The sequence below is a fragment of the Thalassophryne amazonica genome, chromosome 4 (assembly GCF_902500255.1).
Source record: "Thalassophryne amazonica chromosome 4, fThaAma1.1, whole genome shotgun sequence".
NCBI classification, from domain to species: Eukaryota; Metazoa; Chordata; class Actinopteri; order Batrachoidiformes; family Batrachoididae; genus Thalassophryne; species Thalassophryne amazonica.
Genome location: NC_047106.1, coordinates 25,222,764 through 25,342,348, shown reverse-complemented (window position 1 = coordinate 25,342,348; position 119,585 = coordinate 25,222,764). Strand labels below are relative to the sequence as shown.

At 42.4% G+C, this 119,585-nt stretch overlaps 3 protein-coding genes and 2 long non-coding RNA genes across 5 annotated transcripts; 3 read left to right on the top strand and 2 right to left on the bottom strand.

Moving 5' to 3' along the window:
• The first annotated feature begins 359 nt into the window (after positions 1-359).
• On the top strand, positions 360-13,004 carry LOC117509125. Its single transcript, XM_034168903.1, has 4 exons — positions 360-901; positions 4,125-4,335; positions 12,630-12,756; positions 12,790-13,004. The coding sequence occupies exons 1-4, from the start codon at positions 502-504 to the stop codon at positions 12,790-12,792; spliced, it is 741 nt and encodes a 246-aa protein (XP_034024794.1). The 5' UTR covers positions 360-501; the 3' UTR covers positions 12,793-13,004.
• A 3,500-nt stretch (positions 13,005-16,504) lies between these two features.
• LOC117509539 (centrosomal protein of 57 kDa-like) lies at positions 16,505-33,280 on the bottom strand. The gene is made up of 10 exons (XM_034169274.1): positions 33,230-33,280; positions 22,385-22,511; positions 21,343-21,537; positions 20,941-21,263; positions 19,351-19,428; positions 19,113-19,208; positions 17,773-17,850; positions 17,219-17,424; positions 16,746-16,890; positions 16,505-16,669 (listed from the first exon to the last, which is right to left on the bottom strand). The coding sequence occupies exons 1-10, from the start codon at positions 33,278-33,280 to the stop codon at positions 16,505-16,507; spliced, it is 1,464 nt and encodes a 487-aa protein (XP_034025165.1).
• Positions 33,281-33,806: 526 nt separating this feature from the next.
• Positions 33,807-92,937, top strand: mre11a (MRE11 homolog A, double strand break repair nuclease). The gene is made up of 20 exons (XM_034169273.1): positions 33,807-33,896; positions 35,143-35,220; positions 35,404-35,536; positions 35,686-35,846; positions 35,934-36,021; positions 36,129-36,270; positions 36,371-36,485; positions 37,064-37,249; positions 37,348-37,519; positions 37,605-37,685; positions 37,767-37,896; positions 37,991-38,091; positions 45,283-45,453; positions 53,313-53,372; positions 53,505-53,679; positions 80,624-80,710; positions 80,889-80,944; positions 81,040-81,104; positions 81,232-81,322; positions 92,598-92,937. The coding sequence occupies exons 2-20, from the start codon at positions 35,201-35,203 to the stop codon at positions 92,643-92,645; spliced, it is 2,082 nt and encodes a 693-aa protein (XP_034025164.1). The 5' UTR covers positions 33,807-33,896; positions 35,143-35,200; the 3' UTR covers positions 92,646-92,937.
• On the bottom strand, positions 83,532-101,813 carry LOC117509541. The gene is made up of 3 exons (XR_004560426.1): positions 101,803-101,813; positions 86,624-86,632; positions 83,532-83,661 (listed from the first exon to the last, which is right to left on the bottom strand). It is a non-coding gene; the product is annotated as an uncharacterized LOC117509541 (long non-coding RNA).
• LOC117509540 lies at positions 83,589-91,942 on the top strand. The gene is made up of 4 exons (XR_004560425.1): positions 83,589-83,712; positions 85,938-85,940; positions 86,002-86,011; positions 91,932-91,942. It is a non-coding gene; the product is annotated as an uncharacterized LOC117509540 (long non-coding RNA).
• Positions 101,814-119,585: the final 17,772 nt, after the last annotated feature.

Here is a 119,585-nt window from a genome sequence, read left to right as displayed (position 1 = left end):
TAAAAACTGTCCTAAATAAATTTTAAATGAGACATCTGGTGAGAGACTCACATGATTATTCCATATACCTGTTTGAAAAAACACAAAACACTTCAGAATAAAAAGTGTTAAATGGTACATAAAAAGCACCCATCGTGCATAAATAGAAATATAAGAACTGTCCTAATTCTAAATGAAAGCGTGTGTTAAGAGAATCACATAACTGGGTAAATTAGTTTGGCACTAAGGTGGAATAATTAATGATTTATCATTCATCACAAACCTGCAGTAAAGTCTGATCTCAAACAAATAATGTGGATTATTTTAGGTTGCCGATCAGAGGAAACAGAAACAGAACAAACACAGAAAACTAGAAACATGTTGTCTTTGGATAAATGTCAGGTTCACCTGTGAAAACTGGAGGTAGTGAATTCAGTGTTGGTGCAGTTTGACCTCCTTCCGTCGTGCACGTTTCCGACTCCCGCGTGGTTTTCCTGAAACTGAACTCCGGCTGATGAATAAATGATCGGCCGCTCCGTCGGCTCTGTAAACGGTTATCTGCGCTCAGCGTCATCCGGGCTGAGATTGAGAGCCAGCGGCAGCAGCATGCTGACGCCTCCGCCGCACCGCGACCTCCTCCTGCGTGAGTCCCCGCCGGTGTTCGGGAGGCCCTGGTTCTGGCAGCGCGGCGCCGGCAGCATGGAGAGCACGCGCAGCCTGGCGCACGTCATCATGGAGATGCGTGACGAAATCAAGAAGCTGGAGGCGGAGAACCGGGGGCTGCGAGGAGACCCGGGTCAACGGCCGCTGGGAGGCGCGTCGGGGGGCTCCAGCCCTGGGTCCTCAGCCTCGGAGAGTCCGGAAAACCCGTACGGCAGCCTGCGCCGAAACGCGTCTGCGCCAGTCCTGGAGGGGTATAAAGGTAAGAGCAAGAAATGGGAAATCAACTTTTTAACTGAAACCCGCCATATTAAAAAAAATATATATATTATCGACCTTTTACAGTTTGGTAGTCATTAGAGGTGGGCGATACCGGGAATTTTGGTATTGATCCATACCAAGTAAATACAGGCCCAGTATCACCGATATTGATACCTATATTTTTTCATATTTAAGTTTCATAGATCCAAAGGATCCAAAAGACCTAGGACAGAATTTTGCCAAACATTGTACGCGACATCAAAATACTTTATTTATCACAATCAACATTTTTGTTAAAAAAAAAAAAAATCACTCAACCCAACTTAAAACAAAATCTCCTGAGGTAGAGGGCTGACTCCAGGAGAGCGCTGAGTGGGCGGGCCAGGCTGAGCCTACCTGCATGGCTGTTGGCTGGCGCCGCTGAGCCACGTGATGGCGCAACAACAAAAGACCAGAGAGGAGAGGGTGCGCTGCTCCGTGTTGTGTGATACAGCGCAGCCCTGCTCTTACAGACAGAGTAGACTTTGATGAATCTGCGTGCGCAGCAATCAGTGCGTGCGGGAGAGAAAAAAAGCTTGAGTATCGATCTTTATACACGAGGATCATTCAATATCAATACCAGCCTTGGTATCGATATTATCGATATTAGGATCAATCCGCCCACCTCTAGTAGTCATATTAAATACCACCAATGCTGCTGACTGTGTGTAAAAATTGTCCAGCTGTAAGTAATGTTTAGGATATTGGCCCTGCTACTTAACCTGTGGGACACGCCCATTCAATCAGACCTAGCAGTAAAAAAAAAAAAAAATGAAGCCATCCCTTAAGTGCCAAATCTTGCAGTTCCTTGAATGACCACTTGAGGCTGGCTCCAAAAAGCAAGTCATGTCAAATGGTCCAACTTTACAGCCAGGGGCAGCCTGTGGCATAGGTGGTTGGATGGGGGTGGGGGTGCGCTTGCATAATGACTTTTTTAAATGGTGAAGGTGCGATCTCTTGTGGTGACATCTAGTGCCACACCTTTTCCTTTCTGCCAATATGTCACAAACATTATTAACCCAACCAGCTTTTTAATTACAATAGTAAACATACCTAACAGCCAAGCCAAGCCATTTACAAGTTGAAAACATGGTGCAGTGGGGCTGTGGGGGGCAACTTAAAACCTTGCCAAAGGTGCCATCATTCCCTTTTTACAGGAGAAATCAAATATAACATGGTATTAAAAACAATGGTTTTGGCGTCTGGAGCTAACTTCCTTGTGTGTGACAGCTGTACGGGGGAATGATTTAAAAAAAATATATAGCAAGTTTAGTTTTAATTCATAAATTTATGAATTTATTAGGTTTTTGGTTAACAGGGGTGGAGTCTGCTGGTAGCAGTAACTGCTACCTGCTAGCTAGTTGTGGACTGAACTGTGTTTATCCTTTCTAAGCATTTTTTTTTGTTTTGCAAAGATCTTCAATAATATGGCTTGCTGTGCCGTTAATTGTACTAACAGACTATCTAAGATGTTGGTCTTATGGTATTTGTATTGAGCCAAATTTTAGTGATACTTTATGTGTGTGAGCACCTGTTAGCTCTGTTAGCGCTAATTAGCAGGTAATTTAGTGACATGAGTTCCAGTTTTGGTGCCACAGCTACTGAGGCATCCAAGCCACTTGTGAAAACCACCACCCAGTGAACAAAAATATGTGTAAATCAAACACCTGAACAAAAGTTAGCCTCTTATCCTTAGCTTGTTTGTTAAGTGGGACATGGTGGGACATGCCATCCATCCATTTTCTTCCGCTTCATCCGAGGTCGGGTCGCGGGGGCAGCAGCTCAAGCAAAGCCACCCAGACCTCCCGATATACACACACACCTCCCCAGCTCCTCTGGGGGAACCCTGAGGCATTCCCAAGCCAGCTGCGAGACGTAGTCCCTCCCGCGTGTCCTGGGTCTTCCCCGGGGCCTCCTCCCGTTGGGACGTGCCCGGAACACCTCTCCCGCGAGGCGTCCAGGGGGCATCCGAAAAAGATGCGTGAGCCACCTCAGCTGGCTCCTTTTGATGTGGAGGAGCAGCGGCTCGACTCCGAGCTCCTCCCGAGTGACCGAGCTCCTCACCCTATCTTTAGGGGAGCGCCCAGCCACCCTGCGGAGGAAACTCATCTCGGCCGCTTGTACTCGCGATCTTGTTCTTTCTGTCATGAGCCAAATCTCATGACCATAGGTGAGGGTCAGAACGTAGATTGATCAGTAAATCGAGAGCTTTGCCCCCCTGCTCAGCCCTCTCTTCACCACAACGGTCCGATACAGCGACCGCATCACTGCAGATGCTGCACCGATCCGTCTGTCGATCTCAAGCTCCATCCGTCCCTCTCTCGTGAACAAGACCCTGAGATACTTAAACTCCTCCACTGGGGCATGTTCAGGCTTTATTTGTCCCACCTGCCTGAGTCATGCCAGTCTCCCCGATTTGTTCCCGACTCTCCTTTACCCATTTATGGGTTGGCCGGGAGTTAAGTGGAGTCAAGATGGCGATATTTGGAAATGCCCCATTTGAGCTTCAAACCATCTCTTTTGAAAATTGTTTGCCCAGTATCCATCCAGTCTACAGATTTATTGCATTTTATAGGAATTTGGGATTTCAAATCTAAGACTAGGAAAGAGCAAAGAAAGCACCAGTCGCAATTTCTGCTCTGTAACACAGAAAAGTTTTTTCAACCATCTAGTTATTTAAATAACGTGGGCATTGGAGTGAATATGACAACTGCATTGTTTGGAAACCAGTAATGACACTTGCATTGTGCGCTGCTTTGCTTTAAGTGTTTTGGCCAAACAGCACTTGCATTTCTAAAAAATGTATGTACTGTATTTGGGTATTTCCTCAGGTCATTGAGTTGAGGCACATCCAAATGTTTCAAATATTAACAGTTTGTCAGACCCCTGGTGCCCCTGGGGAAGATGCCCTGCCACAAGTTTTTATTCATATAAATAATTTTTGTGGGGATGATCTATCGGTAACTGGAGACCTCGGTAACAGTGGTGCCAATACGAACTCAGAACTGCACAGTTTGTTCCCCCCCCCCCAAAACAGGACATTTTTCACAATTTTTCCTAAGTTTTGCGTAGTGGTTGCGAGATCGCTGGTCCCAGGGTCACGTGTTTCCAAGGTCTCTAGAAACTGTTCTATCAGTGCACCATGAAAGCAAAAACATTGCAATCATGTTCATGTCGTTTGACAGATAACACTGTGATGACTGTCCGAAGGTATTCGGTTGGCACCAACATGTCTGACATGGCCAGGAGAGAATTGAGGAATGACACAGTACGGCGGAGTGGCTCAGAGTGGGCAAGACTACATGAAGAGGCTGGGAACAACATCTTTCCTAATTCAGCCAAAGGAGAAAAAGTTAACAACAGGCGCTTCCTGCAGGAATATGTACATAAAAACAGGTATAAACAATGAGACACCAACATGAGTGACACACACAAAAAAACCCAGTTTGTGTGTTTTCCCATCATGAGCTAGATCTCAGTAATGTGTGATAACGTGTGAACGTGTGATGGCCTATAATTAGCTATTTTAGCTAATTATAGGCCAATCTCCAACCTTCCTTTTCTCTCAAAAATTCTTGAAAGGGTAGTTGTAAAACAGCTAACTGATCATCTGCAGAGGAATGGTCTATTTGAAGAGTTTCAGTCAGGTTTTAGAATTCATCATAGTACAGAAACAGCATTAGTGAAGGTTACAAATGATCTTCTTATGGCCTCAGACAGTGGACTCATCTCTGTGCTTGTCCTGTTAGACAAGCACAGCTTTTGATGCTGCTTTTTGCTTTTTGCTGCTTTTGATACTGTTGACCATAAAATTTTATTACAGAGATTAGAGCATGCCATAGGTATTAAAGGCACTGCGCTGCGGTGGTTTGAATCATATTTATCTAATAGATCACAATTTGTTAATGTAAATGGGGAGTCTTCTTCACAGACTAAGGTTAATTATGGAGTTCCACAAGGTTCTGTGCTAGGACCAATTTTATTCACTTTATACATGCTTCCCTTAGGCAGTATTATTAGATAGCATTGCTTAAATTTTCATTGTTATGCAGATGATACCCAGCTTTATCTATCCATGAAGCCAGAGGACACACACCAATTAGTTAAACTGCAGGAATGTCTTACAGACATAAAGACATGGATGACCTCTAATTTCCTGCTTTTAAATTCAGATAAAACTGAAGTTATTGTATTTGGCCCCACAAATCTTAGAAACATGGTGTCTAACCAGATCCTTACTCTGGATGGCATTATCCTGACCTCTAGTAATACTGTGAGAAGTCATTTTTGATCAGGATATGTCCTTCAATGCGCATATTAAGCAAATATGTAGGACTGCTTTTTTGCATTTGCGCAATATCTCTAAAATTGGAAAAGTCTTGTCTCAGAGTGATGCTGAAAAATTAATTCATGCATTTATTTCCTCTAGGCTGGACTATTGTAATTCATTATTATCAGGTTGTCCTAAAAGTTCCCTGAAAAGCCTTCAGTTAATTCAAAATGCTGCAGCTAGAGTACTGATGGGGAGTAGAAGGAGAGAGCATATCTCACCCATATTGGCCTCTCTTCATTGGCTTCCTGTTAATTCTAGAATAGAATTTAAAATTCTTCTTCTTACTTATAAGGTTTTGAATAATCAGGTCCCATTTTATCTTAGGGACCTCATAGTACCATATCACCCCAATAGAGCGCTTCGCTCTCAGACTGCAGGCTTACTTGTAGTTCCTAGGGTTTTAAGAGTAGAATGGGAGGCAGAGCCTTCAGTTTTCAAGCTCCTCTCCTGTGGAACCAGCTCCCAGTTCGGATCAGGGAGACAGACACCCTCTCTACTTTTAAGATTAGGCTTAAAACTTTCCTTTTTGCTAAAGCTTATAGTTACGGTCTAGTTCACTTGGGGCAAGGCCTTATTCCCTACCCGGAGTAGGCAATCCATCAGTTTCCTGCTGAGAACCATGGCCTCAGATTTAGAGCCAACCCTTCTCCCCCGACTAAGCCTCGATATCCTGTCCATGAATATCACAAACAGGATTGGTGACAAGGCGCAGCCCTGGCTTTGAACTTTGCTCATTCTGGTTCAATACCACCAACCTCCACAGGGATGCTAGAGAAGCTCTGCTGGAGGTGTGAGTTGAAGATCTATCATACAGTGGGCTTCTCCAGACGTTCCCAGTTCACCCCCACTATCCGTTTGGGCTTACCAGGTCTGTCCAAAGTCCTCCCCCACCCTCTGATCCAACTCACCACCAGATGATGATCAGTTGACAGCTCTGCCCCTCTCTTCACCCGAGTGTCCAGAACATACGGCCTCAAATCGATCATCGATCTTCAGCCTAGGATGCTCTGGTACCATGTACACTTATGAGCATCCTTATGTTTGAACATGGTGTTCGTTATGGACAGTCCGTGACTAGCACAGAAGTCCAATAACAAACGACCATTCGGGTTTAGATCAGGGAGGCCTTTCCTCCCAGTCACACCTCTCCAGGTGTCTCTGTCATTGCCCATGTGTGCGTTGAAGTCCAACAGCAGAACAATGGAGTCCCCCACCGGAGCCCCATACAGGACTCCATTCAGGGACTCCAAGAAGGCCAAATACTCCAAAATGCTGTTCGGTGCATACGCACAAACAGTCAGTCCCCCCCCCCCCCCCCCCCCCCCGCCACCCAAGGACGCAGGGAGGCGACCCTCTCGTCTACTGGAGTAAACCCCAACGTAGCGGCGCTCAGACGGGGACTCGTGAGGCTGTGAAACATTATGAAAAGCCAGCTCAGATCACAGCTGAGGACAGTCAGAGATTCTGTCCACTGAAAGGGAAAAAAAATCTCCCTTAAAGTCCTACGTGTGAGCGTCGCTGATGATACATTTAGAAATTTACGGTTGATTTTACAGTTGAAAGGCTTTGTGTTTCCAAAAAATTTGAAGTTTGCGCAGCATGAAAACAGCAAAAGGGAGAGACGGCGAGACAGAGAAAGAGAGAGAGCGAATGAGAGAGAAAGAGAGAGCAAACGAGAGACAGAAAGAGAGGGAGAGAGAGAACTTAATTTTTACTCTTAACGCTTGCTTTGACAATTGTAAAGCCTCATTGAAATTGAGCTTTACAGCTTCGACACCTAAATAAAACCGATCTCACACCGCTCTCTGCTGAAAGTGAAGCGCAGTGAAGCAATGCCTCGTAAGAGTCCGGCTCGGCCCATAGAGTTATGTTATAGAAATATAATATAAAAGAGTTATATCTATAAGTTAACTCCATGGCTCGGCCATATAGTTATATTAGAGTTATATCTGTAATATAACTCTATGGCTCGGTCCATAGAGTTACGGGCTCGGCTCTGTAAACAAAGCGAAATGAAGCAGTGCTTCATAAGAGTCGGGCTTGGCCCATAGACTTATATTCTATAAATATAATACAAGCGAAGTGCCGCATAGCGGCGTGAAGCTCGCTCTTATGGTAGATGAAGGCACAAACTGGAAATGGCACAAAACAATCCGGAAATGGCACAAAAAAATCTGCCCAGTGGGGGGAAAAAGCCACAAACCGGACAACACTGTCATAAAAAGCCACAAACCATGGTGAGATGCTGAAGCGCTCGTCCAACAGGTCTGCATTCTGCTCATGATGAAAATAATATACAAATAATGAATGTTTATAAGTTCAATGGCATGAATATTTCATGAGGTGAAAGCTGGAACATACCATTCAATGAGGCGAAGCAGAGTTGAATGGCTTGTTCCAGCTTTCACTGAATTAAATATTTGCTCCATTGAGAGAATGTAAAAAGCATTCATTATTTGTTTTATATAATGGCTAAAATAGATCCTTGTCATTTTATTAATTTATAAACAACAGAAAAGGGACTTACATTTTGGTGTTCCACTGCTGCTAAAGTCCAACACAAACTTTAAATAGGAGTCCAAATTGTGATATGTAGTCTGGTGATGCTGACTCTGTATGTTCAAAAAAAAAAAAAAAAAAAAAGACAGTAGTTCCTCAGTCCAGCGAAAAATCACATCTTTTCAGCTTTTCATCCAAACAGCTCTTCATGTCTCCAGACGGCTTACAGCGGAGTGGATTTTGTGTGTGTGTGTGTGTTAGAAGAACTAGCAAGGTCAGTTAGCTCTATCAAATCAGTGTCTGTGAGCGTGTGCGCACTGCGCTTGTGCACGTGTGTACTTCCAAACAAAAGACTGTGTACTTCCTCAGTGCAGCGAAAAAAATCACGTTAGAAATTAGTCCAGCTTTTCATTCTAACTTCCTCCTAACAGCTCTTCATGCCTCCAGGCAGCTTACAGCACAGTGGATTTGTTTTGTGTGTGTGTGTGTGTGTGTGTGTGTGTGTGTGTGTGTGCGCACGCGTGCACGTAGAGTGCACTGGTACCAAACATATGGAACCACATTTGCCCCTCTAAATGGAACCAAATTGCACTCGAAATGCAATGCAACACAAATGGGATGAACAGTCCATGTCACGTGACAAACAAAGCACAAATCAAATGAGAAGGATCCACTCAGCCGTTATATAAATCCTGTTAATGATTCTCCAAGACAAGGCGGTTGAGGGCTATGACCTTGTTTCACAAAAGTTGTGTACATTCAGTGTCTTTGTGCTGACTCGAGTTCCTTATGCCCTGGTCACATGGCAACAACAATTCCTGAACAAAGGGGTAAAAACCACAAAGTTGCAATTCATCGAGAAAACATCGACGAATGAGCCAATGAATTCCCATCACAGAATAGCCTGCGAATCAAGAGCACAAAAGGAAAGAAAGAGGAATGAGACAAAACCAAAGCTAATGTTGACCTCGACTCTTTAGACGAAATGTTCACGATCACGTGAACGACAGCTAAAAGCAGCAATCACTCTCCAGCCCGGTAGGTGGCGGTAACTGCTGCTGTCTGCCACTGAATAGGAAAGAAGAAGAAGAAGAAGACCACCAACAGCATCTACACTCAACAAAAATATAAACGCAACACTTTTGGTTTTGCTCCCATTTTGTATGAGATGAACTCAAACATCTAAAACCTTTTCCACATACAATATCACCATTTCCCTCAAATATTGTTCACAAACCAGTCTAAATCTGTGATAGTGAGCACTTCTCCTTTGCTGAGATAATCCATCCCACCTCACAGGTGTGCCATATCAAGATGCTGATTAGACACCATGATTAGTGCACAGGTGTGCCTTAGACTGCCCACAATAAAAGGCCACTCTGAAAGGTGCAGTTTTGTTTTATTGGGGGGGATACCAGTCAGTATCTGGTGTGACCACCATTTGCCTCATGCAGTGCAACACATCTCCTTCACATAGAGTTGATCAGGTTGTCAATTGTGGCCTGTGGAATGTTGGTCAACTCCTCTTCAATGGCTGTGCGAAGTTGCTGGATATTGGCAGGAACTGGTACATGCTGTCGTATACGCCGGTCCAGAGCATCCCAAACATGCTCAATGGGTGACATGTCCGGTGAGTATGCCGGCCATGCAAGAACTGGGACATTTTCAGCTTCCAAGAATTGTGTACAGATCTTTGCAACATGGGGCCGTGCATTATCCTGCTGCAACATGAGGTGATGTTCTTGAATGTTGGCACAACAATGGGCCTCAGGATCTCGTCACGGTATCTCTGTGCATTCAAAATGCCATCAATAAAATGCACCTGTGTTCTTCGTCCATAACAGACGCCTGCCCATACCATAACCCCACCGTCACCATGGGCCACTCGATCCACAACATTGACATCAGAAAACCGCTCACCCACACGACACCACACACGCTGTCTGCCATCTGCCCTGGACAGTGTGAACCGGGATTCATCCGTGAAGAGAACACCTCTCCAATGTGCCAAACTCCAGCGAATGTGAGCATTTGCCCACTCAAGTCGGTTACGACGACGAACACGATGAGCATGCAGATGAGCTTCCCTGAGACGGTTTCTGACAGTTTGTGCAGAAATTCTTTGGTTATGCAAACCGATTGTTTCAGCAGCTGTCCGAGTGGCTGGTCTCAGACGATCTTGGAGGTGAACATGCTGGATGTGGAGGTCCTGGGCTGGTGTGGTTACACGTGGTCTGCGGTTGTGAGGCTGGTTGGATGTACTGCCAAATTCTCTGAAACGCTTTTGGAGACGGCTTATGGTAGAGACATGAACATTCAATACACGAGCAACAGCTCTGGTTGACATTCCTGCTGTCAGCATGCCAATTGCACGCTCCCTCAAATCTTGCGACATCTGTGGCATTGTGCTGTGTGATAAAACTGCACCTTTCAGAGTGGCCTTTTATTGTGGGCAGTCTAAGGCACACCTGTGCACTAATCATGGTGTCTAATCAGCATCTTGGTATGGCACACCTGTGAGGTGGGATGGATTATCTCAGACTGGTTTGTGAACAATATTTGAGGGAAATGGTGATTATTGTGTATGTGGAAAAAGTTTTAGATCTTTGAGTTCATCTCATACAAAATGGGAGCAAAACCAAAAGTGTTGTGTTTATATTTTTGTTGAGTGTATAAAAGCCACTGGCAGCTAGCTCCTCCCTCGTTTGCGGTTGAATAAAGTGCAACCAAAGTCGAACGAAAGGCTAACATTACAAAAACTAAGCAAATAAGAAAATGTCAAGAACGATAGCAAAATGAAATACGGATGAACTGAGGTTTTCAGTGACATTCATTCAAATTTTTGGACAGTTTAAAAATCCTGACGAAGCGCCCGCTGCAGAAACGAAGCTGAGTGAAGGTTAAACGATGCCAACAAAAGTCAACAAAAGTCCAGATTTCTTTTTCGGTAGGGCTTCGTTGCCCTTTAAGTGCCGTGTGACATAAATTGAGACGTGGCCGAACCCGACCCAACCTGAGTATCATTTCAAAATATTTGTCTGGCCCAGATCGGGGTATCTGTGCTCTAATTTGCAAGGACATGCAGTCATTTTGGCAACTTCTCTGTCCTCCTCTGTCAAAACATGCTGCAGATTCTGGACTGATGCTGTCTGTAAGAGAAATCAGTTCTTCTTTACTGTAGTGCCACAGACGGTCCACAACGAATGCAAAAACACTTTAAGCCATCAACTTCAATTTAAACTGTTCTAAATCATCATAATCTATATGCTTTCTGCTATTTTGAGCTGTCGTGTTGTTATCAAGGTCCCACAATGCAATGGGTAAGTCAAGATGTACAAATTGCTCTATGCCAGCCTTGTTTCTTCTGGGTTCACTAGTCCTAACCTCTTTATGTTATGTGATTTGTATATTACAACCCCAAACTGATTTTAAAGTTCAATTTACAAAAATAAATCATATGATTATGTTGACATACACCATTAATCATCTTTAATTGTACTGTTGTCTGTAAGTCTGTTGAATTGAAAATCCACATATAATGGTAATTCACTATAATTAAATTTTTTTTTACCTCCACCAAGGAGGTTATGTTTTCGGTCGCGTCCGTTTGTTTGTTGGTTGGTTTGTTAGCAGGATTACTCAAAAAATCCTCAACAGATTTCAATGAAATTTTTTACCAGGGGTGTATCTTGGCCTAACATAGAAGTCATTAAATTTTGGTAATGATCCAGAACACGATCCAGATCCAGTAATTTTTTTAAGGATTCTTTATCATTGCAGAATAGGGCCATTTTCAACATTTTTGCATCTAACTTCATGAAGACGGGTCACAAAGGCTGAACAAAAATTAAGTTACGACACAACAATAATTTAGCATTTGTTTCTCCTCATTGAATAAACTTATTAGTAAAAAAAAAAAAAAAAAAAAAAACTTGTGTAGTTCATGCAGTTTTTTATAAATACATTTGCTGAAGATCTAAGGGTTTAAATTTTAAATAACTTTTTAATGATATAAGATAGAAACTTACCTTTTTTCTTTTTTTTTTTTTTGCTGAAAAGTTAACTCTGCGGACTTTCGAGCCAGCGTCCACCATCTTTGTACCCCTCATAGAAGCTGTGTGATGATGTGAGCAATGTGAGTGTCCAATCGGAATTGGTTCACTGTCACATGGTGATTGTGGGATGCAGGGAGAGCTGTTAACAGCAATAATAACACATTTATGCCAGGCGAGTGAACTGTCCAAAAAATGCTCTCAGACCCCAGAGGGTTAACCATTGAATCTGAAACATGATGGTAGATGCTTGAAACAACTTGGAATAAGTCTCTTTGCCAAAGAGTATTCCATGTGACGTCAGTGACCCTATGGCCTTGGCGGAGGTTTGCGCTCTCAGAGTGCTTCTAGTTTTGTCACACTTTGTAACATTACTTAACGTACTTTAGTGCAACATATAGCCTTCCATAAATGTAAAAACAACCTCAACATGTTCTCCTTAATACTGGGACTAGAACTAGTGAACCCTAGGACCAGTGCGAAGTTCTCATTTCTTTGAACACTGATTCTTCCAGGGAGTTACTCCTCACCACCGTTGCCAATGTGCTTGCTCAGGGCGTGTGTAGGTTAGACCATATCCTTGTGAAGTACCTTGGGGCAATTAGCTTGGGATTTGGTGCTATACAAATAAATTGAGTTGAATTTAATTGTTTTAATTCTGGTTGTAATGGTGGTACTTGGAAAGCCAAATATTTTCTATGGTGGTATTTGGTGGTAAAAAGATTGAGAACCACTGCTCTAGAGCTTACGGTATGTATGTTCTGTCCATGTTTGATGTCGTATCACTGATGTGATTTGCCTCCTAGGGCCAAAGTAAAGACCGTCACATTCCTTCTACCTGTGGACGACATTTACACCAACAGACCAGTTCTGAGTAAGCACCTGGACGATCCGAAAATCGGTGAGCTGGATTCCATAACTGAGACTGAATCCTGAGAGAAGAACAGTTAAAGACACTGGATGTGGTGAGAGAACAAAAGACGGGCATGAACTGATCTTGTGAGGCCTGAGAGTAGCATTTTCATTTGGGTCAGTGTGGATTGGGCTCTTCCTGAGCGAGACAGGAGGCCGATTTTATCACACCCAACAAAACAAACACCAGACTTTGGTTACAGGTGTCATTTTCGACTCCGACCCGGTCAACAATGAGGCACAGGGCCCTCTGCAGCGAGGATCAGGTTTCTGCAGGTGACACCCCTTACCAAAAAGTAGTATATGCAAGTATGTTTCAAGTATACTTCTAGTTTACTTTTTATATACTTATCAGTACTATTTTTTGGTAAGGGAGCCCATTTAGGGATGGATGTGGTCACTGCCGCCGGCCATGTGAGCAACGGGCATCATTACTTATTCATCTCCGTAACAATGTAAGGCGGAATACTATGCAGTCGCGTGTGCTTAAAGCTACAGTGTGTGGGATTTGGTGTCATCTAGTGGTGCAGTGGTGGAGCAGATTGCAGTAAGCCTTTGCAGGTCACAGCTTTTGTTTCCTTTCTTTGGGGACAGGGATTTGTGCTCCATTGCCTTCTCTGGTGGTAATAAGCAGGTATGAATCTCTCTTTCAAAAAGGAGAGTTCTCTGACTTGTTAGGCTGCACAGTGTTTGGCGGAGCAACTGCTGACTCCTTTTTTTTCTTTAGTTTTCCGGCTGTGCTGCAAAAGGCAGAGTAAGTATAACTGCATCAACATGGTGGTACAACATGTATGTATGTATATATTCAGCCTAATCATGTCAACTATGATCATTTGACACCTAAAAGGCTGATTTTTATTATATAAGCGGGTCAGAGCGAAGGCACACAGCCCAAAATTAATATTCTGCACAGTGCAAGAGGCGCACGCAGTCATTTGTGTTTTTCTGTTTGTGTTGTGCATCATATTTGTTCAAATGCTTACATGGACTTTTGATGTATTTCTGTTGCCGGGTGAACATTCTTGGACCTGTCTATCGCCAGATGCATGAGAGATTTAACTTACAATTGATTTAGAGACTTTAAAATTAACATGTGTTATAATGTATTGCTTTGTGTTTTATTTTTGTAATTTTCAGTGTCTATCGAGGAGTTGTAAATAAAATTTGAAAAGACATTTGAATGATGCCTGAGCATTATTTCATTGGAACGGTGCAGCTGCAACATCTTAAAGGTGCTGTAATTATGTTATATGTTACAGGTGTGTGTATACAGTGAGGCAATTAAGTATATGATCCAACTCAACTCAGCCTTTATTTCTAAAGCATATTTAAAATGACAGCAGTCGACCAAAGTGCTGTACATAATTAAAAAATGGGCACCAAGTTACCCCTGATCGTAAATAAATAACTTAAAAATAACAATAAAATTGCAACAAGCAATAAAACAAAAGACAAAGTAAAATACTCCCTCTGATGATTTGAGGAAGAAACCTCAAGCAGACCAGACTCAAAGGGGGGACACTCTGCTTGGGCCATGCTACCGACACACCAGACAAATATACAGGAAATTTTGGGAGTCCATGTTGGTGTCCAGGATGGGAGTCTTGCAGAAGAAGACACCCACTACCACCTCTGGATGGAGCTGCACCTCAGAGAGGAAAAACACAGAAGCAGGCGGCAAAAAGACAACAAATACAGTATAATTTGTTAGCATTAAGCAACAGGAAAAACTGAAGAAATACTATGGTGAAATAGAGATGTAATCACTCATTTAGAAAACGCCAGAGAAAAATAGATTTTTAAAGAGGATTTGAGAGGATCCAGGGACAGGGATGATCTAATATTAAAGGGGAGACTATTCTAGAGCCCGGGGGGCAGCCGCTGCAACAGATGTCCACTGTCAATTTTGCAAGTTTTCCTACCTACAAAGAACAGAAAGGTCTGTTATGTTTATTTTAGGTACACTTCAACTGTGAGACACAGAATATATATATATATATATATATATATAAATCAAAATCACATTGTATGATTTTTAAACTAAATAAATAAATAAATGAATGTGCATTTTATTGCATGAAATAAGTATTTGATCACCTACCAACCAGCAACCTGTCCACACAATCAGTCACACTCAAACCTGTCCACCATAGCCAAGACCAAAGAGCTGTCTAAGGACACCAGGGACAAGGTTGCAGACCTGCACAAAGCTGGGATGATTTACAGGACAACAGGCAAGCAGCTTGGTGAGACGGCAACAACTGTTAATTTGCTCCTTTTTTTTTTTTTTTATAGGTCTCTCATAGGATTTAGTTCCTGGTTCCTGTTTGACTTTCCACTGCTTTCTCTGCAGTTCTATTCATTTTCACTGGATGTCTGTTTGGATCCTTAGTGTTTAGTTGTGTTGCGTTTATAATCATCATCATGAAAACGGCACATAATGAGGACCAACTGGTGAACTCTGACGCACGAGACCAACCCAAAATCCAGCTTTGTTTTACCATTGCAATATGCAAATCGACCTGCCTGCCACCTGTTGAACAGTGCCACCTGTTGGATGATTACTGGTAGTGGATGCTACAAATGAGGAGCAGGTGTGGTTGTCATAGAGACCAAAACCTCTATGGGTCCTCCAAGACTTCTGCAGCTTGTTCTTTTGTTCCAGTGCTTGATTATTCTTGGCTTGTACTTGAAAAAACTTTGCACATTTTATCAGTATTACCTCAGCAAAACTGACAGGGGGCGAAGCTTGTACACGAGAAATCACTTGATGTTGCAGTGAAATGCAAGTAGTAATAATAATCAGAAAAAATATTTTGAGAACGTTATTCAAATATGATTACCAGTTGTTAAAAATGTCATTTTTTAAATACATGCATGCAGCTTAATAAAGATGACCTGTTATTTAAACTTAATACATTTTCTGAAGCTCATCAAAACACAACCACATTGCTCATATACCGTTGTCACAGCAACTTCTTCAGCTCCTGTGCAGCTGAACATCATCCTGTTGAAGATAAGCCTCATGAAGCTTTGGATTCTTCTTCACGAGTTTGTCTTTCCCCAGTGGAGCACTCAGTCATTGTGTCCTTTTAACATGAACTTCACCCTGAGAAATGCTGCCATCTGCTGGTAGAAGCTTTAAACAACTTCAAACTGGCAATCCAGGAAGAAATTTGTTTTTATTTTTTTTTAAATACAGTTTGTGAAACTTATAAAGTCATGAAATGGTTCCCAACCTGTAGGTCAGAACCCCATCAACCTGGTCATGTGATGAATCTGAAGATCCACCATGTGAATACTGACGCAAACAACAAAAACTGTGCTGCACTGATTTTCTTTCATTTTTAAATTTGAACAGTTTTACTTGATAAAATGTTTAAAAAACTCTCACGTGCTTTTTGCCAGCTTTGAAGAAGTGCTTTTAGTTTAATAGTCCATAAGTGCAAATTCTGGGACGGAAGATCACAGCGCCGCCTTGTCACAACAGCGAAAAAAAAAAAAAAAAAAAATTTGGTATGAAGATGACAAACTAGGTGTTTTATTAACCCCCTACCACCGGCCTCATTTTGGCTTGTCAGTATCTCACAAATAAAAAGTGAAATTTCCCATAGATGGGATATACGGGCTTAGAAGGGATTAAAGTGCACAAAAGTTCATCAGTACTTCAAAATCGGCTGCGTATGTTGACCATCAGTATTTGGACTGAAGATTAAATTAGCACCGTGCAGGAAATCTGCATCTTTTACTGCTGAAGGTGCGCAGAGGCTCAGGTCTTTAGTGAAGCCTGCACTGCCTTGAAGTCTCTTAACAGCTCCAAATTCCTCCTGCTGAGTTCTCCTGGTCTGGGTTTGAGCTGTGCAGCAGGGTGACCTCTAGGGGCCGCTGTCGTAGCCCTTCTGTCACTCTTGGCTTCTTTATGGACTAGTTTTGTCTTGAAGAAAGAGCAAAAAATGTAAAGGGGAGCGAACTTGTGCAAGACCTTGTAGGTGTTTAACGTGAACACTAACCTGTCTTTGATGTCGGTAGATTTTACCGATCTGCTCTCCTTTCTTCTCCATTTCCAGAAGCAGCCTTTCCTGCTCCCTGTGAAGAGCTTTTCTCTCCTCCTTAGACATGCTCTCTTCCAGCTGCTTCATTAACTCGTCGTGCTTCCTGCAACAAACAAGCGTGCAAACAAAAGGTCACAGACGTTATAACAAGTTGAATTTACTGCTGTGCAAAGATGCTTTAAGCTTGACATCGACTTGTCGCGTGTTTTTCAGCACGTGTGTGAACATGACTTTTTACAAAGGAAAAAGGAGACCACAAGGACATCAGTGTTTGTCAATAAAGTTAATATCGTTTTTCCCTGTGAAACATTAGTTGTCCTCTACTCAACTTTCATGATACATTTGTTGACTTTGAATGTGTGAAGTTGTGCAACCATTAGTGGGCAGCAGAACAACATGTGACATTTGTCTCACGTTTGAATGAGACTCACCTGCTCATGAGCTGCTGTTCTTCTCGCAGGGCTTGCAGTAATTCTGAGAGCTCGTCCATTCCGGAGGAGGATTCATTGGCATGTCCCTGATCAGTCATCTCAGAGGTGTTCTGCACTGGTTTGTTGACGAGAAGCAGGTGGTATTTCTTGAGGGGAGATAAAACTGATGGGATGTTGGCTGTGACTGGGTGGCTGCAGCCTGCAGACTGAAGTCGGGTCAGAGAGAGAATGAGTCAGACTGAGTAGAAATAAAAATGACATTACTCTGAACACTAGGGGAGGTGATGGTCTCGTGGTTAAGCGTTGGGCTTGAGACCAGAGGATCCTCGATTCAAATTCTAGCCTGACCAGAAAATCACTAAGGGCCCTTGGGCAAGGTCCTTAATCCCCTAGTTGCTCCTGGTGTGCAGTGGGCACCTTCCATGGCAGCACCCTCACATTGGGGTGAATGTGAGACACTGATGTGTAAAGCCCTTTGAGTGTCTGATGCAGATGGAAAGCACTATATAAATGCAGTTGATTTAACACTACAAACGAATACATGTCCACATTACCATTCCAATAATGAAATCCACATCTCTGCGGTTCAGTCGGTAGTGTGGCTTTACAGATGTCTGCTGAGGTACGAATTTCTGGAAAAGAATATCAACGCCAAGAAGAAAAGGTAATCAGAAAATGTTACTCTCACAGCGGTGTGGTTACTGAGAGAAATGAGGTACTGTGATTCACACTCCAGAGCAGACTGTGGCAGTAATAAACCATTAAGCCGGACTCCAACCACCATAAAACAAAATCTAAAAGAGAAGGACATGCTGGGTCTCAGAGAACGATTGAAATTAATAAATCATGCTCTCAAACAGACAGACCATGCTCTTGAATAAAGGGACAAAATATAAACTTCATACTGCCAAACACTACACTTGTTTTGACTGTGTGGGACAGATGGAACAACAATGAGCAGGACAGGTAGATGAAGGAAATGCCAAGTACTTGGTTTCAAAAACTTACATAAGTTTTAAAACATTTAATTACATCTAGTGAGGTAAATGTGCACATGTTCAGTCCTGAACAGATGTTTTCATCTGTTCAGTGGTAACAAGAAGCAGTGTACTCTGGAATATTTTGCAATTTATACAATAGCATGAATTAGCCCTTTAGCTTCTGTTTGCTACATGATGGTTGCGATATAGGTAAACAATGCATGCATTAAATTAATTCCGCTTTTCGTTGCATGAACCAGTACCACATTTAAAAAAAATAAATAAATGTGACGTGTATTTTTTCCCCTCTTCATGATGCATGTTTGGACAGATGTTACTAATACTCAAGTATGACTTAAAATCTGGAAAATATGGCAACATCTACAAATGATTTGGAAATGTCCATGAATCCATCCCGTGATTTATCTAAAGAAAATTGGCTATAAAAGTGATATGTTTCAATGATAATTCTCATATTTTGTTTATACAATTACTTATGCTCTCTGAAAATGAGGGCAGTATATATGTACAAATGGCCATAATAACTAAAAGATTGATGTATTTTGGTGGTAATGATGTACAGAGGCATAACTACATAACTGTCTAAATATTTGTGGACATCTATCTATCTTTTGGAATTTGTCTTTATTTCATCAGGATGTATAAATTTAAGACACAACAGTCTACATATGATAACAGCATTGACAGTTTGTTTTGTGCACAAATCAAACTGAAGACAGAGGAATTGCCTGCAAAGTTTAGAAACAGGATTTTTTGTTTTCTTTTTTTGGTGGTTGAGATCTGAAGAAAATAAATTAATTTAATCTATTCTGGCATAAGACAGAGTGGAAAAGTCTGTAAACTTTCTGAAAGTCCAGTTAAACCAGCTTTAAGAGAAAATGTGAGGTTTCTACCATTGTATTGGACTTCTTTTCTTTGGGTTGTGTCGCGGATAAAGGCGGTGATCTGGACTGCAGAAGGATCCGATTGGCCTCCAAACCCGTGCATAACTGAGAAAAATAAGACACATTTACTGTGCATTTGCTTGTACTCACAATTCAAGATAAAAAAAAAAAAACAATTAAAAATCAAAGCAACACACTGTTCTTCTTGTATGGAACAAAGTGAAATTAAAACACTAAAAGTGCTCACCTGGTTCATCTGATCCTGCATCAGCTTTCTGTGGTGCTCCTCCTCATGTAATTTCATCTCCAGCTCACGAATCTTCACCTAAAACACAATTGTTAAAGTAGACGTGAATGTGTATATCACCATTTAACAACTGGATTCAATATCAGAAACTGCATTATGTCAAAGTTGACAGAGTGGAGTGTTTCCTCACACTAAAACAAATACTGTGACAAGAACAGAGAACAGAAGCTGTGTGGTCATTTTGAGTTTTTTCTAACAGCTTTGGTAAGCAAAACAGACAGGCGAGGGAAGCTTCCATGACACCAGTGACAACTCTGGGCCTGTGTCTGGACAAACTAGGTACTTTTGTCTGTTGATTCATGGTACAGGGGTATTAACAAAAAAGTAAATTTAGGCTTGAGCACCTGCTGTTTCTTCTGACACACTGCAACTAAAATTTCATGTCTTTAAAAAAATAAAATAAAATAAAATACAAGTTCTTATTTATGTCACTCTACTATGAAGCTAAATTGTTGAAGCAACAGACAAAAGCTGATGCCCAGTTTCTCAAAAAAAAAAAAAAAGAAAAAAGAAAAAAAAAAAAAACAGCCACAGAAACGTTTAACTCCTTCAGAGTTGTCACAAGAGTCTTAGAAGCTTCCTTCACCTGTCTGCTTTGTGGACTATCACTTTAATTTTTGATGTGAGATGGCTCACAACGAAACCATCTTACATGCTGTTTCTGTTTATTATTGATGAATCTCAGTTTGATATATTGAATTAATGAATTTCAGTTTGTACAGGGGTTAAAAGTTAAAGTTGCTTCAATTTTGATTAAAAAGTGGTGCAAATTATTGGTTGAGGTAATTGGGTTTTTAAAGGAATTGTTTACACCATGTGTCATGCTTAGTTATCATGTTACAGGGTACATGTCACATGTCATAGAATCCAATGGACATTGACTTTGTTTGACCTTTACTTTTTGGAGATCATTAAACACAGTCAAAACTATTCCATTTATTAATCCTATTAGCGCAGCTAATAATTTGCACTTTTTTTTAACCAAAATTGGAGCAACTTTAACTTTTGACCTCTGTACAAACTGAAATTGACCTTTGTCACCATTCTTGCTGTTTTTACCCCATAACTCCAGAACATTTAGTCACAGATAGTCCAAACTATACCTTTTTGGAACCTTTATGTTCAGACAAATAATGTGGTGTAGTTTTCAACATGATTGGAGCATTTTTTTTCAATTTTGACCTCTTTCTCCTCTGTGTCATTGACCCCTATCTGGCTACCGCTGCCACCCTGGGATGGCTATCATACATTTTAGGGTAGTACATGGTACATTGAGCCTGTAAGTGTCTGCTAGTCCCCTTAAGTGATACTAATTAGGTCAAAATTGATGACTGGCTCATGGACTAATTCCTTTGTTACAAATAAATATTTCCACTAAGTTTACTGAATATTGTTGAGGACTTTGTTTAAATTTTTCAAGAAACATTTTTGCTCAGAATTAAAATATTAATAAATGTTATTGTGTAGAATCCAGATGAAGTTCTTGCACATCATATCCACCACTTTAGATGACAACATGAATTAGTTTACCTGTGTGTCAGTCTGCCTGTGTGTGATCCTGACATAATCCTGCTGCAGCCTTTCCAGCTTCTCCATCTGGACTTGCTCAGCCAGCGGGTCAACCTTCATATCAGCTGACCTGGCTGACTTCATGGAAACCCGAGAGTTCAGAGAATTTCTGCAGCTTGGCTCCACGTTGAAGCGGTGAACCTGTTCTTTCAGCGGGTCGGTCTGGTGTGTTTGGGGGCGACACATCCTCCTCAGCAGGTCCAATTGTCGCTCCAGCTTCACACAGCGAGACTCTGCAGCATCCAGCTTTGTGATCAACGCTGTGGACGAAGAACTAGGGGACACTTTGTCAAACGAGGTGAAAGAAAATGTCAGAATGAAGTAAATCTTAAGTTATGGCCGTAAACCTGCTTATTCACTCACAGTGGCTGCAGCTGCACTGGTCGGGTGTCTTGCTTGCTTCTGCACTTGTGCAGGATCTCCGTGAGACTTCATCACTCTGAAGACGTGGACTTGATTTAGCTTCACACGCATTAGTCAGAATGGACTGACCATGTCTTTTTTCTAGCTCCAATCTCCTGATCTTCTCCTTCAGGTACCTCAAGTTTGAAAGAATTTCTACAAGAGCACAGCGCTGTCGTGTTGAAATCAAGAGAATAATGCATGACCATAAACTGAACTGACTTTTTTATTTCTCTGTTTTAATAGCAGGAGTAATCTTTTCCGTAAACCCTCTGTATTTACTCTGGTGTAGTTTTCTCATTATTATTGACTTTGGTACAAATACACCTAACTGTAGCAAAGTGTTCCGAAGGGATTTTCATCATCTGGGACAATTCTTCTCTTTTCGTCTGCACTTATTAGTCACTGTGTTTTAAGTCTTAAGTCATATGCCTTCTTTTTGTCTAAAACAATCAGTACGCACTCTGCAGTATTTGCTTACAGTAGTATGCAAGCTGATATAAAATGGTAATTAATATGAATTTTCTAGACATTTTGTTTAAATCGGGGATGACTTCGATTTTTAAATCAGGATGGAAATTGGGGTAAAAACAATCAGCAATGGGAGAATGACTTAACATCAACTGTTTGTCAAAGAGAGGACAAATCACTAATATAAATACATTTGGATGTTGAACAGGGGGGTGGGTTACCCTACAAATTTTGAGACTTTCTTTCACTGATTCTTCTTCAGTTACTGTGCTAATCTTGTGTGTTCAATTCAAGCATGCAAACTAATAGAATGGACTAACTTGGTGCTGGAATTGTCAGTTGTGGAATAATATGGGTTTGTATGCAATAACAGGAGTGTAGAACAGTGCAGATGTACAAGAGTGGAGCTGAGACATTCAAGTAGTGTGGCATCATGTTGCATGTGCTGTATCCATGGAGCCCTGAAACACTACTGTACCCAAATGCAACAGTATGTGGACAGCGAAGATGCACACAGGTGCAAATGAAGTACCTTCATGCTTGCTCTCTGGAAAAGTCTTTCTGGGTGATGATATTCGCCGCTGAGTAGGAAAGCCCTTATAAGACACTGGCAGGCTCAACGATACAGCTGGATTGTCTGGTTGTTGCGTGCAGGAGCGCTACAAGAGAACAGTGGTTATAGGTTAAATAGAATTCACATTTCCATCGAAGAAGCGTGTACTCAAAGAATTTAATATAATAATAAGAGTTCACCAAAATCTTATGATAACATGAGTGCTGCCTTGTCATGAGCAGTAATCCAGCAGAGAAACTGTAATCTGATAAATATAGTGCTGTATCTATCGTTTATTACTGGTGATGAAAGAGAAACAGTTTGCAATTTAAATACCAGACATACTGGTTTACTGGCTACTACTGTTCCTCTCATTCCCGACCTCTGTCTTCCTGTTACTCCTCCTCCCCTTGAGTGAGGAGTTGTACAGTCTGATGGTGAGGCACTGACTTCATCACAATCAGATTTACAAACACATGAACACCACAGAGTAGCTCATTCACCGTTTGACTGGTAGCATTCTTTACACATACAAACTGTAGCACACAAAAAAGCACATTTAATAAAAAAAAAAAAAAAAAATGTTATTATGGTCTCATCTTTACTTATAAATGAAGTTCACATGTGCCGCTCCTTCTGAACAAAAGCATTGATGACTTGGTTGTAAGTGTTCCTTATCTTCCTTCAGTTTTAAAAGTCTCTCTGTCTCACTGGAGATCAGTGCCAGGCAAGAAAGTCCTCCTTTCTGGCTTTGAATATGAGTGGTTCAGTCATAAGTTGAAAAAAGAAGGCAGCAGAAAAGACGTTTTCTTGCTGGACGTCCACACATCCAGACTTTATGTGTGTCCCACTCGTTTGTAAAGAGCAGGTCTTCTGTACCACAGTCTGAAACAAACCTTTTAGCTCCTTGGTCTTATTTAATTATTACCTCCTGCTTTGATTGATAGAAAAAAAATCATCTAAAACTGGTGAAGTTAAAAGGATTGAAAGTCCAGTTTAGAAAATGGTTTCAGTTTGGATATGCAATCTGAAAGTAAAATAAATGGACTGTGGCATAGCTTGCTGTCACTTATTCTGCAGCTGAGGAGTTGCTGCAAGAAAAATCCCTGGGATCACTAGTGCCCCCTACCATGAAGCAGGAGAACTGCGTGCCTCACCTAGTGCCTTTTTGCAACCGTTTTATGATTGCTCAGCACACAAAACATGTCATGACTGATTCGCTTTGGAAGCTAGACAAAGGAACACCTCCGTTTCGGCGTGTCAGAGGACAAGTTTGGACATGTCTATCTCGGCTTTCAATGCTTACCAGTCCAGTAAGTATCAGTGAAATTGTGGAGAGCTGGACATGTCCAAACTTGTCCTCTGACACGCCGAAACGGAGGTGTTCCTTTGTCTCGCTTCCAAAGCGAATCGGTCGTGATGTGCGAAGCCTCTGCGCGGCTTTCCATGACAAAATCTCTTGTTAAAAGTGAAATCTGACGGAAAATGGCTGATGTCCAGCTCTTGTGATAACCAGAGAAAGAGCACACGACGGTCTCGTATCCACAGAGCCATCCGTTTAGAAATGGTCCGGTGGCTTGTGCCGCGTCGTCGCAGCTCGGAGCGTGGCACGCTGAGTGTCCTTAAAGGGGTCTTTAAAGCTGTACTAACAGACCTTATTCTCTGTGAAGCCCGTAAAATTTTCACCGAAAGCCAGATAAATTTTTCGAATGGTTTCCAGGTGCCAGTCTCTAACAGCTTCTGAAAAAATTCTGATGGAAAAAACCCCAAATCATTCCGCCATTTCCAGACAATGAAAATCCAACGATGGGGTGGGACCACTCCTTCCACAAGGCGTGCTCACAGGCGAATGACATCACCGACAGGCGTGGAAAAACTCACGCATGCGCACGAGGGTTCAAGCTTGTCTGACGTGAAAACATATGAATCAAATCCATATAGTAAAAAAAAAAAAAAGGTACGATACTTTATGGACAGACCTCGTACAGTGAGACAGTCTCACTGCACAGCATTCCAGCGGTTAGCCCAGTGATTGCACAATCCAAGGTGAGGCACAGCTGGCTGCTGCCTCACCGCACGTCTCTTCTCAGTATTTGAACGGCAAATGTGAAAATTCAGCGATTTTGAATAAAAAATAATCTAAAACTGGTGAAGTTAAAAGGAAAATAACTTTATAGTACAAATTACTGGATAAATATAGCAATTGAATTTCTTTTTACATTTTTTTCTTTCCATGATGAAAGGCTGTGCCTCACCTGCCTCCCCTGACCGCACGTCAGTGGTCTGATGGCCTGCAGGACAAAGGAGTTTTCCAGTCTGTTGGTGCTGCACTTGGGAAACAGCAGTCTGTGGTTGAAGAGGCTCCTCTCGTTGCTGTTGATGGTGTGCAGAGGGCGACTGGCATCGTTCATAATGTCCAGCAGTTAATCCAGTGTTCTCTGCCACCGTCACCAGGAATAGCTGGTATGTAATAGAGGTCCAAAAGCATACTGGGTTTACCATACACATAATTGGAAGTTCTGGACAAATGTGGGGGATGTGATGAATTACCGGGAACTCGGTAAGCTCATAGCACAGGTGAAATGCAGGAAGAATTGTCATGGGTTAGATGTCCTGAACCCTCCTGCATGTGCAGTGGTAAGTGCTGGAACAACATGAGGTAGAGGCCTGAGAAGTACTGAACCCACTGTGGATAAGCAAACTGAAGCACCAGAAGAACAGGTAGTATGTGGAAGAAGTCCCATGTGTACTGGGCTGCTGCACATGTGAAATTGAAAGCGTCAGAAGAATAGGCAGCAAGTGGTAGAAATCCCTACCAATACTGGGCTGCTGCATATGAGCAATCAGAAATGCTGGAAGAACAGGCAATACCTGGTCGACATTATGACCCACTGGACAGTTTAAGCTCAGGAAGAAAAGCCAATGTATGGAAGCAGTCTGGTGCTGTACTGGACCCAGAGTAAATGTGTATTCATATGTGCCAAAACAACAAGTGGTATATGGTAGAGGTCCTGACTGACACTGAGCCAGCTGCATATGAGCAATCTTGAGTACCAGAAGATTAGGTGGTTTGTTCTAAAGGTAGGAACTGGTGATGGGCACACTGCGTATGAGCAATTAGGAGTGCGGGAGCATGGTATTGGGCTGCTGCACATAATACTAGGGGAGCTACGACCACTACCTTTGCCCCCCCAGGACTAAACCAAACCAACTTTTTTAGGTTCCTTTGATGACCCCAAAATGCAATCAGGATGTTCCCAAAAATAAAAACTGGCCATTGTTGAAGCACAGTTTAAATTGGAAGTTGTTGGAGTCTAACAACTTTCTACTTTTGAACTCTGATAAGACTGAAATGATGGTTCTTGGTCCAGCAATCGGCATCAATTTGATCAGCTAGTGCTTAGCCTAGGTTCATGTGTTATACATCATACTGACAAAGTGAGGAACCTTGGGGTACTTTTTGATCCTATGTTGTCCTTTGACCTCCATATTAGGGACATTACAAGGACTGCTTTCTTCCATCTAAGAAATATAGCAAAGATTCGTCCCATTTTGTCTATGGCTGATGCTGAGACTCTGATTCATGCTTTTGTTTCTTCTAGATTGGACTACTGTAATGTTTTGTTTTCTGGTTTACCACAGTCCAGCATCAGGGGTCTTCAACTGGTTCAAAATGCTGCTGCCAGACTTCTGACACGAAGCAGAAGGTTTGACCACATTACGCCAGTTCTGGCATCCCTTCACTGGCTTCCGGTCTCTTTGAGATCAGATTTTAAAGTATTACTATTGGCCTATAAAATTGTTCATGGACTGGCAGCCCCTATCTGTCCGGCCTGGTTGAGTCCTATGTGCCGGCTAGGGCTCTGCGTTCACAGGGTGCAGGACTATTGTGTGTCCCGAGGGTGAAGAAAAAGTCAGCGGGTTACAGAGCTTTCTATCACCGCGTCCCAGCTCTGTGGAATGATCTGCCTGCACAGATATGACAGTCGGACTCTGTGGAGACTTTTAAAGCCAGGCTGAAGACACATTTTTTCTCCATGTTTTATCATTAGTATTTTATATGATTGTGTGTCTTTTTTTATTCCTTTTATTTATTTTACTTTTTTTTTTTTTTTACCTTTTTATGGTTAAATTTTTTATTGTGTTTAATCTTATTTCATTTTATTCTGCTTTTAAATTATGTTTGTGAAGCGCCTTGAGGCGATTAGTCGTGATATGGCACTATATAAATTAATAAATTATATATTATTGTGGCGAGCAGTGTGTACGAATGAGACGCTTGGAGCTTTTGCTGCACTCTGCCACCAGGAGGTGCTGCTTTATTTTTTCTAGCTCACGTCATGGAAATAGCAGAAAACATCAAACTTAATACACTTATTGCTCATGGTGAGAACGGAACATTTAACTAAACTTGACTAACCTAACTGGGCAATTGAACACACTAAATAAATAACTCCAACCACACTTTAACTATGAAAGACAAAAACAGTGCTTTAAAAACCCTCAAACCCCATACTCCCATGATGCTCTGCGGCTTTACAGTGCTCAGATACAGCGACCGGCCTGGTGATCGCTACATTGCCCCCACCTGAGGGGTCAGTCGTCCTCGGCGACCCCATCACGCAATACAAAGTCCTGCAAGTGTCCAGGCCGCCTCCGACGGCAAGCGGGCCGGCCAGGGCCATGCATAATTGCGACTGGTGAGGGGTCACATTGGTCAGGGCATGGAGTGCTGCCATCATCCTCCTTATTCACGGTGGCTGGCACAAGGGGACGGTATGGGGAGAGCCTGTCCTGGTGCAGCACCACTAGGCGTCCCTTGCCAGGCATCTGTACCCGGTACACCACTTCAGACAAGCGGTCCACCACCTCACCCGGCCCCTGCCAGTTGCTGCGGAGCTTGGGGGAAATCCCCTTTTTGCGGACGGGACAGTACACCCACACCTTGTCTCCTGATGCGAAGGCCCGTCCTCTGCAACGGGTGTCATAGGCTCTCTTCTGCCGGATTCCGGAGTTTGCTTGGGCCTGGCGGGTGTAGTCATGCACCGCGTGCAGACTCTCCCTCAGTTTGCGAAAGTAGTCCATCTCCTTCCCCCCTGCGACCTCAGGTTCCGGTGGGGCACCAAACACCAAATCCACTGGTGTCCGGAGCTCTCTCCCAAACATGAGAGCAGCAGACGTACATTGGCTCGATTCCTGGACAGCGGACTGGCAGGACCATAAGACCAGGGGCAAGTGGCAATCCCAGTCCTTCTGATGTTGGCTGGTGAGAATGGCGAGCTGGGTGGCTAAGGTGCGGTTGAACCGCTCCACCAACCCGTCACTTTGCAGGTGCAGTGGAGTTGTCCTTGTTTTGCTCACTCCTAACCTTCGGCAGACCTCGCCGAAAACCTGGGACTCAAAGTTCCGGCCCTGGTCGCTGTGGAGCTCGTCAGGAACCCCAAAACGGGTGAACATCTCCTCCACCAGTTTTGCTGCCGTGGTAGTGGCACTCTGATTTGGGACCGCGTATGCCTCCGGCCACTTTGCGAAGTAGTCCATGGCCACTAGAATATAGCAGTTGCCAGAGTCAGTGACCGGAAATGGGCCAAGAATGTCAACTCCTACCCTCTCCATCGGGGCCCCCACCAAGTACTGTTGTAATGGGGCATGAGAGCGCTGGGTCGGTCCCTTCTGGGCAGTGCAGGCATCACAGCAGTGTACGTGCAACTCCACGTCCCGTCGACAGCCAGGCCAATAAAACCTGCCCCGAAGGCGGTGGAGCATTTTGGCATTCCCACAGTGTCCTGTCCCCACTGAGCCATGGACAACTTGAAGAACTTGGGGACGTAGGGCCCAGGGGACCAGCAGCTGTAGGAGGTCATTCCCTCTCCCAGGTGCCTGCCACCTGTGATACATCACTCCACTATGGACTTCAAGGGTGCCCCACTGGGAGTGATAAGCTTTCGCTTCAGGGGCCAGGGCTGACACCTCTGCCCACTCAGGGCGCTGCCCTGCCTCCAACCAGCCCTTCACCAGTGCTAGGGTCACATCGGCCTCCTGCTGCCAGGTGAGTGAGGCATGGTCAGTGCGGAGGAGAAAATGGCTCCCATGAAGATATGGCCAAAACTGCCGCAGTGCCAGGACTACCGCCAGTAACTCACGGCGGGTGATACAGTAGTTCTTTTCGGCCCGGCTTAGTGCTCGACTGAAGTAGGCCACCACATGTTCTCCACCTTCCCCCTGCTGAGAGAGGACAGCTCCAATGCCCACGTTGCTGGCATCCGTGTCCACAATGAACGGCTGATGAGCATTGGGATATGCCAAGACTGGAGCTTCAGTGAGGGATGTTTTGAGTTGGGTATAGGCTGCTGCACAGTTGTCATCCCAGTGGAAGGGCTGGCCCTTGTCAGTGAGGCGGTGTAGTGGGCTGGGGATGGTGGCAAAGTCTCGAACAAACCGCCGGTAGTACGAAGCCAGTCCCAGGAAGCTCCACAACTCGCTGACATTTGTAGATGTCGGCCAATCTTGGACCGCAGCCACCTTTGCTGGGTTTGTAGCAACACCTTGAGCGCTGACAACATGGCCCAGGAACTTCGTCTCCCTGGATAGTAGGCGACACTTTGCTGGGTTCAGCCGCAACCCGGCCTGGCAGATGGCAGCAAAGACCTCACCCAGGTTCAACAGAGCTATGTCAAAGTCAGTGGCATGCACCAGGAGGTCGTCGAGGTACACCACACAATGACTCCGAGGCACGTTGGCCAGCACCCTCTCCATCAGTCGCTCAAATGTAGCCGGTGCATTGCAGAGCCCAAACAGCATGACGCGGAACTGCCACAGCCCTTGTCCGAGGGAGAAGGCAGTCTTGGCCCTCGCCTCTGGGGCCAGTTCCACCAGCCAGTAGCCGCTGCGGAGATCCAGGGAGCTGAACCAGTTGGACCCAGCGATGCAGTCAAGGGCATCATCAATCCGAGGGAGTGGATAGGAGTCCTTCTTGGTGACTGCATTGAGGCGACGGTAGTCCACACAAAACCACCAGGTGCCATTCTTATTCCTGACCAATACAACTGGGGCTGCCCATGGGCTGTCTGAAGGCTCAATCACCCCAGCAGCAAGCATCTTGCGGATCTTTTCCTCCGCCACCTGTCATTTGGAAAGGGCCAGACGATGGGGGCGCAGACAAATGGGTTGGGCATTACCAATGTCAATGGTGTGTTGAACCAGTCCTGTCTGCTTGCAGTCCTCATCTCTGGCAGCGAAAATATCCCCGTAGTCATCGAGGAGACATTTCAGCTGGTGGCGCAGCCCGGGGTCAAGACCATCGATGCTGCGTTGCCATAGCTGGTGTATAGCCTCGGTTGTCTCAGCAGATGCAGTGACTGTTGGCTGTGTCATGCTGTCGGTGCCGAGTGTTAGGTCATGTGATCTCGGCACCTGCTTGGCTGTGGCTGACTGACATTGTCTGTTTGGCTGGTTTTCCACCCTCTGCTCGGACTGAAGCTCCACAGTCTCGCCGCCCAGGGTGACAGTCCTCTCCAGCACATCAACTCGGGCTCCCCAGCGGTTCAGCAGGTCCAGGCCAATGATACACGGGTCCTGGATAGTGGCGAGCCAGAACTCGTGCACCACCTCCTGATCTCCAGCTTTGACTGTCAGCAGCCTCCTTCCCCCATGCTAACTTTTTCTCCAGTTACCGTCATCAGCTGGGTGTTGGTAGGGGCCCAAGATGTGGAAGGCAGGTCGGAAGTGTCAGGGAGGGTGCCTGGTCTCACCAAGAAGATGGTGGACCCTGTGTCTATCAGGGCCTGGCAGGTTTGGCCCTCCAGTTGGCAGTTCAGGTACAGTCCCTTTTCGTGGCCACAACGGCCCACCAGCGTACAACTGCCTTGGAGAGGGGATGGAGGCTGGAGTGGCAGTCCCCTCACTGGGCCACTCCATGGTAGTTTCCCACCACCTTGGCTTTTGGGGCAGGGGCCGGGCAGTTCGTGCAATGTGACCAGGCTCGTCACACCGGTAGCAGCGATCCGATGAGTGGGCCTGCCGCGGGGAGCATGGAGGTCTCCTCCGGGACTGTAGTGGTGGTGGCATGACTTGGTGGGCCCCTCCAGTCTCCTCTTCCTCATTGCAGTCTGCCATTCTGATCAGGGGTCGTGGAGCAGGTGCCCTTGCAGTCTGTGTAGGTCGGGTGGTGAGCACCACCTCAGCCCGTTCAGCTTCATCAGCGCCTCGGTGAGAGACTGAGGCATACCCAGGCGTACATGCTGCTGCAACTTCTCAGGTGCAAGCCCCCGTAGGAATGCATGGAGAGCTAGCTCCTCTTGGGCAGCTGCATCGAAGTGGGGGTAACCTTGTTGGGCATAGAGCTGCACGTCAGCGGCGAAGGTGCCCAGGTTTTCCCCTTCCTGCCTGTGTCGACTGGCCAGCTGCTCTTGGCTGTGATCTGTGGAGCGTCGCTGCCCAAACCGCCTCTGCAGAGCTATTTTCAGGTTACGGAGATCTCGCTGCTCTGCCGGGGAAAGGTCAAGGAGTACCTGGACTGCCTTCCCCTCCAATGCTAGGGCCAGATGAGTGGCAGTCTCCTCATCGCTCCAGCCATTGTGCAGTGCAGCTAGCTGGACTTGAGAAAAGTATGGCGCCAGCGGCGTTGTTCCATTGTATTTGGGCAGCTTGACTGATGATTTTGGCACCAACAGGCTCGCCATCATCATTGGTGGGAGAGGCTCGTCTGCCGCTACAATAGCACCCTCTGGTGAGCTATGATCCATGGCCATCATTGCGTTGTCAGCAGTAGCCCTCCTTGTCGACAGAGGGCGACGCAGCAGGCTGGAGCCATCAGCAGGCAGCATGATACTTGCTGCACTGCTCGCATTGACGGCAGCACCCCTCCCCGTCGACAGGGGGTGACGAGAGCATGGAGTGCTGGAGCCCTCAGCAGGCAACATGACGTTTGCTGCACTGCTTCCGTTGGCGGCAGTACCCCTCCCTGTCAACAGGGGGCGATGAGCGTGTGGCATGCTGGAACTCTCAGCAGGCAGCATGATGTTTGCTGCACTGCTTGCGTCAGCAGCAGTACCCCTCCCCATCAACAGGGGGTGACAACAGCACGGTGTGCTGGAGCCATCAGGAACATCAGTAGGCAGTGTAGCTCTCTCAGCCTCCAGGGTCTGCAGAAATGCCACGCTCCGGTTGATGGCTTGTTCAAGCTCTTCAATTTCTCTCTCCATTCTTCCAAAGGTTGTATCCTCACTTCTGACACCAATGTGGCGAGCAGTGTAGAAGACTGAGACGCTTGGAGCTTTTGCTGCACTCTGCTTTGCTGCTTTATTTTTTCTAGCTCACATCATGGAAATAGCGGAAAACATCAAACTTAATACACTTTTTGCTCATGGTGAGAATGGAACGTTTAACTAAACTTGACTAACCTAACTGGGCAATTGAACACACTAAATAAATAAATCCAACCACACTTAAACTAACTATGAAAGACAAAAACAGTGCTTTAAAAACCCTCAAACCCCATACTCCCATGATGCTCTGCGGCTTTACAGTGCTCAGATTCAACGAGCGGCCTGGTGATCGCTACATTATTATTAATATCAAGTCAGTTATCCAAGATGGCTGCCAAAATGTTTTTTTTTTTCACTAAAACATCAATGATTTCTGTCATTATTAAGTCTATTGTTTGTTCCTACTATGTATTTTAATGATAAGGGTCTATTGGTGGCCATTTTGGACGCCATTTTGAATCTTAAACCCATGAATAAATTTAGTTTAGGCACAAATGAGTTTGCTGTGACCTGCAATGGTTGAATCTCTGTGATATTTAAGTTGTTTATATGTTGTGTAAAGGTGTTTTAGTGGGAAAAAAAACCCTATTTTGGTGGCCATCTTGGATATCTGGCTTGAGGCCAGTTTTCATTTTTGGGAACATCCTGACTGTGTTTTGGGGTCATCTAAGGAACCTAAAACAGTTGGTTTGGTTTAGTCCTGGGGGGTGGGGGGGGGGTGTGCAGAAGTAGTGGTCGTAGCTCCCCTAGTATAAGCAGTTGGTCGTTCCAGAACAGTCAAGACATAGCCTGGTCCTGACTCGCATTGTTCCCTGCGTGTGCAATTTGGAAGTGACGGCAGAAGAATAGCCAATATGTGAACAGACCCTTCAGAAATTTCTGATGCTAGGATTTCAACAATTAATTAATTAAAAAAAAAAAAATTCAACCTATACATATATGTAATTATTTTTTGACATTGTGGCATTGACTGGGTAGAGATTCTGACCCATGCTGGAAGAATGGCCAACATGCAATAATATAATAATTAAAATTTTACATTTTAATTTGGGTGAGCTGCTCAAGCAAAACCAAATATATTAATTAATTTACAGTGTACTGAATTTAGACACCCATAGACACCCATGAAACAAAATTTCACTCATATACAACAACAAAGCTCATAAACAAAGTAGTCAACGAAGAAGAAAAAAAGGCAGTAAGAAAAAAAAAATAATAAAGAATGTACATGGTGCCTAAAGGCGTAGGCGTACATACTTTGACATTTTATCAACAAAACATTAATTAACGTTCAGGCTAATGATTTTTGATTTGAACTGGTTTAGTTAGTAAAATGTATACATGTCATTGTGCATAAATAACACACGACACGTTCCACACAAATCATAATAATGATCACACAAAAACAGCATAAAAAACTTGTTGTGAATACGAAATGAAAGGTAACAAAGCGTGAAAAATACCACAAACACTCAACGTTTACATGTGTGTAACATCAGCCGCTCTGAGCCGTAGAAACTTTTTTTATTTAAGTTACAATCAAATGTTAATAAAATACCTGAAGACGATAACGAAGCTCCTCTTGACGTGGTAGAGTGTCTCCGTACATGGTGCCTAAAGGCGTAGGCGTACATACTTTGACATTTTATCAACAAAACATTAATTAACGTTCAGGCTAATGATTTTTGATTTGAACTGGTTTAGTTAGTAAAATGTATACATGTCATTGTGCATAAATAACACACGACACGTTCCACACAAATCATAATAATGATCACACAAAAACAGCATAAAAAACTTGTTGTGAATACGAAATGAAAGGTAACAAAGCGTGAAAAATACCACAAACACTCAACGTTTACATGTGTGTAACATCAGCCGCTCTGAGCCGTAGAAACTTTTTTTATTTAAGTTACAATCAAATGTTAATAAAATACCTGAAGACGATAACGAAGCTCCTCTTGACGTGGTAGAGTGTCTCCATGTTAAAGCTGTAGAGGAGCTGTTTACACCAGTGTTTGCTTTTGTCGGTGTGAACCAACGATAAAAGCAAACGCACACCCGGAAATGTAGTTCTTCATCTGCATAGACGCTATCACTTATAGTGATATTTACGGTAGTAAAACTACAATCACCGTAAGCCATCTGTGAGGGGTGGGAAGAGGGTTTGCAGGACTTGCCGGGAGTTTTTGCAGCCTCGTTTGCTGCAGTTTGTGAGTTTTGTGGTGAGTGGTTTCACAAATTTGTACCTAAATATGTCGCTTATAGACTTAATTTAGTTAGTTTGAAATTTTAACTTTCTAGCTAAGCTCGTGTTAGGTACAGTAGGCACGAAGGTCACTAGCGTGCAGGCGTATCTGAATGCTAACTTAATCTAGTTAGCTGCTAACCTACATTAGTAACGCGTTATAACTTCATAACATTCTGATATAGAATTAAAAACCTGCTGGTGACCATTGAAACAGTTGTTAATAAGTTGGAAGTTGTTGGAGTTTTGTTTACATTAGTAATGTTTGAAAACATTTATAAAAAAAACACTAAATGTGACTATAAATAATAATAATAATTGTATTAATAATTATTAAGTATGTATTTTCAAGTATTAATAATTGTTAAACACAAAAGCTTATTTTTAATTATTAACTAAAAAGAATAAAGATGCTAATTTCTTATCTCTGTAAAATCTTTATTATGTAATATGCTGTCAGAAGAGAATTAAAATTAAAGTATACCATGTGATTCATTGTTGAAGCACAGTTTAAACTTTTTTAACTTCTAGAGGTTAATTTATTTTGATAAAGATAGTGATTTTTGAGTGAATGTGATAACATGTATTTGCTCATAGCTCAGAGGCTCTCACTGAGCCCATCACAAAATTTGATGATCTGACACTGAATTACCCAAATATGTAATATGTGATATTATATGTATGCATATGTGTGTACAACTGTTCAGCATGTGCCAGTGTTCATCAGGTGTAGTACTGCACGTCTTTCTTTTCATGTGTATGCTGGAACAGTGTTCTGAACAGATGGTGTTTCAAAGGTTCAGAACTATTTAGAAGCAGTGCTTGAAGTTATCCATCACTAATCTGCAGCACAGACAAAGTTCTGGTATCATCCCCAGCCACACATTGTAGGTGTTCATCAATTCTGGTTTTACTTGGCCATTCTCTTGTAATCAAAAAGCAACTTTGTGTTGCTGAAATGGCAGATCAATGTGTCTGTCAAGTCCTGGATGGTTAGTGGATGGATTATGGAATAATTTTAAAATTCATATGGTTTGTCTTTCACCTGCTCACTACTTCAACAACTGTTTAAAAAAATACAAAATAAGTTTTGAAACTTTCAGTGCTTCAGTCAGCATAGGTTCTGCACATGTATTAGCATGTATCTTGCTTGTTTATAACGCTGCTAAAAATAAAATGGCCTGTTACTTGATTAAATGTGTGAAATTTGATCACGTCCATAGGGAAAGTGGGCTGCTGACCATCCGTCAGATGTGATCCAGTCTCTCATTTTCTCACATCATGTCTACAGAGAACACCTTGTGAGTTTTTATTTTCCAGTTTACGTGTCTTGAATGAAATATAACGTGTGTGTGTTTATGACAGGTTTTCATTCAACAAGTAATGTTAATGTACTGAGTGATATAATGTGTGGCTTTATCAAGACATAAAATAAAATAATGTTTGAACTTTATTTCTGGCTTGCTTGCATGTTATGTTTCCAGAGATGATGAAGATACTTTTAAGATCTTGATTGCTACAGACATTCACCTTGGTTACCTTGAAAAGGATGGCATTCGTGGCAGCGACACATACAACACACTAAATGAGCTCTTGAAGTGTGCCAAGACACATCAGGTACATTGGGACTGCTGTTTGTGTGCCACTATGAGAGTCTGATGAATGAGTGAAAGTCAAATCCTGCATCACATCTCTGTTTAACTGATTTGACTTCTCAAACTTTCTTTACTGATGCTGCACAATGTCTGGTTTTTGTTTGTTTATAGGTAGATTTCATCCTACTCGGTGGTGATTTGTTTCATGAGAACAAACCCTCTCGGCGCTGCCTCCACGCGTGTATCACCATGCTACGACAGTACTGTATGGGAGACTCACCCATACATTTCAACATACTCAGTGACCAGACTGTTAACTTCAACACCACTCGGTTAGTTTGTGTTTTCTGGGAGGGCATTCCTGTCCATGCTACATTTACACGATGAGCATGACTTTTTTTTACCTAATTTATTTTAAGGTTCCCTTGGGTTAACTATCAGGATGAAAACCTCAACATCTCCATCCCTGTATTCAGTATTCATGGTAACCATGATGACCCAACAGGAGTGAGTAGGCTCAAGTATTTTAGACCTAAATGTACCTAAATCCCAATAGATAAATAATTGTTTTGTGTATGGGTGTTGTTAAGTTCTTTTTTCCCCCTCACCCCTAGGCTGAGGGCTTGTGTGCTTTGGATCTGCTCAGTGCTTCTGGTCTTGTCAATCATTTTGGTCATTCCCAGTCAGTGGAAAAGATTGAGATCAGTCCCATCCTCTTGCAGAAGGGCAAGACCAAACTAGCCCTCTATGGGCTTGGTAAGTTTAAGTGATTTGGTGAACTGGTAAAGTCATTTTTGTCTGTGTTGTGCTCACTTATTAAAAATTCTGCTTGAGTCTTATATGTGTATGCATGCAGGTTCCATCCCAGATGAGCGTCTGTACAGGATGTTTGTCAACAACCAAGTAACCATGCTTCGCCCCAAAGAAGACCAAGACAGTTGGTTTAACCTTTTCACCATCCATCAGAACAGGTACAAAGTTGACATAACATTTAAAATGATTTAAAAAACAAACAAACAAATAAACAACAAAAAAAACAGAGCAGAATCCAGCAGCCCAGAGTTTGTTACTGAGTATGCCAGGGCAGCAGGTTGGCATAGCTATGTGATCCGGTCAGAGTTCGGCTTACTGCTTGGCGTAGATTAGTACAGTACTTGCACACTAAGTGCACCAGGGGTCCTGAGCCAAGACTTTATCCTGAGTTTCGTCTCATGGGCCTATGGACTTCTGTTCTTCCTGCTCAAGAGGACTTGGTAAAGTATGCTGCTGTGTGAGAGCTGCATGCAGAAATCAGTCGACGTGTGGTGAGTTCTGACTCAAGACATTATGGCGTGAAACTGCACAAAACCCAGCCAGGTGTGATAGCTAATTTTGACACCATAATGCATAAATTAAAATAAAATGTATGTTTTTTATCCTCGATGTGAAACCTTGAACCGGATCTGTACCTCTATATCTATTGACTTCATTAACTGTTGCTCCTATACACAGACATGTTTCAGATTAGCTTTTTAGTTGTTCGTGCTAATAATTATATATATTTTTCTAGGAGTAAGCATGGTCCAACAAACTACATTCCCGAGCAGTTTCTGGATGACTTCCTTAACCTGGTGGTTTGGGGTCACGAGCACGAGTGTTTGATAAACCCCACAAAAAATGAACAGCAGCTTTTCTACATCACACAGCCTGGCAGCTCTGTAGCCACCTCGCTGTCACCTGGAGAGGCTTCCAAAAAGTACAAACGCACAGAACCACAAAACATGAATGCAAACATGACATTCTGTGTGTGATTTAAGATGAAGTAGCCAAACTGTCCTGCTGGTATGAATGTAGGCACATAGGACTGCTGACGGTAAAGGGTCTTAAGATGGACCTGCAGAAGATCCCCCTGAAGACGGTACGTCAGTTCTTCATCCAAGATGTGGTGTTGGCTGACTACCAACACCTCTTTACACCTGATACACCTCAGGTCACAAAGAAGGTGGAAGACTTGTGTTGTGTGAAGGTAATGCACAAAAATAGTTTCACGCAGACGGTGGTAATCTGCTAGCTGTTGGTCATCATTCTAACCCTTCCGTCTCATCGTGTAGGTCACAGAGATGCTTGACGAAGCTGAAAGAGAAAGACTTGGGAGTCCGCTCACACCAGAAAAACCTCTTATCCGTATCAGGGTAACTTGAGATACTGATACATGAGCTTACAGCTGTATCCTCAAACCGTGTTGAAATAATACAAATTTATTCCCCTTCCAGGTGGACTACACTGGAGGATTTGAGCCGTTCAACACAGCTCGTTTCAGTCAGAAGTTTGTGGACCGTGTAGCCAACCCCAAAGACATTGTTCACTTTCTCAGGCATCGTGAGCAAAAGGAGGATATCAAAGGTCTTTCACAGACAAAATTACACCATATTCTCCGTTACTTGTAATTAAATGTAATTGTTCACTTGATGCTTGTTTATTCATTTTGTTTTTACAGATGAGTTCAATGTTAATTACAGCCAGATGTTAAGACCATCGGCAGTTGAGGGTCTGAGAGTGGAGGACCTGGTGAAACAGTGCTTTGAGAAAGCTGAACAGGTATTTTTGAACACAGTTGCTTATTCAAAAATCCATTCTCATCCAACATCCCCCCATCAAACAAACAAAACAGATCAAATCTAGGCTGGAGTTTCCCATGTGCCTTTTTGAAACTGGTAGATGAAGTCACCAAGGTGGTTAGAAAGCTCCTTGGTGGCAAGGCTCCTGGGGTGGATGAAATCCATCCTGAGTACCTTAAGTCTCTGGATGTTGTCGGACTGTCTTGGCTGACACGCCTCTGCAACATCGCGTAGCGGTTTGGGGACAGTACCTCTGGATTGGCAGACAGGAGTGGTGGTCCCTCTGTTTAAGAAGGGGGACCAGACGGTGAGTTCCAGCTACAGGGGGATCACACTCCTCAGCCTCCCCGGTAAGGTCTATTCCAGAGTACTGGAGAGGAGAATTCGACCGATAGTCGAACCTCGGATTCAGGAGGAGCAGTGTGGTTTTCGTCCTGGTCGCGGCACACTGCACCAGCTCTACATGCTCCATCGGGTGCTCGAGGGTTCATGCAGGGATGAGATTTTTCCGCAGATCTGCGGATTTCCGCGGATTTGACAGTCCCGGGGGTCGATTTTGTGAAACGTCCAAATCCGTTGAGAAAATTTTAGGGGGGTGGGTAAGAATGCAAAAAAAAATTAATGCCAGGAGGACCTTTGTTTAATAAAATTGTCATCTATTCAGAACACTGAGTGGTCTTTGTTTGTTATTGCCGACACAGCAAGTTCGATCAGTCCGTCAGTCAGCTGAACGCGGAAGTAACGCTGTGCTGATCAGTGACCAGTATGAAGTAGGTTCACAATGAGCATGTAGTGTAAGGGAGGTAACTGTGTAGTCTTTCAACTTCCAATATTCGGTAGTTTTCCCTCCAACAAATCATAAAAACCGAGAGGGTATCGAAGTGCAGTCAAAGCTATTACTTACGCACGTTTTCATTGGTTATTACAAAGCTTATGACCAATCAGCGCAAAGGTTATATATGCGTTTCTCCCGCCCTTTCCTTTCTCCTACCCTTACATGTATGTTTGTGCACTGGGGTGGTTTGCAGCCGAGTATGAAGCGTCTGGGATGAAAATCAGCACCTCCAAAGCCGAGGCTATGGTTCTCGACCGGAAAAAGGTGCTTTGCCCTCTTCAGGTCGGTGGAGTGTCCTTGCCTCAAGTGGAGGAGTTTAAGTATCTCGGGGTATTGTTCATGAGTGAGGGACGGATGGAGCGTGAGATCGATAGACAGATCGGTGCAGCAGCTGCAGTGATGCGGTCGCTGTATCGGACCGTCGTGGTGAAGAGAGAGCTGAGTAGGGGGGCAAAGCTCTCGATCAGACAGTGGCTCTTGCTTGTCTCTACTGGTGGTTGGCTCTCACTGCGGTATTGTATCACTTCCTGTTCCGGAGCACAGCGGTGTTTTGCTGTATCTGTTAACTGTTTAATCTGCGCAGTTAGATTGATCTAGTTAACTAGATAACGATTTGTTTCACAGTGTAATCTTCACGTGCCGTAACTAAAGCACTCCCTCTGCTGAATCACCTCTAAATTATTTACACATTATTCACTTTGTGTGTTTTTAGGAATCCGCTAGCTTAGCGCAGCTACTAGCTCTTAGCCGATTTAGCATGGCGGCTTTTCCTGTCTCTCCCGCACTTTTCTGCTCTGGGTGTGAAATGTTTAGTTATTCCTCGGCCTCCTTTAGCAGTAATGGTACTTAGTGTAGCTTATTCGTAGCTTTGGAGGCCAGGCTGGGCGAATTGGAGACTCGGCTCCGCACCGTGGAAAATTCTACAGCTAGCCAGGCCCCTGTAGTCAGTGCGGACCAAGGTAGCTTAGCCGCCGTTAGTTTCCCTCTGGCAGATCCTGAGCAGCCGGGAAAGCAGGCCGACTGGGTGACTGTGAGGAGGAAGCGTAGCCCAAAACAGAAGCCCCGTGTACACCGCCAACCCATTCACATTTCTAACCGTTTTTCCCCACTCGACGACACACCTGCCGAGGATCAAACTCTGGTTATTGGTGACTCTGTTTTGAGAAATGTGAAGTTAGCGACACCAGCAACCATAGTCAGTTGTCTTCCGGGGGCCAGAGCAATTGGGGCCAGGAAATTTGAAACTGCTGGCTAAGGCTAAGCGTAAATTTGGTAAGATTGTAATTCACGTCGGCAGTAATGACACCCGGTTACGCCATTTGGAGGTCACTAAAATTAACATTGAATCGGTGTGTAACTTTGCAAAAACAATGTCGGACTCTGTAGTTTTCTCTGGGCCCCTCCCCAATCAAACCGGGAGTGACATGTTTAGCCGCATGTTCTCCTTGAATTGCTGGCTGTCTGAGTGGTGTCCAAAAAATGAGGTGGGCTTCATAGATAATTGGCAAAGCTTCTGGGGAAAACCTGGTCTTGTTAGGAGAGACGGCATCCATCCCACTTTGGATGGAGTAGCTCTCATTTCTACAACCCCTGGCAAAAATTATGGAATCACCGGCCTCGGAAGATGTTCATTCAGTTGTTTAATTTTGTAGAAAAAAAGCAGATCACAGACATGACACAAAACTAAAGTCATTTCAAATGGCAACTTTCTGGCTTTAAGAAACACTATAAGAAATCAAGAAAAAAATATTATGGCAGTCAGTAACGGTTACTTTTTTAGACCAAGCAGAGGAAAAAAATATGGAATCATTCAATTCTGAGGAAAAAATTATGGAATCACCCTGTAAATTTTCATCCCCAAAACTAACACCTGCATCAAATCAGATCTGCTCGTTGACATTGACCCTGTGCCATGACATTGACCCTATGTGTCTTTTTGCAAGGAATGTTTTCGCAGTTTTTGCTCTATGGCAAGATGCATTATCATCTTGAAAAATGATTTCATCATCCCCAAACATCCTTTCAATTGTCCAAAATATCAATGTAAACTTGTGCATTTATTGATGATGTAATGACAGCCATCTCCCCAGTGCCTTTACCTGACATGCAGCCCCATATCATCAATGACTGTGGAAATTTACATGTTCTCTTCAGGCAGTCATCTTTATAAATCTCATTGGAACGGCACCAAACAAAAGTTCCAGCATCATCACCTTGCCCAATGCAGATTCGAGATTCATCACTGAATATGACTTTCATCCAGTCATCCACAGTCCACGATTGCTTTTCCTTAGCCCATTGTAACCTTGTTTTTTTTCTGTTTAGGTGTTAATGATGGCTTTCGTTTAGCTTTTCTGTATGTAAATCCCATTTCCTTTAGGCGGTTTCTTACAGTTCGGTCACAGACGTTGACTCCAGTTTCCTCCCATTCTTTCCTCATTTGTTTTGTTGTGCATTTTTCGATTTTTGAGACATATTGCTTTAAGTTTTCTGTCTTGACGCTTTGATGTCTTCCTTGGTCTACCAGTATGTTTGCCTTTAACAACCTTCTCATGTTGTTTGTATTTGGTCCAGAGTTTAGACACAGCTGACTGTGAACAACCAACATCTTTTGCAACATTGCATGATGATTTACCCTCTTTTAAGAGTTTGATAATCCTCTCCTTTGTTTCAATTGACATCTCCCGTGTTGGAGCCATGATTCATGTCAGTCCACTTGGTGCAACAGCTTTCCAAGGTGTGATCACTCCTTTTTAGATGCAGACTAACGAGCAGATTTGATTTGATGCAGGTGTTAGTTTTGGGGATGAAAATTTACAGGGTGATTCCATAATTTTTTCCTCAGAATTGAGTGATTCCATATTTTTTTCCTCTGCTTGGTCTAAAAAAGTAACCGTTACTGACTGCCACAATCTTTTTTTCTTGATTTCTTATAGTGTTTCTTAAATCCAGAAAGTTGCCATTTGAAATGACTTTAGTTTTGTGTCATGTCTGTGATCTGCTTTTTTTTCTACAAAATTAAACAACTGAATGAACATCCTCTGAGGCCGGTGATTCCATAATTTTTGCCAGGGGTTGTAGAAATCTGGCCAATTTTCTTAAATCCTCCAAACCATGACTATCCAGGGTTGGGACCAGGAAGCAGAGTTGTAGTCTTACACACTTTTGATTAGAGCATGCCATAGGTATTAAAGGCACTGCGCTGCGGTGGTTTGAATCATATTTATCTAATAGATTACAATTTGTTCATGTAAATGGGGAATCTTCTTCACAGACTAAGGTTAATTATGGAGTTCCACAAGGTTCTGTGCTAGGACCAATTTTATTCACTTTATACATGTTTCCCTTAGGCAGTATTATTAGACAGCATTGCTTAAATTTTCATTGTTACGCAGATGATACCCAGCTTTATCTATCCATGAAGCCAGAGGACACACACCAATTAGCTAAACTGCAGGATTGTCTTACAGACATAAAGACATGAATGACCTCTAATTTCCTGCTTTTAAACTCAGATAAAACTGAAGTTATTGTACATGGCCCCACAAATCTTAGAAACATGGTGTCTAACCAGATCCTTACTCTGGATGGCATTACCCTGACCTCTAGTAATACTGTGAATCTTGGAGTCATTTTTGATCAGGATATGTCATTCAATGCGCATATTAAACAAATATGTAGGACTGCTTTTTTGCATTTGCGCAATATCTCTAAAATTAGAAAGGTCTTGTCTCAGAGTGATGCTGAAAAACTAATACGTGCATTTATTTCCTCTAGGCTGGACTATTGTAATGCATTATTATCAGGTTGTCCTAAAAGTTCCCAGGGTGGCTGGGCACTCCCTTAGAGATAGGGCGAGGAGCTCGGTCACTTGGGAGGAGCTCGGAGTTGAGCCGCTGCTCCTCCAAGTCGAAAGGAGCCAGTTGAGGTGGCTCGGGCATCTTTTCCGGATGCCCCCTGGACGCCTCGCTGGAGAGGTGTTCCGGGCACGTCCCATCGGGAGGAGGCCCCGGGGAAGACCCAGGACACACTGGAGGGACTACGTCTCTTGGCTGGCTTGGGAACGTCTTGGGGTTCCTCCGGACGAGCTGGGGGAGGTGTGTGTGGATTGGGAGTTCTGGTCGGCTTTGCTTGAGCTGCTGCCCCCGCGACCCGACTCTGGGTAAAGCGGAAGAAAATGGATGGATGAATAGGTGAAGTTTCCGCTCTTCTTTTCAAGAAAATCCTTCTCTGTTCCACTCCACCATGAAGCTGTTTAAGTAGGGAGGGGTGTTTTTTCAAAAAATTTGTAAATCTATAAATGTTTGCATAGAATATGGAAATATACACAGAATAGCAGGATAAATTTTGGGTGATTTGGTTCCAAAAACCCATATGGACGGAGCCAGTGAAGATAATGGGTTTAAAAATCGCCAAAAATATCGCCGAAAATGTCATATCTTGAGAACCGCTGCACCTAGAGACTTGAAACTTGGCTCCAAATGTTGCTTGACCCCAAGTTTATATTCAACTTCTATAATAACAATAAGCCTATCTGGTGTTTTTAAGAGTAATTGACAAAAAAAAACTAATTTCAGTACATATGTTATGATCAATTGTAACAAACAAAATCTATGTAGTTTTTATTTCTGGAATATCAGTTGAGTATAATCATCACATGTAAAGAATGACATGGCCACAATGAACTGATTATAAGCTACAGAGTGGTTTTCTACGTCAACAGCACATATACGACACACGCGTTATTTGAAATTTTTAAACGCTCCGTCCATATGGGTTTTGGACCCAAATGACCCAAAATTTATCTTGCTATGGTTTATTCCGTGTATATTTCCATATTCCATGCAAACATTTATAGATTTTCAAATTTTTTGAAATAACACCCCTCCCTAGTTTAAGTGGTAATGCAACACAATAAACATGAATAAGCGAATTGCCCATCTTGGCCCACGTGGTGCATTGTGGTATTGGATAAAATACTGGCTACCAACCGAACCTGTGTAAACATGGTAAAGATGGAAGAATGCAACATAAATATGAACGATCGGTGCAGTTTAGATGATTTTAAAGATGGAAAATTGAATTTAAAGTTTTTTGGAAGGGCTGAGGTCTCCGTGTTCATGGGAAATGCCAAGATAAACTTATTGCATTAGTATACATCAAGGATTTGACAGAATTGTTGCACCCGGTCCACTGAAGCTGGCTGGTGGACTGGCAACAATACTGGTGTAAAACTGTGGCCTCCATACATGTATGCAGATATTGCTGAATATTTTATGGAAAATGAGAGAGCTCTCTTAAAGCAGCCACACAAGGAGTACAAGGAAGGTACCTCTTATCTTACCTGGGTACACAGTGTGTTTTCCTAACCTGTTATGCCTTAAATAAATAGAAAATAGCTGTTATTCCACAGAAACTTTGCTTCTGTAATCAGGACAATGATATTTTGAAATTTGTCTGTTTTCAAGAATATTCTCAATTCACCTTCACTACTACTGAGCAGTCTTGTAGAATATTCTTTAACTGCTAGAACTGACCAGAATTTTCTAGAAGTTTCCAGAATTATCTAGAAATTTCAAGAAACTTAGAACTTTCTAGAACGTTAAAAAAAAAATAAAATCAAAGTTTGTGCTGAATGTAGTCATTTTTCCTTAGACTTTAGACATAAGCAGTTGAAATATAACACTTAGAAGCCAGGAACAAAAATTGTTACATAGTGTAATTGATAAACTTACTATTTTAATCCTTCTCTTGCACCCTTCAGAGTTTTCTTCTCCGTAGGAAAGTTATGTAAAACAGTGGCTCACGTGTGGTTTTCAGATGTTTGTGCTCACAATTATGAACATCACACCATCTTTTACTACACTTTCAAGTATATAATATCTACTTGCACTGTCAACAATAGCGCAGTGTGCACCTGCCATGTTTAAACTTCACCTGAACATAAGGCTTCAGGTTTAAATACAATAGAAGCTACATGTGTCACATAACACACATAATCATGCTACCTGATTTTGGCAGCCAAATGAGAGTGAGGCTCAGAGTTCTCATATATGCACTAGTAATGCGAAAAGTGATCATTTTGTATGCGGTAGGGAGAATTACATGTACAGAGCTTGACCAAGTGGTTAATTCAAGTATGCGTTTCATAAAAAATGTACAACTGGTGATACTTAATATTTAAACAGACAGTATAGCAAAGTGGAAAATATCATTTTGTGACCATGCTTACAGAGTTCAAGTTTAGAGAGGTGTAAAGAGACAAAATTACATTTAAATTGTCACTGTCCAGATACTTATGGCCCTGACTGTACGTATGTGTGCATGTCTTTGCAGACTGTGCAGCTGTCCCTGCTCACTGAGCAAGGCATGGGGAAGGCTGTACAGGAGTTCATAGACAAAGATGAGAAAGATGCCATTGAAGAGCTAATTACATACCAGCTGGAGAAGACACAGCGCCACCTGCAGGCCAGGGGAGTCATCACAGAGCAGGATATCGATGCAGAGGTAGGATACAGAGTGCCATGAAGATAGTGGTATGTCTCAAAAAGAGGGACAACCACAAGATATCTCTCCAGGATAAAGCTTTAAAGATTCATATTCTTTGTGTGTGTGTGTGTGTGTGTGTGTGTGTGTGTGTGTGTGTGTGTGTGTGTGTGTGTGTGTGTGTGTGTGTGTGTGTGTGTGTGTGAGAGATTCGTGCTAGTTTCACACGTTGCTGTTGAAAGGCGAGATTATATGGCCTTATTTATTCAGTACTTCCTCAAACATTGGAGTGACGTTGCAAGCACACGAGCGTAGGTGGTAATAAAATGTGTTTGGAGGCAAAATTCCCAAACTCTTGTAGCAATAGCCACAGTGCTTTTTTTTTATCTTTTCAGAGAAAGAAGTGTACAGTTGTATCTTTTTTTTCTTTTCAAGTCCATAAGGGGAATATAGACATGCGCCCTGTAAGTGCGTGCATGCTTCCATATGCAAGGATTAAAGTTCTCCGTTGCTACGAAGGATTTCCGTCGATTGGGTTGCCAAAGGCCATATGTGACAAGGCTCGACAGTAATGCTTGCCTGCCCGACACTGGGGAGTGAACAGTGTGGTCGGATTTGTGCTCATGACCCTCACTTGCTCGAAATGGCAAGTTAATTTTTAGCTGCATTTAGAATGAAATCTGGTGGAAAAATCAGCATACTTCAGTGACGTTCCTGTGGGAGCAGAAGCATTTTTCTGATCGACTGTTTTAGGATCGATGAACCCGATTTTCTGATCATGCACATTCCTCCTCACTCATCTCTGTGTGGTGTCAGAGTGAACAGACACACACAACTCTGTGTGTGTGTGTGTGTGTGTGTGTGTGTGTGTGTGTGTGTGTGTGTGTGTATGAAGCAAGTGCAGCTTCATTTGGTCTCAAAATTTAGAGCAATGTTGAACAAAGAAAAAAGTCTGAAAAGCAGAGCAGTGATTAAGATATTAAATCCTCCAGTGTCTGTTACTGCTGTTACATTCAGAAATTAACAATTTATTTTACAGATTAAAGGTTGTTTCCTTGTTGATTCCTTGTGTTGGAGGCGTGGCGTAAACTGACTGCTGCTGCACAGAGAGGAGGGGAGGGGCGGGGACATAAGAGCAGAGTTCCTTGATTAGAGAGAGTGGCGTCAACTCAGAACATGTCGCCATTTTTGTTCCTACTGCGCTGAACTACTGAATGAACCTTTAATGTTTTCAATATTTTTTTTAAGCAGAGTTCCTTGATTAGAGAGAGTGGCGTCAACTCAGAACATGTCGCCATTTTGGTTCCTACTGCGCTGAACTACTGAATGAACCTTTAATGTTTTCAATATTTTTTTTAATCATTTAACCACATACAGCAGCACATCCAGGTGCAGGTGCTATCAAAATAAATATTAAAATAGATAAGATATCAAATTTACAATTTATGATGATTGATTTAATTACACTCAACAAAAATATAAACGCAACACTTTTGGTTTTGCTCCCATTTTGTATGAGATGAACTCAAAGATCTAAAACTTTTTCCACATACACAATATCACCATTTCCCTCAAATATTGTTCACAAACCAGTCTAAATCTGTGATAGTGAGCACTTCTCCTTTGCTGAGATAATCCATCCCACCTCACAGGTGTGCCATACCAAGATGCTGATTAGACACCATGATTAGTGCACAGGTGTGCCTTAGACTGTCCACAATAAAAGGCCACTCTGAAAGGTGCAGTTTTGTTTTATTGGGGGGGGATACCAGTCAGTATCTGGTGTGACCACCATTTGCCTCATGCAGTGCAACACATCTCCTTCGCATAGGGTTGATCAGGTTGTCAATTGTGGCCTGTGGAATGTTGGTCCACTCCTCTTCAATGGCTGTGCGAAGTTGCTGGATATTGGCAGGAACTGGTACACGCTGTCGTATACGCCGGTCCAGAGCATCCCAAACATGCTCAATGGGTGACATGTCCGGTGAGTATGCCGGCCATGGAAGAACTGGGACATTTTCAGCTTCCAAGAATTGTGTACAAATCCTTGCAACATGGGGCCGTGCATTATCCTGCTGCAACATGAGATGATGTTCTTGGATGTATGGCACAACAATGGGCCTCAGGATCTCATCACGGTATCTCTGTGCATTCAAAATGCCATCAATAAAATGCACCTGTGTTCTTCGTCCATAACAGACGCCTGCCCATACCATAACCCCACCGCCAGCATGGGCCACTCGATCCACAACATTGACATCAGAAAACCGCTCACCCCACACGACGCGACACACGCTGTCTGCCATCTGCCCTGAACAGTGTGAACCGGGATTCATCTGTGAAGAGAACACCTCTCCAACGTGCCAAACGCCAGTGAATGTGAGCATTTGCCCACTCAAGTCGGTTACGACGACGAACTGGAGTCAGGTCGAGACCCCGATGAGGACGACGAGCATGCAGATGAGCTTCCCTGAGACGGTTTCTGACAGTTTGTGCAGAAATTCTTTGGTTATGCAAACCGATTGTTTCAGCAGCTGTCCGAGTGGCTGGTCTCAGACGATCTTGCAGGTGAACATGCTGGATGTGGAGGTCCTGGGCTGGTGTGGTTACACGTTGGCTGCGTTTGTGAGGCTGGTTGGATGTACTGCCAAATTCTCTGAAACGCCTTTGGAGACGGCTTATGGTAGAGAAATGAACATTCAATACACGAGCAACAGCTCTGGTTGACATTCCTGCTGTCAGCATGCCAATTGCACGCTCCCTCAAATCTTGCGACATCTGTGGCATTGTGCTGTGTGATAAAACTGCACCTTTCAGAGTGGCCTTTTATTGTGGGTAGTCTAAGGCACACCTGTGCACTAATCATGGTGTCTAATCAGCATATTGATATGGCACACCTGTGAGGTGGGCTGGATTATCTCAGCAAAGGAGAAGTGCTCACTATCACAGATTTAGACTGGTTTGTGAACAATATTTGAGGGAAATGGTGATATTGTGTATGTGGAAAAAGTTTTAGTTATTTGAGTTCATCTTATACAAAATAGGAGCAAAACCAAAAGTGTTGCGTTTATATTTTTGTTGAGTGTAATTTAAAGCCTGATTTATGCATCTGCAGCTTTGTAATTCCGTGTCATGCAGTGATGTGCGTGACAGTTTAAAGTTCTCCGTCTCTGGATTATGCTTTATTCTGGACTACTTTGACCCTCCCAACAAGCTTTTCTTTATACAATCATCACCTCCAAATCAAAGGTAAGCTGTACATTTTCCACTTTTAACGACTTCGTGCTGTAAATGTGCAGACTTTTCTGATCCATTTGTAATCAGCGCTTGCACTGTAAAAACTTATAATATGATGGGAGATGCGGGGTGAGTAAAAGCAGAAAAGTATAAAATCACAGCCTTTTGTGTCCGATTTAATAGGTGCACGTCAGGCTTCAGGTCCCAGTCTGAACATGGTTTGAAAAACTAAACAGTCTGACTTTTAATCACAGAAATGAATGATCCCACTTTCTTAAAATCGGCAAGACTCAGAGCTGAACTTTAATTTGTACATCTGCATGTCCAGACTGCTCAAGGTTTTTAATGGAAATACATTGCGATCGGACAGGACATTTTATCTGATGTGAGCAAAATGTTGTACAAAATCTGTTATATGTATAAAACAGACAAAATTAGTTTTCAATGACCAGGTCAGATTTTCCTCTGAATTTTTTTTTCTGCCAAATGTATTTGATCCATTATCAAAATGTAATCTGCGTGCGCACTGTAAATACTATTATAATATGATGGCAGACGAAGCAGTGAAAGCAGCAAAGTGTGAAATCACAGCCTTTTGTGTCTGATTTAACAGGCTCACATCAGCCTGCGGGTCAGAGTTTTAGTACGTTATAAAAAAAAAACAGTCAGATTTTTAATCATGGAAATGACTCCGGTCCCACATGCGAGGGGTAATGGAAAGACATTGCGATCGGACGTGACATTTTATCCGATGTGAGCAAAAAATCCATTGTACAAAATCCATTATATACAATGTTTATTACATGGAAAACAATACAAAAACTTTGGGACTTTCTTGTCCGGTGACTGTGAATATCTGGTTTATACGATGACGGTTTAGTTGCCTTTTACTGCACATGGGACTGAACAATAAATTTACCTCTCAAAGCTCTGATGATGATGTTGGCTTTGATCCCACACAGCTGACTTTATTTTCCAAATTTTTCTTCTGTTTGGATCTGAAGGGAATCTGTATATCTTGAAGCCCTTGTTGTGTCTATTTGTGCATCCAAATGCACAGCAACCCGGCATTTTCAGCGACTAAATAAAAAAAATTAGCTGGATTTACATGCAGATAGAATAACAGCGAATGCTATTTTGAACCCAAAATGGCACCATGATTCACGTGACCGATTTTTTTTTTTTCTCAACTCGTCATGTCACCACTCTCTCTAATCAAAGCACGGGGGTTCACGTTATGTCCATCCAGCGCAAATATGTTTTTAACCTTTTAAGCATTATTCATGGCCTATGTGTAATGTCAAAGAATCATATTTAACTTAAATTACCATAAGTTGTGACTCTTAGTACAGTGTTTTCAGGCGGTTTGAGTGTTTGGACTCAGATATGTTTTGACGTGTTTCGTAGGTAGGATGAAATGTTAGGATGCTGGTACTTTGAACAAAAGTGAGATTTTGGCCTTGTCCACACAGTAAAGGCACAATAACATTATGTTGACTAATGGCATAATCAAAAACATGGCTGGTTTTGTAAATTGTGTTGGTAGCATGGCCCAAGCAGAGGGTCGCCCCTTTGAGTCTGGTCTGCTTGAGGTTTCTTCCTCAGAGGGAGTTTTTCCTTACCACTGTTGCCTATGTGCTTGATCTGGGGGTTGTTAAGATTAGACCTCGTGTGAAGCGCCTTGAGGCAACTTTGTTGTGATTTGGCTCTATATAAATGAAAATAGATTGAAATTGAAACTGGAAGAAAAGGACGAACTTAGAGATTGCTTCTCAAACTATGTGAGGAAGCTGAATGCATCTGGTGTCATGACCACTTGAAGTACACGTCATGTAGAAAACAGCCTCGGTGACTACACCAAAACAGTGAAACACAAAGTTCCCCAAAATTCTGTGCAATCAACAAAACAACTTCCAGCAATGTTTCTCACCACAAAGAAGGTTATCAACAGTCAGTTCTTTGTAAAAATTAACTGATTTTCAAAACGATATTTCCCAAATTTCTTAATGAAGTGATGATTTCCCTGTTAATTTTGGGTTTTTGCTGAAAGACTGATCATGTGTTTTTCACGCATTGACAGTGCTTAAAAAGCTGGTCGCCAGCTGCTTAGTGTGACCTGATTTCACTTTGAGCAACCTGGAAATGGCTCTGAACTACTTAAAATATTGAAACACCTCGTATTGGTTCAGTAACAGCTTAGTTCAATCAAGCTGTTTCATTCTCGCTGATACATAATAAAGCAGCACTGACATGCAATTTTAAAATTATTTTAAAATTGATTATTTTACCTCATATCATATAGAACGTCACTGTTTTGGGAAAAAAAACTGATGTAAAAAAATTTCAGTCAGAAGATTTTTTTTTTTTTTTTTGCTTTAATCCCTGAATGTGTCAGTTATACTTTCTTGTGCCTAGGATGATGTGTTGCAAAATTCAATGGATTTTCACCAAATATGATTCAGACAAGACTTTCTGTGTAGGCTCTCAGTTGTCCAGGTGGTTTCCATAGTAGAGAAGCTTGAATCTTCGACTGGACTGGGTTGCTTGACGCGAGGACGTTTCGCTTCAAATCGCAGAAGCTTCCTCAGTTAAAATTCTTGCTCTGGTGGTCTGACTTCTGTCTTGACTCTTGTAGAGAAGAATAATTAAGAAGTCACAAAAGCTGGAGTTTTAAACCTAACCAGACCCCTCCTACCGAGAGGCAGACTGCTAAGGCTAGTGACTAAACAATAGCTCTAATTAACACCTATTGTGCTGTAGTTAGCACCCTCCTAATGACAGGGCAGCTGTCCCTCTCCTGATGGCTCCCTTGACGACTCTGCTGATGACGTGAATGGAGTCATTCACGTCATCAGCTGAGGCTGTCTCAGCGGTGAGGCAGAGACTGCTGGAGGATGTGTCTCTACTTGAAAGGACCAAACTCACACCAGACCACATCTGCCAACTCTTGGAGATCTGTCAAAGCAGTTTCAGTCTTTTGTGCATGGTAATGAGTCATTCACGTCATCAGCAGAGTCGTCAAGAGAGCCACAGCTGCCCTGTCATTAGGAGGGTGCTAACTAGAGCACAATAGGCTCTAATTAGAGCTATTGTTTAGTCACTAGCCTTAGCAGTCTGCCTCTCGGTAGGAGGGGTCTGGTTAGGTTTAAAACTCCAGCTTTTGTGACTTCGGATCATTCTTCTCGACAAGAGTCAAGACAGAAGTCAGACCACCAGAGCAAGAATTTTAACTAAGGAAGTTTCTGTGATTTGAAGCGAAACATCCTTGCGTCAAGCAACCCAGTCCAGTCGAAGATTCAAGCTTCTCTACTATTCAGACAAGACCTTACAAGGACCACCTACTTTGCTGAGCACTGAACACTTTGCTGATGACTTGGAAAAAATTCTTCTGAGTTTCACCAAATTTGAGCTGGATGTCCACGGTGTGTGTCAGTCAGAGCAGGCTGACTTTGAGTATTATTTTGTTTCACGAAGACCATCTTCTTAAGACTGTCCACTTTACTGAACAGAGTATTGATTACTGTAATTTATTAACCCTCAGCAGCCATAGTGGTTTTTATTTATTGTTGTTTTTGGTTTTGTATCAACTGGCTCATTTTCATATTCCTGCCGTGATCAATCGGCCACAAGCACACCCACTAATATTTGGTCAACATATTAGTTATTTTTAGGGATGTCCCGATCAGGTTTTTTTTTTTGGCCCCGATCCGATTCAGAGTCATCTGATTTTGAGTATCTGCTGATACCGAGTCCCGATCCGATACTTTAAAAAACTTAATGAACAAATGCTAAATATATAATAATTTCATTTTAATCACCTTATTTTATTATTTATCACTTAAACAGGGCACTTCTCCTTGAGGTAGCTTGAACAATCAAGTAATAATCTACCAGACTTAAAAAATGTACAAATTTCCATGTTATTTTATTTGTCTAAAAATAAATGTCAAAGGTTCCTTATGTTAAACAAGAAATGATCTAATCTGAAATAACAGGTGGTTTTAATTTATAGATGAAAGGTTTTTAAAGAACCATTTATTGATTTAGGTATTTTAATTACAAGTGTATTACAACTTTTTTAAACAGTAATCAGAAATTGTGAGGTAACAAACAACAACAAAAAACATTTCCAAGGATTTTTCTTCAGACACGTGGTTTCTGCACTGATCTGTGGTTCAAATCCCCGCCTGACTGGAAAAGAAGAGATGGAAAGTCCACGTTGCTTTTTCGAGCTGTGCCCGACTGGGCTCCGTGGCAAGCCCAGCCACTAGGTGCTCACTGATGGGCCCTACATCCAGGCCTGGCTCCGGATGAGTGCCTGGGTTTCCTCCTCGCAAGGTCACATTTCCTCTAGCTCATTTTATCATGGTGTATCTTAATAAGGTAATAAGGTTTTCTGATACTCTTAATAAGTATCAGAAAACAAAATACGTGCTCCAGGGAATATCTTGTAATTTGCAAAATGCGTTTTCTTGTGTTCATTGTTCAGTAGCGTATGTGTTTCCTGACAAAAGGATAATTCTTTGGACCATGTTAAAGAACAAATCTCTTCATTTTGAAATGTGCCGTCAGCATTTTAAGGGGAGAAAAAAACGTTGCAGTCCATCAGAGTGATTATTTTTCTTTTTTTTTTGTGCTATCAGGTCCGACTGTTCAGAGATTCAAAGAAGAACACCACTGAGGAAGAGAATGACATCAGAGAAGTAAGTACGATCCAGTACGGTCTGTCTGTGTGGTGACACAAAACTTGTTGACTGTTTTATGTTTCTTCTGTGAATGATTCTCACTTTATCTTTATTTCTCTTCCATTCATGTTTTGTCTTTCTGTTTCTTAGGCTATGAACAGAGCTAAAGCTCACCGTTTGGAGCGTGGCGAGCAGGACATAACTGATGAATTAGCTGATGTTGATAGTATGATGGACTCTGATGAGGGCTCAGCCCCGCTCCCTCCCTCTGAACGAGGCAGAGGGGGGGGCAGCAGAGGGCGAGGTGGCCGTGGGAGGGGACGAGGTGAGTTACAGTATGTGCTCTAAGCTCCTTAATTGCACCATTTTTATTAATTTTTTTTATCAGCCGGTCCTTGTCATCATCTGCAAAAAAACAATAAATACTCAAATCTTGTCAGCTTTATTGTTCATTACATTAGCACAAGATCTCAGAACAGAGACACCATCAACCTAACAAGTCACTGAATTAAACGTGCAGACAGACATGCAGTTTATGACACAGTTTAAGGGCACAAGACAGAAATATACACAATTAACAATTCTATACAGCAGTGCACTGATTATTTTCAAAAACAAAGGGTAAAGCCGCTGCATCACTATATCCAAACATACAATCAGGATGTTTATTGAATGTGGATAACTTAAATGTTATTTATTATTCTTTGTATTGATGGACATGAAATGACAAAGTCAACATTGTGGCACATCCATATGGATTAAACGCACCTGAACAATGAAAGTGACAGAAGACGTGTCTGAAGGAAGGGTTACCTGCAAGAACGTCAGTTGCTTCATGTGGAAATGTAGTTATAAAATTCCATAATGGCAGTGGTATATCATAAAATTACAGATATGTTTATTGCAGGTAAAGCATTTATTTTGGAGGGATTCCATGGGAAATACAGTGGGCAAAAAAGTATTTAGTCAGTCCCTGATTGTGCAAGTTCTCCTACTTAGAAAGATGAGAGAGGTCTGTAATTTTTGACATAGGTACACTATGAGAGACAAAATGAGAAAAATATCCAGAAAATCATTGTAGGATTTTTAAAGAATTTATTTGTAAATTATGGTGGAAAATACGTATTTGGTCAATAACAAAAGTTCAACTCAGTACTTTGTAACATAATCTTTGTTGGCAATGACAGAGGTCAAACGTTTCCTGTAAGTCTTCACCAGGTTTGCACACACTGTAGCTGGTATTTTGGCCCATTCCTCCATGCAGATCTCCTCTAGAGCAGTGATGTTTTGGGGCTGTCGCACTTGCTGGGCAACATGGACTGTCAACACCCTCAACAAATTTTCTATGGAGTTGAGGTCTGGAGACTGGCTTGGCCACTCCAGGACCTTGTCATGCTTTTTACGGTGTTGTGTTTGGGATCATTGTCATGCTTGAAGACCCAGCCACGTTGCATCTTCAATACTGTCACTGATGGAAGGAGGTTTTAGCTTAAAATCTTACGATACATGGTCACGTTCATTCTTCCCTTAACACGGATCAGTTGTCCTGTCCCCTTTGCAGAAAAACAGCCCCAAAGCATGATGTTTCCACCCCCATGCTTCACAGTAGATATGGTGTTCTTGGAATGCAACTCAGCATTCTTCTTCCTCCAAACACGATGAGTTGAGTTTTTACCAAAATGTTCTATGTTGGTTTCATCTGACCACATGATATTCTCCCAGTCCTCTTCTGGATCATCCATATGCTCTCTGGGAAACTTCAGACGGGCTTGGACACGTACTGGCTTAAGCAGGGGGACACACCTGGCACTGCAGGATTTGAGTCCCTCTTTGCATAGTGTGTAGCCTTTGTTACTTTGGTCCCAGCTCTCTGCAGGTCATTCATCAGGTCCACCCGTGTAGTTCTGGGATTTTTGTTCACCATTCTCATGATCATTTTGACCCCACGGGATGACATCTTGCGTGGACCCCCAGATCGAGGGAGATTATTAAAGGTCTTGTATGTCTTCCATTTTCTTACAATTGCTCCCACAATTGATTTATTCACACCAACCTGCTTGACTATTGTAGATTCACTCTTCTCAGCCTGGTGCGCATCTACAATGTTCTTCTTGGTGTCCTTTGACAGCTCTTTGGTCTTGGCCATGGTTGAGTTTGGAGTCTGACTGTTTGAGGCTGTGGATAGGTGTCTTTTATACAGATAACGAGTTCCAACAGATGCCATTAATACAGGTGGTGGACAGAAGAGCTTCTTAAAGAAGTTATAGGTCTGTGAGAGCCAGAAATCGTGCTTGTTTGTGGGTGACCAAATACTTATTTTCCACCATAATTTACAAATAAATTCTTTAAAAATCCTACAATGTGATTTTCTGGATTTTTTTTCTCATTTTGTCTCTCACAATTGAAGTGTACCTATGTTGAAAATTACAAACCTCTCTCATCTTTCTAAGTAGGAGAACTTGCACAATCAGGGGCTGACTAAATACTTTTTGGCCCCACTGTATAGTAAGTTTCTCTGCTCAGTAACAACGCTGCCGTCAGGCGGAGGTCTTGGAAATTAAAGCAGTCCTGAGTTATGGTTTGGTGTATAAATAAAATTAATACTGATAGAATAACTCCATTAATGTCAATTTTGTCATTTGTACAAAGTTAAAATATAACATATATCTTTTAATGTTGAATAATGCACTAATTATGAAATTTTTAACAAATACAGACAGATGGTAAAGGATTCTGGGTAAAATGTGCCTCCACTAACACTGATTGGTTGACTCATTCATTCCAACACATTAATGTGAGGTGTGTTGTGTGTTGGTGTTTACAGATAAATGTGCTTTTGTAAAATATGCCATTTTTTATTTGTAAAAAAACCCCCCAAAAAGGCATATTCTGAATTCTTACATGAATTTGGTGCATTCATCTCTAACTTGTCAACTAGTGTAGATAACATTCTGATAATTGGTGCCTTTAACTTCATATAAATCAGCCTTCTGATCCCCTCTGCAAATCATTTATGGAAATTGTGGATGCATTAGGATTTCGGCAATGCATTCGGGACTCGACGCACATTAGTGGAAATTCCCTGGATTTGGTTCTTGCACGAATATTGACATCATGCGTCTTACTTCAATGGTCTCTGATCACTCACTTATTAAGTTTACAGCTTTGCTGCCGTGTTTAGTGGGACAACAACCAAACTATCACTACGGCGATGCATCAATTCCTCAACTAAGACTGAACTTGAAGCTAGACTGCCTGATGTCTTAGCTTCACATTTGGCAAATACCCAATCAGTAGACAGTCTTGTAGATAGTTTAAAGTGGATATGACACTTAAAGACAACATAGTCTTATTACATGTAACAAAGGTTATATAATTCGGTCAACCTAAACGTTTTAGGAAAGTGTACGCGGTTCTCCCGTTATATATAACATTTGAACGTCCCGCCACTGAAAAATGTGCACGCCCCGTGATCAGCTTCCCGCTGAGCACCAAGCCTAAAATACGTCACTACGTGTAGACCATATCGGCTTGCGCGCCTGGCGGCCGTTGTTTACACTTTGTTTAGCGGAAGAAACTTTGATTAAACACAGCTCTCAGGGACTTGTTTGTCGATATGCCTGACCAGTGTGTCACAGCATATTGCACAAACACAAGGGCGAAAGGTTTTAGCCTTTTCAAGTCCAGGCTGATTGATCGAAAGCCACGGTGTTGTGTGATGCACGACAGCAGACACTTTCCCGAGAGCAGACACTTTCCTCTACCGTCTCCGTGTTCTCACTGCTCACAGGAACACATAAAATGTCAACCCCAAATAATATGTTCACAATAATCTTGAAATGGTCAAGGAACTTACGTAGTAAACATGGCGCCGGCACGTAAACACGGCGCCGGCACGTTCACTGTTGTTTTTGGCGATCTTTTTCGAAACGTTCGCCGTTTATTTCCTATTCTTTCATGAAAATAACGTAACTAAACATGGATGAATGCAATGCAAGGCACTCGAAAACGGCAAAAACCCGAAGGTAATGACGGTGGTCCGCAAGTAATAGCTACACTGTCGCGGCTCCGGAACAGTAACAAAGGCGGTAAACAGACGCTCAAATCGAAAATGGTATACAGTAATTAGAGTGTTATAAACAGCAGCAACAAAAATCAAAGCCTCCCTTACCATTCCATATTTTGCAGCCTTTCAAAATGACGCGCAAAGCCTCCACGCGGCTTTCCATGGCAAAATCTCTTGTTAAAAGGGAAATCTGCTGGAAAATGGCTGATGTCCAGCTCTTGTGATAACCAGAGAAAGAGCACACGACGGTCTCGTATCCACAGAGCCATCAGCTCAGAAATGGTCCGTGGCTTGTGCCGTGTTGTTGCAGCTCGGAGCGCGGCGCGCTGAGCGTCCTTAAAGGGGTCCTTAAAGGGGTCCTTAAAGCTGTACTAACAGACCTTATTCTCTGTGAAGCCCGTAAAATTTTCACCGAAAGCCAGATAAATTTTTCGAATAGTTTCCAGGTGCCAGTCTCTAACAGCTTCTGAAAAAATTCTGATGGAAAAAACCCCCAAATCACTCCGCCATTTCCAGACAATGAAAATCCGACGACGGGGCGGGACCACTCCTTCCACAAGGCGTGCTCACAGGCGAATGACGTCACCGACAGGCGTGGAAAAACTCACGCATGCGCACAAGGGTTCAAGCTTGTCTGACGTGAAAACATATGAATCAAATCCATATAGTTAAACAAAAAATAAAAAGGTACGATACTTTATGGACAGACCTCGTAATTCAAGGTTCTTGTTCGACACGGGGGCAACACTTATTCATGGACAACCACCTGTAGTTTGCTCTCCTTTTACAGCACAAGTTTTCCTGGATTACTTTGAGAAGAAAATAGAAGACATTAGGTTAAACATATCGCAGCATGCGTCAGCCCAGCCACTACACCCTGCTATTGGTATTACCTAGAATTTGAGAGTATCTCTCTAGGCATGCTGACGAAACTCGTAACGTCAACAAAAAGCACAACCTGCTTATTTGATCCTATGCCAACAAAACTGTTTCAGGACCTGTGGCCCACTCTTGAGCCGCCTGTGCTGGAAATTATTAATCTTTCTTTAACTTCTGGATCTGTTCCTAAATGTTTCAAATCTGCAGTGATTAAACCATTACTTAAGAAACCTAATCTTAACCCTAGTGTATTGAAAAAACTATCGGCCGATATCAAATCTGTCATTTTGCTCTAAAATTCTGGAAAAAGTGGTGTCATGGCAGCTCATGGACTGTCTTACTGAGAATAATCTCTTTGAGCCACTGCAGTCTGCTTTTAGAAAATATCATTCCACAGAGACGTCTCTCACTAAAGTGGTGAATGATCTGCTTGCAATGGATTCGGACACCACTACGGTTCTGGTGCTGTTAGATCTCAGTGCTGCATTTGATACCGTGGATCATCATATTCTACTTCATAGGCTGGAAAATCACTTACTGGATTACTGGGAGTGCCCTTACATGGTTGACGTCATACTTGACCAGTCGTTCTCACTGTGTTTTGTACAGTAACACTACTTCTAACCCTAGTGACATGAAATTTGGGGTTCCACAGGGGCCCGTCTTAGGCCCCCTGCTTTTCTTCCCTTATATAGCACCCTTCTTCTTTGTCTTTCGGCTGTTCCCGTTAGGGGTCGCCACAGCAGATCAATCGTTTCCATCTCACCCTGTCCTCTGTATCTTCCTCTGTCACACCAACCACTTGCATGACCTCTCTCAGCACATCCATGAACCTCCTCTTTGGTCTCCCTCTTCTCCTCCTGCCTGGTGGCTCCATCCTCAGCATCCTTCTCCCTATATACACTGGGTCCCTCCTCTGCACATGTCCAAACCATCTCAATCTCGCCTCTCTGACTTTGTCTCCAAACCGTCCCACCTGAGCTGTCCCTCTGATATGTTCATTCCTAATCTTGTCCATTCTTGTCACTCCCAAAGAGAATCTCAACATCTTCAGCTCTGCCACCTCCGGCTCTGCCTCCTGTCTTTTTGTTAGTGCCACTGTCTCTAAACCATACAACATAGCTGGTCTCACTACTGTTTTGTAAACTTTCCCCTTCACCCTTGCTGATATTCTTCGGTCACAAATCACTCCTGCCACCTTTCTCCACCCACTCCACCCTGCCTGCACTCTCTTCTTCACCGCTCTACCACACTCTCCATTACTTTGAACAGTTGACCCCAAATATTTAAACTCATCTACTTTCACCACTTCTACTCCTTGTAACTGCACTATTCCACTGGGCTCCCTCTCATTCAAACACATGTACTCAGTCTTGCTTCTACTGACTTTCATTCCCCTTCTCTCCAAAGCATAACTCCACTTCTCCAGACTAGACTCAACTTGCTCTCTACTCTCACTACAGACCACAATGTCATCTGCAAACATCATAGTCCATGGGGACTCCTGTCTGATCTCATCCGTCAACCTGTCCATCACCACTGCAAACAAGAAAGGACTCAGAGCTGATCTTTGGTGTAATCCCACCTCCACCTTGAATGAGTCTGTCATTCCGACTGCGCATCTCACCGCTGTCACACTATTCTTGTACATGTCCTGCACTACCCTAACATACTTCTCTGCCACTCCAGACTTCCTCATACAATACCACAATTCTTCTCTTGGCACCCTATCATAAGCTTTTTCTAAGTCCACAAACACACAATGTAACTCTTTCTGTCCTTCTCTGTACTTTTCCAACAGTATTCTCAGAGCAAACATTGCATCTGTAGTGCTCTTTCTTGGCATGAAACCATATTGCTGCTCACAGATCTTCACCTGTTTTCTAAGTCTAGCTTCTTCTACTCTTTCCCATAACTTCATGCTGTGGCTGATCAGCTTTATGCCTCTGTAGTTACTGCAGCTCTGCACATCACCCTTGTTCTTGAAAATAGGAACCAGCACACTTCGTCTCCACTCCTCAGGCATGCTCTCACTTTCCAAGATTTTATTAAACAATCTGGTTAGAAACTCTACTGCCATCTCTCCTAGACATTTCCATGCCTCCACTGGAATGTCATCTGGACCGACTGCCTTTCCACTCTTCATCCTCTTCATAGCAGCCCTCACTTCTTCCTTGCTAATCTCTTGTACTTCCTGATTTACTCTCACCACATCATCCAGCCTTTTCTCTCGCTCATTTTCTTTATTCATCAACTCTGAAAAATATTCCCTCCACCTTCTCAGCACACACTCCTCACTTGTCAGCACATTACCATGTGCATCTTTTACCACCCTAACCTGCTGCACATCCTTTCCAGCTCTGTCCCTTTGTCTGGCCAATCGGTACAAGTCCTTTTCGCCTTCCTTACTATTCAACTTCTTGTACAGCTCGCAATATGCCTTTTCCTTTGCTTTTGCCACTTCTCTTTTTGCCTTACGCTGCATCTCCTTGTACTCCTGTCTACTTTCTTCATCTCTCCGTCTATCCCAAAACTTTTTCGCCAACCTCTTTCTCCTTATGCTTTCCTGGACCTCTTCATTCCACCACCAAGTCTCCTTGTCTTCCTTCCACTGTCCAGATGTCATACCCAGTACTGTCCTAGCTGTCTCCCTCACCACATGTGCAGTACTTTTCCAGTTGTCCAAAATTGCTTCCCCTCCAACCAGTGCTTCTCTCACCTGCTCGCTAAATTTCACACAACAGTCTTCCGCCTTCAGCTTCCACCATCTGATCCTTTGTTGAGCTCTCACTCTCTTCTTCTTCTTTACTTCTAAAGTCATCCTACAAACAACCATCCTGTGCTGTCTAGTGACACTCTCTCCTGCTACCACCTTACAGTCTGTGATTTCTTTTAGCTTGCATCTCCTATAAAGAATGTAGTCCACCTGTGTGCACCTTCCTCCACTCTTATATGTTACCCTGTGCTCCTCCCTTTTCTTAAAGTAGGTATTCACCACAGCCATTTCCGTCCTTTTTGCAAAATCAACTACCATCTGTCCTTCCCCATTCCTGTCCTTGATACCATATCTACCCATTACTTCCTCATCACCTCTGTTTCCTTCACCAACATGCCCATTGAAGTCTGCTCCTGTCACCACTCTTTCATGCTTGGGCACACTCTCCACCACCTCATCTAACACACTCCAGAAATCTTCTTTCTCCTTCATCTCACAACCAACCTGTGGGGCATATGCACTGATGATATTCATCATCACCCCTTCAATTTCCAACTTCACACTCATCACCCTGTCAGACACTCGCTTAACCTCCAACACACTTTTACCATACTCTTCCTTTAAAATGACCCCAACACCATTTCTCTTCCTGTCCTCACCATGGTACAACAACTTGTACCCACCGCCGATGCTCCTGCTCTTACTTCCCTTCCACTTGGTCTCTTGCACACACAATATGTCTACCTTTCTCCTCTCCATCATATCAGCCAGCTCTCTCCCTTTACCAGTCATACTACCAACATTCAAAGTCCCCACTCTCATTTCCACCCTTCTAGTTTTCTTCTTCTCCCGCTGTTCGTGGCAACGTTTTCCTCCTCTTCTTCGTCGTCTTCGCCCAGCAGTAGCCCAATTTCCACCGGCACCCTGTTGGGCAATAGCACCGGTGGCGGATGTTGTTAACCCGGGCCGCGACCGATCCGGTATGGGAATTCGATTCTGAGTCTGCATAATTCGGTTGGCTTGTTTTACGCCGGATGCCCTTCCTGACGCAACCCTCCTCATTTATCCGGGCTTGGGACCGGCACTCAGAATGTACTGGCTGCACACCCCATGTGGCTGAGTTCCTAGGGCACATATTGCGGTGTTTTGGGATTACCTTTCACTGCTATGCTGATGATACTCAGTTATACATGCCGATAACTGCTGGTAATCTCATCAATCAATCAATCAATCAACTTTTTTTTTATATAGCGCCAAATCACAACAAACAGTTGCCCCAAGGCGCTCTATATTGTAAGGCAAGGCCATACAATAATTATGAAAAACCCCAACGGTCAAAACGACCCCCTATGAGCAAGCACTTGGCTACAGTGGGAAGGAAAAACTCCCTTTTAACAGGAAGAAACCTCCAGCAGAACCAGGCTCAGGGAGGGGCAGTCTTCTGCTGAGACTGGTTGGGGCTGAGGGAAAGAACCAGGAAAAAGACATGCTGTGGAGGGGGGCAGAGATCGATCACTAATGATTAAATGCAGAGTGATGCATACGGAGCAAAAAGAGAAAGAAACAGTGCATCATGGGAACCCCCCCACAGTCTACGTCTAAAGCAGCATAACCAAGGGATGGTCCAGGGTCACCTGATCCAGCCCTAACTATAAGCCTTAGCGAAAAGGAAAGTTTTAAGCCTAATCTTAAAAGTAGAGAGGGTATCTGTCTCCCTGATCTGAATTGGGAGCTGGTTTCACAGGAGAGGAGCCTGAAAGCTGAAGGCTCTGCCTCCCATTCTACTCTTACAAACCCTAGGAACTACAAGTAAGCCTGCAGTCTGAGAGCGAAGCGCTCTAATGGGGTAATATGGTACTACGAGGTCCCTAAGATAAGATGGGACCTGATTATTCAAAACCTTATAAGTAAGAAGAATAATTTTAAATTCTATTCTAGAATTAACAGGAAGCCAATGAAGAGAGGCCAACACGGGTGAGATATGCTCTCTCCTGCTAGTCCCCGTCAGTACTCTAGCTGCAGCATTCTGAACCAACTGAAGGCTTTTTAGGGAACTTTTAGGACAACCTGATAATAATGAATTACAATAGTCCAGCCTAGAGGAAATAAATGCATGAATTAGTTTTTCAGCATCACTCTGAGACAAGACCCTTCTGATTTTAGAGATATTGCGTAAATGCAAAAAGGCAGTCCTACATATTTGTTTAATATGCGCTTTGAATGACATATCCTGATCAAAAATGACTCCAAGATTTCTCACAGTATTACTAGAGGTCAGGGAAATGCCATCCAGAGTAAAGATCTGGTTAGACACCATGCCTCCAAGATTTGTGGGGCCAAGTACAATAACTTCAGTTTTATCTGAGTTTAAAAGCAGGAAATTAGAGGTCATCCATGTCTTTATGTCTGTAAGACAAGCCTGCAGTTTAGCTAATTGGTGTGTATCCTCTGGCTTCATGGATAGATAAAGCTGGGTATCATCTGCGTAACAATGAAAATTTAAGCAATACCGTCTAATAATACTGCCTAAGGGAAGCATGTATAAAGTGAATAAAATTGGTCCTAGCACAGAACCTTGTGGAACTCCATAATTAACTTTAGTCTGTGAAGAAGATTCCCCATTTACATGAACAAACTGTAATCTATTAGACAAATATGATTCAAACCACCGCAGCGCATTGCCTTTAATACCTATGACATGCTCTAATCTCTGTAATAAAATTTTATGGTCAACAGTATCAAAAGCAGCACTGAGGTCCAACAGAACAAGCACAGAGATAAGTCCACTGTCCGAAGCCATAAGAAGATCATTTGTAACCTTCACTAATGCTGTTTCTGTACTATGATGAATTCTAAAACCTGACTGAAACTCTTCAAATAGACCATTCCTCTGCAGGTGATCAGTTAGCTGTTTTACAACTACCCTCTCAAGAATCTTTGAGAGAAAAGGAAGGTTGGAGATTGGCCTATAATTAGCTAAGATAGCTGGGTCAAGTGATGGCTTTTTAAGTAATGGTTTAATTACTGCCACCTTAAAAGCCTGTGGTACATAGCCAACTAACAAAGATAGATTGATCATATTTAAGATTGAAGCATTAAATAATGGTAGGACTTCCTTGAGCAGCCTGGCAGGAATGGGGTCTAATAAACATGTTGATGGTTTGGATGAAGTAACTAATGAAAATAACTCAGACAGAACAATCGGAGAGAAAGAGTCTAACCAAATACCGGCATCACTGAAAGCAGCCAAAGATAACGATACATCTTTGGGATGGTTATGAGTAATTTTTTCTCTAATAGTCAAAATTTTGTTAGCAAAGAAAGTCATGAAGTCATTACTAGTTAAAGTTAATGGAATACTCAGCTCAATAGAGCTCTGACTCTTTGTCAGCCTGGCTACAGTGCTGAAAAGAAACCTGGGGTTGTTCTTATTTTCTTCAATTAGTGATGAGTAGAAAGATGTCCTAGCTTTACGGAGGGCTTTTTTATAGAGCAACAAACTCTTTTTCCAGGCTAAGTGAAGATCTTCTAAATCAGTGAGACGCCATTTCCTCTCCAACTTACGGGTTATCTGCTTTAAGCTACGAGTTTGTGAGTTATACCACGGAGTCAGACACTTCTGATTTAAAGCTCTCTTTTTCAGAGGAGCTACAGCATCCAAAGTTGTCTTCAATGAGGATGTAAAACTATTGACGAGATACTCTAACTCCCTTACAGAGTTTAGGTAGCTACTCTGCTCTGTGTTGGTATATGACATTAGAGAACATAAAGAAGGAATCATATCCTTAAACCTAGTTACAGCGCTTTCTGAAAGACTTCTAGTGTAATGAAACTTATTCCCCACTGCAGGGTAGTCCATCAGGGTAAATGTAAATGTTATTAAAAAATGATCAGACAGAAGGGATTTTCCAGGGAATTCTGTTGGGACGGTGTCGTAGCACGGACCCACAACAGGGGGCGCAAATGAACGGACAATAAGTAAGCCAAAAGGTAACAATTTAATGTTGTGATATTACACAACGAAACGTGTCTTAATGTTCACAGTCAATAAACACCAGGTGACGTGTGGGCAGGCTCGAAGATAGAAGACGCCTGACGAGAGAGAAGCCGCGTCCCACACGGCCTCCACCACCAACGGCCTGAAGAACACCGGAGCCGCCAAGTCCCGAGTCCCCAGGTGGCCTCTGTCTTCGGCTGTCGACCCTGGTACTGCTGGCAGAAAACAGAAACATGATGTGTGAGTGTGAGTCCGCACACTCAGTAATTAACAGTCCAGACACCGTTAGGAGGGAGTACCTCCACCTCCAAATCACACACACTCGTGCAGCTCCTGATCAACCACTTATCTGGGACGGGGTGCGAGGTGAAGCCGTCACTGTCACACCAAACGCCAATCCTCCAGACAAGGAAAGCACCAGGAAAACGGCTGCAACAGAAGTTCAGATTACTATTCAACGTATAAGTCAGCAGAGAAAATTACCTTAGTACTGGTAGTCGATTTCTCGGCGGGGAGGTGGAGTTGCAGTCCGGCTTATATGGTGGTGTAGATGAGTGACAGCTGGAGTAATGAGTGACAGCTGTCACCTCCTCTGGGTCTGGCGCCTTCTCGTGCTTGGAGCCCGCACTCCAAGCAGGGCGCCCTCTGGTGGTAGTGGGCCAGCAGTACCTCCTCTTCAGCGGCCCACACAACAAATACTGTTAAGTCTTCTATTTCCATACCATAAGTCAGAACAAGATCTAAGATATGATTAAAGTGGTGGGTGGACTCATTTACTTTTTGAGCAAAGCCAATAGAGTCTAATAATAGATTAAATGCAGTGTTGAGGCTGTCATTCTCAGCATCTGTGTGGATGCTAAAATCGCCCACTATAATTATCTTATCTGAGCTAAGCACTAAGTCAGACAAAAGGTCTGAAAATTCACAGAGAAACTCACAGTAACGACCAGGTGGACGATAGATAATAACAAATAAAACTGGTTTTTGGGACTTCCAATTTGGATGGACAAGACTAAGAGACAAGCTTTCAAATGAATTAAAGCTCTGTCTAGGTTTTTGATTAATTAATAAGCTGGAATGGAAGATTGCTGCTAATCCTCCGCCCCGGCCCGTGCTACGAGCATTCTGACAGTTAGTGTGACTCGGGGGTGTTGACTCATTTAAACTAACATATTCATCCTGCTGTAACCAGGTTTCTGTTAGGCAGAATAAGTCAATACGTTGATCAATTATTATATCATTTACCAACAGGGACTTAGAAGAGAGAGACCTAATGTTTAATAGACCACATTTAACTGTTTTAGTCTGTGGTGCAGTTGAAGGTGCTATAATCTACTGGTGGTTGGCTCTCACTGCGGTATTGTATCACTTCCTGTTCCGGAGCACAGCGGTGTTTTTCTGTATCTGTTAGCTGTTTACTCTGCGCAGTTAGATTGATCTAGTTATCTAGATTACGATTTGTTTCCCAGTGTAATCTTTACGTGCCTTAACTAAAGCACTCCTTCTGCTCAATCACCTATAAATTATTTACACATTATTCACTTTGCGTGTTTTTAGGAATCCGCTAGCTTAGCGTAGCTACTAGCTCTTAGCCGATTTAGCATGGCGGCTTCTCCTGTCTCTCCCGCACTTTTTTGCTCTGGGTGTGAAATGTTTAGTTATTCCTCGGCCTCCTTTAGCAGTAACGGTACTTGTAATAAGTGTAGCTTATTCGTAGCTTTGGAGGCCAGGCTGGGCGAATTGGAGACTCGGCTCCGCACCGTGGAAAATTCTACAGTTAGCCAGGCCCCTGTAGTCGGTGCAGACCAAGGTAGCTTAACCGCCGTTAGTTCCCCCCTGGCAGATCCCGAGCAGCCGGGAAAGCAGGCTGACTGGGTGACTGTGAGGAGGAAGCGTAGCCCTAAACAGAAGCCCCGTGTACACCGTCAACCCGTTCACATCTCTAACCGTTTTTCCCCACTCGACGACACACCTGCCGAGGATCAAACTCTGGTTATTGGCGACTCTGTTTTGAGAAATGTGAAGTTAGCGACACCAGCAACCATAGTCAATTGTCTTCCGGGGGCCAGAGCAGGCGACATTGAAGGAAATTTGAAACTGCTGGCTAAGGCTAAGCGTAAATTTGGTAAGATTGTAATTCACGTCGGCAGTAATGACACCCGGTTACGCCAATCGGAGGTCACTAAAATTAACATTAAATCGGTGTGTAACTTTGCAAAAACAATGTCGGACTCTGTAGTTTTCTCTGGGCCCCTCCCCAATCGGACCGGGAGTGACATGTTTAGCCGCATGTTCTCCTTGAATTGCTGGCTGTCTGAGTGGTGTCCAAAAAATGAGGTGGGCTTCATAGATAATTGGCAAAGCTTCTGGGGAAAACCTGGTCTTGTTAGGAGAGACGGCATCCATCCCACTTTGGATGGAGCAGCTCTCATTTCTAGAAATCTGGCCAATTTTCTTAAATCCTCCAAACCGTGACTATCCAGGGTTGGGACCAGGAAGCAGAGTTGTAGTCTTACATACCTCTCTGCAGCTTCTCTCCCCCTGCCATCCCCTCATTACCCCATCCCAGTAGAGACGGTGCCTGCTCCCAGACTACCAATAACCAGCAAAAATCTATTTAATCATAAAAATTCAAAAAGAAAAAATAATATAGCACCTTCAACTGCACCACAGACTAAAACAGTTAAATGTGGTCTATTAAACATTAGGTCTCTCTCTTCTAAGTCCCTGTTGGTAAATGATATAATAATTGATCAACATATTGATTTATTCTGCCTAACAGAAACCTGGTTACAGCAGGATGAATATGTTAGTTTAAATGAGTCAACACCCCCGAGTCACACTAACTGTCAGAATGCTCGTAGCACGGGCCGGGGCGGAGGATTAGCAGCAATCTTCCATTCCAGCTTATTAATTAATCAAAAACCCAGACAGAGCTTTAATTCATTTGAAAGCTTGTCTCTTAGTCTTGTCCATCCAAATTGGAAGTCCCAAAAACCAGTTTTATTTGTTATTATCTATCGTCCACCTGGTCGTTACTGTGAGTTTCTCTGTGAATTTTCAGACCTTTTGTCTGACTTAGTGCTTAGCTCAGATAAGATAATTATAGTGGGCGATTTTAACATCCACACAGATGCTGAGAATGACAGCCTCAACACTGCATTTAATCTATTATTAGACTCTATTGGCTTTGCTCAAAAAGTAAATGAGTCCACCCACCACTTTAATCATATCTTAGATCTTGTTCTGACTTATGGTATGGAAATAGAAGACTTAACAGTATTCCCTGAAAACTCCCTTCTGTCTGATCATTTCTTAATAACATTTACATTTACTCTGATGGACTACCCAGCAGTAGGGAATAAGTTTCATTACACTAGAAGTCTTTCAGAAAGCGCTGTAACTAGGTTTAAGGATATGATTCCTTCTTTATGTTCTCTAATGCCATATAACAACACAGTGCAGAGTAGCTACCTAAACTCTGTAAGGGAGATAGAGTATCTCGTCAATAGTTTTACATCCTCATTGAAGACAACTTTGGATGCTGTAGCTCCTCTGAAAAAGAGAGCTTTAAATCAGAAGTGTCTGACTCCGTGGTATAACTCACAAACTCGTAGCTTAAAGCAGATAACCCGTAAGTTGGAGAGGAAATGGCGTCTCACTAATTTAGAAGATCTTCACTTAGCCTGGAAAAAGAGTCTGTTGCTCTATAAAAAAGCCCTCCGTAAAGCTAGGACATCTTTCTACTCATCACTAATTGAAGAAAATAAGAACAACCCCAGGTTTCTTTTCAGCACTGTAGCCAGGCTGACAAAGAGTCAGAGCTCTATTGAGCTGAGTATTCCATTAACTTTAACTAGTAATGACTTCATGACTTTCTTTGCTAACAAAATTTTAACTATTAGAGAAAGAATTACTCATAACCATCCCAAAGACGTATCGTTATCTTTGGCTGCTTTCAATGATGCCGGTATTTGGTTAGACTCTTTCTCTCCGATTGTTCTGTCTGAGTTATTTTCATTAGTTACTTCATCCAAACCATCAACATGTTTATTAGACCCCATTCCTACCAGGCTGCTCAAGGAAGCCCTACCATTATTTAATGCTTCGATCTTAAATATGATCAATCTATCTTTGTTAGTTGGCTATGTACCACAGGCTTTTAAGGTGGCAGTAATTAAACCATTACTTAAAAAGCCATCACTTGACTCAGCTATCTTAGCTAATTATAGGCCAATCTCCAACCTTCCTTTTCTCTCAAAAATTCTTGAAAGGGTAGTTGTAAAACAGCTAACTGATCATCTGCAGAGGAATGGTCTATTTGAAGAGTTTCAGTCAGGTTTTAGAATTCATCATAGTACAGAAACAGCATTAGTGAAGGTTACAAATGATCTTCTTATGGCCTTGGACAGTGGACTCATCTCTGTGCTTGTTCTGTTAGACCTCAGTGCTGCTTTTGATACTGTTGACCATAAAAATTTATTACAGAGATTAGAGCATGCCATAGGTATTAAAGGCACTGCGCTGCGGTGGTTTGAATCATATTTGTCTAATAGATTACAATTTGTTCATGTAAATGGGGAATCTTCTTCACAGACTAAAGTTAATTATGGAGTTCCACAAGGTTCTGTGCTAGGACCAATTTTATTCACTTTATATATGCTTCCCTTAGGCAGTATTATTAGACGGTATTGCTTAAATTTTCATTGTTACGCAGATGATACCCAGCTTTATCTATCCATGAAGCCAGAGGACACACACCAATTAGCTAAACTGCAGGATTGTCTTACAGACATAAAGACATGGATGACCTCTAATTTCCTGCTTTTAAACTCAGATAAAACTGAAGTTATTGTACTTGGCCCCACAAATCTTAGAAATATGGTGTCTAACCAGATCCTTACTCTGGATGGCATTACCCTGACCTCTAGTAATACTGTGAGAAATCTTGGAGTCATTTTTGATCAGGATATGTCATTCAAAGCGCATATTAAACAAATATGTAGGACTGCTTTTTTGCATTTACGCAATATCTCTAAAATCAGAAAGGTCTTGTCTCAGAGTGATGCTGAAAAACTAATTCATGCATTTATTTCCTCTAGGCTGGACTATTGTAATTCATTATTATCAGGTTGTCCTAAAAGTTCCCTAAAAAGCCTTCAGTTAATTCAAAATGCTGCAGCTAGAGTACTGACGGGGACTAGAAGGAGAGAGCATATCTCACCTATATTGGCCTCTCTTCATTGGCTTCCTGTTAATTCTAGAATAGAATTTAAAATTCTTCTTCTTACTTATAAGGTTTTGAATAATCAGGTCCCATCTTATCTTAGGGACCTCGTAGTACCATATCACCCCAATAGAGCGCTTCGCTCTCAGACTGCAGGCTTACTTGTAGTTCCTAGGGTTTGTAAGAGTAGAATGGGAGGCAGAGCCTTCAGCTTTCAGGCTCCTCTCCTGTGGAACCAGCTCCCAATTCAGATCAGGGAGACAGACACCCTCTCTACTTTTAAGATTAGGCTTAAAACTTTCCTTTTTGCTAAAGCTTATAGTTAGGGCTGGATCAGGTGACCCTGAACCATCCCTTAGTTATGCTGCTATAGACGTAGACTGCTGGGGGGTTCCCATGATGCACTGTTTCTTTCTCTTTTTGCTCTGTATGCACCACTCTGCATTTAATCATTAGTGATCGATCTCTGCTCCCCTCCACAGCATGTCTTTTTCCTGGTTCTCTCCCTCAGCCCCAACCAGTCCCAGCAGAAGACTGCCCCTCCCTGAGCCTGGTTCTGCTGGAGGTTTCTTCCTGTTAAAAGGGAGTTTTTCCTTCCCACTGTAGCCAAGTGCTTGCTCACAGGGGGTCGTTTTGACCGTTGGGGTTTTACATAATTATTGTATGGCCTTGCCTTACAATATAAAGCGCCTTGGGGCAACTGTTTGTTGTGATTTGGCGCTATATAAAAAAAATTGATTGATTGATTGATTGATTGATATTATTTTTTCTTTTTGAATTTTTATGCTTAAATAGATTTTTGCTGGTTATTGGTGGTCTGGGAGCAGGCACCGTCTCTACGGGGATGGGGTAATGAGGGGATGGCAGGGGGAGAGAAGCTGCAGAGAGGTGTATAAGACCACAGCTCTGCCTCCTGGTCCCAACGCTGGACAGTCACAGTTTGGAGGATCCAAGAAAATTGGCCAGATTTCTAGAAATGAGAGCTGCTCCATCCAAAGTGGGATGGATGCCGTCTCTCCTAACAAGACCAGGTTTTCCCCAGAAGCTTTGCCAATTATCTATGAAGCCCACCTCATTTTTTGGACACCACTCAGACAGCCAGCAATTCAAGGAGAACATGCGGCTAAACATGTCACTCCCGGTCTGATTGGGGAGGGGCCCAGAGAAAACAACAGAGTCCGACATTGTTTTTGCAAAGTTACACACCGATTTAATGTTAATTTTAGTGACCTCCGATTGGCGTAACCGAGTGTCATTACTGCCGACGTGAATTACAATCTTACCAAATTTACGCTTAGCCTTAGCCAGCAATTTCAAATGTCCTTCGATGTCGCCTGCTCTGGCCCCCGGAAGACAATTGACTATGGTTGCTGGTGTCGCTAACTTCACATTTCTCAAAACAGAGTCGCCAATAACCAGAGTTTGATCCTCGGCGAGTGTATCGTCGAGTGGGGAAAAACGGTTAGAGATGTGAACGGGTTGGCGGTGTACACGGGGCTTCTGTTTAGGGCTACGCTTCCTCCTCACAGTCACCCAGTCAGCCTGCTTTCCCGACTGCCGGGGATCTGCCAGGGGGGAACTAACGGCGGCTAAGCTACCTTGGTCCGCACCGACTACAGCGGCCTGGCTAGCTGTAGAATTTTCCATGGTGCGGAGCCGAGTCTCCAATTCGCCCAGCCTGGCCTCCAAAGCTACGAATAAGCTGCACTTATTACCATTACCGTTACTGCTAAAGGAGGCCGAGGAATAACTAAACATTTCACACCCAGAGCAGAAAAGTACGGGAGAGACAGGAGAAGCCGTCATGCTAAATCGGCTAAGAGCTAGTAGCTACGCAACCTAGCGGATTCCTAAAAACACAAAGTGAATAATGTGTAAATAATTTAGAGGTGATTCAGCAGAAGGAGTGCCTTAATTAAGGCACCAGACAGGCCATGAAGCAGCACAGGTAACGCACGACAACAGCAAACGCACGACAACGGTGCTAAAATAAAATAAAAATCGACTAAACACGCTGTGGAGCAGCACAGGTAACGCACGACAACAGTGCTAAAAATAAAAAATAAAAACGAAAGCGTTAGCAAGCTAGTTAGCTTGCCAACGCTGATGAAAGTTAGCCTACAAAAGTGCTCCGTCGCGATGCTTCGACCATTAGAGGTCTTCCTTAGGCGTTGGAGCACAGTGAAAAAGTAAAAAAAAGTAAAAAAGTCTTGAAAAAGACTGTTAGTTCAAAGTCCAAAGCAGCAGGTAGCAGTCTCTGTGTAAACAGTCCCAACAGAGAGCCAAAATTCTGATGCAACAAAATGATTTCATTCACATAAAATCCTTAGAAGATCGCCTTGCATCAGTGAGAAGTTTGATGTCTAGAAACTTCCTACTTTTAAATTCTAATAAGACTGAAATGATGGTTCTTGGTCCAGTGAGACAACGGCATCAATTTGACCAGTTAACGCTTAGCCTCGACTCATGTGTCATACATCACACTGACAGAGTGAGGAACCTTGGGGTAATTTTTGATCCTACATTGTCCTTTGACCATGGGCGCAATTTGGTGGGGGATAGGGGGGACATCCCCCCCCCCCCACATTTTCAACCAGGGGGTTACATAATATGGTATTTCCCCCCCCACCTTGTGACATATACGTGTGTACTTTAAACATGCTATGCCAGTCTTATGTGCAAACCATGTCAGTCTTATGTGCAAAACCATGTCAGAATAGTATCTTTGTTTCTGCAAGTTTGTATTTTTAGCAGCATTGACTTGTTTACAACACCTGTTTCTTGTTTGTCACATTCGGAATTTTCTGGGACTGCATTTGCCCAGATTTGAAACCAAAAATAGTTGCCTCTAGGGACTAGTGTCTACACATAAGTATCAATGGACCATATGCTTATTTACTAAATTCTGAAAGTTAGAAAAGGAAATCATAAACGCTATCTGGGACCTCAGAAAGCCCATCTGCAATTATTGCTTGATCTCCAAAATCAGTCTATGCAAGCGAAATTATGTTCAGTATGAGTGTTGTCATTAGTGCCACTTCGAAAATTAAATTCATGATAAGTAATTTATCCTAAAGTTATGAGCTGTTGCTTTTTCCAACTTATACAAAAACAAATCTTGAGAAAAAAAAAATACAGTATGCGATAGTTAATAATTATTGTCCTGTTCTTTCATATTTATGAATACATTTTATCACATTGCAGTTGTTTTTTTTAATGAAAACTCAGCCTATCATTCTTTTTGAGTTCTACACAAATAGAAGGTGATAATAATAAGGTGATACCTTATTTACATCAAGATGTTAATAAAATCAATGCTGGCTATTCTCAGAATAAAATACTTATATCCACAGTTTCAAATTGCATAAGTCAAATGGTGTCCACTTTATGGTCTTCTCAAAACATTAAAATTACTGTTCTGGATTCTCAGAATGCATCTGAGCTTATCTAGAAATCATTGGCTTCTGGGGGCCTAAAGCAGCCCCCAGATCCCCCACCTATGGGCTTCAGCCCTGCGGGCCTTGCACTTTGTCCCCCCCCCCAATTTCTAGTTCTAAATTGCGCCCTTGCCTTTGACCTCTACATTAGAAATATTACGAGGACTGCTTTCTTCCACCTGTGAAATATAGTGAAGATTTGTCCCATCCTGTCTATGGCTGATGCTGAGACACTGATCCATGCGTTTATCTCTTCTAGATTGGACTACTGCAATGTTCTATTATCTGGTTTACCACAGTCCAGCATTAGGGCTCTCCAGTTGGTTCAAAATGCTGCAGCCAGACTTTTGACATGAAGCAGAAAGTTCAACCACATTACACCCATTTTGGCATCCCTTCACTGGCTTCCTGTCCCAGTGAGATCAGATTTTAAAGTTATGTTACTAGTCTATAAAAAAGTTCATGGACTGGCACCTCCCTACCTAGCTGACCTTATTAAACCTTATGTACCGGCCCGGGCTTTGCATTCTCAGGGTGCAGGACTACTTTGTGTCCCCAGGGTGAATAAGAAGTCTGTGGGTCATAGAGCTTTCTCTTATCGTGCCCCTGTTCTGTGGAATGATCTCCCGGAGTCAATAAAACAGTCACATCTGTGGAGATTTTCAAGTCCAGACTTAAGATGCACTTATTTTTATTTTCCCTTTCCTATGGCTAGTATACTGGCATAGTATAGTTTATTCTTTTAATTCATTTTATTAGGAAACGGAGCATGCCACGGCCTCAACTTTACCTAAATTCTGGGTCTTTTAGTGAAGCTTAGGGCTAGTGGCCGGCGATCACCTTAGTATCCTATTTTTCTTGTTGTTTAATGCTAGCAAATTATACTGTATTTCTTGTCTTTCTGATGCCTGATTCTGTTTTTTTCTCTCTGTTTAAGGTGCAGCTCCATCCAGAGATGGGTGTGGTATTTGTGCTGAAAACCCTCCTGTCCTGTGCACCAACAGCATTTCTTGTATATTTGTTTTGTGAATTGTTCTGTAATTTGTGTCTGTAGCATGGCCCAAGCAGAGGGTCACCCCTTTGAGTCTGGTCTGCTTGAGATTTCTTCCTCAGAGGGAGTTTTTCTTTACCACTGCTGCTCTGGAGGTTGGTAAGGTTAGACCTTACTTGTGTGAAGCACCTTGAGGCAACTCTGTTGTGATTTGGCGGTATATAAATGAAAATAAATTGAAATTGAATTGAAGTGGTTCCGGAACTGAGGCTGTGCGTGGAGGTGAGGCCCACCAGATCTAACTGGTGTCGTTCCACTTCCCGCACAAGCTCCAGCTCCTTCCCCCACAGCAAGGTGACATTCCACACCCCCAGAGCTCGCCCCTGCTGCCCAGATCTGGTCCGCCGAGGCTCTCGACTTTCACTGCCACCCATAGGACAGTGCACTTGACACCAGCGGAAGATAGCTGACTACTAGAGAGAACGGAAGAGGGAGGGGGAAAAAAAAGATACTTATCTTCACACCATACAGACCTGCCGGCATATCACTGGAGTCATGCACAGGCAGACAGTTTTGACTTATGGTTGTAATTTTAAACAAACTAAAATGACAGATGTGACGTTAATTTCAATAACTTGTCCGAAATTAGTGCATGACTCTAGTGATATGCCGGCAGGTCTGTATGGTGTGAAGATAAATTATATATTTTTGTTCACTCTGGTCACCAGGTCTCTTGCTGAGAGAACGCTGATCTGAGACAGAAGCGCTGACTCATGTCAGTAGCTGCCATTGTACTGAAGTCAATACTGAAAGTTATCGGTTTAGCTTTTATCTCTAAGTTCCTCTAAATTTTTTAGGGATTTATCGGTTTAGGTTTATAAAAGTTAACCTTTCAGTTAGCGGATTAATGGTTATCAAAGCTAACTTTTTGGTTAGCTGTGCCTATGTGGCACATGTGGTCTATTAAACATTAGGTCTCTTTCTTCTAAGTCCCTGTTGGTAAATGATATAATAATTGATCAACGTATTGATTTATTCTGCCTAACAGAAACTTGGTTACAGCAGGATGAATATGTTAGTTTAAATGAGTCAACACCCCCGAGTCACACTAACTGTCAGAATGCTCGTAGCACGGGCCGGGGCGGAGGATTAGCAGCAATCTTCCATTCCAGCTTATTAATTAATCAAAAACCTAGACAGAGCTTTAATTCATTTGAAAGCTTGTATCTTAGTCTTGTCCATCCAAATTGGAAGTCCCAAAAACCAGTTTTATTTGTTATTATCTATCGTCCACCTGGTCGTTACTGTGAGTTTCTCTGTGAATTTTCAGACCTTTTGTCTGACTTAGTGCTTAGCTCAGATAAGATAATTATAGTGGGCGACTTTAACATCCACACAGATGCTGAGAATGACAGCCTCAACACTGCATTTAATCTATTATTAGACTCTATCGGCTTTGCTCAAAAAGTAAATGAGTCCACCCACCACTTTAATCATATTTTAGATCTTGTTCTGACTTATGGTATGGAAATAGAAGACTTAACAGTATTCCCTGAAAACTCCCTTTTGTCTGATCATTTTTTAATAACATTTACATTTACCCTGATGGACTACCCTGCAGTGGGGAATAAGTTTCATTACACTAGAAGTCTTTCAGAAAGCGCTGTAACTAGGTTTAAGGATATGATTCCTTCTTTATGTTCTCTAATGTCATATACCAACACAGAGCAGAGTAGCTACCTAAACTCTGTAAGGGAGTTAGAGTATCTTGTCAATAGTTTTACATCCTCATTGAAGACAACTTTGGATGCTGTAGCTCCTCTGAAAAAGAGAGCTTTAAATCAGAAGTGTCTGACTCCGTGGTATAACTCACAAACTCGTAGCTTAAAGCAGATAACCCGTAAGTTGGAGAGGAAATGGCGTCTCACTAATTTAGAAGATCTTCACTTAGCCTGGAAAAAGAGTTTGTTGCTCTATAAGAAAGCCCTTCGTGAAGCTAGGACATCTTTCTACTCATCACTAATTGAAGAAAATAAGAACAACCCCAGGTTTCTTTTCAGCACTGTAGCCAGGCTGACAAAGAGTCAGAGCTCTATTGAGCTGAGTATTCCATTAACTTTAACTAGTAATGACTTCATGACTTTCTTTGCTAACAAAATTTTGACTATTAGAGAAAAAATTACTCATAACCATCCCAAAGATGTATCGTTATCTTTGGCTGCTTTCAGTGATGCCGGTATTTGGTTAGACTCTTTCTCTCCGATTGTTCTGTCTGAGTTATTTTCATTAGTTACTTCATCCAAACCATCAACATGCTTATTAGACCCCATTCCTGCCAGGCTGCTCAAGGAAGTCCTACCATTATTTAATGCTTCAATCTTAAATATGATCAATCTATCTTTGTTAGTTGGTTATGTACCACAGGCCTTTAAGGTGGCAGTAATTAAACCATTACTTAAAAAGCCATCACTTGACCCAGCTATCTTAGCTAATTATAGGCCAATCTCCAACCTTCCTTTTCTCTCAAAGATTCTTGAGAGGGTAGTTGTAAAACAGCTAACTGATCACCTGCAGAGGAATGGTCTATTTGAAGAGTTTCAGTCAGGTTTTAGAATTCATCATAGTACAGAAACAGCATTAGTGAAGGTTACAAATGATCTTCTTATGGCTTCGGACAGTGGACTTATCTCTGTGCTTGTTCTGTTAGGACCTCAGTGCTGCTTTTGATACTGTTGACCATAAAATTTATTACAGAGATTAGAGCATGTCATAGGTATTAAAGGCATTGCGCTGCGGTGGTTTGAATCATATTTGTCTAATAGATTACAGTTTGTTCATGTAAATGGGGAATCTTCTTCACAGACTAAAGTTAATTATGGAGTTCCACAAGGTTCTGTGCTAGGACCAATTTTATTCACTTTATATATGCTTCCCTTAGGCAGTATTATTAGACGGTATTGCTTAAATTTTCATTGTTACGCAGATGATACCCAGCTTTATCTATCCATGAAGCCAGAGGACACACACCAATTAGCTAAACTGCAGGATTGTCTTACAGACATAAAGACATGGATGACCTCTAATTTCCTGCTTTTAAACTCAGATAAAACTGAAGTTATTGTACTTGGCCCCACAAATCTTAGAAGCATGGTGTCTAACCAGATCCGTTACTCTGGATGGCATTACCCTGACCTCTAGTAATACTGTGAGAAATCTTGGAGTCATTTTTGATCAGGATATGTCATTCAAAGCGCATATTAAACAAATATGTAGGACTGCCTTTTTGCATTTACGCAATATCTCTAAAATCAGAAAGGTCTTGTCTCAGAGTGATGCTGAAAAACTAATTCATGCATTTATTTCCTCTAGGCTGGACTATTGTAATTCATTATTATCAGGTTGTCCTAAAAGTTCCCTAAAAAGCCTTCAGTTGGTTCAGAATGCTGCAGCTAGAGTACTGACGGGGACTAGCAGGAGAGAGCATATCTCACCCGTGTTGGCCTCCCTTCATTGGCTTCCTGTTAATGCTAGAATAGAATTTAAAATTCTTCTTCTTACTTATAAGGTTTTGAATAATCAGGTCCCATCTTATCTTAGGGACCTCATAGTACCATATTACCCCATTAGAGCGCTTCGCTCTCAGACTGCGGGCTTACTTGTAGTTCCTAGGGTTTGTAAGAGTAGAATGGGAGGCAGAGCCTTCAGCTTTCAGGCTCCTCTCCTGTGGAACCAGCTCCCAATTCAGATCAGGGAGACAGATACCCTCTCTACTTTTAAGATTAGGCTTAAAACTTTCCTTTTCGCTAAGGCTTATAGTTAGGGCTGGATCGGGTGACCCTGGACCATCCCTTGGTTATGTTGCTTTAGACGTAGACTGTGTTTCATAATTATTGTATGGCCTTGCCTTGCAATGTGGAGCGCCTTGGGGCAACTGTTTGTTGTGATTTGGCGCTATACAAGAAAAAAGTTGATTGATTGATTGCCCACCGCTGGTTGTTGCAGACATCTTTGCAAAAACACTTAACACTGGCAACTTCATTAATGTTAAAAATGCAAACATCACTGGCAAAAGTCATTTCTTAAAGTAATTACATTTGTAATATTACTGTTTCAACAATTATGAAGGGAGATACCATGATTTCAGTTATTATTACATCAAGTCAGACAAATTGAAGCACTGAATTTCCACCTGAGTTTACAAGCAAAAAATCCAACCCAGCCATACGTTCACATCATTATTTCCAAGTTGGAACTCATCATTTCAGAGGTTACGACAAACTCGAACTTCATGCTGCACTCACGGAAACTGAAAACTCTGACGTTACCTTCTTACAACTAGGAGCAATACATACAGTCAAACATTAGTCCCCCTGACTGTATCATTTTGGCAAATCAAAGACCATATTTTCCAGAGTTACACTGGAGTATAACTCGCATCTTTTTCTGTATTATCAGCTCTTTACGTAATTTTGGATTTTTGTGCATTGTTGAAGTGTACTTTTTAATATTCTTTTTAGTCTTTTATCGTTAGAGTTTATTTTGTTAAGTGCTTTGATTACTGTAAAGTTCTACATAAATAGTCATTATAATTATTATTTTTAATAATGTGTGATTTTTCTTTACAGAAGTTGCATCGGCGTATAAGTCACAGTAACATCGTAAATTTCCCCGTTGTGGTAGTAATAAGGGATTATCTCATCCCATCTCATCTTATCTTAAATTGCAGGACTTCCCAAAGTAGTAAAAAAATAAATAATGTGGCTTATACTCCGGAAAATACAGTGATTATGGTGTGGGTGCAGCTATTGTTCGTTAGTTCTAAGAAAAAAATATAAAAATCATGGTAAGCCAACCAGAGGCAGACGTGAGCGGGAGTTCACGCACAAATACAAACACCCACACACACACTTGCTAACACACAAATGACAGATACATGCTGCACACACCATTAGCGTTTTTCAACTGGAACTACACATTATTTTCCCCTTATTTAGATCAAAGACAAGAATGTGCATGCAAACAAGCATGATTTAATTTTAGATTTATTTGATGGCCAGTTGTGGCCTGTTGAGGTGCAATAAATATCAGAAGTTCTAAAATATCTATTATGTTTGATTGTTCTAATATTGTAATGACAGTATCTACAGTGATGTATTAAATTTGATGGGTGTCTTGTCTCACATTGTCACAGCAACATTAAAATAATTTAGATTAATGTACAGTGTTACTGGAAATATTTAATTAATAACTGTCCATTTAATTCATTGAACATATTTAATATTCAGTTTTAATATAAATAATTGAACATACAGTTGAATTTAAAGTTCCATTAAAAGGTGGGGAGGAATCTAAATTCATTGACATATTTGAACATTTTTTAAAAAGTGACGCAATAGTTACTTTCCCTAGTAAGTAATTAATTTTATATTGTTGTAACTGGGTTACTAACTCTCGTTTGCCGTTTTTTACCAGGGTGGTTCAAAATCGTTTAGAGTAAAAAAAGATTGTGAATCCTTTATTTGAATATTTATGAATAAAAGGATCGTGTTGCCACATGGCTGAAATTATAAAAAAGTAGTACCTTTTTTTATAATTTCAGCCATGTGGCAACAGCTTTAAATAAGTGGCCATGCAATAAATCCCTCATATGTATGAGGATTACTGACATTTAATAAACAAGACTGGAGTAAGGGTTTAATGTTGAATTTCAGAGATTTCATAATAAACAGGTAATGATTTTAATGGATTTGTAGCAAAATGTGCTTATATGTGATGAGGTTAAATTGGTTTTCGCAGTATTTTTTTGAGAATTCTATAATTGACATTACAGGGATGGAACAGTGACATGCTAATGTGCTAACATAAAGTACTGTTTGCATATGGTTAGTCATAGCTATCGCATGGTAAATCTGTATTGTTCACCTGTTATTTAGCTGATGTTTAACTATTCATCAAGGTGCAGCTGCTTCTGAACCAAAGCCAGCCGGCCGGGGACGTGCCCAGAAATCCTCAGCCTCAACCCAAAGCAGAAACATCATGCAAGGTAGTTGAGTGTGTGATGATAAGTGGATACACAGGTTAAAGTACCCTTCATAAATTAATAAAACAATAATGAAACAAGACTGGTCATAAGTCATATTCAAATATGTCTGAATGATAGTTGTTGCATTAATAGTTGTCACTCTGTCTCTCCTTTGGTGTCTTTATTTTTCTTGCTAAAGCATTTCAGTCTTCATCTTCTCGTGGTGGACCGAGGAGGTCTTATGTACAAGATGAAGTAATTCAAATGAACACGCACGCTCACACACTTCTTTAATAGCTGTCTTGTGACTTGTGCAGTGCTTCGTCATTGTGTGTTCACTCTTTTCCCAGATAACTATCGATGACTCCGATGATGATGATTCACCTGTAATGAAAGCTACCCGGCCTCCTCCAAAGTATGTGTGTGTGTCCTGTGGCATTTCAGTCTTCAGAGGGATGTTTATGTACAAGTAAATTGCATTTTATTGCTTTAGATTTTCTTGCACCACACCCCATATCTCAAATCTTTTTTTCTTACCGTAGAACAGCACCATCATCGTCCATTACTCGGCACAGCTCTCAGAGTCAGAGCCAATCGAGAGGAGTTGCATTTGATGACAGCGATGAAGATGAGGTAAAAAGAAACCAGAATAAACAATGAGGAAGCATTTTGAGTGCAGTGTCATAATCACGTGCAGAATTTTTTTGGATAAGATTTATATATATATATACACTCAACAAAAATATAAACGCAACACTTTTGGTTTTGCTCCCATTTTGTATGAGATGAACTCAAAGATCTAAAACTTTTTCCACATACACAATATCACCATTTCCCTCAAATATTGTTCACAAACCAGTCTAAATCTGTGATAGTGAGCACTTCTCCTTTGCTGAGATAATCCATCCCACCTCACAGGTGTGCCATATCAAGATGCTGATTAGACACCATGATTAGTGCCTTAGACTGTCCACAATAAAAGGCCACTCTGAAAGGTGCAGTTTTGTTTTATTAGGGGGGATACCAGTCAGTATCTGGTGTGACCACCATTTGCCTCATGCAGTGCAACACATCTCCTTCGCATAGAGTTGATCAGGTTGTCAATTGTGGCCTGTGGAATGTTGGTCCACTCCTCTTCAATGGCTGTGCAAAGTTGCTGGATATTGGCTGGAACTGGTACACGCTGTCGTATACACCGGTCCAGAGCATCCCAAACATGCTCAATGGGTGACATGTCCGGTGAGTATGCCGGCCATGCAAGAACTGGGACATTTTCAGCTTCCAAGAATTGTGTACAGATCCTTGCAACATGGGGCCGTGCATTATCCTGCTGCAACATCAGATGATGTTCTTGGATGTATGGCACAAAAATGGGCCTCAGGATCTCGTCACGGTATCTCTGTGCATTCAAAATGCCATCAATAAAATGCACCTGTGTTCTTCGTCCATAACAGACGCCTGCCCATACCATAACCCCACCGCCACCATGGGCCACTCGATCCACAACATTGATATCAGAAAACTGCTCACCCACACGACGCCACACACTCTGCCTGCCATCTGCCCTGAACAGTGTGAACCGGGATTCATCCATGAAGAGAACACCTCTCCAACGTGCCAAACGCCAGCGAATGTGAGCATTTGCCCACTCAAGTCAGTTACGACGACGAACTGGAGTCAGGTCGAGGACCCCGATGAGGATGACGAGCATGCAGATGAGCTTCCCTGAGACGGTTTCTGACAGTTTGTGCAGAAATTCTTTGGTTATGCAAACCGATTGTTTCAGCAGCTGTCCGAGTGGCTGGTCTCAGACGATCTTGGAGGTGAACATGCTGGATGTGGAGGTCCTGGGCTGGTGTGGTTACACGTGGTCTCCGGTTGTGAGGCTGGTTGGATGTACTGCCAAAATCTCTGAAACGCCTTTGGAGACGGCTTATGAACATTCAATACACGAGCAACAACTCTGGTGACATTCCTGCTGTCAGCATGCCAATTGCACGCTCACTCAAATCTTGCGACATCTGTGGCATTGTGCTGTGTGATAAAACTGCACCTTTCAGAGTGGCCTTTTATTGTGGGCAGTCTAAGGCACACCTGTGCACTAATCATGGTGTCTAATCAGCATCTTGGTATGGCACACCTGTGAGGTGGGATGGATTATCTCAGCAAAGGAGAAGTGCTCACTATCACAGATTTAGACTGGTTTGTGAACAATATTTGAGGGAAATGGTGATATTGTGTATGTGGAAAAAGTTTTAGATCTTTGAGTTCATCTCATACAAAATGGGAGCAAAACCAAAAGTGTTGCGTTTATATATCTCCGGCCAATCTCATGCTCCATGGTGCCCTCACTCATGAACAAGACCCTGAGGTACTTGAACTCCTTCACTTGGGGCAAGGCTGTATTCCCTACCCAGGGTAGGCAATCCATCGGTTTCCTGCTGAGAGTCATGGCCTCAGATTTAGAGGTGCTGATCCTCATCCAGCCGCTTCACACTTGGCTGCGAACTGATACAATGAGTGTTGGAGGTCACTAGCCGATGAAGGTAACAGGACCACATCATCTGCAAAAAGCAGTGATGAGACCCTGAGCCCACCAAGGATGAAATTATAATTGTTCTTATCACCATAGAAGAAGAGCTCCTCTGGCATTTAACGGCATCCTTGTTGGTGCATTGCTGCCACCTGCTGCATCAGTCTGTTATAGCAGCACTAAATCCTCTCGAGTCCAGTGACGGATTTTTTTTTGTTTTTTTTTATGCGATCGACTAGAACTCAACCCGTGATCGACAGGTCGTTCGTGATCGACTGCTTGGGCACGCCAATTCTATGCTGTCCTCACCACTCTCTGCAAAGACTTCCAATCTGAAGCCTTACAGCTCCCACACCAGAGTGAGATGCAGCTGGTCAGCAGGCTCTCGATGGTCCCTCTATAGAAGGTGGAGAGGATGGGAGGGGAGAGGGAGGCTCTCCTCATCCATTGCAGGAAATACAGACGCTGCTGAGCTCTCTTTGCCAGGGAGGTATTTTGGACCATTCTTTACAAAACATCTCCAGCTCAGTCAGGTTTGTTGGTTTCTGAGCATGGACAGCCCACTTAAAATCACACCACAGATTTTCAATAATATTCAGGTCTGGGGACTGAGATGGCCATTCCAGAACGTTGTACTTGTTCCTCTGCATGAATGCCTTAGTACAGGGGTGTCCAAGTTCAGGCCTCGAGATCTGCCTTCTTGACACTCTTAGTTGTCTCCCTGCTCCAACACACCTGAATCCAATGAAAGGCTCATTAGCAGGCTTTTAATAAGCCTTTCATTGGATTCAGGTTTTTTGGAGCTGGGAGACAACTAAAGCCCATTTCACACCGGGGGTGCTCCCGGTTGCTCCCAGTTCATGTGTCATTATGACGCCGCAGCGTGGAAGCAACTCAGTGCCGAGATGATGCAGCTCAACGCCACAACAGTGCGAGGGGCGCAAAGAAGTAAGCAAATCGGGCGCCGAAAAATTAAACCAGTTTAATTTTTTTGCCATCTTGTGCTTGACGCAGAAATGAAGTGGTTCCAGCGCATGTCGGGGCAAAGAGGTGTAACTCGGGGCAAAGAGGCGTTACTCGGCGTGACTCAGAAGCCACACCCTCGAAAGACCATGCTACTCGACGCCAATTTATGATTTCTGCTGTGTTCCGTTGTTCCCGATGTATAAATCACGCAAGACTGTTTTTAACTGTGTACTCAATGCAGTAAAAACAACAAAAAAAGACCACCGTAAAAAAAAATGCTGATTGCAGCTGCTGCTCCTCTCTGTTTGGCGCTGTCTGTTGAAGAGAGGCACTGTGAAGCAGCTTCTTCTCTCACGCCGCCGCACATAGTGAACAATTAAAAGAAAATAAATTGTCTGCAGGCAGTTAGTTCCTTTCTCTTCTTCAAACCTCTTTCATCACAGTTTAAAAAGGACATAAGTCCAGGACGTCAAACATCAAGTAGAACTCCAGACATCTCCACATTTGCTCAAGAACGGTTCATTCGCGCGCGCATCTCACGGACAAAGGAGGAAAGATAAACTATAACAGAACTCAGAGCGCAGCCCTACAGCTCAGCACAACAACAAGTAGAAGAGACGTCAGAGTGCACAGTCTGTCTGCAGCAAACTGTGCACTCTGACTTCTCTGTGCAGAGAACCTGCAGGCTGTGTTCTCACCTCTCTCTGGCCCCTGCTGCGCGCACCTGACACAGATATTCCCGCGTCGTCATGACACCACAGGAAGCAACTGGGAGCAGCCCCGGTGTGAAAGGGGCTTAAGAGTGTCAGGAAGGTAGATCTCGAGGACCAAACTTGAGCATCCCTGCCTTAGTAGATTTAGGTCATTGTCTGTTGAGAGATCCAGCCCTGGTTGCAACTTCAACTTTTTCACTGATTCTTGAACATTGTTCTCAAGAATGTACTGATATTGACTGGAATCCATGTAAGCCTCAACTTTAACAAGATTCCCAGTACCTGCACTGGCTACACCAGCTACACAGCATGATAGAACCACCTCCAAATTTTACTGTAGGTAGCAAATGTTTTTCTTGGAATGCTGTGTTCTTTTCCGCCCCTTATGTCCAAATAACTCAATTTTAGTTTCCTTAGTCCACAGCACCTTAGTCCAAATGAAGCTGGCTTGTCCAAATGTGCTTAGCATACCTCAAGCGACTCTGTGGTGTGTACACAGAAAAGGCTTTCTCTGCATTACAGCATCATACAGTATCTCCTTGTGCAAAGTGCGCTGTATAGTTGAACGACATACAGTGGTCCCTCGCTATAACGCGGTTCACCTTTCGCAGCCTTGCAGTTTCGCAGATTTTTTGTGCATTTTGCATGCTTTTTTTTTTTTTTTTAACAGCGCATTGTGTTCTGCGTCCTTATTGGGCGGGGCCAGTCGCGGGACACGGTCAGCATACACCGCGATTGCTCTGACTGCCTCCGATGCGCTTTCTGCGGGCTCGGTAAGCGAAGCAGTGGGCCACTCCCACCACCCTCCTGTCTGTGGGGCGGAACTACGCCAAATCTGGCAACAGGTCCGAGACTACGCTTGATGTTTTGATGCGGATGGTTGACCACAGCCACAGAGCTCCGTGGCCACCGAGAGAGGACTTGGATTCTTTGCAGGTCCCGCATCCATACCTCCAGAGGCAGTGAGCAAAGGGAGAGCACGGACATTGTGTTCTGAGTGTGTCTATTTATAATATTCTCGCACAGAAGAAAAAAGAGAGTGTTACACAAGAGAGAAAAGTGAGAAAATGTTAATGCCTGTTTGAGAAAAGTGTATAAAGTGTGTAGTGAGTGGGTTTTTACAGCCTTAAAACGTCTATAATACTTGCAAAAAATAGCGCTGACTGCTTCGCAGATTTCGCTTATCGCGGGTTATTTTTAGAACGTAAGTCCCGCGATAACCGAGGGACCACGTACAGGACACTATCTGCATCAAGATCATGTTGTAGGTCTTTGGAGCAGGTCTGTGGGTTAACGATTACTGTTCTCACCATCCATTGCTTCAGCTTATCTGAGATTTTTCTCGTCTGCCACTTCAGCCTTAACTAGTCCTGTGCCTGCAGTCTTCCATTTCTTGACAGCTGACATTTGCCTGAAACTGACAGCTGAAATCTCTGTATCCTTCCCCTAAACCATGATGTTGAACAGTCTTTGTTTTCAGGTCATTTGGGAGGTGTTTAGAGGCTCCCATGTTGCCACTCATTAGAAGAGATGCAAAGTGGAGGAACATTTGCAAATGGCCACCTTAAATACCCTTTCTCATGGCTTACCAAACCAATTTTGTGTTCTAATAATTAGTGCTAAATGTATTCAAATCAATAAAATGACAAGGGTGCCCAAATTTATGCACCTGCCTAATTTTGTTTAAATAATTATTGCACACTTTCTGTAAATACTCGAAACTTCATTTCACTTCTCAAACATTAGTGTGTTCGTCTGCTATATGATATATTTAACTGAAATTTTTGATCCAGACAACCAATGATTTATAAAGGAAAATCATGGAAATCATCAGGGGTGCTCATACTTTTACATACAACTGTATATTGTTGGTGTTGTACCTTGGATGACAGTCATGGGTCAACAAGGTGAACAGCAGGGAGCTCAGGAGGCAGCCTTGGGGGGAGCCGGTGTACAGGGAGATGAGAGTGGAGGTGTTGTTCCCCACACGGACTGACTGGGTTGTGCCGGTGAGGAAATCCAGCAGCCAGTTGCACAGATTGTGGCTGACTTGAAGCACAGGGGGACGACGGCCTGGTTGAGTTAAGTGTTGAAAATGTCCGTGAGCATGTCAGCCCGCTGGTCTGCGCACTCCTTGATCAGCCGACCTGGGATGTTATCAGGGCCTGTAGCCTTTCGTGCATTGACCTTTCTCAGGGCTCTCCGCACAGCAGTGGTCTCGAGCCTGAGGGTCTGTTCATCGGGGCAGGGGTTGCTTTCCTCACATTGGTGTTGTTTAGCACTTCAAATGTCTCAAAGAAGTTGTTGAGCTCATTGAGGATGCTGATGTCATTTTGGCAGCGATAGGACGTGCCTTGTAGCATGTGACAGTCTGTGTGCCCTTCCACAGTTGTCTGGTGTTGCTGGGGTCATAGAAGAAACCCTGGATCTTCTGTCTGTGGGCCCGCTTTGCTACCTTGATGGCACAGTTCAGATTGGCCCTTGCTGATCTAAAAGCACCCTCAGTCTTGAGCGCATCTCCTTTGTCATCCAAGCTTTCTGGTTGGCACGAGTTACTATCTTTCTTACTGTGACCTCCTCCATGCACCACTGGATATAGTCAGACACAGACGAAGCATACCGGTACTCCTCCACATTTGTGTGCTGACTGTCCGTTGCCGCCTCCCTGAACATACCCCACTCTGTGCGCTCAAAGCAGTCTTGCAGTGCAGATAGAAGACCCCCTGACATGAGCATGTCTTTGAGTCACGCACTAGCACGGCCTATGTCATGCTGGAGAGTAAACTCATCTTTAACGGGTGCAAACAGGACGTGAGAGGGGCACCGGTGAGTGCTATTGCACACAGAGAATTTTGAAATGTTCAAAAAATCTTTCACGCATAAATGTCGTGTTACGTGGCGCGATCTAATCGCCAACACGATGTGCAGCTCGTCAAGTGGAGTAAAGAAAAAGTGAACAGAGCGAGTGGTGACGTCAGCGGATCACATGAGAGTGCAGCTCGTCTGAAGGATTATAACAAGAAGTTAAATCTCTCATAAACATGCTTTAACAGCTGCACACAAGAAGGAAAGAACACACAACTGTTTTATCATGCCATGACAATGTAAACAGGACAAATAATTACGTTTTTAGATGGTTCAAAATGATTTCTGCAGCGGTCCTCTGTGATTCAGGAAGTGATTACAGCCATTTTCAATGGCCACTTTGCAGAGAAGACGATCAATCCGACACAAAATTATTATTTTATATACACAGCGTCCAGCGCAGAGCACGTGGCAGCCGGTAGAACAAAGAACAGCATTCAGCTGGGAAAACAGCGGGTGGGATCATCACGACGACATGCGTGCAAGTGTGTGAATCAAAGACATGCTCGTGTCAGGGGGCCTATAGCACCCTCAGGCGACACTCTCACCTTCTTCACTGCAGGCTTTTCTCTGGTGAGCAAAGGCTGGTATGTGCGGCCTATGCTTGTGGGAAACTCCACTGCTTTGTAGGCCACTGGATCTAATTGGCATAGCAGACTAAGGCTCTGTAGTGTGGTCCATGTCTCTGTGCTTATGGAGACTAAATAACTGCTTAAACTAAACAAAACCTGACGGTTGTATGTAGCTCTAGCACCACTTCGCTCGCTGTAGGTGGTGGAATTAACAGTGTTTTTGCTGAGTTGTCGGGCGCCGCCATGTACGGAGCAATCCTCATAATATTTCTAATGTGTCAATTAGTCAGATGAGGACTTGTGCTGCCAGTATGTAGACCAAAGTTCAGTTCCCAATCGTGCTTCTTGTCTGTGTCCAGTAAGACGCTTTGGAAATAACCTGCTCTGACTGGTGTCCCATCCAAGGGGAGTTGTACGCTCTCATCCACTTCTTGCTGTGGAGTCTGTGGATGAGCACCAGCCTGATGGGCCTCCAGTGATGAAAGTTTTCCGGAAATTGACCGGAAGTCAGGGTTTTTACTAACATGTGAACGTTCCGGGTTATTTTTGAAACGAGTCCATCATTCAGTCATTTAGTTCCACGCCCAAACAGTTGGTGGCGGTAATGCACCATGTTGGTTTGCAAGCGCCAATAATTTCCAAAGAAGAACAAGGGTTCATTTGTTTGGGCTTTAAGAGTTTATAAAGTCATATTTTTGTGGACTGCGCTGTTGTTTTCTAACATTTACTTTGTTGTGGACATTAAAAGTCATGAGCTGCGTTTTTCCTTCAGTCATCATACCTTAAGTGGAGCTAACGGTGATGCTTCCAGCTGTAAAAAAAATTCTAATGCCGTTAGCATTCAGACGAGAGTTTGCGAGTCAAAGGGAAGGTGATGGTCTAGTGGTTAGACATTGGGCTGGGACAGAAGATCCTCGGTTCAATCCCAGCCTGACTGAAAAGTCACTAAGGGCCCTTGGGCAAGGTCTTTAATCCCTAGTTGCTCCCGGTGTGTAGTGAGCACCTCGTATGGCAGCACACCCTGACATCAGGGTGAATGTGAGGCATTATTTGTAAAGCGTTTTGAGTGGTCTGATGCAGATGGAAAAGGCTATATAATGCAGTCCATTTACCATGTATCAAAACCACCAGATTAATGAGTTTGAGCAATGGACAAAAATTGCCTGAGGTGAGTGAGTGAAAATAATACATGACGTTACTGCTCTGCTGAGGTGTATCAACTAAACTAGCTTTTAGCTGTAATCACTGTCGAGCTGAGTGTTTGTCCTATTTTTTATTTTTACAAGATAAAGCTACACAGTTTTGTTGTTACTGCCATAACTACAAGAAAAGTTTAAATACTTGAAATAACAGATTTTTTTATTTAAAGTTTTTTAACCATCAAGTAGTCAAAGAAAATAGCACAGTGCTGTTTCATATTTCTTTATATTTTAAGAATTATATTTCTTGACCACATCAGAAACATACATTTGCTGAATGAATGAATGAATGAATGAATCTACCATTAGTACATGTACACATTACTTTTCATTTTATTTGTCGAAAAAATAAAGTTTTCTAATGTAAGAAAAGTTTGTTTAACTTCAAAATGTACAGTAATCAGAAATTAATGTTGAATTAAAAACATATTTGTAAGGATTTTAAGGTGGCCAAGAATTTGAAAACAGATAAACAGCTTCAAAGCTCCTGCCAAAACCAAGAAAATTCAGGAGTAAAGGTTGAACAAGTTGATGTATTAATGTGCAGTAAATATTCAGATTGTTCCATTTGAATTGATAATGAGAATGATTATTTTTGAGTTCTTTGTATTGTCATTTCTTTTACGGTGTAGTTTTCTGAACCACAGTGTATGTTTTTTGTATTAAAGACAGGCAGCACAATACAAGTCGTGTGAAAAGACGGGGGTGGAAAAATTGACCTGACCCAACAAAAGAAATACATTTTTTTGGAGATTTTTTTTTTTTGGTGGGTAAATAGACCTGAAAATGCACCAGAATGCATCTGAGATTTTTCAGTTTATTTTCATTTATATAGCAGCAAATCACAACAGAGTTGCCTCAAGGTCCTTCACACAAGTAAGGTCTAACCTTTCCAACCCCCCAGATCAGCAGTGGTAAGGAAAAAACGCCCTCTGAGGAAGAAACCTCAAGCAGACCAGACTCAAAGGGGTGACCCTCTGTTTTGGCCATGCTACAGACACAAATTACAGAACAAAAGAGATCTCAAATTTTTCTGGGGGAGAACCCCCAGACCCTCCACCAGGGGCTTCGGGCCTTTGACCCTTGCCAAACATTTTCAGGTTTTTTTTTTTTTAATGGCCCACTTTCATCACTGGGCCTCAGGGCTTCATTGTTTTTATTTTATTTATCATTATTATTTGAAGATGGCCCGCTGTAGACATTTTTATCATCCTATATCATGTAATTCTGTCTTAACAATTTATTCAAAAATGAGCCCAACGGGTATTTAGTGCCGTAATTCAAACATTTCTTATAATATTGTCCCTTGTCTAAAATGTGGTTCGAATTACACTATATTAATGGATGTAAGTGCAAATTGTTAATTTGTTGTCTTGGTTAATTTAGATCATGTGGTAGGTGAGGTTAAGGGCCTGATTTATTAAAGGTTTGTGTGTGTAAAAACTTGTGCAACCATCATTGCACTACCAAAACACCTGCATGCTCAGTTGCATATTGAGGATTGCATCTGTCAAATGCGCAAAATAACGCATATTGTCCATTTCGTGCATTTGCCTTTATCAGTATGCAGTTTTGGGTTTGTCCACATGAGTGCGCAGAATTCTGTGAGGGAGCATGTAAATAGAGCAGTTGTACACACACAGGGTCAAAATGAAAATTCATGGGTGCTGATTGCATCTGTATTTTGTGAGTTTGAAGCCTTTCTGTTAATTTATTGTGCTGGACAAACTGCTGTTCCAGGAGCACCCAGACCGCTACCTCCTGGTACACGGAATAAAGAAAAATCGTTCATTGTAAACGTCAGGGATATTTCAAAATATGAACAGTTTACCTCATCCACCCCCCCTTCTTTAAGAATAAATGTCTCCATTTGTTGTTGGTAGACCTGAGTGCATTTTGATGCAACTCATTTTAATTACGGTCATCAATTTGTCACGCTGTGTTATGCAAATAAACACACATCTTAGGGCTCATGTGGTTGATGCATGCACTTCTGTGAGTGCTGTGTGTGCGCTCTGCTGTGTGTATTCTGCTGATGAAACAGACACAAACAACTGTGCGCACAGAGTGCATACAACTGTGCATTCTGCTGGTACACAGCCAGCTGTTTATGACTCGTCCCTCACAGACTCCAGGCTGTGCGCAACTCCATGTGTGATAATGCACTCACATCTGTATGTGCCGCATGTGCATTCTGCTTTGTGCGTTACTGTGTGCATCAGTATTAAATAAAATATACTGCTGTTTGAGGACAAAGTTGTCTTTTATATACATTAAATCTGGATCAAAGGTTGTAGTAGCCGATTGCATTTTATTTCGTAGAGATAAGGTGAGAAGTTCAGTCATCATTGGGGAGCTCAGAGTAGAGCCGCTGCTCCTTCGCGTTGAAAGGAGCCAGCTGAGGTGGTTCGGGCATCTGGTAAGGATGCCCCATGGGCGCCTCCCAAGGGAAGTGTTCCAGGCACGCCCATCTGGGAGGAGACCCTGGGGAAGACCCAGGACTAGGGGGAGAGATTATATCTCCACACTGGCCTGGGAATGCCTCGGGATCCCCCAGTCAGAGGTGGTCAGTGTGGCACGGGAAAGGGAAGTCTGGGTCCCCTGCTGGAGCTAACCCCCACAGCCCAATCTTGGATCAGCGGTTGAAGATGAGTGATGAGTGAGTGCATTTCATTTTGTGTTTACGGTGATTAAAGTACGCGAGACCCTCAAATAAATACTGATGTCTGTGTCATATTACCGCCCGCAATAACTTGCACATTTTCTTAGTAAATCACTGGCGAGACTGTGTCCACCCCAACACACGCAAGTTTGGTTTGGTCACGCAATTTAGCGCTCGTTATCTGGGATCTTAGTAAATCAGGAAGAGTTTGATTTTGTTGTTGTTTAGAAGTCATGACATAAGTGAGTAAGGTCTTTTTGTAGGTCCTGTAACTCATTTGATCTGTCTTTGCTTGAACTTCTCCTTATCAATTGGCTGATCTTGTGCTTCAGCATTACTGTTAATGCATTAATATTAATTAAATGTTTGTTTTCCTTTTCTTTTGTCTTTCCTTGCAGGATAATCCATTTAAAGGCCCCACCCATCATGGGCGGCGATATCCATAAATGCATCCTTTTTGCAACTGCTCACATTTTTGACTCGCTAACAAAGGCTATCAACTGACAACTGAGTGGCAGCAGTCATGTTCACAAGTGCATTTGTTTCAGTTGCCCATACTCGTTATTCTTAATACTGATTTAATCCATTGATAAGCTGCTTTGGAAAAACTGCTCATTCATCAGGTTTTAGTGAAAATGGTACAGAGGCAAAAAAAAGTATTTGAACCTTTCAGTGCTTGCATATTTGAGTGTTGGAATGCAATAAAAACTAAATAAATAAAAAACACGCTTCTGTTTATAAAAATTGCGAAAATGCCCTTTCAACTCACAGAGAAAATTAATCTCGACATGACAGAAATTAATTAAAAATATAAAAGCCATAATGATGGGTTGCATCCTTTAGGCTTTTATATTTAATGTAAGTATTAATCAAAGACACAGGCAATGTGTCCTGTGCAACACAACAGTTCATCGACTGGAGCCTCGGACACCCAGACCTGTCAACGCCAAAGAGCATTTGCTGTTTCGCAATTGTGAATCTCGCGGTCCGTGACTCACGGAGAGGTCGGTTTCAGCAGAGTTCCGGTTTAGGGCACAATGTCAACACACCTCGTGAAGTATGGACAGCAAGACAACATCGGGGCACGGCAGAAGTCCATCACAGGTGCTATACCTCCTCTAGATAACCCTCTCAACTTGGGAGAACGTGTCATCATCATAATCACTTGTGAACTAGCTGAATCGACGCCATCCACATCCTCGCTTTGCCATAGTTTACATGCACTGTTGGGCACCGTAACTCTGCGGTGCCGTGGGGCATTCTGGGAAGCACATGGGGATTATGGGAAACATTAAAGTACAGAATAGGTCAAGAAAAACGGAACCTTTTGGAGGAAACGCTGAGTACTGTGAGAAATTCAAGCCGTGGCCCCTTCCACTAGTGTTCCCTTGCGACATCAAAGAGTACATTCCGCCATCAGGCCATGCGGATTTTCTCTCCATTATGCACGCAAACTACAACGGCTCATGAGTGCCGGCATATAAAACTAGCTGGAGCACTTACACTTACAAAACTGGCAGAAGCACAAGCCCATTCCAGGCAACATCTTCCATGAGGGAGGATTATAAAATTTGGGCTGAAATTGTTTTAAGAAAAACCACAACCTACCAAACAGAGTACCATTGGTGGGCACAGTTCCGCTAACTGCTAATTAGCAAAGCTAGCTTTTTTGTTAGCGGATTAGCTTCATAGCTAACTTCAAAAACCATCAGCAAGCCAATTAGCTTCCACTAAATTTAGTTTTGATAACTTTTACTCTGCTAATGTTTTTTGCTGGCATAGTAAGTAAAGCAGAATGGTCAAAAAGGTTTGTAGACCCACACGTTAGTTCCAGTCTGTTATGTGTTTTGCAACAGTTAGGCAGCTGTGAGGAGCCGAGCTCAACCCTATCCCAGCAGAAGGGACCCAGCTGCTACAAAGAAAAGAAAAAAGTAATTTACATTCAACATAGAGTGCCCAGAGGTGTGGCAAAAGGCATAAAAAGCAAAGCAGGTTTGACTTATGGTTTAATTTAAAAACCAAACTAATTCGGGGGGTTTTATTGATTTTAACATTAACTCTATCATTTTTACAAATTGAAAAATATCACATCTTTTAGTTTTAAATTAATGCACTAATTCTGAAGGTTTGCGCATTAAAACTCACAGATGCCAAAAGGCATTATGGGAAAGTGATATTTTTACTTTGTAAAAATGACAGTTAAAGTTAATATCAATAAACCATCTGGAATTAGTTAAATTTTTAAATCAAACCATAAGTTAAACCTGCTTTGCTTTTTATGCCTTTTGCCACACATCTGGGCCAGTGTATGTTGAATGTAAATGTCTCTTTCTTACAGCAGTGTGCAAGCCGCACAAAGACAGAAGCTCTGACTCATTGTTTGTGATCGCCTTTGATTCTAGTCAGAAGTGTTGGCGGTGCCTAAACTCAAAACTGGCTTGTCAGTAGCTGATACTGTAGCGGAGCCAATACTAAAAGTTAGCAGTTAGTTGTAGCTTCTGCAATTTTTTTTTCAGTTTATCGGGCTATCGTTATAAAAGTTAACTTTTCAGTTAGGGGATTAGCGGTTATTGAAGCTAACTTTTTGTTTAGCTGTACCCACCACTGCAGAGTACACACCAAAATGAACACATTTCAGCCACCTCAAGGAAATAACATCAAACAATGTTAGCCTGAGCGCTTGTCCATTATGTTCCATTTAAGATTTTGAGTCATGCAGTGGCCAGTTTTCTTCAAATGAGTCACGGGATGGATATATGAACATTTTATTTACAACAGTCGTTAAGAAATACAAACCTTATGGAACTGTATGGTAAATCTGGAGGATCGCGCACAAAAGGAGATCAGTGAAATTAGATTTTACTATGAGTTTAAAGGGCATTGTTTTAGGAATTTTTAAATACAGAAGCCTGATTTTTGTTTTATTTATTTAATTTGATGCCATTCCAGCATTTAGACATGTAATAATTTAAGAGTTTACATATTTTTCTTGCCACTGTGAAAGATAGAGATTTTTTGCTAATCAGAACTTTGCTGTTACACAGCTGCTCCAACAACAGTCAACGGTGTTTGATTTTAGAGGAAATAATAAAGTTTTGTTTTTCCAACACACACAACTGCTTCTTTGTCTGTGAATTATGATCTCCTTCTGAGTGATGATGTCCTCCTCTGACAGAAAACTAGCCATCTGTTGACATAATGTGCTGGCAGCAGAGGAAGTGAGGGCAAGGTGAAAGGGAGCTGATACAGACTACAAACAGACTGCCGGTAGCTGCTGCCACCAAATACATGCAAGGTAGAAGTAGGGTTTCTTTTTTTTTTTTTGCAAGGTGGGTAGTAAATGTAGAGAAAAAGATTCTGCAGCTGTTTCTGTGGATAGAAGTGTCTATTATAATGGAAATGTAAACTGATCATTCAGAAACTGACATCTCCAGGTAGAGGCACAATGTGAAAAGCGTTGGGTAACAAAGGATTATTCATTATGAGAGAACAAAACTAAGAATATTCTGTATGTCGAAATTAAATTTTTGTCTCTACAATATGTAGGGCAAATGTAAGAGCAGGGAGAGAGATAATGAATTACCACCAGTTTCCAGTCTGTGTCTTTGAACAAGTCCCATCATCTGCGTGGTGCCCATCCTCCCAGCTGTAAGTGGAGACTGGGATTGACTGGGGAAGTAACCTGCTTTGGGCTGACATCCTGTCCAGGAGAAGTCAAAGAGTCTCCCCCGCATCTCGTACATAGTCCGGGGAGAAGCGCAGACAGCAACGTGCCTCAGAGTCTGTGTAGGACTTACTACTAATGCAGAGGTTTAAGGTACCTTTGAGCAAAACATTTCATCCTGATCTTAAAACAAAACATAGTCCAGAGTGATTTATTTGTCATTATCTTAGTTTGTCATCACAGAGTTGAAAGATATGTTCTCTACTTTCAGTACTTTGCTGAGAAAATGTGTTTTTACTTTAAAGAAGGAAGTTTTCTGGATGATCCCGTTTTCCATTACACATTTTATTACAAAAAAAGTCACCTCACACAAGGCAGCATTGAATGTACTGTATTTGTTATGGGTTGTGTGTGTTTTTTTTTTTTTTACAAGAATTTAAATTTTACAGAATTTACAATATATACAAGCAAATGACTGTAGCCACACTGAGGTTTTTTTCTGTCTAACAGGCTTACTTCAAATTACAATAAACAATGACTTCTCAGAAATATGGATGTTTCAATTCCTATTGAATGTAGACACCAGAGAATCATAAAATACAGGTTCATATTTAATTTGTTTATTAACACATCAGGCCATCACTTTAAAACTGCAGGGCACTCAGACTCCACACCACCAGCGCCCAACAGTCCAATGGACTTGTGGATTAGACTTTTTAATTAAATATTTACCTTTTAAGGTAAATATTATGTTGCCAGATGGGCAGTTTCCTGCTTAATTGGGCAGTTTAAAATTTTATTGGTACTGTTGCCAAATTGGGTGGTGTTGCCAGATTGGATGGATGTTAATTTTATTTTGTGGGTTAAAAATAGCTTTGGGCTGGTTTGGGATCCATTTGTGGGGGTTTTAAAAATACATTTAAATGCTAAATTGTACAAAGCCCAGGAATGCATAATCAGTCGGCTACATGACATCATTAATGGGTTTGTAGGAGCTGGTTTGTGAGCAGTAGATGTTATTGCTGCATCTTATTACTGTAGGAGTTTATGCTTAGCCTGTGTTGAATTTTGACAGACCAGCCTTCAGCAACCTAGGGACAGCTAAAAGACAGAACAAGATATCAATCTAGTGGTTTTTTTAAAGCAGTTTTGTGTGTGTGTGTGTGTGTGTTGTGTGTGTGTGTGTGTTTAACAGCTTTTGCGGCTGTTTGGCAACAATGGTGCACATACCCCTTCCCTTTCCCCATGCTTCATGAAAATCACCATATTTGTTTTTTTAGTCATCCTGTGTGACAGCCCAGAAGTAAAGCAACAGATGAGTGAAAAGAACCTGCTTGGCAGAGATAATGTAGAATGTCCACTTGCAGAATGTAAAAATTGGCAACTATTCTTACAGTGTCTAGTGATGAAGGCAGAAGAAAATGATGTAAGATTAAAGAAAAACACATTTCATAGTCTTGAGCTACACTGAAAAAGGCAACATCTTACCAAATTTCTAAAACAAAAAAGTAGTTACATTTAATATAAGACAAAATCATTTAACAAGTAAAATTTCAATTAAGATATAAGGACTTAAAAAATGCAGCTTCCTAATTTTAAGATATATTTTACTAAGTTTAGGAAGTGTTGCATCTTTTACTAATAGCAGAGCATCTTCAAACAAGATGTATGAAAGACTCTTAAGATTTTTAAGATGCAACTAAGTCCATTTGACTGCTCCCTTGTTTTCACTTGGGGTGCCACAGCAGACCCAAGGTGGATCTGCATACTGATTTGGGACAAGTTTCATGCTGGATGCCCTTCTTGACGCAACTACGCATTGCATGGAGAAAAACAAGTAATTATAGCTTACTGAAATTTTACTACTTAAGATTTTTTTTTTTTCTTGTCTGAAGTGCAATTAGATAGTTTGACTAGAAATTTGACAGATATGCTTGGTAAGATGACCAGGTTTTACAGTGTAGGACAATTTCAAACCCAGACACTTACTCTTGACTCAGCTTCTCAAGTGATACAATCAGGGTATCCACTGATTCCTCAAAGATCACAGCATCATCCACACAAACCTTCCTCACCTAAGCTGCGCTTCTCAACAACCCCACAAAAAAACACCCAATCCATGCAAGCATTGAAAGGAGTAGGTGCCAGAACACATCCCTGAGGAACGCCAGGCGTCACTGGGAAATACTCTGGGACTTACTCTGGGATTGTCCCCGCTGTGTACAGCACTCACAGTTCCTATGTATAAGCTGGCTATGATGCCCAGCAACGTCTTGAGGATCCTGTGAGATTTCAGATTAATCTAAACAACCAAAACATACGCTTACAAAACTCAACATACTCTGCAAAAGAAGCACTGCCAATATTCAGACTTGTATCTAAATGGACAACTGCAATGAAAAAAATAAAGAGGTTGAGTTAGATTAGATCTTGAATTTCTCTCTGGGATCAATAAAGTATCTATCTGTCTATCTATCTATCTATCTATCTATCTAGATTACCACCAAATTGTCCAATTTCTGCCCCCAGCTATATCCACAGAAATTCATTATCTGTAAAACACTTTGCTTAAATCAATTTGAACAGAAATGTTCACCTTAAGTTTCTAATCCACAACATAATAAATAGGACTCAAAGGAACATTTTTCCCCATCTGTGCATGAAGTAAGATCAAGTAATTTTCCACTTAAAGTGCTCATGCAAATTATTTTGTGGGTGCAACATTAGCAGTGACAAAACATGCCTTTGCCCCTTAATGGGGTTGTGTGAGAATCAGTGCACCATAAATGCATTCATCCCTGGAACTTGACTGCTGCAATGCAGACATCAAACTTTGGCTTTGTATTGTCTCATGATGGAATATTTTGGCAGAGGTTTACTCCGTCACCTTTAAGGACTCTAATCAAAGACATTTTCTTAATAGTAGAAGGTACAATTTGAATCCTAACGTCTTGAACACCTGTACAAATCTGTCAAGTATATTACTTTATGTCTGAGGTCTACCAGCTGGGTACGCCTCAGATTTCCAAACAGTTTGAAGAAGTCTTTGCATCTGACATTACTCTTATTTTGAATAAACTATGCAATAGTGGATTGGAAAACATTTTTGGAGCACATGGCTACAAAAATTGTCCCCTGAGATAAGAAGCTGAAATGGCATGAACACCCAGAAGTGTGACCGAAGTGAGTTTGTTGGTGTTCAATAGTCTGTTGCTGCTGACATACATCTTCAGCTTCTTTGTGGATTCCGTCTCCCACGTTGAAACAAAGCTTTTCCTTTTCATTTTTCAGTGTGTCCAGGCTAGTTTAGTGGTATATATTTGTTAGAGAGGATGACATCAGGAATGTTTCTGCAGAGATAAATGGGGAAATAAACAAATCATTACAGGGAGCTTCATATTCAGTTAAAAAAAAATTGCCTTCCTCTTCCTGTATTAAAATAAGTGTGATGCTGAGCACATTAGCCTAAATATGTCTGCACCCATTGATGAAAGATACCAGAAATCTGATAACATAGCCTGTGCACTCTACACACTATGACATAAATGTACAAGTAAATACACATATGTCTATAATGATATGTTTGGCTATGTATGAGTTCATTGTATGACTTATGTGTGACATCATTACGAAGTCATTCATACCAGTCAATCACAACTATTCGTCGGTCAATATATGTTTTAGATCACCGATCTAGGCTTCTTTGTTGATTAGTTGATTATATATATATATATAGGTATTTGATCCACTGTTGATTTAGCAAGTTTTCCCACCTACAAAGAATGGAGATGTCTAATTTTTATTGTAGGTACACTTCAACTGTGGGAGACAGAATAAAAACAAAACAAAACTGTGGGAGACAGAATCAAAAAAAAAAAAAAAAAAAAAATCCAGAAAATCACAATGTATGTTTTTTTTTAATAATTGCATTTTATTGCTTGAAATAAGTATTTGATCACCTACCAACCAGCAAGAATTCTGGCTCTCGCAGACCTGTTAGTTTTTCTTTAAAAAATCCTCCTATTCTGCACTCTTTACCTGTATTAATTGTACCTTTTAGAACTCATTACCTGTATAAAAGACACCTGTTCACACACTCAATCAATCACACTCCAACCTGTCCACCATGGCCAAAACCAAAGAGCTGTCTAAGGACACCAGGGACAAAACTGTAGACACGAACAAGGCTGGGATGGACTACAGGCAAGCAGCTTGGAGAGAAGGCAACAACTGTTGGTGTAATTATTAGAAAATGGAAGACAGAAACAAGATGACTGTCCTCTATCTGGGGCTCCATGCAAGATCTTGATCGCCTCATGAGGTAAGGATGAGTCAGAAAGCCTAGAACTACACGGGAGGACCTGGTCAATGACCTGAAGAAAGCTGGGACCACAGTTGCAAAGATTACATTATTAACAGTGGTGGGCACAGATAATCAAAAAATTAACTTCGATAACAGATAATCAGATAGATGAAGAAGAGGAGGAAAACATTGCCAAGAACAGGGGAGAAGAAGAAAACTAGAAGGGTGGAAATAAGAGTGGGGACTTTGAATGTTGGTAGTATGACTGGTAAAGGAGAGAGAGCTGGCTGATATGATGGACGAGGAGAAAGGTAGACATATTGTGTGTGCAAGAGACCAAGTGGAAGGGAAGTAAGAGCAGGAGCATCGGCGGTGGGTACAAGTTGTACCATGGTGAGGACAGGAAGAGAAATGGTGTTGGGGTCATTTTAAAGGAAGAGATGTTAAAAGTGTGTTGGAGGTAAGCGAGTGTCTGACAGGGTGATGAGTGTGAAGTTGGAAATTGAAGGGTGATGATGAATACTCATCAGTGCATATGCCCACAGGTAGGTTGTGAGATGAAGGAGAAAGAAGATTTCTGGAGTGTATTAGATGAGGTGTTGGAGAGTGTGCCCAAGCATGAAAGAGTGGTGATAGGAGCGGACTTCAATGGGCATGTTGGTGAAGGGAACAGAGGTGATGAGGAATGAAGAGGTCCAGGAAAGCATAAGGAGGAAAGAGGTTGGTGAAAAAATTTTGGGATAGTCGGAGAGATGAAGAAAGTAGACAGGAGTACAAGGAGATGCGGCGTAAGGCGAGAAGAGAGAAGTGGCAAAAGCCAAGGAAAAGGCATATTGCGAGCTGTACAAGAAGTTTGAATAGTAAGGAAGGAGAAAAGGACTTGTACCGATTGGCCAAACAAAGGACAGAGCTGGAAGGATGTGCAGCAGGTTAGGGTGGTAAAAGATGCACATGGTAATGTGCTGACAAGTGAGGAGTGTGTGCTGAGAAGGTGGAGGGAATATTTGAAGAGTTGATGAATAAAGAAATGACGCGACGAGAAAAGGCTGGATGATGTGGTGAGAGTAAATCAGGAAGTAAAAGAGATTAGCAAGGAAGAAGTGAGGGCTGCTATGAAGGGGATGAAGTGTTATGTGTCGGACGCAGTCGGAGAACCGACCAGCGTTTGACATTAGGACCCCAGCATAAAATAAGCAGAGCACGGTTCAAAGGATAACAGAATTTAATGACATAACAGTGAGTGCTTAATTAATAACAAATAGTGCGCGGTTCTGGCGAGGTGGAAAAACGGTGCGCTCCAGCAGCACAAACGGTCCGGAGCCAGAACAGTTCGGACCCAAGGACCCCGCCGACACCCCCCAGGTGCCGCGACCAACCGAGTCTGTGAAAGAAGAAACCATAATGTGAGTCCACCACTCACCCACACACGAGAGACCCACTCAAAGGTGTACAATCAGCAAACACTTCCTGGCTTAATCACCAATCAGCTTCCCACCCTGCAGGCATGGAACACCCAGTTCAATTCTCCACTGCAGTGGAAGCTGATAAACGACTAACATAACAGCTCAATATAATAAGGTGTGAGGGACACCATATCTACTGACTGTACTCATGTTAGTCACAAAACCTAAAGTACCTCAGGAAGTGTGCTGACGAGCGTGAGACCTCACCCCCTCCTCTTTCACAGACCATCTCATCATCATGGACGCAGAGACCGTACCAGGTTTGATGCCATGGTCTGTGAAAGAGGAGGGGGTGAGGTCTCACGCTCGTCAGCACACTTCCTGAGGTACTTTAGGTTTTGTGACTAACATGAGTACAGTCAGTAGATATGGTGTCCCTCACACCTTATTATATTGAGCTGTTATGTTAGTCGTTTAATCAGCTTCCACTGCAGTGGAGAATTGAACTGGGTGTTCCATGCCTGCAGGGTGGGAAGCTGATTGGTGATTAAGCCAGGAAGTGTTTGCTGATTATGTACACCTTTGAGTGGTCTCTCTGGTGTGGAGTGGTGGGACTCACATTATGGTTTCTTCTTCACAGACTCGGTTGGTCGCGGCCACCTGGGGGGTGTCGGCGGGTCCTTGGGTCCGAACTGTTCTGGCTCCGGACCGTTTGTGCTGCTGGTGAGCGCACCGTTTTTCCACCTCGCCAGACCCGCGCACTTATTTGTTATTAATTAAGCACTCACTGTTATGTCATTAAATTCTGTTATCCTTTGAACCGTGCTCTGCTTATTTTATGCTGGGTCCTAATGTCAAACGCTGGTCGGTTCTCCGACTGCGTCCGACACATAACAGTAGTCTCTGGCCAATACACACTGTGTACTCCAGACTTAAATGCAACCATGCCCCAATCCATATAGATGCACCACAGCTGTGAGGCCTGACGAGCTGCACATGACCAGCCTCAGGTGATCAGGGTGAGGTCCTAATAACTCAGCCACACAGCCACTCAGTCCTGAACGCATGCCACCTGGAAGGAAAACAGAAGACAGAAAACAGAAGACAGAAACAAAAGCCAGCCAGGCACCCCAGCCACACAACATGAAGAGTGGAAAGGCAGTTGGTCCAGATGACATTCCAATGGAGGCATGGAAATGTCTAGGAGAGATGGCAGTAGAGTTTCTAACCAGATTGTTTAATAAAATCTTGGAAAGTGAGAGGATGCCTGAGGAGTGGAGACGAAGTGTGCTGGTTCCTATTTTCAAGAACAAGGGTGATGTGCAGAGCTGCAGTAACTACAGAGGCATAAAGCTGATCAGCCACAGCATGAAGTTATGAGAAAAAGTAGTAGAAGCTACGCTTAGAAAACAGGTGAAGATCTGTGAGCAGCAATATGGTTTCATGCCGGAAAGAGCACTACAATGCAATGTTTGCTCTGAGAATACTGTTGGAAAGTACAGAGAAGGACAGAAAGAGTTACATTGTGTGTTGTGGACTTAGAAAAAGCTTATGATAGGGTGCCAAGAGAAGAGTTGTGGCATTGTATGAGGAAGTCTGGAGTGGCAGAGAAGTATGTTAGGGTAGTGCAGGACATGTACAAGAATAGTGTGACAGCGGTGAGATGCGCAGTCGGAATGACAGACTCATTCAAGGTGGAGGTGGGATTACACCAAGGATCAGCTCTGAGTCCTTTCTTGTTTGCAGTGGTGATGGACAGGTTGACAGATGAGATCAGACAGGAGTCCCCATGGACTATGATGTTTGCAGATGACATTGTGATTTGTAGTGAGAGTAGAGAGCAAGTTGAGTCTAGTCTGGAGAAGTGGAGATATGCTTTGGAGAGAAGGGGAATGAAAGTCAGTAGAAGCAAGACTGAGTACATGTGTGTGAACGAGAGGGAGCCCAGTGGAATAGTACAGTTACAAGGAGTAGAAGTGGTGAAAGTAGATGAGTCTAAATATTTGGGGTCAACTGTTCAAAGTAATGGAGAGTGTGGTAGAGAGGTGAAGAAGAGAGTGCAGGCAGGGTGGAGTGGGTGGAGAAAGGTGGCAGGAGTGATTTGTGACCGAAGAATATCAGCAAGAGTGAAGGGGAAAGTTTACAAAACAGTAGTGAGACCAGCTATGTTGTATGGTTTAGGACAGTGGCACTAACAAAAAGACAGGAGGCAGAGCTGGAGGTGGCAGAGCTGAAGATGTTGAGATTCTCTTTGGGAGTGACAAGAATAGACAAGGTTAGGAATGAACATATCAGAGGGACAGCTCAGGTGGGACTGTTTGGAGACAAAGTCAGAGAGGCGAGATTGACATGGTTTGGACATGTGCAGAGGAGGGACCCAGGGTATATAGGGAGAAGGATGCTGAGGATGGAGCCACCAGGCAGGAGGAGAAGAGGGAGACCAAAGAGGAGGTTCATGGATGTGCTGAGAGAGGTCATGCAAGTGGTTGGTGTGACAGAGGAAGATACAGAGGACAGGGTGAGATGGAAACGATTGATCTGCTGTGGTGACCCCTAACGGGAACAGCTGAAAGACAAAGAAGAAGAACAGATAATCAGATAACTGAAAAGTTATCTTCGATAAAGATAAAACAATAAACCACAAAAAAACTTATCGGAAGTTACAGATAACCGATAACGGATAAATTCCAATATTACCTCTGGCACATTTACAAATATTAGTAAAACAAATGTAATAGCTTCTAATAATATTAAAAATAACAGACCCCAACAATAAGACCATACTTTTTTCTTTCAACATTCAGCTCCTGCTGGAAGCTCTTGTTTATTACAGCCCACACAACACAGAGACAGTATTTTTTCTCTAATAGTCAAAATTTGTTAGCAAAGAAGTCATGAAGTCATTACTAGTTAAAGTTAATGGAATACTCAGCTCATAGAGCTCTGATCTTTGTCAGCCTGGCTACAGTGCTGAAAAGAAACCTGGGGTTGTTCTTATTTTCTTCAATTAGTGATGAGTAGAAAGATGTCCTAGCTTTACGGAGGGCTTTTTTATAGAGCAACAACTCTTTTCCAGGCTAAGTGAAGATCTTCTAAATCAGTGAGACGCCATTTCCTCTCCAACTTACGGGTTATCTGCTTTAAGCTACGAGTTTGTGAGTTATACCACGGAGTCAGACACTTCTGATTTAAAGCTCTCTTTTTCAGAGGAGCTACAGCATCCAAAGTTGTCTTCATGAGGATGTAAACTATTGACGAGATACTCTAACTCCCTTACAGAGTTTAGTAGCTACTCTGCTCTGTGTTGTATATGACATTAGAGAACATAAGAAGGAATCAATCCTTAAACCTAGTTACAGCGCTTCTGAAAGACTTATAGTGTAATGAAACTTATTCCCCACTGCAGGGTAGTCATCAGGGTAAATGTAACTGTTATTAAAAAATGATCAGACAGAAGGGATTTCCAGGAATTCTGTTGGGACGGTGTCGTCGCACGGACCACAACAGGGCGCAAATGAACGGACAATAAGTAAGCCAAAAGGTAACAATTTAATGTTGTGATATTACACAACGAAACGGTCTAATGTTCACAGTCAATAACCACCAGGTGACGTTGTGGGCAGGCTCGAAGATAGAAGACGCCTGACGAGAGAGAAGCCGCGTCCCACACGGCTCCACCACCAACGGCCTGAAGAACACCGGAGCCGCCAGTCCCGATCCCAGGGGCCTCTGTCTTCGGCTGTCGACCCTGGTACTGCTGGCAGAAAACAGAAAATGATGTGTGAGTGTGAGTCCCGCACACTCAGTAATTAACAGTCCAGACACCGTTAGGAGGGAGTACCTCCACATCCAAATCACACACATCGTGCAGCTCCTGATCCACTTATCTGGGACGGGTGCGAGGTGAAGCCGTCACTGTCACACCAACGCCATCCTCCAGACAAGGAAAGCACCAGGAAACGGCTGCAAAGAAGTTCAGATTACTATTCAACGTATAAGTCAGCAGAGAAAATTACCTTAGTACTGGTAGTCGATTTCTCGGCGGGGAGGTGGAGTTTGCAGTCCGGCTTATATGGTGGTGTAGATGTGACAGCTGGAGTAATGAGTGACAGCTGTCACCTCCTCTGGGTCTGGCGCCTTCTCGTGTTGGAGCCCGCACTCCAAGCAGGGCGCCCTCTGTGGTAGTGGGCCAGCAGTACCTCTCTTCAGCGGCCCACACAACAAATACTGTAAGTCTTCTATTTCCATACCATAAGTCAGAACAAGATCTAAGATATGATTAAAGTGGTGGGTGGACTCATTTACTTTTTGAGCAAGCCAATAGAGTCTAATAATAGATTAAATGCAGTGTTGAGGCTGTCATTCTCAGCATCTGTGTGGATGCAAAATCGCCCACTATATTATCTTATCTGGCTAAGCACTAAGTCAGACAAAAGGTCTGAAAATTCACAGAGAAACTCACAGTAACGACCAGGTGGACGATAGATAATAACAAATAAAACTGGTTTTTGGGACTTCCAATTTGGATGGACAAGACTAAGAGACAAGCTTTCAAATGAATTAAAGCTCTGTCTAGGTTTTTGATAATAATAAGCTGGAATGGAAGATTGCTGCTAACTCCGCCCCGGCCGTGCTACGAGCATTCTGACAGTTAGTGTGACTCGGGGTGTGACTCATTTAAACTAACATATTCATCCTGCTGTAACCAGGTTTCTGTTAGGCAGAATAAGTCAATACGTTGATCAATTATTATATCATTTACCAACAGGGACTTAGAAGAGAGAGACCTAATGTTTAATAGACCCATTTAACTGTTTTAGTCTGTGGTGCATTGAAGGTGGCTATAATCTACTGGTGGTTGGCTCTCACTGCGGTATTGTAGGTCCTCTTCCTGTTCCGGAGCACAGCGGTGTTTTTCTGTATCTGTTAGCTGTTTAATCTGCGCAGTTAGATTGATCTAGTTATCTAGATTACGATTTGTTTCCCAGTGTAATCTTTACGTGCCTTAACTAAAGCACTCCTTCTGCTGAATCACCTCTAAATTATTTACACATTATTCCTTTGCGTGTTTTAGGAATCCGCTAGCTTAGCGTAGCTACTAGCTCTTAGCCGATTTAGCATGGCGGCTTCTCCTGTCTCTCCCGCACTTTTCTGCTCTGGGTGTGAAATGTTTAGTTATTCCTCGCCCTCCTTTAGCAGTAATGGTACTTGTAATAAGTGTGCTTATTCGTAGCTTTGGAGGCCAGGCTGGGCGAATTGGAGACTCGCTCCGCACCGTGGAAAATTCTACAGCTTAGCCAGGCCCCTGTAGTCGGTGCGGACCAAGGTAGCTTAGCCGCTGTTAGTTCCCCCCTGGCAGATCCCGAGCAGCCGGGAAAGCAGGCTGACTGGGTGACTGTGAGGAGGAAGCGTAGCCCTAACAGAAGCCCCGTGTACACCGCCAACCCGTTCACATCTCTAACCGTTTTTCCCCACTCGACGACACACCCGCCGAGGATCAAACTCTGGTTATTGGCGACTCTGTTTTGAGAAATGTGAAGTTAGCGACACCAGCAACCATAGTCAATTGTCTTCCGGGGGCCAGAGCAGGCGACATTGAAGGAAATTTGAAAACTGCTGGCTAAGGCTAAGCGTAAATTTGGTAAGATTGTAATTCACGTCGGCAGTAATGACACCCGGTTACGCCAATCGGAGGTCACTAAAATTAACATTAAATCGGTGTGTAACTTTGCAAAAACAATGTCGGACTCTGTAGTTTTTCTCTGGGCCCCTCCCCAATCGGACCGGGAGTGACATGTTTAGCCGCATGTTCTCCTTGAATTGCTGGCTGTCTGAGTGGTGTCCAAAAAATGAGGTGGGCTTCATAGATAATTGGCAAAGCTTCTGGGGAAAACCTGGTCTTGTTAGGAGAGACGGCATCCATCCCACTTTGGATGGAGCAGCTCTCATTTCTAGAAATCTGGCCAATTTTCTTAAATCCTCCAAACCGTGACTATCCAGGGTTGGGACCAGGAAGCAGAGTTGTAGTCTTACACACCTCTCTGCAGCTTCTCTCCCACTGCCATCCCCTCATTACCCCATCCCCGTAGAGACGGTGCCTGCTCCCAGACTACCAATAACCAGCAAAAATCTATTTAAGCATAAAAATTCAAAAAGAAAAATAATATAGCACCTTCAACTGCACCACAGACTAAAACAGTTAATGTGGTCTATTAAACATTAGGTCTCTCTCTTCTAAGTCCCTGTTGGTAAATGATATAATAATTGATCAACATATTGATTTATTCTGCCTACAGAAACCTGGTTACAGCAGGATGAATATGTTAGTTTAAATGAGTCAACACCCCCGAGTCACACTAACTGTCAGAATGCTCGTAGCACGGGCCGGGGCGGAGGATTAGCAGCAATCTTCCATTCCAGCTTATTAATTAATCAAAAACCCAGACAGAGCTTTAATTCATTTGAAAGCTTGTCTCTTAGTCTTGTCCATCCAAATTGGAAGTCCCAAAAACCAGTTTTATTTGTTATTATCTATCGTCCACCTGGTCGTTACTGTGAGTTTCTCTGTGAATTTTCAGACCTTTTGTCTGACTTAGTGCTTAGCTCAGATAAGATAATTATAGTGGGCGATTTTAACATCCACACAGATGCTGAGAATGACAGCCTCAACACTGCATTTAATCTATTATTAGACTCTATTGGCTTTGCTCAAAAAGTAATGAGTCCACCCACCACTTTAATCATATCTTAGATCTTGTTCTGACTTATGGTATGGAAATAGAAGACTTAACAGTATTCCCTGAAAACTCCCTTCTGTCTGATCATTTCTTAATAACATTTACATTTACTCTGATGGACTACCCAGCAGTAGGGGAATAAGTTTCATTACACTAGAAGTCTTTCAGAAAGCGCTGTAACTAGGTTTAAGGATATGATTCCTTCTTTATGTTCTCTAATGCCATATACCAACACAGTGCAGAGTAGCTACCTAAACTCTGTAAGTGAGATAGAGTATCTCGTCAATAGTTTTACATCCTCATTGAAGACAACTTTGGATGCTGTAGCTCCTCTGAAAAAGAGAGCTTTAAATCAGAAGTGTCTGACTCCGTGGTATAACTCACAAACTCGTAGCTTAAAGCAGATAACCCGTAAGTTGGAGAGGAAATGGCGTCTCACTAATTTAGAAGATCTTCACTTAGCCTGGAAAAAGAGTCTGTTGCTCTATAAAAAAGCCCTCCGTAAAGCTAGGACATCTTTCTACTCATCACTAATTGAAGAAAATAAGAACAACCCCAGGTTTCTTTTCAGCACTGTAGCCAGGCTGACAAAGAGTCAGAGCTCTATTGAGCTGAGTATTCCATTAACTTTAACTAGTAATGACTTCATGACTTTCTTTGCTAACAAATTTTAACTATTAGAGAAAAAATTACTCATAACCATCCCAAAGACGTATCGTTATCTTTGGCTGCTTTCAGTGATGCCGGTATTTGGTTAGACTCTTTCTCTCCGATTGTTCTGTCTGAGTTATTTTCATTAGTTACTTCATCCAAACCATCAACATGTTTATTAGACCCCATTCCTACCAGGCTGCTCAAGGAAGCCCTACCATTATTTAATGCTTCGATCTTAAATATGATCAATCTATCTTTGTTAGTTGGCTATGTACCACAGGCTTTTAAGGTGGCAGTAATTAAACCATTACTTAAAAAGCCATCACTTGACCCAGCTATCTTAGCTAATTATAGGCCAATCTCCAACCTTCCTTTTCTCTCAAAAATTCTTGAAAGGGTAGTTGTAAAACAGCTAACTGATCATCTGCAGAGGAATGGTCTATTTGAAGAGTTTCAGTCAGGTTTTAGAATTCATCATAGTACAGAAACAGCATTAGTGAAGGTTACAAATGATCTTCTTATGGCCTCGGACAGTGGACTCATCTCTGTGCTTGTTCTGTTAGACCTCAGTGCTGCTTTTGATACTGTTGACCATAAAATTTTATTACAGAGATTAGAGCATGCCATAGGTATTAAAGGCACTGCGCTGCGGTGGTTTGAATCATATTTGTCTAATAGATTACAATTTGTTCATGTAAATGGGGAATCTTCTTCACAGACTAAAGTTAATTATGGAGTTCCACAAGGTTCTGTGCTAGGACCAATTTTATTCACTTTATACATGCTTCCCTTAGGCAGTATTATTAGACGGTATTGCTTAAATTTTCATTGTTACGCAGATGATACCCAGCTTTATCTATCCATGAAGCCAGAGGACACACACCAATTAGCTAAACTGCAGGATTGTCTTACAGACATAAAGACATGGATGACCTCTAATTTCCTGCTTTTAAACTCAGATAAAACTGAAGTTATTGTACTTGGCCCCACAAATCTTAGAAACATGGTGTCTAACCAGATCCTTACTCTGGATGGCATTACCCTGACCTCTAGTAATACTGTGAGAAATCTTGGAGTCATTTTTGATCAGGATATGTCATTCAAAGCGCATATTAAACAATATGTAGGACTGCTTTTTTGCATTTACGCAATATCTCTAAAATCAGAAAGGTCTTGTCTCAGAGTGATGCTGAAAAACTAATTCATGCATTTATTTCCTCTAGGCTGGACTATTGTAATTCATTATTATCAGGTTGTCCTAAAAGTTCCCTAAAAGCCTTCAGTTAATTCAAAATGCTGCAGCTAGAGTACTGACGGGGACTAGAAGGAGAGAGCATATCTCACCCATATTGGCCTCTCTTCATTGGCTTCCTGTTAATTCTAGAATAGAATTTAAAATTCTTCTTCTTACTTATAAGGTTTTGAATAATCAGGTCCCATCTTATCTTAGGGACCTCGTAGTACCATATCACCCCAATAGAGCGCTTCGCTCTCAGACTGCAGGCTTACTTGTAGTTCCTAGGGTTTGTAAGAGTAGAATGGGAGGCAGAGCCTTCAGCTTTCAGGCTCCTCTCCTGTGGAACCAGCTCCCAATTCAGATCAGGGAGACAGACACCCTCTCTACTTTTAAGATTAGGCTTAAAACTTTTCCTTTTTGCTAAAGCTTATAGTTAGGGCTGGATCAGGTGACCCTGAACCATCCCTTTAGTTATGCAGCATAGACGTAGACTGCTGGGGGGTTCCCATGATGCACTGTTTCTTTCTCTTTTTGCTCTGTATGCACCACTCTGCATTTAATCATTAGTGATCGATCTCTGCTCCCCTCCACAGCATGTCTTTTTCCTGGTTCTCTCCCTCAGCCCCAACCAGTCCCAGCAGAAGACTGCCCCTCCTGAGCCTGGTTCTGCTGGAGGTTTCTTCCTGTTAAAAGGGAGTTTTTCCTTCCCACTGTAGCCAAGTGCTTGCTCACAGGGGGTCGTTTTGACCGTTGGGGTTTTACATAATTATTGTATGGCCTTGCCTTACAATATAAAGCGCCTTGGGGCAACTGTTTGTTGTGATTTGGCGCTATAAAAAAAATTGATGATTGATGATATTATTTTTCTTTTTGAATTTTTATGCTTAAATAGATTTTTGCTGGTTATTGGTGGTCTGGGAGCAGGCACCGTCTCTACGGGGATGGGGTAATGAGGGGATGGCAGGGGGAGAGAAGCTGCAGAGAGGTGTATAAGACCACAGCTCTGCTCCTGGTCCCAACGCTGGACAGTCACAGTTTGGAGGATCCAAGAAAATTGGCCAGATTTCTAGAAATGAGCTGCGCCATCCAAAGTGGGATGGATGCCGTCTCTCCTAACAGACCAGGTTTTCCCCAGAAGCTTTGCCAATTATCTATGAAGCCCACCTCATTTTTTGGACACCACTCAGACAGCCAGCAATTCAAGGAGAACTGCGGCTAAACATGTCACTCCGGTCTGATTGGGGAGGGGCCCAGAGAAAACAACAGAGTCCGACATGTTTTTGCAAAGTTACCACCGATTTTAATGTTAATTTTAGTGACCTCCGATTGGCGTAACCGAGTGTCATTACTGCCGACGTGAATTACAATCTTACCAATTTACGCTTAGCCTTAGCCAGCAATTTCAAATGTCCTTCGAGTCGCCTGCTCTGGCCCCCGGAAGACAATTGACTATGGTTGCTGGTGTCGCTAACTTCACATTTCTCAAAACAGAGTCGCCAATAACCAGAGTTTGATCCTCGGCGAGTGTATCGTCGAGTGGGGAAAAACGGTTAGAGATGTTGAACGGGTTGGCGGTGTACACGGGGCTTCTGTTTAGGGCTACGCTTCCTCCTCACAGTCACCCAGTCAGCCTGCTTTCCCGACTGCCCGGGATCTGCCAGGGGGGAACTAACGGCGGCTAAGCTACCTTGGTCCGCACCGACTACAGCGGCCTGGCTAGCTGTAGAATTTTCCCATGGTGCGGAGCCGAGTCTCCAATTCGCCCAGCCTGGCCTCCAAAGCTACGAATAAGCTGCACTTATTACCATTACCGTTATGCTAAAGGAGGCCGAGAATAACTAAACATTTCACACCCAGAGCAGAAAAGTACGGGAGAGACAGGAGAAGCCGTCATGCTAAATCGGCTAAGAGCTAGTAGCTACGCAACCTAGCGGATTCCTAAAAACACAAAGTGAATAATGTGTAAATAATTTAGAGGTGATTCAGCAGAAGGAGTGCCTTAATTAAGGCACCAGACAGGCCATGAAGCAGCACAGGTACGAACGACAACAGCAAACGCACGACAACGGTGCTAAAATAAAATAAAATCGACTAAACACGCTGTGGAGCAGCACAGGTAACGCACGACAACAGTGCTAAAAATAAAAAATAAAACGAAAGCGTTAGCAAGTAGTTAGCTTGCCAACGCTGATGAAAGTTAGCCTACAAAAGTGCTCCGTCGCGATGCTTCGACCATTAGAGGTCTTCCTTAGGCGTTGGAGCACAGTGAAAAAGTAAAAAAAAGTAAAAAGTCTTGAAAAAGACTGTTAGTTCAAAGTCCAAAGCGCAGGTAGCAGTCTGTGTAAACAGTCCCAACAGAGAGCCAAAATTCTGATGCAACAAAATGATTTCATTCACATAAATCCTTAGAAGATTCGCCTTGCATCAGTGAGAAGTTTGATGTCTAGAAACTTCCTACTTTTAAATTCTAATAGACTGAAATGATGGTTCTTGGTCCAGTGAGACAACGGCATCAATTTGACCAGTAACGCTTAGCCTCGACTCATGTGTCATACTCACACTGACAGAGTGAGGAACCTTGGGTAATTTTTGATCCTACATTGTCCTTTGACCATGGGCGCAATTTGGTGGGGGATGGGGGGACATCCCCCCCCCCCCCACATTTTCAACCAGGGGTTACATAATATGGTATTTCCCCCCCACCTTGTGACTATACGTGTGTACTTTAAACATGCTATGCCAGTCTTATGTGCAAAACCAGTCAGCTTATGTGCAAAACCATGTCAGAATAGTATCTTTGTTTCTGCAAGTTGTATTTTTAGCAGCATTGACTTGTTTACAACACCTGTTTCTTGTTTGTCACATTCGGAATTTTCTGGGATGCATTTGCCCAGATTTGAAACCAAAATAGTTGCCTCTAGGGACTAGTGTCTACACATAAGTATCAATGGACCATATGCTTATTTACTAAATTCTGAAAGTTAGAAAAGGAAATCATAAACGCTATCTGGGACCTCAGAAGCCCATCTGCAATTATTGCTTGATCTCCAAAATCAGTCTATGCAAGCGAAATTATGTTCAGTATGAGTGTTGTCATTAGTGCCACTTCGAAATTAAATTCATGATAATAATTTATCCTAAAGTTATGAGCTGTTTGCTTTTTCCAACTTATACAAAAACAATCTTGAGAAAAAAAATACAGTATGCGATAGTTAATAATTATTGTCCTGTTCTTTCATATTTATGAATACATTTTATCACATTGCAGTTGTTTTTTTTAATGAAAACTCAGCCTATCATTTTTTTGAGTTCTACACAAATAAGAGGTGATAATAATAAGGTGATACCTTATTTACATCAAGATGTTAATAAAATCAATGCTTGGCTATTCTCAGAAAATAACTTATATCCACAGTTTCAATTGCATAAGTCAAATGGTGTCCACTTTATGGTTCTCAAAACATTAAAATTACTGTTCTGGATTCTCAGAATGCATCTGAGCTTATCTAGAAATCATTGGCTTCTGGGGGCCTAAAGCAGCCCCCAGATCCCCCACCTATGGGCTTCAGCCCTGCGGGCCTTGCACTTTGTCCCCCCCCCCAATTTCTAGTTCTAAATTGCGCCCTTGCCTTTGACCTCTACATTAGAAATATTACGAGGACTGCTTTCTTCCACCTGTGAAATATAGTGAAGATTTGTCCCATCCTGTCTATGGCTGATGCTGAGACACTGATCCATGGTTTATCTTCTAGATTGGACTACTGCAATGTTCTATTATCTGGTTTACCACAGTCCAGCATTAGGGCTCTCCAGTTGTTCAAATGCTGCAGCCAGACTTTTGACATGAAGCAGAAAGTTCAACCACATTACACCCATTTTGGCATCCCTTCACTGGCTTCCTGTCCCAGTGAGATCAGATTTTAAAGTTATGTTACTAGTCTATAAAAAAGTTCATGGACTGGCACCTCCCTACCTAGCTGACCTTATTAAACCTTATGTACCGGCCGGGCTTTGCATTCTCAGGGTGCAGGACTACTTTGTGTCCCCAGGGTGAATAAGAAGTCTGTGGGTCATAGAGCTTTCTCTTATCGTGCCCCTGTTCTGTGGAATGATCTCCCGGAGTCAATAAAACAGTCACATCTGTGGAGATTTCAAGTCCAGACTTAAGATGCACTTATTTTTATTTTCCCTTTCCTATGGCTAGTATACTGGCATAGTATAGTTTATTCTTTTAATTCATTTATAGGAAACGGAGCATGCCACGGCCTCAACTTTACCTAAATTCTGGGTCTTTTAGTGAAGCTTAGGGCTAGTGGCCGGCGATCACCTTAGTATCCTATTTTCTTGTTGTTTAATGCTAGCAAATTATACTGTATTTCTTGTCTTTCTGATGCCTGATTCTGTTTTTTCTCTGTTTAAGGTGCAGCTCCATCCAGAGATGGGTGTGGTATTTGTGCTGAAAACCCTCCTGTCCTGTGCACCAACAGCATTTCTTGTATATTTGTTTTGTGAATTGTTCTGTAATTTGTGTCTGTAGCATGGCCCAAGCAGAGGGTCACCCCTTTGAGTCTGGTCTGCTTGAGATTTCTTCCTCAGAGGGAGTTTTTCTTTACCACTGCTGCTCTGGAGGTTGGTAAGGTTAGACCTTACTTGTGTGAAGCACCTTGAGGCAACTCTGTTGTGATTTGGCGGTATATAAATGAAAATAAATTGAAATTGAATTGAAGTGGTTCCGGAACTGAGGCTGTGCGTGGAGGTGAGGCCCACCAGATCTAACTGGTGTCGTTCCACTTCCCGCACAAGCTCCAGCTCCTTCCCCCACAGCAAGGTGACATTCCGCTCGCCCCTGCTGCCCAGATCTGGTCCGCCGAGGCTCTCGACTTTCACTGCCACCCATAGGACAGTGCACTTGACACCAGCGGAAGATAGCTGACTACTAGAGAGAACGGAAGAGGGAGGGGGAAAAAAAAGATACTTATCTTCACACCATACAGACTGCCGGCATATCACTGGAGTCATGCACAGGCAGACAGTTTTGACTATGGTTGTAATTTTAAACAAACTAAAATGACAGATGTGACGTTAATTTCAATAACTTGTCCGAAATTAGTGCATGACTCTAGTGATATGCCGGCAGGTCTGTATGGTGTGAAGATAAATTATATATTTTTGTTCACTTGGCTCCCAGGTCTCTTGCTGAGAGAACGCTGATCTGAGACAGAAGCGCTGACTCATGTCAGTAGCTGCCATTGTTACTGAAGTCAATACTGAAAGTTATCGGTTTAGCTTTTATCTCTAAGTTCCTCTAAATTTTTTAGGGATTATCGGTTTAGGTTTATAAAGTTAACCTTTCAGTTAGCGGATAATGGTATCAAAGCTAACTTTTTGGTTAGCTGTGCCTATGTGGCACATGTGGTCTATTAACATTAGGTCTCTTTCTTCTAAGTCCCTGTTGGTAACTGATATAATAATTGATCAACGTATTGATTTATTCTGCCTAACAGAAACTTGGTTACAGCAGGATGAATATGTTAGTTAAATGAGTCAACACCCCGAGTCACACTAACTGTCAGAATGCTCGTAGCACGGGCCGGGGCGGAGGATTAGCAGCAATCTTCCATTCCAGCTTATTAATTAATCAAAAACCTGACAGAGCTTTAATTCATTTGAAAGCTTGTATCTTAGTCTTGTCCATCCAAATTGGAAGTCCCAAAAACCCAGTTTTATTTGTTATTATCTATCGTCCACCTGGTCGTTACTGTGAGTTTCTCTGTGAATTTTCAGACCTTTTGTCTGACTTAGTGCTTAGCTCAGATAAGATAATTATAGTGGGCGACTTAACATCCACACAGATGCTGAGAATGACAGCCTCAACACGGCATTTAATCTATTATTAGACTCTATCGGCTTTGCTCAAAGTAAATGAGTTCACCCACCACTTTAATCATATTTTAGATCTTGTTCTGACTTATGGTATGGAAATAGAAGACTTAACAGTATTCCCTGAAAACTCCCTTTTGTCTGATCATTTTTTAATAACATTTACATTTACCTGATGGACTACCCTGCAGTGGGGAATAAGTTTCATTACACTAGAAGTCTTTCAGAAGAGCTTGTAACTAGGTTTAAGGATATGATTCCTTCTTTATGTTCTCTAATGTCATATACCAACACAGAGCAGAGTAGCTACCTAAACTCTGTAAGGGAGTTAGAGTATCTTGTCAATAGTTTTACATCCTCATTGAAGACCACTTTGGATGCTGTAGCCTCCTCTGAAAAAGAGAGCTTTAAATCAGACAGTGTCTGACTCCGTGGTATAACTCACAAACTCGTAGCTTTAAAGCAGATAACCCGTAAGTTGGAGAGGAAATGGCGTCTCACTAATTTAGAAGATCTTCACTTAGCCTGGAAAAAGAGTTTGTTGCTCTATAAGAAAGCCCTTCGTGAAGCTAGGACATCTTTCTACTCATCACTAATTGAAGAAATAAGAACAACCCCAGGTTTCTTTTCAGCACTGTAGCCCAGGCTGACAAAGAGTCAGAGCTCTATTGAGCTGAGTATTCCATTAACTTTAACTAGTAATGACTTCATGACTTTCTTTGCTAACAAAATTTTGACTATTAGAGAAAAAATTACTCATAACCATCCCAAAGATGTATCGTTATCTTTGGCTGCTTTCAGTGATGCCGGTATTTGGTTAGACTCTTTCTCTCCGATTGTTCTGTCTGAGTTATTTTCATTAGTTACTTCATCTAAACCATCAACATGCTTATTAGACCCCATTCCTGCCAGGCTGCTCAAGGAAGTCCTACCATTATTTAATGCTTCAATCTTAAATATGATCAATCTATCTTTGTTAGTGGTTATGTACCACAGGCCTTTAAGGTGGCAGTAATTAAACCATTACTTAAAAAGCCATCACTTGACCCAGCTATCTTAGCTAATTATAGGCCAATCTCCAACCTTCCTTTTCTCTCAAAGATTCTTGAGAGGGTAGTTGTAAAACAGCTAACTGATCACCTGCAGAGGAATGGTCTATTTGAAGAGTTTCAGTCAGGTTTTAGAATTCATCATAGTACAGAAACAGCATTAGTGAAGGTTACAAATGATCTTCTTATGGCTTCGGACAGTGGACTTATCTCTGTGCTTGTTCTGTTGGACCTCAGTGCTGCTTTTGATACTGTTGACCATAAAATTTTATTACAGAGATTAGAGCATGTCATAGGTATTAAAGGCATTGCGCTGCGGTGGTTTGAATCATATTTGTCTAATAGATTACAGTTTGTTCATGTAAATGGGGAATCTTCTTCACAGACTAAAGTTAATTATGGAGTTCCACAAGGTTCTGTGCTAGGACCAATTTTATTCACTTTATACATGCTTCCCTTGGGCAGTATTATTAGACGGTATTGCTTAAATTTTCATTGTTACGCAGATGATACCCAGCTTTATCTATCCATGAAGCCAGAGGATACGCACCAATTAGCTAAACTGCAGGATTGTCTTACAGACATAAAGACATGGATGACCTCTAATTTCCTGCTTTTAAACTCAGATAAAACTGAAGTTATTGTACTTGGCCCCACAAATCTTAGAAGCATGGTGTCTAACCAGATCGTTACTCTGGATGGCATTTCCCTGATCTCTGGTAATACTGTGAGAAATCTTGGAGTTATTTTTGATCAGGATATGTCATTCAAAGCGCATATTAAACAAATATGTAGGACTGCCTTTTGCATTTACGCAATATCTCTAAAATCAGAAAGGTCTTGTCTCAGAGTGATGCTGAAAAACTAATTCATGCATTTGTTTCCTCTAGGCTGGACTATTGTAATTCATTATTATCAGGTTGTCCTAAAAGTTCCCTAAAAAGCCTTCAGTTGGTTCAGAATGCTGCAGCTAGAGTACTGACGGGGACTAGCAGGAGAGAGCATATCTCACCCGTGTTGGCCTCCCTTCATTGGCTTCCTGTTAATGCTAGAATAGAATTTAAAATTCTTCTTCTTACTTATAAGGTTTTGAATAATCAGGTCCCATCTTATCTTAGGGACCTCATAGTACCATATTACCCCATTAGAGCGCTTCGCTCTCAGACTGCGGGCTTACTTGTAGTTCCTAGGGTTTGTAAGAGTAGAATGGGAGGCAGAGCCTTCAGCTTTCAGGCTCCTCTCCTGTGGAACCAGCTCCCAATTCAGATCAGGGAGACAGATACCCTCTCTACTTTTAAGATTAGGCTTAAAACTTTCCTTTTCGCTAAGGCTTATAGTTAGGGCTGGATCGGGTGACCCTGGACCATCCCTTGGTTATGTTGCTTTAGACGTAGACTGTGTTTCATAATTATTGTATGGCCTTGCCTTGCAATGTGGAGCGCCTTGGGGCAACTGTTTGTTGTGATTTGGCGCTATACAAGAAAAAAGTTGATTGATTGATTGCCCACCGCTGGTTGTTGCAGACATCTTTGCAAAAACACTTAACACTGGCAACTTCATTAATGTTAAAAAATGCAAACATCACTGGCAAAAGTCATTTCTTAAAAGTAATTACATTTGTAATATTACTGTTTCAACAATTATGAAGGGAGATACCATGATTTCAGTTATTATTACATCAAGTCAGACAAATTGAAGCACTGAATTTCCACCTGAGTTTACAAGCAAAAAATCCAACCCAGCCATACGTTCACATCATTATTTCCAAGTTGGAACTCATCATTTCAGAGGTTACGACAAACTCGAACTTCATGCTGCACTCACGGAAACTGAAAACTCTGACGTTACCTTCTTACAACTAGGAGCAATACATACAGTCAAACATTAGTCCCCCTGACTGTATCATTTTGGCAAATCAAAGACCATATTTTCCAGAGTTACACTGGAGTATAACTCGCATCTTTTTCTGTATTATCAGCTCTTTACGTAATTTTGGATTTTTGTGCATTGTTGAAGTGTACTTTTTAATATTCTTTTTAGTCTTTTATCGTTAGAGTTTATTTTGTTAAGTGCTTTGATTACTGTAAAGTTCTACATAAATAGTCATTATAATTATTATTTTTAATAATGTGTGATTTTTCTTTACAGAAGTTGCATCGGCGTATAAGTCACAGTAACATCGTAAATTTCCCCGTTGTGGTAGTAATAAGGGATTATCTCATCCCATCTCATCTTATCTTAAATTGCAGGACTTCCCAAAGTAGTAAAAAATAAATAATGTGGCTTATACTCCGGAAAATACAGTGATTATGGTGTGGGTGCAGCTATTGTTCGTTAGTTCTAAGAAAAAAATATAAAATCATGGTAAGCCAACCAGAGGCAGACGTGAGCGGGAGTTCACGCACAAATACAAACACCCACACACACACTTGCTAACACACAAATGACAGATACATGCT

What these genes read in the sequence shown, in the direction of transcription:
- LOC117509125 (XM_034168903.1), top strand. Translation starts at nt 502, where the DNA reads ATGATCGGCCGCTCCGTCGGCTCTGTAAACGGTTATCTGCGCTCAGCG. An exon ending in AGTCCTGGAGGGGTATAAAG is followed by an intron (nt 902 to 4,124) that starts GTAAGAGCAAGA and finishes GTCGTTTGACAG; the next exon opens with ATAACACTGTGATGACTGTC. An exon ending in GAATATGTACATAAAAACAG is followed by an intron (nt 4,336 to 12,629) that starts GTATAAACAATG and finishes TTTGCCTCCTAG; the next exon opens with GGCCAAAGTAAAGACCGTCA.
- LOC117509539 (XM_034169274.1), bottom strand. Translation starts at nt 33,280, where the DNA reads ATGTACGGAGACACTCTACCACGTCAAGAGGAGCTTCGTTATCGTCTT. An exon ending in AGCTTCGTTATCGTCTTCAG is followed by an intron (nt 22,512 to 33,229) that starts GTATTTTATTAA and finishes GTTCTCTTGTAG; the next exon opens with CGCTCCTGCACGCAACAACC. An exon ending in TGGATTTCATTATTGGAATG is followed by an intron (nt 17,425 to 17,772) that starts GTAATGTGGACA and finishes ACCCGACTTCAG; the next exon opens with TCTGCAGGCTGCAGCCACCC.
- mre11a (XM_034169273.1), top strand. Translation starts at nt 35,201, where the DNA reads ATGTCTACAGAGAACACCTT. An exon ending in CCTGGAGAGGCTTCCAAAAA is followed by an intron (nt 37,250 to 37,347) that starts GTACAAACGCAC and finishes GTATGAATGTAG; the next exon opens with GCACATAGGACTGCTGACGG. An exon ending in AAGCAGAAACATCATGCAAG is followed by an intron (nt 80,711 to 80,888) that starts GTAGTTGAGTGT and finishes TTCTTGCTAAAG; the next exon opens with CATTTCAGTCTTCATCTTCT.